Source organism: Euprymna scolopes, chromosome 10 (assembly GCF_053919585.1).
Source record: "Euprymna scolopes isolate OS-2025 chromosome 10, ASM5391958v1, whole genome shotgun sequence".
Classification (NCBI taxonomy): domain Eukaryota; kingdom Metazoa; phylum Mollusca; class Cephalopoda; order Sepiida; family Sepiolidae; genus Euprymna; species Euprymna scolopes.
The window spans coordinates 155307727-155451905 of record NC_136491.1 but is presented as its reverse complement, the minus strand read 5'-3'; the positions used below and the strand labels follow the sequence as shown (position 1 = coordinate 155451905).

The 144179-nt window shown below is 33.8% G+C and overlaps 2 protein-coding genes and 1 non-coding gene across 12 annotated transcripts in view; 1 reads left to right on the top strand and 2 right to left on the bottom strand.

Moving 5' to 3' along the window:
• Positions 1 to 27761, top strand: part of LOC145286319 (secretory carrier-associated membrane protein 1-like) — a 129873-nt gene extending 102112 nt beyond the window's left edge. For 6 of the 10 annotated variants that reach the window (XM_080135236.1, XM_080135233.1, XM_080135241.1 and 3 more), the window contains 2 exons: positions 8220 to 8337; positions 26900 to 27761. In XM_080135236.1, the coding sequence (XP_079991362.1) occupies positions 8220 to 8337; positions 26900 to 27064 (283 nt within the window). In that variant the 3' untranslated portion in view covers positions 27065 to 27761. Of the gene's footprint in view, positions 1 to 8219; positions 8338 to 11281; positions 11400 to 26899 lie in introns of all 10 variants that reach the window. The other 4 variants (XM_080135237.1, XM_080135234.1, XM_080135242.1 and 1 more) reach the window with 1 other exon arrangement.
• Positions 27762 to 51701: 23940 nt separating this feature from the next.
• On the bottom strand, positions 51702 to 51824 carry LOC145286779 (U5 spliceosomal RNA). Its single transcript, XR_013869166.1, has one exon. It is a non-coding gene; the product is annotated as a U5 spliceosomal RNA (small nuclear RNA).
• Positions 51825 to 78154: 26330 nt separating this feature from the next.
• On the bottom strand, positions 78155 to 139939 carry LOC145286316 (winged helix repair factor 1-like). Its single transcript, XM_080135230.1, has 8 exons — positions 139542 to 139939; positions 109822 to 109972; positions 106799 to 106950; positions 103767 to 103908; positions 90811 to 90907; positions 88925 to 89081; positions 87536 to 87624; positions 78155 to 78818 (listed from the first exon to the last, which is right to left on the bottom strand). The coding sequence occupies exons 1-8, from the start codon at positions 139731 to 139733 to the stop codon at positions 78776 to 78778; spliced, it is 1023 nt and encodes a 340-aa protein (XP_079991356.1). The 5' UTR covers positions 139734 to 139939; the 3' UTR covers positions 78155 to 78775.
• Positions 139940 to 144179: the final 4240 nt, after the last annotated feature.

Below are 144179 nucleotides of genomic sequence, written 5' to 3'. Positions count from 1 at the left end.
ACATTTTGCACGTTGTGCATTATGAACTGCTGGCAGAATAACTACTTTATTTTGAACATTGACTGTGAGAAGTTGTGAGAATGATTACAAGACATTCAAGTAAGAGTTGGCCATTTAAGAAATTCATATTAAACACATTAGTCACATTTCTATTTACATAATACTTCCTTTGAAGAAAAAAAGTGGGAGAAGAATTGATTATTCAATACCGGATTATCATGTGTTTATTATAATTGAGATTCTTTATGGAAAGAGTGGAGGAAGTAAATCTGCTTGTTTAACTTTTATTTGATTTACATTTTCTATTTATTTGTTCACTTGAAATTTTTATATGCAAGTTTTCTATAGTAAATCTGCCGGTTCTTCAGAATTCCTCCTATATAATAAAAAAAAAAAAAATTTGATGTACATGCATGTTACAAAATGAAAATATATTCAAGAAGTCGCATACATTGATCAAGTAGTTTTATCTTTTTAAAGATAATGCTTTTTAAGCGAATAATGGAGGCATTACAACAAATCTTGCAAATTTATAATTTGAGTTATCTCCCTTTGTTTCTTGAGGTTTTTCAAAATAATGGGTAGGACAGTCACTCCACTTTACTCATAAAATTTGATTTTCTTATTTTAAAAATATAATTACTTGATCAATTCATGTGATTTTTGTGATATAAGATTTTCATTCTGTAATGAGTATGTACATCAAAGATTTTTCTGTATTGTTTTTTAATATGGGGGAATTCTGGACAAGACCTGATCTACTTTATTAGATAAGTTTTTTGTTTTTTTTTCCTTTTCAATGCTGTCACTTTTACTATTAGATCTATGGAATTATATATCAGTTATAAAATGTTTTAAATCTTAAATTAGTTTTCTTTAATGGTAGTAATAAAGTTTTGTTTTTTACTGAATCTTTTACCAACAAATTGTTTTTTATAAATTCATAATCCAACATTGATTTTGTTACATTTTTTAATATCTTCTGATATTTTTCTCTTTCCTGATTGATAAAGACATATTGTGGAAATTTTTTTTAATTTAACCAATGATTTCTTGTATGCATATTTATTGTATGATATCAAACATTTTTAACATTGACTTTTCTTTTTGAGGGATGAGCAAATTTAAAGGAGGAAAAAAACTAAACATTTTTTTATTTTTACCTTCTAGGCTTTTATTTATTTTATTTATCCAATTTCCATTTTATTTATTTTATTTATCCAATTTCCATTTTATTTATTTTATTTATCCAATTTCCATTTTATTTATTTTATTTATCCAATTTCCATTTTATTTATTTTATTTATCCAATTTCCATTTTATTTATTTTATTTATCCAATTTCCATTTTATTTATTTTATTTATCCAATTTCCATTTTATTTATTTTATTTATCCAATTTCCATTTTATTTATTTTATTTATCCAATTTCCATTTTATTTATTTTATTTATCCAATTTCCATTTTATTTATTTTATTTATCCAATTTCCATTTTATTTTTATTTTTTTAATCATTCAATAGTCATAGATTCTTGGAATCTTGGTGTATTTTGATAACCTTTTGTTTACATGATATTAAAGATATTTACTGTTTAAACTGAATATTAGATATTTAAGTGCTTTGAACTTTTATGTGCTTTTTAGGAATTTCTTATTCAGAAAATACGTAACTTTAGAAAATAAAATGAATGAAAAAATATTGACTTGTAATAAATTTTAATATTTTATAATTTGAGAAAGTGGTGAAAAGTTAATTTTCAAAGTAAACATCCTGCATCTTCTTCGAAGAAGTAGCAAAAAATGTTCAAAGCATGGAAAATGTCAAATAATGACAACATTTTGTGTGGCTGTCCTTTAATTCAGACACAAAAATGTGGCAGAAACTTTTAATGTTACTATATCTAATATAAAATACTAAATTCAATATTTAATCGTTCTCTGCAGTTAAATGGAGCTGATTTGAATTTGGTCTAAAAAGAAAATCTTTTTTAAATCCGTTTTATCAAATATTTAATCCTGATCCATATTTCATCTTGTTGATATTCAGAGAGAGAAAGAATTCTTCCCCTGAAGAAATATATTAACACCATTACTCATGAAAAAAAATAGACTAAATTTAATAACTGACATTTTTTTTGTTGATGTACTGATATTTGTAATTTTTTAATTAATATTTTTAATATGAATTGCAAGTTAAATCCTTTATATTTTAATAAAATGGTGTGATGACTTCTATGACCCAAGTTATTGTCTCTAATATCCTCTTATAATTTTGTTCATAACAATCACTGTCAGCTCCTTTATATTTTTTAAAGTTTTTTTTTTGTTTTTTTTTAATAAAATTAAATTTGCTAAAAGAAAAAATAGTTTAGAAAACTGTAACAAAAATGAAGTAAAAATATTCCAGAATAAGATGGCTAATTATAATAAATAAATTTTAAAATTTTATCAAAATGTGGAGCTTCTCAAGATTTATGACTGAGTAATCATTTCAAAAATTAGGATGTTAAAACAAAAAACGTGGTGCTGTGGGATTGTAAGAAAGCACTAATTCATACATTTTTTTCTACAAGTTTTTTTTTTTTTTTTTTTTTTTTTTTGTGTACATCTTTGCATGTTTTGAATGTGAAATATAACAATCAAGACAAGAACATAAGCTTTAACTGCCCCATCCCATGTAAAAAAAAAAAATGGCTTCAAACCATATTGCTATTTTAATGTTACATTCTCTGAAAGGGTGCATTATTGGATACCATCTGTGACTATGAAATTTAATGTCGAGTTCAAATTCTTGTTGATCTCTTGTGGTTATTTATGCAAGTTAGTTTTATATATATATATATATATATATATATATATATACACAATTTCATTTAACGACATATTTTTAAGATTTAAAAAGAATCTTGCACTTGTCTGGTCTTTTAAACCATTAAATTTTGAATTAATATACATTTTTAGTTTCAGTAAATAAATTACATTATCATGACAATAGCAGAGCTATCATTTCTGTCAAAATAACCTAGTCAGGTTTAAGGTCTAGCTTCCAATGCAGCCAGAAATATATCACCCAATTGACCAAAATGTTCTGTTATAGTCATGGCATAATGTAATTTGTTTACAAAAAATATCTTGCTCTTTTTATTGAGCACTGTCAATAATCTAGTCATATTCATTAGTTGTTACGCTTGGATACCTGTAACTATGTACACACCCTCACCTATCTATGAAAGGAACTTTGTGTGCTTTCATTCCCTAAAGACTCTGCAATGGCTGAGTCGATTTTTATGAAATTTCACGCAAATGTACTTTACGTATCTAGCAGTGTTCTTAGGTTTTGTATCGGAATGTCTTCGATAAGTATTGATAATCAAAAAAATCTGGATAAAGGAACAGATGATTCTGACCAAAGTTAACATCTTACACAGCCTAATGTCACAAGTACATTTAAGTTTTATTACAGCACAAGCCGAAAGGCCAGGCATATAAAATCAATAGTTGGTTCTTTAATATGACAGGTGCATTCAAAATGAATGTTTGTGTAGAGCACAATTGAAACATGATACTTGACTTTTGCATTTTAAATTTTAATTTAAGCCATTATATATGAAAATAATTTTATAAAATTCTCTACAGTGTAATGTAGACTACAATGTATTGTGGCATGTGAAGTTTTCATCATGGTGTAATGCAATAGGTCCTTCAACTATAACAGACAATCTGGTTTGATTGAAAAATGGTCAATTTCACCGATTTCAGTAATAAAAATATGGGAGTATGAAATCTTCATTGATCATCATTCATTTAATTCTTGGTAACGTTGGGTGTCCCTGCTAGTGTGTGTGTGTATATATATATATATATATATATATATATATATATATGGGGGGGGGCTTTTAAAAACTAAATGACTAAGAATACTGAATGCGGCAACAACTAGAATAATTGAGGTTCAGTATTTTATCTTCATTTTGATTTTTCTCCTAGAATTTTAAATATACATATGAATTTCAGTGATAGTTTTTCTTCCAATCTCCACTCTATAAATTAAGCCATCTTTGCAATATTTTATTTGTAAAAGAGACAAGTTGCACTTCTTTATTGATTACTAGAGATTCTCCAAATGTGGGAGGCTTTATTTAAAAAAATATATAGGTTGGAATTAGTTCCAACTAATCCCTTACTCTAATGGAATTGGTATTTCTAAAATAATATCAAATCCTTAAAATGAATTCTTGTGTTCTTGCTTGAAACTTTCTTTATTCCAGGATAAATGCTGTCTTTTTTTTCCCCCTCTCTTCATAAAGTTTCCATGTACTGATTGTATTGCACCCCCTCCCTCACCTCGTAATTATCCTCAAACGCTATTTTGGCTGTAATTCTAACTCTGCTTCTTGTTGTTTATCTTTTTTTAATACCTTTTGATTTGAATCCCTAACAACAAAACAATGATTACTGAAATTAATGTTGTCTCGCCACTGATTTTATTTTGATCACAAAATATTCATTTGCCAATCTCCAATTCAGCAGCACAATTTAACTATTCTGGGCATGATGACTTTTTCTTTCTGTCTCGCTACAAATCGCTTGAACTGTTATTATAGACAAACACTAAAATATAAAAAATGATCATAACTTTTTTTTAAGTCAAATTAACCCTCTGTAAAAATATCTTGTTAAGAACATAATTCAATTCCTTAATAAAATGTTTTATTTTAAAGATTAGCAAATAATTTGATTGTTGACCAGGAGCAATAATTTCAACCATTGGAAGTTTGTGGCAGTCTTACCATTTTACACTAGTTGCAGTACCCGTCCTAGGTGTTCACAATAAGACACACTCGCAATCTTTTTATTTTTTATACATGCAAGTGATCAGCTGCCATGAATAATTTAACACATTACAGTAAATTGTGTGAAAAATAAGGATTACACAGCTAAAGTTATCGAAAGATGTTTATTTTAAGTTCAGTTATCAATAGGAATTTTACGATGATGAAAATGGTCACACTTCTTGGTTTTAAATATTAAGATTAGAAACAATTTTTTAGGCACTTCATTCTTCTTCAGGGGACGTCTTTAAAATGTTGAATAAATCAGGTCATTAAAATATTTGAAATTTATGAAAATTGTAAGTAAAATCTTAAAATAGAGTTAAGATGAGTAAATAATGAAATCAGTATTTTGTGGAAACAAGTTCCATTAATGACTCAAACTGAATTTTATAAATATATTTAGAAATAAAAAAAACACTTCTAATGAATGTTGCTATGAAATTGCAGTAAATTGTCGATAAATGAAATGAATTATTCTAAAATTCCATCTTAAATAATAGTGAATCGTTTATATGTTCAAAAGTTAATCTCTTGGGATTGAATGACCATTTTTATAATTCGCTTTGATTCAAGAATTTCTTAACTTTGCTTTCAACTGATATGATTAAACCTATATTATCACTGTTAATCATAACTCTAATTGTTTTGCTGAGATTATAATTGTTTCAAAGATTACATTAAATTTTTTTTTTTTACTAAACCAAGCATTAATGTGTTAAGTTAGATAACATAGGTAGTAGATGCAGCATTATATTCACTTTTCAAAGTTTGATGGCAGGCTAAAATCTCAAGTAACAATAAAAATGCAAGTCATTTTGAGCTTGTGATTGTAGATGGCTGTACCTTAAATACACTTGCATTATGAACATGTTTAAATTTTCTTTTAACTTATAAAGCGGAGGGAGGGCTCATTAGACATCATCTTTTTTAAAAGACAAGACCAGGTAAAACGTTAATGTTTCAAGAACCTCTTGTTGAATGAATGATCTGCTTGTTTTTAGATGAAAAATTAGTCTTAAAAAGTCGTTCATTATATATGTTATAATGTAACTGAAATGAAGAATGATAAAAAAAAAACTTTATTTTTATTCACTTAACATTTAAAAATACTTGATAAAATCCATCATTTGTAGAAGTTGAACATTAAACAAAAAAAGGAAGAACATAGTTTTATTTAACAAATATATAGTTTAAGAAATCAACAGTTTTTTATTATTTATAAATAAGTCCATTTCCATACATGAACGAGCTTACAACATATATATATATATATATATATATGCGCACATATACATGCCTGCATTTCTTGGGTTGACGTCATTAATATCACCTGCTGCTACTTTAGTGTAATGCAAAGCTCTTTGTAAATAAAGCATTATGAGAGTGGTGGTCAATATTTGTATAAAAACATTGTAGATATCATTTACTAGCAGCACTTATTTTATGGCTTAGTGGTTTGAGCTATTGACTAGATAAGTATTGGTTCAATCCCTGGCTTGGGATGGGTCCTGATCTAGCCACACTGAAGAGTTGTGATATAATGAAACTGTCTGTTCTGTGGATAACACACATGCGCGCGTGTGTATATATATATATATATATATATATATATATATATTAGTTTATGAATTTTTTATGAAATCAAAATGGAACAGATAAGGCTGTGTGTGTATATATATATATATATATATATATATATATATATATTTGTCCTTACATAAGCAGTAGTTTGTTGCTACACAGTCATGAGCATGTTTCGGTCTACTAGTATTTACCAACTAGAGACCTCATCAGGCAACAACCCTTATTTTCGAAAACAGAATTCATCCGTTTTCAAAAATAAGGGTTGTTGCCTGATGAGGTCTCTAGTTGGTAAATACTGGTAGACCGAAACATGCTCATGACTGTGTAGCAACAAACTACTGCTTATGTAAAGACAAATGTAACTTGCTCTACTTTTGTACTGAGCACTCTCGTATGAACCTCGTTATATTTCACTGGTTAACCGACCTTTGGAAAATAGCAACCTCAAATTATATATATATACACACACACACACACACGGCCTTATCTGTTCCATTTTGATTTCATAAAAAAATTCATAAACTAAGGAATTCTTTACTAATAAAAAGTAATAGTCTCTTGACTTGCACATTATCCTGAAAGATAATATAGACTTATTATTTTGCTATCTAATTTATGTATTAAGAAATAATTCGGTAAAGAGTCAGTCTTTCTCTAAATGCTTGGAGAGATTACGAAATCTTAGTGATTGGACACAATGCGATGGCGCAAACTAAATACGTGAATATATCAGTGAGAGATGGCAGACTTGTTAATTACAAAACCTGGCTAATTAGAACGATCAAAATAAATTTTTTAACATAACTAGCTGGCTATCCAGTGTTGCCCAGACAATACACTTAAACATGATATTTTAGTTTATGCAGATTGTGTATGTATTATAGAATCAATCCTCTGTTGATTATTATATATTACAAGAAATAATTTGCCAGGTGGACTAATCCGCAAAAAAAATTTTAATGTCGTTCATCAAATTCGTCTGTTTACAATATCACGTCAGCTGATATTTGGGCTTGACATTGAATGCCCTGGAAAAGTCACTTCTGATTAATGTTTAGTTTTAAAATAGGCAAACAAAGAAATGATTTGCGGCGATTTTAAATTATACGTCTTTTATCGTAAATTAAACTCATTAAAAGAAAAAGATTTTAAAAAAATGGTGAAGTACACCTAGGCTTGAACAGAGGATCATTCGATCTGTAGTCGAATGCTCTACAACTAAGCTGTATCTCTGCATTGTAATCTGTTTTTTAAAGAAATGGTTTGCTAGAATTTTTATCATTTCCCTTGACAGCATAAATAAAATATTCCCCTTTAAAAATTCTTTATCTATAAGAGAGAAAAGTTATTTTTAAGATCGGATTTTTTTTCAGTACTTATCGGATAAATTTCTGTACAAAACATATCTAAGAACACTGCCAGACATAAATTAGCTTTCTGTGAAATTTGTAAAAGATCGGCTCAGCCGTTTCACAACCTATGAGGAAGGAACACACACACAAAGTAACTTTTCTATAATAATAGAGAATGCATCATTAAAGACATGGTAAAAGACATTTGGGAAACAAATGTTGATTCGCTTTAGTATAATATAATCTTTTTTTTTAATCCATGTGAAAGTTGCTGATATAAGCAAAATTGTTTTAAGAACATATCTAAACAGATGGATGGGGTAATAGTTTCTATCTTGGTTTTGGGGAGTCTGTGATCTTTCTAACCCCCCCCCCATCCTCTTCAACTCCCTAAATTTCTTTTTCTTTCACAGAAAGAACCTTGATTGATTCTTGTTTGTATTTCCAGTGGCATCATCGGAGGCATTGGAACTGTCTCAACAAATATGGCAGTTGGACTCATCATGATATTTATTGGAATATTTTTTGCTCTAGTTTCTGTTATTACTTTTGCACTACTTGTCAAGGTACAGTTGAAGATGATGAAATCTACCCTCCCCCTCCTCTTGCCACTACTTGTGGCTGCTGATGCTGCTATTTATGCCTGTGCAGATGTATCCATGGCAACAGTGTTGTTGTTGTGCTTTTATTTTGTAATGCTATCATTGCCTGCCTTTTTAACAAACACAAGTTTAATGCATTGTTTTACCGATGGTCATAGACAGTTTGTGTTTTTAGTGAACATCTCTTGATCCTTTTTCTAGGCCACATTCACATAACCCATTCGTATAAAATATAAATGGACATCCTTCAATATGTATAATGAATTAAGAACTATAAACTGGTGACCTGAGGTCAACTCTACCTCTATTATTGTCTGTATAAAAATATACTTGTATCTTTGTGTACTTTATCACATTTCATGATCATTTAAAAAAAAAAAGAGATTGTCCGATCACCAAAGATGAAATGTAAAAAAGTAATTAAGAAATATCTTGTATTGCTGCCCTTTTTAAAGCTGAATTGTTCCAAAAAAGAATATAACATAAACAGAATTTTATTGTAATCAAAATTTTATCTGCCGGATAAAATCAAAATGTATCTTTCCACTCCCCGTTTTTTTATTCCAATGAAATCTATCTATAAAATTTTCCCTAAATTTTGTGATATCTTGGATACAATGACTTCTACAGTAAATGTGGTATTGTGGTGACCGCAATGATTCTAGTTAAGAGTAGGATAGACATTTTTATCATTGACCAAAAATGAGTAATGACCAATTCTCCACATTTTTGATGGCCTTGTGCCTAATTTGTATTAAATGTAAATTTTTATATTTTATGTAAATAATTGTTCTGAGTCAGTTAATAAGCAAGGGTGACGGGTAGTAATTCTCCCCCCCCCTTTTTCCCAAATAAAATTAAAAAAATTTAAATGGAAATCGTTTTCCTTAAAATTAGTCTCACTCATATTGTAAAGAATGCAATATTTGACTGAAGAAAACTGGTTATGCATTAATATAATTATGTATGTAAATATTAGTTACCTATCTTCTGAACATATATTGCTATTTAAAAAGAAAAATTAATCTTTTGAAATTATTTATTAATATTACATATAACATTTAAACATGCAATTTAAAAAAAATATTTTAAAAAAAATTTTTTTACAAAAGAAAAACTTTGTTCTAAAGTATCAAACTTTTTTTTTTTTTTTTTTTAAATTAGCGGAGGTACCCGGCGTTGCCCGAGTGTTTGGAGGTGTAAAAAAAAAAAAATATTGGTAGGTAGGTGAGCTCGAACCCGAACCGTTGAGGTTAACAGGCTGATGACTTACTGCCACGCTATGTTGGCAAAGAACTGAAAATGTGTGAAATGAAACTATTAAAAAGTCAAACAATTAAAAAGATATGTGACAGGGGTGTGAATTAAATGAGGTCAACCATCACGCCATAGGGAATGAAACGCACTTAACTTTGGCTCCAAGCCAGTTTCTGTGTATGCTGTTTGCTTCCCCCAAGATGTCTGAGAAAACCAGCTTCCCATTTAAAGGGAAGTGTCGTAATGATTAGCAATTGTCTGATATGAGAAATTTTGGCCGCATTGATCAAACTTTGTTGCTTTTTGGATGTCCCGAGCATGAATGCAAGGGAGACTAATTTTGCTATGGTTCAGTTTCGCTTATATATGACAAAGCCAAATAAACACGCGGAGAGTAAAAAATAGCGTTTAAAAGTCGCCCAAATAAAAGATAAATAAATCGTACATATTATAATCTAGGTAGCATATAAAGTTATAAAAATGAGCGACCAACCCGAGAAACACCCTGAAAAAAGCCTTTGGTTGATATACAGAAAAAAATGCACGCACATATTTTCGCTTTTATTTATATAATATATATATAATTACAAAAACATTTTTGTTGCATTTAAATTAGTGTTTTGATTTGTTCTAAACAATCTTCATGGTAAAGTGTTTTGAGTTTGCATTTGATTGGGCAGAAGGGAGGGTGCATGAAAAAAAAGATACACACCATTTTCTTTATGCACTCACATAAGATATTTTTTAAAGTTTATAAATGAAAAAGAAACGATTTATAAATGTAGACATAGAAATAAATTTGTAAGTCTTGAATAAAATATTAAAAATGTTCATAATATTTCACATGTAAAACGATGAACGTTTGTATTTAATATTTGATTTAATCAATCTGATTAAATTGGAAAAGAAGTCATAATTTTAAATATCACGTCATGCAGAGTTTCTGGGATGAGGCATAGTGATAATGCATTTACATTTGTAAACAAAAAATATTGGGTACTTTAGATTTTTTTAATTATATTTTTTTTGCAAATGTATAAAGGCCATAAGTATATTAATACATTTCTGACGATCGGATATGTTTTATGAAATTGAATTAAAATGTTGAAAGGCAAATTTATTTGGTTACGGTTTATGGAGTTCAACTTGCATAACTTTTTTGCTAAAAACGTTATTTCTTTTTCATCCAATTCCAATCAATTTGCGAAACATAACATGAATTCATTTTTTTTTTTTCCATTGATTTTCTAAGCTTTTTTTTTTTTTTTTTTTTTTTAACTTTGTCTATAACCACAGTAAAATATTGTTATTAATCTTGTAACCGCCATTTTTTTTTTTTTTTTTTTTTTTCCACATTTCTTTCATAATGTCATAACCACTGATCTCACTAAAATAACCCGTTGCATGTTTTGTTTTTTTAATATCATTTACAAAGTTTTCTATTTCTCAGAATTTAATGTCTTTTTGTTTCATTTGTATTTTTTTTTTCAAGTGTTATGTATATATGTCTATCTATCCGCTCCTCCCATATCACCCATCTAATGACAACTGAATTTTCTTCCTTCTACCATCCATATATATCCATCAAAATTCCTGATTTTTTTGATATTTGATATACTTAATAAAAAAACTTATGGCTTTCTTTTTCTAGTGGTTGGATCAATGCCCTTATCATTTTGGGGTATAATGTTGGCGCAGGGGCATTTATGATCTTAGTTTCCCTCTTAATCACCGCCTATACAGCAGTGAACATCATAGTCCTTATAAAGGTATGCCACGACGATGTTGGGAATTATTTCCCTTTGACTGCTGTTGCCGCTTCAGTTGCATTTTTATCATCTTGTAATCACTTCATCCTCCTCTCCTATTTACAACCATTTCTACCTTCTAAAATCTCCCATGAAATTTTTCCTTGGATGAAAAAGGTACATCTGCATTGGTTTAAAGAATTTACTAGGTTCTTGTCCAGAATTCACCCTATATTTAAAAAAAAAAAAAAAAATTAAATCTGTAATGATGTATGTACCCAATGATGAAATAAAAAATATATTCCAAAAATCATGTAAACTGATCAAGTAGTTTATTTTTTTTATAAATAAAATCATTTTTAAACTATTAATGAGAATTCGTAGGCATTAAAACAAAAAATCTTGCAATTTTAATTTTTTTTAATTATTTCCTCTTTTTTTTCTTTTCTTGAAGCCGTTTTCAAAACAGCGTACAAGACGGTCACTCCATGGTTATGCATAAAATTTGTTTTTATTTAAAAAAAAAACTACTTGATTAATTTACATGATATTTTGAATATATTTTCATTTGTCATGGATACATACATCATACAGATTTTTTAATATGGGGGAATTCTGAACAAGAAATGATCATAAATGAGAAAAAGTATTCATAAGACGTCTTAATCTGCATGTTTAGTTATTTCAATTTTAAACAAGACTGACCAACTAATGGTCAGCACTTCTGGAGGTGTTTGGATACATTTAAAATGTGTCCATTCAATCTGAGCATTTAAATTTTAACTTTTAATTGAGGCATAACCTGTTCAGTTCTTGGTGATTCATCCTCTACCTTCTCTCTGAGAAAGGGGTTAGTTTATTGCTAATTGTGTGAATTCTGATGCAGAGCAAAGTGCACCACATGTTGCACTTGTCTAATCTCCCACAGATTTGATGATGCATTTGCAATTTCAGTGCATGATTATTGTAAACTCTGAAAAAAAAAATCCAAGCATTTTCAATTGAATTATCAGATCAGTTAACATTTCATCATTCGCTTTTTATGATTTCCGCAGTTATACTTGCGTCCCCTCTCACCCCCATTATTATAATGACACCTGTCAAGTCATGTTTGTTTTCATGTCAACTTTGTATTTCTCTCGACTTAAGTTCAACTTGATTGATTCGATTATTTTGTTTATGAGCTTAATCTGATTGGCTGTTCACTTTTAACAGAAAATATCTCATTGGTTTCTGTTTAGAAGTACAAAATAATTCACCAATTGCAGAGTTTGTTAATCATAAAACTGATCCACCCAAACAGATCTGAATTCTGAACATGGACCGATTCTTATAATATATACACACCAAGATTGATAAAGTAGTGTATTAGAAATGAAAAAAAAAAAAACTTCAACTAAGGACAAACTAGTGGGAGGGGAAGGGATCTCCTAGATATGTAAGGAATGCCTCTAAAAGTAAGCTACTGAATTTAAAACTTAATATTTTGTTGTTTTGTTTTTTGTAATCTTGGAGGGTTTTTTTTTTATGAAACATTTGTTCACCCCCATCCACAAACATTTTTATTTTTAGATGATCAAATAAGATCAATAACAAAAAGATAAGCTTCAAGCACTTAGTTACCCAAGTAACTCAACAAGCAGCAAAATCCCACCCCTTCACTGTAGAGATCTCTGTATGCTGGAAAGCCTCCTACTCTTATTGTTTTTCAAAAACTGCAAGATTTGGAAGTCCTTCCGGGTTCCCTGACTGTACTGACATGCAGAAGTTCAAATGTAATGTAAACAAACATCTCACTGCTCAACTCCTAACATTATCCCTGTAGATCATGTCTCAAATAGTAATATTCTTAATATCGCCATGCTCCCGTATTCTTAATATCCAATGCTTGTACTTTTTTCATCTGAGGAGATGCACTAATCCATCGTTATCGACTTCCCTCTCAGAAATGTTCTTTCTAACTCACCAAAAACTGCTCTATAAACAAAATGTAAACTAACAGATTCACAAATATTTCAATGAATTGTATGTTTTATTGGATAATTTGAAGATGAAGCATCATAATTTCAATGGAAATGAAATATTATGGCCGTAAACATTAAAATTTTACAAAAAAAGCAATAAAAGCATTTTTTATCGGTATTGAATATATGTAAAAAAAAAAAAAAAAAAAAAAAAATCCATAATGCCTAATTAGGCAGGCACCTAGCTTTCATGGAAGGAGGATATTTCTAAGGAATATCAAATCACCATGTAATCCTCCAGCCACGTGTATATCTTGGCCTGGCTAGATGCATAATACATTTAGTATTCTCAAACTATAAGCCATTTGCCACTGGCTCAACATTGGTGATCTAATGAAAACTGGTGTGTCAGTATCTTTTTTTTTTCTTTAAACTAAGAAAATAAATATGAAGTGATGAGGATGGTGTCTCTTGCCATTAATAAAGGGTATAAAACAAATAATTTTTATATAAAGAAACAAGCTATTATTTTATTTATTTTTTTTTTTTACAGTGATCACCACTTATCAAGTCCCGGAAGCCACTCAGGGATAAGGGTTATTGCAAGTACATTACGTTAGTGTGGAGATTTGATGAAGTGTTTACTTAAGGGGGTGGTTCATTAGGAATTTGTTAATGTTGGACTTGAACACATCCAAGTTGTAGTCCGGTGGGAAGCAGGCAGATGGAACAGAGTTCCACAGGCGTGCAGTTCTAAGAAAGAAGCTTTGTTCATGGAATCCGCGTTTTGATTTAGGCACAGATACAGAGTGGGGGAAATTTTTGACAGTGGATTCAGCTAGACAGGTGTTTTTCGTGAAAGATTGGCGAGGGGGCCCAGAGATTGGAGTTCAGACGAGCACCTGCGATGGAAATAACGATAAAACAAGAATAGGCTCGCAACATCTCTTCTGTGGGAGAGAGGTTGCAGGGTAGAGAAAAGGGCATCCCCCACTAAGCCACAGTCTATTTTGTACTCTGTCAAGGCATGATAGGCTGTTTTTAGCAGCTCCTGCCCAGATATGGCAGCAGTATTCCATCCTTGGACGTACTTGACTTTTATATAGATAGAGAATTGCATCAGTAGTGAGATATCTTCTGGAGCGGTAGAAGGATCCCACCATCTTTCCAGCGACCTTGGCAACAGACTTGATGTACGTGTTCCATTTCAGATCAGGAGTAAAGGTCAAACCCAGAAGCTTGTCAAAACACGGGGCCTCACCCAGACGAGAGCCATCCATCACAATTGATGCCAGATGGGGATCAGAGCGTTGATGATGTAAGGATAGGAGTTTGGTTTTGGATGCGCTCGAGATCAGAGGAGAGAGAATCAGAGAACTTTGTCATTTACAGCCTTTGATGTGTTGCCGTAGATGGTCGTGTCATCAGCATAGATGTCAACGAATGATTTAAGTATGTGTTTAGGGAGGTCATTGATGTAGATCAGGAAGAGAGTTGGGCCCAGGATTGATCCCTGAGGGACTCCAGCATTTATATTGCAGGCCTCCGATTTTTGTCCATCTACCACTACTCTTATGAGCCTATCGGAGAGAAATGATTTAATGATTGAGAAAACATTTCCAGTTATACCGTAGCTGGAAATCTTGTGAAGTAGACCCTTATGCCATACCTTGTCGAAGGCCTTTGATATGTCAAGAGCAATTGCCCTAGAAAGGAAGCCTTTGTCAAGAGATTCACTAATCCTGTGAGATATAACCGTCAGCACATCTGCGGTAGATCTTGCAGAGCGGAAACTATATTGTGTGTCACTAAGAAGGTTATTCCTGCTGAGGTGGTTGACTATTTCTCTATTTAATATGGATTCCAGCAACTTACTCATAACACACAGGAGGCTTATTGGTCTGTACTGAGAGGGAGATGACTTATCACCTGAATTCTTAAATACAGGGCAAACTGATGAGGTCTTTCAGGGAGTCGGAAAGCACTTCTCCTTAAGGCAGCGCTTAAATAGTTTCGTAAGTATGGGAGCAAGATCTGGTTGAAACTTTTTTAACACTATAATTGGGATGCCATCAGGGCCAGTAGCTATTTCATCAATTCATGTGATTTTTGCAATATGACACTTTTGTTTCATGACCTGGCCACCGTACAGATATTTTTTAATTAGAATTCTGAACAATAACTAAAGGAATATTTTCTGATTGGAATATTCAATATCTACATTTGCTCATTTGTACTTTGTATGTTATGATGTCCACTTTTTTATTTATATGGTAAAATTGTCCGTTTCTTTTAATGATCTTTATTGAATATTTTGTGATAAATGGAAACGATGAATAATGGGTTTTTATTCTTGTTCCTTGTAACTTTCAAAAATATTAAAATACATTTTCTAGTCTTTTGAAACTGTTCAACCGCAACATACTCCTGTACAACCTCGTTTAGTAGGTTAAACGTGGAATACTTCTGACGTTGCAATGGTTTTCATATCAAATATGCCAACCATAAATGCAGAAGGTGACCAAAATAATATACACACCTTCCTTTCACCAAAATTTAAAGGCTTCCATTCCAAATTCTATCAACATAAAGATTCTCAGAGTTCAACAAGAATCACCTAAGAAAGTGAGAAGTTACATTGTTTAAAAATTTGTGAGAATAACAAACAAGCGGTAAATAATTCCATTGTGTGTGTTGTATAAAAATGCTAAAAGCTTAATCTTAAGTTTTTAGTTTATAGAGCAGTTTTTGTATTGTGTGGATTTCCTTTCCTTAATTATAATCAATCTAAGCTTTTTTAAACCTATTTTCTATTGTAGGAAATTTAAAATATTCTATTTTGATTTTTTTTTTTTTTTTTTATATAAAGAACTTGCAAAAAAAATTTATTGTAAATTCATAAATATCATTGGTTTCCTCAAGAAGCTCTCTCTGTTTGCTTCCTGATGAGTTGTTTCATTTATTTTGGTCTCAATGGATGTGCTAATTTTCAGTGGGATTTAAAACAATTTACAGTAAAAAAAAAAAAAAAAAATTCTCTTCATAAATGACAATGATTTTTGTCCGATTATTAAAATTCTATTGCGCATGATCAAGATTTACATGGGTGATCTTCTTGCAGTATCTGCTAAGTTAAGTTATTGGTTGGCTTTATTAAATAACATACTGAATGTTTTATTCTTTTGTAAACCTAATTGTATGCATTGAATGAGAAAGTGTTTTAAGATGTATTAAACAATATTTTATCTGTTATGCTTTTCTATTTTGAGTGACTATGTTTTTGGTTATGAAAATTTTCATTTTATTACAAGTTCTCAAATAGCCATGAAACACATTTTGCATTAATATTCACTGAAATAATATAAGAAACATTAAATATTAGACTATTTTCAATCTCACTTCTAATGATAAAGCAAATAAAAAAAAAATATGTAGACACAGCAACCTAGAAAGAAAATGGCCGCAGAGTTCAAGTTTTATATAAACACTAAAAGAAATCCTTACTCCACATATAAATTATACAGATAATTGTTCATAAGGAGAGTTTGCTTTGATAAAGAGGTTTTTTTTTGTTGTTTTTATTCATATTAAATGATAAAATCCATCTTTTGAACATTTCCATCTCCAACCATCAGTTGACTGCGAATAATGGTTCAATGCACATGGTAAATTACAGATTTCACACCTCCAAGGATTGGCTATTAACCAACATTTGTCAATCCATTGAACCATTTTGAAATTATCAAACGGCTTCATGACAAGTTAAAATATTTCCTCAGTTCACATGAAATCATTGTCATAAACATCATTTACAAGACTTGTTGGACACATGTGAAGAACTGTCATTTTCTTTCTAGGGTGTTACCCTCTACAAGTACAGATAAACCAATTCAAAAGAAAATAAATCATAATCATAGAACTGTTGCATGGATTTTTATGTTTAGTTATCCATTGGACAGGTGTTTTTTTAAGTTGTGATGTCAACTGAATACTTATAGAAATGTGAGTCTTGAATACCTCATCGCCAGCGTTGTCATCTTGTAGGCCTATAATAATCAGGACAACATAGTGGTATAATTATTTTAAAAAAAAAATATATATCAAGTCTAAAGAAACTTATTTTAAATTTATGAGTAAAGGAAGAATCTGTTTTTATGGCACCATTTTTGTTAAACTCTCACCCCTCTCCTTTCCTTTAATGATAAATGATGGTAGTGGGAGACATTCTGATGTTGCATGCTTGTTGAGAATTGGTGTTTTCAGTGGTTCTACGGGAAGGGATCTTACATATAATTTTTTTTTTTTTTTTTTTTCTGGCTTGGCTTATGCTTTCTAAATTTTATGCATGTTTTGTTTTGTTTCACTTATGCATAAACTTGTTATTGCTGTTTATTTAATTCTGTCATTGCAAACCTGGAAAATGAAAATCTTCTCCAAATAGAACTATGAATTCTGTCTGTTATGCCAGTTATTTCTTTGATTTTAACGGAATATCACAAATTTTATAATAGTCTAGCATTTTAGCCCGGCGTTGCCCGGGTGTTTGGATGTGTATGTGGAGCAAAAAAAAAAAGTGGTAGTAGGAAGGCAAGCTCGAACCCGTACCGCAAAGGAGGAAAAGAACGGGGTAAAACCTAACGTTTATGCTGTTACGACCACCGCCAAACCAGAAGCAACATTTTTTTTAAATTAAGGCTAAACAATCTAAAGGAGAGGATAACTTTCAAAAATATCGGCGAAAAAAGTGACCCCCCCCCCCTGTAGAAAAGTGCCTAGTTGAAGGGGAAGATATTAATCTTTTTAGCCAATTTTTCGATTATTTGTCGTATGAAAGGTCGAACTTTAAAACGATACTGATCTTGGTAAAATCCGTCGCTTCTATCGAAAGTTTAAGGCAGACATGCAAACAGACATACATACATACATTTATATATTGGTAACTAAAAATTTTCGACCCAAACTGATGAAAAAGCTTGCCCTATCTCTTATGTAAAATTTCAAATATTTAGACCAGAAATTGTCTGAGTAATTTGTAAGAGACCGCAGAGGTCAATTTTTTTTTAACTTTGACGCCTATTATGACCCCTTAAAATTTATTGTTTTGGACTCAAATCAAGTTATTAAGTTAGATCCATGTCCAAGGAACCTATATCTAAAATTTCAAGTGCGTAGATCCAAAATTGTCGAAGGAGTTTGGTAGAGTTCTCAAAGATCAAATCGTTGAACGTTGATTCCTTAATTGCCAAATTTTTGGCCAAAAACCGATCGCATCGATTTTCCCAAATCTCAGTACCCTGTATATCAAATTTCGAGTCTGTAGAGTTATTGTGTAGGGAAATGTACACAGACACACACACACCCACACGTTCACTTTTATAGATATATAGATAGATTTGTTTAGAAACACAAGTGAATACTGGGATTTTTGACAATGACTTGAGAAATATAACACTCTCTTTAGATAGCCAGGTGTAGAGTTACAATACCAAGGACTCCCTCGAGCCATGCTTGGCCTGGTTTCCTGATTAGGACACTGAATGCCATTCCCTTATTCTCTATTCTCAATTTCTCTCTTTCTCTCAGAATCTGAGAAAATTGGGTTTGCTTGCATGCCGCTTGCAGGGTTGGATCAAATACTGACTTTTAACAATTGAAATACAAATACAAATACTTTCGTTAAGGTTACCAGAAATACAAATACTTTTATTCCTAACTCTAAAAATACAAATACAAATGCTAACGCTAAAAATACAAATACTTTTATTCCTCAATCTCAAAATACAAATAAAAATACAATAACTGATTTAAACAATCTGAAAATATGCGAAGAAAAGAAGAAAAAAGAAGAAATATTTCCTTCCAAATTTGACATCTACATTACACTCTATATCATGTCCTCATTGCATTTTATCATCATTAGAGCTCTGAAAGTTTCCGGGCCAAGTTTGGCTCGCTCTGGGGTATAAAAATTACCAGCCTTGCTGAAAACTCTTTCAGATGGTGCCGATGTTGCACAGCACCCTAGAATATTTCTGGCGAAAGGCTTCAAAATCTTGAAGCTCTTGTTTTCCCGCCAGTACCTCAGTCAAAAGCCAGAACACATTCTTCTAAGTAGGAATCGAGTTCTGCCTTTACCGCTGTAGTGTCGCTTATTGATGGACTTACATTTAGCTTCCCAGCTGGTGGCATGTAGGCAAAAAGACGAGGGCGTTTTGCATTCATGTCAGCCTCGTCTTGATTTGTGTTCACGGTCATGAAAAACTTCCTCTCTTGAACTGTGTTCTTCAAAGACAACTGAGTTGACTGCGAAATAATTAGGTCCACAATCTTCGAAATATTTATTTTATCATAGTTTTATGATTTGCAAATACGTAAAATTGGGGAGATAAGATTTTTGGTGTAGAACATATTTTTGCCTAATGCATAATTATATCAAAGAGTTTTCTTGTTAATTTATTTGGAAGTGATATTTTCACCTGTGTACTTTTAGGGACAAGCACCAGGATAACATTAAGAAGTTTGTCAAATTAAAATGAAATTATATCTATATTTTAAAGTAGATGAGAACCCTCAGCTATCCCTCCTAAAAATGTAATTCTACTTTTTTTCAAAAGATTACTTGTGAACATCTAGAAAAGGAATATTTTATAATTTAAATTAATTAGTTTCGCATATAAATTATACATAAAATGATCTTTCATTTTCGGGCCATCATAACTTTTTAGGGTAGTTAACTTTTTTCTATCTCTAAGTCTGACTGGCAAAATTGTAAAACCAAATGAAATTGCCTTAAAAAGTAAAAGGCACAGAATTTATCTCCCATAGCCAAAAATATATACCCCAATTTAGAAGAATTTTTCTTTCATCGACCAAGGACAGACTAGATAAAGTTAGGTCATCAGAGAAGGTACTACACTTTAATGTAAGCATTGATTGACAACGGGGACAGATTACATAAAAGAGATGTTTATAAATGTTTTTTTTACGATTATGATATTAGTAACCATTTGGAGTTACAATCTATTTAGTATTACACATGAAATCTGAAGAAAACACTTACAATGAGTAAACATGCGAGTATAATCGACAGATTTCTAAGATGACAGCATAATTGAAAAGTAGTTGGTTATTATCTTAGACTCCACATCTACTTATCATTTTTACTAGTGCCATTTTTTCCATACCATATTTATTGGTACAATTTGTAAATAAGTTTCTATTTGTCAATCATATTCTTAAAAGAATTATGTCAGTCGTCAGAAGACCAAATTTACTCAGGGGATTGGAGGTATCAACTTAAAATCTCTAAAATATTGATAAATTTAATTTTAGTCATAACTCTAAAACTAGACTTTGTTTCCAAGAACAATCTATGCGTCATTATTAAGGCAAATGTGTCTATTAATCCAAGATAGTTAGAAAATCTATAATTATTGACTTTTAATTAAACTTTTGGGACTACTCAGGAAAAAGTATATGAATACTTAAAAATATTCATTTTAAATACAACTTTAAATAGCTATAGTTATAAGTTTTCAAATTTCTATAAATTGAAAATAAATTAATTCAATTAATTTCAAAACACTACTTTTAAAGAATTTCAAACGAAAAATACAAGAATTAATTATTTCAGAGGAAATATACTCAGTGACCTAATTGGCAGGGACAAGGCGCCAGCACTAAAAAATGTCCCCAAAATGGTTTCATACTCAACTGTGAACTCTTTGAAAGGGTCCATATAGACATTTAGTAAGTAACTGTGAAACCGGATTAAACATTTAGGTGTGAGAGGGTGTAAATCCATGAATGGGAGTGGGAGGTCAAAAGTTTTTTTTTTAAATCTACAAGTTTAGACATCCAAACAACTGTTTAAATTACTTTATTATAACTTTTTGTTTAATAATCCATATTTAATAAATATTTATATAAAATTATCCGAAAAAGGCCAAATTTGAAGCATAAATTTGAAAAAAAAACAAACAAAAATTTTGAAAGCCAAACTGCTTCAAAAAAAGCCAAATTCGCAAAATTTGGCCTTAAAAAAGCCAAGCTGGCAACCCTGAATTGAAGCTACTTGACTCACAGACTTATCGTCACTCAACTAGCAGCAGCGTGTGTGACTGGAAGTGGACAGGGCTGGTAGACTGGTACACGTACGCAACATGTATGTGAACAGGGTTGGATCAAATACTGACTTTTAACAATTGAAATGCAAATACTTTCGTTTAGGTTACCAGAAATACAAATACAAATACTTTTACTCCTAAGTCTAAAAATACAAATACATTTATTCCTAAATCTAAAAATACAAATACAATTACATTAAAATTGTATTTAAATACAATTGAAATACAAATACAATTGTATTTGATCCAACCCTAGCCGCTTGTACTCACTTGGCTGGGTTGGGCTGGTCTTGTCTGAGAGGTTGAGGGTACCTGATTGACAATTTCTCTGGCTGCTGTTTCCGACTGACAGTACAGGAGCCCTAACTCTTTGGTAATGCTTAAAGTGACTTGTCTATCATCAGTTGTATATCTGAATAGTTGTAGTGCCATGTAACGCCTGGAAAAGGACTCTGCTGCTATCACTGGTGGCCTTTCACAAGGTCACAACTTTTAGTCGGCTAACGGACCACTCTGTATGTATACATGGCATCAAAACTGGCTCACTTTGCTCAATACTCTTCCCTTAACCTGAAATTAAACAAATATGAAATGAAAACCCAAACAAATATCATGAACCACCCAAACAAAACCAATTCACCTCTTCTCTTGAGGCTCGCTTTCACAAATATCCGTGGGCTTAGAAGTAATCTAGATGATGTAGAGTTTTACCTCTTAATAAACTCCCCGGATATCTTGGCATAAGTGAAACAAACTTACACTTCTGAACCCCCTCTAACTACTTTAACATGACAAGATACCTCTCTCTCTCTCTCTGCCGTAAGGACTCTGATAGATATATTCACGGGCTTGGAGTCTACATTCGTAGCACCCTCCCTTTAACTAGAGAGCAACATCTTGAATCAGATGAGCAGGCTTTCAACTAGCTTTCATCACTGCATTAGTTACTTATATTTTCTCTTCCATTCTCCCCCAAGTCAGTATTGTATCCTAATTGGTCTCTGATTGTATAGATGCAGCACTCTCATTGGATAGTAACATTTAAATACTTGTGCTTGATAACTTTAATGTCCACCATAAAAATTGACTCTCTTTCTCACGTTGTACAGATGCAGCTGGACACTCTACTTATAGCTTCTCTATAGTCCATTCTCTCACACACACAGTAATGTTCCCAACCCGCCTACCAGATCATGAACCCTAGCAGGCTTCACTTCTAAACCCATTCCTCACCACAGTACCCGACGATTGTGTGACTAATGCCCACAGTCCACTTGGAAATGCAGATCACCTAGTGGATCAGTTGACATCACACTTAAATCCCAACTCCAAGGTGAGAAAACCATTGCTCAAAGCAACAAGGTTCTACAAAAGGGCTGACTGAGAAGCCATCGGAGATGATCCATGGACCAAAATGTTCTCTCTTTCTGCTGAACAATATGCCACTGAGACAAATGAATGGTGCAAAGCAGGCATTGAAGCACATGTTCCCACACAGAAGTATTATAGCAAGCTCCACTCACCCCATGGTTCACTACAAAAAAAAAAAAAAAAAAATCCATTATTCATTGAACATTTGAATAATCAAGTCGCTGCCTGATGATATCTGTTGTTTGATTGAAACAAATGGCTGTTTGTAGCAGCGGGATGTAAACATGTTTATTTAACAATAAATAAATATTATTAGCTCTTTTTTATTGAGCACTATCTAACAACCTCGTTGAATTCATTAGTTTATTACTTTTGAATAACAAAAACCCGAGTATATGTGTGTATATATATATATATATATATATATATATATATATATATATATATATATATATATATATATAATTAAAATTAAAAAAAAAATTACTTTAATTTTGTAATTATTGGGGTCATCACAAAACCAAGAGCCACTCGAGAATGATTAATTAGCTGAAAATGATTGCCAACTAAAAAATGAGGAACACTATAGAAGTACTAATGAATGAATCTTAGCACCCAGCAAACCTGATGCAGTGTGTAGTTAGCTGAAAATGGGTAATCTGGCAGAAATTGCACAATGCTGAGAAGCACATAATGAAGCCAGGATGATTGAGAACACTTTCTTGTAACAACATTTTTATGTTTATTAATGATTTTCAAAAGTATATCAACATTGAAGCTATTCAGCCTTTGTCTTACTTTTTCTTTTTTAATGAAAATCGCTCCAGACAAAGCATGAAGCCACTTGATGTAAAGAGCTAAAAAAAATACTACTTCAAGGTCAAGACTAACCAAATAGAATAAGTGTTAGATGGATAGATTCTGACCCAGAAAACAGCAATTTTCGCCCTTTGTCTGAAACATAGCTCATGGGCTGTGAAGACTAAAGGATAAAATAAGAAAAGCAAGAATTATGAGGCGGACGAAAGTAAAGCCAAGTCCACTTTCTACTCTAATTTATATTTATAGTTTATTTAAGTTATAGTTTATTTAAAAGAAAAGCTTCTTGAATTGTTGCTTACCAATATTGGTTGGCATCCAGAAGAGTAAACATGCTATGCAAATAAGGATGGTTATTCCATTTGATTTTGTCCAAAAAAGAATACCAAAAAAGACAATGCTGATCATAAGGCAACCAATGCAATGAAACAAAAAAAATAAAATAAAAAAAAGATCATAAGGCAACCAATGCAATAAAACAGACCAACACCATAAGGCTCCTACAAAAGAAACAGCCATGATTTAACTTTGCTCACTTCAATGAACAACTAATAAATTTACAAAATAGTCTTGAATTTTTTTAATGAAAATAACCAACTTAAAATTTATATCTTTGTTAATTTTCAACCTTCTCCATTAGTTGACAGTTTTATTTTTAAATAAAATCAAACTTTATGAATATTTAAGGAGTGACTTTCACTTGGTATTTTTAAAATCTCAAACAAAGGGAGATAACTCGGCAATAAATACAAATTGCAAAATTTGTAATACCTACAAATTCATATTAATCGCTTAAAAATTATTTTCTTTATAAAAATAAAACTACTTGATCAATTTGTGATATTTGGAATATTTCGCTACATGCAGATAAAATTAGATTTTTATTTTTGTTTTTTTTTAATATAGGGCAAATTCTGGACAAGAACACATCTTTTTGGCATCAATAAGCATTTCTGTCTGTTATTTGTTTCATTCCAATTAAAACGAAAGGAGAGCATTCTATCAAAGTGAAGTGTCAGCGCCAAAATAGCTGAAATTTTGTTTGGGTGAAAAATATTTGAGAAAAATAGAGTTCATATAACTGAAGAGGCTTTGAAAAAAAAAGAGTTAATCTCTTAACTGTGGATTTTATAATTTTAAAGTTTATAATTTATATTGAATAATGGAAAGTGATTGGATTCTCATTTTAAATCCAGATGATAGTTTTTCTTTTTTCCCTCAGCATGTTTCTTTTTTTAATTGATCCAGTTTGAAGATTCCAAGAAAAAATAAATTTTCAATTAAAGTTTTTCATGAAATGCTTTAGAATTTCCTAAACTTTTGCACGTTTTCATGTTTTAAACATTTTTAATTTTTATAATTATTAGAAATGTTGCTGACTGGCATTCATGAAATGGTATTTTTTGATATGGCAAAAAACATGTTGCTAAAGAAGATATTCAATTTTTAGTTGGCATTATTTATCTACTTATCCCCCCCCCCTTTTTTTTGCTTTATTATTGTCTTCACTGTTCATTTTTTTTAATTGCATTTCGGTTGATGTGCCATTCAGGTAAATTGTTCAAATGCTGCAATGTCTTTCCTCTTTTCAATGTTGTTGTTAGTGCATTACATATGATGTAAATATGCTATGAACTTGAATACATTATCAAAATAACAAGTTCATCAGATAAAAAAAAACAAAAAACACCAACATGCATAAGACTCACATATCAACAACCATTTTTTTTTTCTTTCAAATTGTATTCTCAGATTATTTGTTGACGTCTGTACAAATGACATAAGTCTGTCACAGCACTTCAAAGAGCATCTCTAAAGCTAAGCTTTTCTTTTAGTACCAATGTTCCGAGCCTCATTTTTGCTCAGCTCAATTTTTAAGGAAGCCCTCTGCTTTGATAAACTCCTAACCTTGAATTTACTTTAAGCAACTTCGTTACTATCGCTTCCCATTATTTTGTCCTTATCACATTCCATGAGTGATGTTTATGACAAAGGGGGACAATTTGCTGTTTTCTGAGTTGCAATCTATCCGTCTAACAGTTATCATTGGCTGATTTTTTTTTTGAAGTCGTATATTTTTTAGCTCTTCACATCAAGTGGCTTCATGCCTTGTCTGGAACGATTTCTATAAAAAAAAACATTTACATCAAATCTGTTGCTAGTCACTAAAATGAAAACAAAAATGGTTAAATTATTTTACCCCCCCCCCTCATTTACTGCAAGAACTTGTCCAACTGCAACAAAATAGAATCTTTGATAAATATAAAGTTTCTTTCCTAAAACTTGTTATCTGAGGAACACAATATCATAAGGCTGCTTCCTATCTATACAATGGGTCGTTTTCAAGTCCAATGTTAACAAATATTTGTTAGTTTGTTCTAATGAAATTTTGCCCATTATTTCCAATCTTATGTTGTTCATTATCTGACGTTTTTATTAATCCTTATATTAATATGGCCTGTTTAAAAAGAAAAAGTGGGAGTACTATGGATAAATATTTGACAGAGGCCATGTCGGCTGAAATCTAGTTGAAAAATAAATATAAGTAAGAACAATATACAAAATAAATTGAATGTTAATATTTAATTATCAAGGAAAAAATGCAGCTGTTGATTCAATTTTGTACGTGTGATCGATGTGGATTTATTTTATTTTATTTTTTTTTTTTTTGATAATTTGTGTGTATTATATATTTATATACACATGTGTATATAGATTACAAAAGATCAGAACATCGGTCCCAAATACTAATAAACGGGGTCTATAATAGGTCTTCTTTACCGGATTCTCTTTAACCTCTATGTATGTCTTTCTAGGAAATTGCAGCGTGTACATTGTATGACTTTTTGACTGCATTTTGATTGTCTGCTTCATTTTTATTTTCATCTGCAGATTCTGTTAATATTTATATCAGAAGCAAGTAGAAAGTTCTTCTTCAATCTTTAAATTTAAATCAACGTCATGTATAAAGAGAGCCATTCCAAAAGTAAAGCCTTCTATGAAACTTGAAGGTAATGGATGGATATTCAGACCTAAGAATGCAATTTGCAGTCATCTCTGATCCATTTTGGACGGAAAAATATAACAAGAAGCATTACTTTCGGAATGCCCTTTGTCTATATATTAATATAAACTTGTCATTTCTAAGAATTAAAGATCTTTCCACTTTATTATGTTCTTGTAAAAATTACTTTTTACAAATATTTCTTTTCTCATATCTGTTATCTCCATTTTCTTTAAGGTCCACCGAATCTACCGCAGTACTGGCGCCAGTTTCCAGAAGGCTCAGGCTGAGTTTGCCCAAGGTGTGATGCGTAACGAAACTGTTCAAAATGCCGCTGCCAATGCTGCTGCTGGGGCTGCCCGTGGAACAGCACAACAATACGGCTCCAACAATCGTTATTAAAAAAACAGAGAAAAAAGAAGACCCCTTCCTTCCTACACTGAGGCTGCCAAGGTGGGGGTTGAGACATTTACAGGAGAGATAAGAAACAAATTGATATGTCATCAATAGCCACAATCACAACCCCACTCACACACACACACACACACACACACACACACACACCGAACACTGACTCCACCATCTCCATTCTCTCCCTATCCCCTGTGGATGGCCTGTTGTGTTATATAAAGGACATTTAGTATGTTTTTTGACCAGGCTTGTTGTTAGTTATATAACATATCTAGAGCTTTGGTCTGTGTCTCAATCTTTAGGGAGGAAGTCCTCCCCTCTTATATTCCATCATACCCCACCTGTTTCAGTTGGTTTGTCATTAGTAAAAGGCCTATTATAAAGCCCTAATTGTATGTTAACTACTTGTTGGGTTATTCAAATATTCATCCCCTCAACCCTCCCCTTTCTCTAAAGAAACAAAAAACATTTTACGAAACTGAGGTGGGTGGAAGCAGATTCCAATAAGATTTGTTAGGTGCATTCATTCTTATACAAGAACTATATTATTAATACTGTTATTGCCACCATTACTCCCTCTCTTCCAGGCCACCTCTACCACTATTACTATTATCATCATCAGTTAAATGATGGGTGGGGGAGATGGATGGGTAATTACTATTGCTTTTTCTTTCATCAAAAAAATAAATTTCTGAATATAAAAAAGAATGGGGCCAAATGATTGTTACTTTAAATTTAAAAAAATTTTTTAATATATTTTGATCAATGATTGAAATGCAGTTTTACATTTGGATAAAAGTTGTCATATATATATATATATATATATATATATATATATATATATAATATGGTACATGTATACATCTAAAATAAAATTGAAGCAAAAACTTTAAAAAAATAACCCGGACTTAAATGTAAATTCCAAATTTTGAAGGGGAGAAAATCTAAATGAACTGTTTTTGTTTGGATGCTTTAATCTCTTTCTTTCTCTCCCCCCCCCCACTACCTTTTCCCCCCTCTCTTTCTCTCTCTGCTGGGGGTTTAGTTTGATTGTGATTCTCGGCCAATCAGATGAACAGACATCCTATTTCCGCTCCTGCCTCACCCTCCTCATTAATTGTTGGTGTATGATACTTATGACATTTTTTTTAATTCTGGGGAGAGTGGGATGTTTTAGTTGTTTTGGTTTTTCCTTTTCCTCAACCAATAAATCCCTGCCCTGATCTGATGAATAACTGTGTGTGTGTGTGTAACTGAGTATATAGTCACCCCCACTTTTACTTAGCTACTCCTCCTTTTACCCCCTTCCCACTCTTCCTTATAAACTTGTTTGTCTTTTCCTTTTCATCTTTTGTTCTGCTTATACTGGAAATTCTCTTTCTCCCATTTTTTTTTTTTTTTTTTTTCTTAGTTTTTGCAAAACATTTTTTGTAGTTTGGGGTATTTTAAAGATTTTTTTATTTTAAATAAATAAAAATTATTGTAATTAATCTGCTTTGAAAAATAATTGGGGGGGGGGCGGTTTTAAAATGTTAAAAATCTCAAAACACTGAATCTTTTTTTTTTTTTTTTTTTTTTTGTATGTGTTGGAAAACTGTGATTTGTGTTTCCTTTTTAAAAAAACAGAATCTTTGATTGTATGAATGTAATTAAAACAGAAAACAAAAATCATTCCATGTTTTTATTTTTTAATGGCAAAAATGAAATTGAAATTTAACATTTGTACTTTGTTTCAGTTTTATAAATTCTTTCAAATCAAAACGAGAAACCGTTATCGAAGTTTGCATGTTTTGGAGTTTTTGGTGGGCATTTATGTTATTGATGTCTCATTTTCATGATTCTAAGATAAAGATTTTAAAAAAATACATATACTATTCAACACCAACCTATTAAATTTAAATAAAACACATTGTTTCGGTGGATATTTTTCAGTTGATGAAATTGAGATGCTTTTACATATGCATTTTTTCTTTTTTTTTTTCCATCAACATAACTGGTAATTACAGATTTAATTTTTTAACTTCCTATTAATTGAATATTTGTTAAGATAAATGTAATGGCATAAAATAAAACTAAATTTAAAAAAATTTAATCAAAAGAAAAAACAATTAAAATATCTCAATTTCTTGGGGTTTTTTTTTCCCCCCCTAAGAAAAGCAACAATTTTAATCTTAGTTAAAATAATTTGTCCTTTTTTTCATATTTCCACACATGCATGTTATTTTCATAAATAGTTTGTATGTCCGACAAAGGCTTTTGTTTGGGGGAGGGGGGGGGTACCACTCCCTAGATTATAATATCTACGATTTGCGAACGGACATCGTGTCTATCTTTTATTCGAGCGACTTATTTTATAAAATTCCCGCTATTCTGTCTTCTTGCGTGTTTGTTCGTGTTTTTCGTATAAAAAAGTGAAACTAAATCAAAAGCAAATTCTGGTTCTCAGCCTTTCATGCTGGCGCGGCCATTAAGTAGTAAGCTTTAATCAATCTGGAGGAAACCCCTCATATCAAATAATTGCTATTCATTTGGACACTACCCTTTTTATAGGGATCTGGTTTTCCCCTAACATTTTGGAGAAACAAGCTTAATTGGCTTGCAGCCAAAGTTAAGTGCGTGATGTTTATGCGTGTGTTTGAACTCATTCACTTAAGTTTTTAATCGTTTAAATTCAATCAGTCTCACTTCTCTGCCCTCTTAGCATCGCGATAACATATCACATTTTCTTTCATTTTCTTTTCCGCCTTCGCCTTGAGGCTTCGGGTTCAAGCCTACCTGCGTACTAACTTTTTTCTTCCTATACACACACACACACAAACACCCGGGCAACGCTGGGCACCCCTGCTAGTATATTTAAAAAATCGATTGGTCAACTATCTTAACAAGCACTAACACTTTAATTGTCAAATTTCAAGTCAATTGTAAACATTTTTAAAGTGTTGAACCAGTAAAGATAATTTACTAATGATTTGACATTTTTCTTCATTTATTTAAAAATGAGATATCTGGTAGACACTGCATAAAATTTGAGGCAAACAAATGGTTGGTGAAATTTGTTCAAACAATCTACAGAAGCACTCAGTCATGCTAGAATTAACAGCACATTTCGTTACAGATGTAAGAGTACATCAGGATTTTGTATTGGATCCATTGTTTTGCATTTGTGTTTTGGTGGCAACGTCCAAGGAGTTCTGCATGGGTTGTCCAGCTGATTTAATATTTGCCTGTGAAACATGGGAACTTGTTTTAACTTTTTTATGTTTCGATACTTTTATGAAGGTCTTGCATGTAATTTTTGTTTTCTGGATCAGAATATATCTATTTAACACATATCATTGACGATATTTTATATATGTATCTTATATATATATATATATATATCTTATATATAATCTGACAATTGCATTCATTATGATACTGCCAGAACCCCTCCCTTTTTGGGGAGAGCTGATTTTCCCCAACATCATTGGGGAAACAAAAGCTTAACTGGCTTCCAGGCAGACGTTCATTTCTGTGCCTGCATGAACTCATTCCTTTAACTATCAATTTCTGCAAGTCAACTTTTTGATGGACATCGTTAAATTTGAACGTTTTACACTTCCTGTCGTGTTCTGGCGTGGCGGTAAAACGTCAGGTTTTCTTTCACTTTCTTTTCCGCCTTCACGTCATGGGTTTGAGCCTGCCTGCCTACTACCACTTTTTTTTTTTTTTTTTTCCTCAACGCACGTCCAAACACCTGGGTGTTGCGAGTTGCATTTCAGTGAAAAAAAAAGCAACTGGAACGAAGATTTGAAAGAAGACACGAACACGTATGACAGGTATAAAGAGAAGTATATGTTTATTTGACAGGAAGAGGAAGCGGGGAGTGAAAAGGGATTATGGGATTACAACGTAAAAGGTAGGTAAGAGTTATCGTACTTACTTTCAACACCGGGCAATGCCAGCTACCCCTGCTAGTTTTTAATAAAATGACAAATCAAATCTACTGGTCACAGTTTGACATGTTTGACAACCTGTCAAAACGCAATTAAAATCTCTGTTGTCCACTCAACTCCAGATAGATAAATAATTATAGATAGATAGATACAGATAATTAAACCAATAAGTAGATAATTTGCTGCTTCTACCCAGCCATTCTCTAACACAATGGTATTGAAGTTCATCTGTGATTCCTGTAAAACCATGAGTGTTTTTAACGTCTCACAAAAACGGAGTTTCCTGTAACAGATTCTGCACTTGAGAATTTGGAGAGAAACTGGTTTGATTTTGCTGGATAAATATCTTTATAGTGCCCACCTGCTGCTTTGGGACTGATCACCGTCTTCAAGCGTGAGGGAGCATAAACATAGTTCCTTTGCTTTTATGTATGCGTGTGGTCGCATCACAACATTGTTTCTAATGTAGACATTTCAAAACAGTGACGCTGTGGAAATGTTCCTGCCTATCATTTATTCTGGCCAGATGTAGCAGCTCGCTACAAATGTGTGATATTCATGACAGCTTTGGTCGGGGGGGGGGGGCGTTATTTTAAAGCAATTATACAATGTAACTACAATGTTTATGAATTATCTCCCTTGAACTGTTCTTGTGTATTTAAAAATTGTCACCCCTTGTGTACCACCGACAGGCTCCAGATTTATCCACCCCCACCTCACCGTGTAACGCGATAGAATTGTAATATAAGTTTTGTTCCATTTTTAAAAAAAAGCGAGACTAAAATCATGCTTACAGTATTGCCCGCCTTAAAACAACATTCCTATGTAGTCAGCATTTTTTTTTCTCTTAAATTTATTAAACTTTATTAGTTGATTTTTGCTAGGCATACTAATCAGATTTGCATAAAATTTTCAATACTTATCAGTTTTCAATTAATTTATATTGAAAAAGCAGTTTTAATTAAATATGTGAGGGAAATTTTTTTTTGTTAGTTTGAGTAGAGGGGGGAGGGGGCACTAAGTCGCAATGTGGCACCAGGGGCCTCAAATGATTGGGGTTTTACAGGCCGTTCTTTTATGGGTCTTTAGCTGGTTAAAATTGTTTTAAGGGGTCAAAAATTGGTCCAAATTGGTGAATAATATATACTAAATCTGGATGAATTAAAATATATTCAAGCGTATTTTATTCCCGGGCAAAGCCAGGCTCCTCCCTGCTAGTAATTGAAAAATATTTTCTTAGATATGAACACTCATTTCTTCTTTTTACTTACCTTGAAAGATGAATAAAACATGGAGATCAAATCAATACCATTATGTTAAAAACGTTTGTTTGTTTTTTCTCATTAATATATAATTAGTTGCATTACAAAAAAAAATTCTAAAAAAGTAATTAAAGATTTCAATTGTTTTCAAAATTCCATTATTCTGTGATGTAAAGTTTTAAACAGAATTTTAAATAACAGTATACAATTTAAAAAATAAAAAAATATTTAAATATAATCTAAAAATGACAATTGGCAGTTTTAAAATAGCAAATTCAACAACCTAAAAATATTTAAAGGATTTTTATTTGCAGTCGGTACCATTTGATTTTAACGCCGATTTTTTTTTTTTTTTTTTTTTTTTTTTTTTTTTTTTTTTTTCCCCCCCCTCCAAATAATGTACAGAGGCCTCTAATTAATAAAATGAACACAAACAATAGCAAACGTTACTTTTATTATTCATTTTTAATGCCTTTAATAAATTTACAGTTTTATTGACACGCAAAATTTTACACAAATTAGGTTTCATAGTTAGCTGTACTTACATGAAAGCTATGACTAGCGTTGAACACAATAGCAATTATGGCCCACCTTGATGTAAGGATGTGGTTAGGGTTATAACTACACAAATGTATTGGTAGACAGCTTAGAACATAGCTGAGCTCCAACGTTCACAGGTGATTGGCTTTTAACAGTGACATCATGATTGATTAGCCACTGTGTGTAACTTTGTGCATGAGTCTCCATGATTTAATATTGTGCAGACAAGCTCAACATTTAGTTTGCTTGGAGTATTGCTGTGTGTGTATGGCAATAAAATGCGGAGATGTAACAGATCGAAACAAACTGAAGTGAAGAGGAATGAGTTTTATTTTTTTATTTTTACATGAAAGTCAACACTTATCAATGGGATAGTACCATAGTAATTGTTAGTATTGGAGATTTGATAAAGTGTCTTACTTAAGGGGGAGGTTCATCAGGAATTTGTTTATGTTGGACTTGAAGATATCCAAGTTGTAGTCGGGTTGGAAACAGGCAGACAGAAGAGGGTTTTTTTTTTTTTTTTTTTTACAGTGATCACCACTTATCAAGGCCCGGAAGCCACTCAGGGATAAGGGTTATTGCAAGTACATTACGTTAGTGTAGAGATTTGAGGAAGTGTTTACTTAAGGGGGCGGTTCATTAGGAATTTGTTAACATGGGACTTAAAGACATCCAAGTTGTAGTCCGGAGGGAAGCAGGCAGATGGAACAGAGTTCCACAGGCGTGCAGTTCTAAGAAAGAAGCTTTGTTCATGGAATCCGCGTTTTGATTTAGGCACAGATATAGAGTGGGGGAAATTTTTCACAGTGGATTCAGCTAAACGGGTGTTTTTCGTGAAAGATTGGCGAGGGGGAACCAGAGATTGGAGTTCAGACGAGCACCTGCCATGGGAATAACGATAAAACAAGGATAGGCTCGCAACGTCTCTTCTGTGGGAGAGAGGTTACAGGGTAGAGAAAAGGGTATCCCCCACTAAGCCACAAAGTCTATTTTGTACTCTGTCAAGGCATGATAGGCTGTTTTTAGCAGCTCCTGCCCAGATATGGCAACAGTATTCCATCCTTGGACGTACTTGGCTTTTATATAGATAGAGAATTGCATCAGTAGTGAGATATCTTCTGGAGCGGTAGAAGGATCCCACTATCTTTCCAGCGACCTTGGCAACAGACTTGATGTACATGTTCCATTTCAGATCAAGAGTAAAGGTCAAACCCAGAAGCTTGTCAAAACACGGGGCCTCACCCAGACGAGAGCCATCCATCACAATTGATGCCAGATGGGGATTAGAGCGTTGATGATGTAAGGATAGGAGTTTGGTTTTAGATGCATTAAAGGTAACCAGCCACATCTTCCCCCACTGAACCATGCGCTTGAGATCAGAGGAGAGAGAATCAGAGAACTTTGTCATTTACAGCCTTTGATGTGTTGCCGTAGATGGTCGTGTCATCAACATAGATGTCAACGAATGATTTAAGTATGTGTTTAGCGAGGTCATTAATGTAGATCAGGAAGAGAGTTGGGCCCAGGATTGACCCCTGAGGGACTCCAGCATTTATATTGCAGGCCTCCGATTTTTGTCCATCTACCACTACTCTTATGAGCCTATCGGAGAGAAATGATTTAATGATTGAGAAAACATTTCCAGTTATACCGTAGCTGGAAATCTTGTGAAGTAGACCCTTATGCCATACCTTGTTGAAGGCCTTTGGTATGTCAAGAGCAATTGCCCTAGAAAGGAAGCCTTTGTCAAGAGATTCACTAATCCTGTGAGATATAACCGTCAGCACATCTGCGGTAGATCTTGCAGAGCAGAAACCTGGCGTGCACTTCTAAGAAAGAAGCTTTGTTCATGGAATCTACGTTTTGGTTTTGCAAATTTGCTTCTTTTCTTTTTTTTTTTCTTTTCCTTCTTTTTTTTAAATTTTATTTATTTTTATTTATTTTTTTAATACTTCACTCTCACACAGTGTGGTTTAATAAAAGTTCCATATGATACATTTTCCGTCTTCATAGTTCTTTAACTAGATAGCAAGATAGGAGGCTTTACTCTTGGAACTACCCTCGTATAACATAGTGTGCTCCAGACGCCCATGCACAGCCACTGATCATTTCTGGCAAAAGTTCGTTGAGAATGGTGATTACTATGTAAAAAGATAAATTCTGGAGCACAAAAGGTTGCTAATTTAATGGTATCACTTTTTTTTTTTTTTTTTTTTTTTTTTTTAAACAAAGGAATCACTACTTATCAAGGCCCAGGAGCCACTTGAGGATAAGGGTTAAAGAGTGTACAGTGGGCAAAAGGACAATATCATAGTAATCGTTAGTGTAAATTGGATTACTTAAGGGGAACAGCTCATCAAGAACTTGTTTACATTGGACTTGAAGATGACCATATTGTAGTCAGAAAGCAGACAAATGGAAGAGTTCCACAGGTATGCAGTTCTAAGAAAGAAACTTTGTTCATGGAATCTACATTTAAGTTTAGGCACAGATAGAGTGGGGGAAATTATTGATAGTGTTTTCAGCTAGACGAGTGTTTCTCGTGAATGTTTGGCAAGGGGAAAACCATAAATTGTATTTGTAGTTCGACTTTTGGAGTTTAAAAAAAAAAAAAAAAAAAGCTTTACTTTTGTGTGTACACACACAATGTCAGTGTTTTTTATATTAGATTCTTACTTGCATCAGTTTGGCTTTTAAAATAAATATTTGTTATTTACAAATCTACATGAACGTTTTAAAAATAAAATATTAATCCTGGAACTAATCAGTTTAAAGAAGAATAATAGATTTATAGCAAAATGTAAAAAAAATTCTTAATTCAAATCGATTTCTATTTCTGCTGAATAGTCTTCACTAGCAATACTGTCTCTGATGTATCGTTATTTCTTTCTGATAGGTTCATAAGAGTAGTAGTTGAGGGGCAAAAATCAGAAGCTCACAGTATTAATGCCGGTGTCCCTCAGGGATCCATCCTGGGCCCAACTCTTTTCCTGATCTATATTAATGATCTTCCAAATCACATCCTTACATCATTTGTAGACATCTATGCTGACGACACTACCATTTATGGCAGCACATCTAAGACAATAAATGACCAAGTTCTCTCCAATTCTCTCTCCTCTGATCTTGAGCACGTAGTACAATGGGGTAAGGAGTGGCTGGTTACTTTTAATGCATCTAAAACCAAGCTTCTCTCTTTACATCATCAACATTCTGACCCACATCTGGCATCAATTGAAATGAATGGCTCTCGTCTTCAGGAGACCTCAAGTTTTGACAAGCTTCTTGGCTTGACCATTACTCCTGATCTTAAATGGAACACGTACATCAAATCTGTTGCCAAGGCCGCTGGAAAATAGATATCTCACTGCTGATGCTATTCTCTATCTATATAAGAGCCAGGTACGTCCAAGGATGGAATACTGTTGCCACATCTGGGCAGGAGCTGCTAGAAAGGACTTGGCCTGCCTTGATAGAGTTCAAAATAGACTTCGTAGCCTCGTAGGAGATGTCCTTTTCTCTTCCTTGCAACCTCTATCTCACAGAAGAGATGTTGCGAGTTTGTCTCTGATGTATCGTTATTTTCATGGAAAGTGTTCGACTGAGCTTCAATCTATGGTTCCCCCCTCGCCAAACTTTCACAAGAAACACTCGTCTAGCTGTAAACACTATCAAAAATTCCCCCCACTCTTTATCTGTGCCTAAACCTAAACGTAGATTCCATGAACAGAGCTTCTTTCTTAGAACTGCACGCCTGTGGAATTGTTTTCCTGCTTTCCGGCTGATTACAATATGGTTGTCTTTAAGTCTAACGTAAATAAGTTCTGTATGATCCGTTCCATATAAGTTATCAAATTTACCAAATTTTCATTACTAATGATTACTATATTGTCCAATTTCTAATGTACACTCTTTAATCCTTATCCTTGAGTGGCCTCTTGGCCTTGATAAGTGGTGATGCCTATGTAAAAGAAAAAAAAACGGATTTTACGCATTTTAATTAAAGTTAAACACATTTGATGAAAGAAATGTTCCTGAAATATTATACAGAACACAACACTTGTGCAAGTAAGATTATAATATTAAATATATATTGTATTAATGAAAACAATGATGGAATTTGCATAACTCATTCTTTATGTCACATAAGCAATGCCGAACGATGCCAGATAACCTTGCTATCGTAGGATAAATTGGTTGTTTTAAATTTAATTCTAGTTGAAATAAATGTTTATAGAAAGATAGGTCTGACCTCTAACAGTCTGACATAGATGTCACTTAAAATGACGTGGATCTTAGAATGAGAAGTTAGGATTCAGTTAAGGGAGTTTGGTTTTTGGAGCTGACAAGAGAAGTTGGGTTCTCCGAACGACCAGGAGGCAGATCGAATCCAACAGACTAAAAATGTGAATAAGAACGGTGCTTGCAACTTCGACAAGAAAGGAACTACTGTGAATAAAGAAATGTAAATATTTTATTGATGATTTCTGTGTTGGTATTCCAGGTCTGATGGTCCAAACAGGTGAACCAAGAACCGGCTGAATGGAACCTTCTGGCTAGGATCCAAGAGTACTGTCTAAAGATGGTATATGATATCATAGGCTTTCCATTCGTGCTGGCCATCCACACAATGGAAATATGTCACAGACTTATAAAGATGTTGGAGATAAACCGTAATAACCAGATTATTTAGATAAATACTTTTTCAGTTTTAACAAAATGGCTACAATAATATCACGGGGTCTCCATTAACGCCGAACGTTCACAGAATGCTCAGCAGCAATATATTACATATGAAAGATTCTAGTGTGGAATTTCCACAGGTTCCATTAGTTTTTATTAGTCTTACATTTGTTATGGGTAAAATTTTTATTAGTCTTACATTTGTTATGGGTAAAATTTTTATTAGTCTTACATTTGTTATGGGTAAAATTTTTATTAGTCTTACATTTGTTATGGGTAAAATTTTTATTAGTCTTACATTTGTTATGGGTAAAATTTTTATTAGTCTTACATTTGTTATGGGTAAAATTTTTATTAGTCTTACATTTGTTATGGGTAAAATTTTTATTAGTCTTACATTTGTTATGGGTAAAATTTTTATTAGTCTTACATTTGTTATGGGTAAAATTTTTATTAGTCTTACATTTGTTATGGGTAAAATTTTTATTAGTCTTACATTTGTTATGGGTAAAATTTTTATTAGTCTTACATTTGTTATGGGTAAAATTTTTATTAGTCTTACATTTGTTATGGGTAAAATTTTTATTAGTCTTACATTTGTTATGGGTAAAATTTTTATTAGTCTTACATTTGTTATGGGTAAAATTTTTATTAGTCTTACATTTGTTATGGGTAAAATTTTTATTAGTCTTACATTTGTTATGGGTAAAATTTTTATTAGTCTTACATTTGTTATGGGTAAAATTTTGCAACAGGGTTTAATAGTATGTGATTGATAATCATACTTTGGTCTGAAAACGCAACATTTTTACATTATTTTCAAGATGATTTGCTAAGTCCTTAAAATTATTCATTACTCATCGATTATAGTTGGAAATATTTTAGATGAGGCGATATGATTGATAATTTTTAATATTTGAATTTCTATCCTCATTTTGAGTGTTATATATCAGCTGATGTGACTTCCAAACTTCTTCAGATGCATCTTTCTGATTTTGGAAACATTGTCAAATTTGGTAAATCAAATCACCACCAAAATACAAACCAGTTAAGCCTTGCTGGAAGCTACCCCATCTATATGGCCTTCTGAAGATTTATAAAAGTGATATTCCATTAAGACCTACTTTCATGAGTCATGGTTCAACTGTGAATCCACTTGATGATAAATATAATTACCTCAATCGTGGGTAGAGCTCTATTGCATTTCAAAATCTCGGTCCACTTTGTAAAAAAAGACAACAAAAAACAATTACTAGCGTTCCCATTTGTACGCCTTACTCCTCCAATAATGTCAAGTAACTGACGTTATCAAATTTGTCTGTTTTGGGTCCCGGTTGATTACTTGGTGATTATTCAGGGGAAAGCCTTGGATGTTGAAAGGTCCTGGTCCAACAAATTGCCACTTGCCCCCCCCCCCCCATATGGTAAAAAATTCAAGAAAGTAACTCATCCACCACTGGTCAACTAAGTCTGTATCACTGGAGAGCAAAGGTTATGTCAAGTCAATAAAAGAAAATAAAAAATCAATGATCCTTTTGTGTGGGTGTGTCAGTACTAACCCTATTCGGCAATAACCGGGTTCCTCCAAAGGAGGAAGTTTCATGAGAGTATGAAATTCACAAGCAGTCCCTAGTCGCATGGATAATCCTTTTGTATAAAGCAGCTTGATTAATTGCTAACCAAAAACCAAAAAATGCATCAAAGCACAGAAATTAGGGACCCGCGACTTCTGGAAAATCTACAACAGTGTAGTAAATAATACGCAATCAACAATCCCCCCACTATCCAACAATCATGAGGTTGTTTGCTCTGCGACTGAGAAGGGTAACATGCTTGCCAGTCGGTTTGCCTCCAATTCCACACTGGACCCTGCCACCCATTCCCTCCCTGACTTTCCTTTGCGGACAGACGCCACACTAGACGATCTGAAAATCACCCCTTCTCAGGTGCATGCTATCATAAGAAATTTTGACACTGCAAAAGCATGTGGACCTGATCTCATCCCGGCTGTGCTATTAAAAAAGTGCTCTGCCAAAGTAGCTCCAGTTCTCTTCAAACTTTACAACGAATGCCTTAATGAATCTTGCTTTCCTGTCTGCTGGAAAACTGCTTCTGTAGTACCAGTTTTCAAGAATTCTGGCGAAAGAACTGACCCAGTAAATTATCACTCAAGTGCAACGTGAGCCGACATCTTGCTGCCCAACTCCCTACACAGTACCCCTGATGCCCATGTCCCTGATAGTAGCCTCTTACAACAAAGTGGCAATATGTCTTGTTTGGGGTGTAAATGTAATTAAAAAAAAAAAAAAAAAAAAAAAAAAAGAAAAGACTACATTACTCTGATTAGAATTTTAAGTCAAAGACTTGTGAATAATGTTCGCACCTGGACAGCACTATTGGTAAAGTCTGGACGATTTTCAGGTTTAGTGATGCCAACTGTAAACCAAAGGTCAATCTCTCAATGGTGTGGATTCAGTGAGCAAGCAGAACAGAGTCTTCAAAACTCATTAAGTTTCGTCTTATGGTCATGATTCTGTCCCTCTTCCAATAGAATTTAATTTATAATTCTCAATAATACATTATCGTGTCCAATAATATTCCCAATTCACAATTCTGCATAAGTTATAATTTATTGAAAGTTGTTCATTTGTTTTTGTATTAGAAAAATAGGGAAAAATTGGAAATATTTCAATTGATGAGTTGTTTTAATGGGCAGACGACATTAAGATATTCAAGCAATTATTATGTGTTTGTCTGTGTGTTTGCTAATGTTTGTGAGTGTATAAGTGGAGAGAGAGAGATGTTGCAGATATGAGCGTCCACATTGAAGTGCCCAGCGACACTGGCCCGTGGACTTGGGTTAACTGGGCTCCATTGGTTTATTGAAGAAAATCTGGCCCCTTTAAAGCATTTAGGTGGATCCCATGAAGACCATCTCAAAAGTCATGCCCATTTTATTTACTTTTAATGAATTGATAGTTGCATTTTCTTCTGAGGAGTTAAGGGCAGAATAGATTCATTGATTGATATAATAATTAAATGAATGATTTTGCGCTACGAAACAGGAATTGTCCAGAATTGTGCATGTCAATGTATTTAAAGGAATAAATTGTAAGATGGTCAGCATCTTAAAATTTGGAATATATGCCTTGACAGAGTTTAAAATAAACTTTGTAATCTAGTGGGGGATGCTCACAGAAGAGACGTTACAAGCCTGTCTCTGCTTTATTGTTATTTTTATGGCAAATGCTCGTCTGATCTCCAATCTATGGCACCCCTGGCCTGACTTTCACAAAAAACACTCGTCTAGCTGAAACCACTATCAATAATTTCCCCCACTTTTTATCTGTGCCTAAACATGCTTGCCTGTCAGTTTGCCACAAACTCTACCTTGGACCCAGCAAACCACTCCCTCCTTTGCAGACAGAAATCACACTAGATAATCTAAAAATCACCCCTTCTCAAGTGCATGATATCATAAAAAATACCTAGACACGTCAAAAGCATGTAAACCCAATCTCATCTCGGCCTGTACTATAAAAAAATGTTCCGCTAAGGTTGCTCTAGTTCTCTCCAAACTTTTCAACAAATGCCTTGACGAATCTTGCTTTCCTGATTGTTGGAAAACTGCTTCTGTGGTACCAGTTTATAAGAATTCTGGCGAAAGAACTGATCCATTAATTATCCCCTTACTAGCCTCCTCCCTCTTTTCGCCAAAATATTTGAGTCCATAATAAATCAAACCCTAGTCCACCACCTTACAGTTGCTAAACTTCTGTCCGACCATAAATATAGATTTAGGCAAGCCTGTTCTGCAGATATCCTAACTGTTATCTCTGAACGTATATACCAAGCACTTGATAAGGCATGGAAGGGGAGGGCAGTAGCCCTAGATATATCTAAGGTTTTTGACAGAGTATGGCACGATGGTCTTCTCATGAAATCAGATTCTATCTTATTACTGGCCAAATACTTAACATAATTAAATCCTTCTTAAATAAAAGAAGAATCCAGGTTGTCCTCGACGGGTCGTACATCAAAACAATATGACATAAATGCGGGAGTACCTCAGGGGTTGGACCTTTATTATTCCTGATATGCATAAATGGCCTTCCTGATAAAATTGTCTCTGAGATGGGTATATTTGCTGATGACATCATTCTCTATAGCAGACATGAGGAGAAAACGAATGAACAGATATCCAAGGCAATTGCGGAAACCCTTGAGGAAGACCTCCAATTTGTAGTGGAATGGGGTCAAAAATGGATGGTAACATTCAATGCTGCCAAGACTAAGCTTGTTTCCTTTAATAATTAAAAGAAACGTTCCCAACCACCAATAGCTATGGCTAAAGATAGATTACCTTAAAGCACTTCGTTCAAACTCCTCGGCTTAACGTTCACAGGGAACGTGAGTTGGAAGAGGTACATTGAGAACATTGATAAGGCTGCTGCAAAGAAGGTGGGCTCTCTCTCTGCTAGAAAGTTACTTACGCCTGAAAGTATTCTGTATCTCTATAATGCTACCATTCGCCTATGTATGGAGTATTGTTGTCACATTTGAGCTGGTGCATCTGCTACTAGTCTCTCACTCCTTGACAGAGTGCAAAAGAGAGTTGCCAGCCTGATAGGTCCTGAACTGTCATCTAATCTTCAGCCTCTCCCCCATCAACGAAATGTTGCATCGCTCTGCCTGTCTTACAAGTATTTTAATGGTAGATGCTGCAACAAACTACAAGTCCTTGTACCCCCTTTTCTGGGCGGGTTCTCGCCATACATACGGGCAAGAAAATGTATAATAACCCTAAGTCCTGATGGTTACACTTTTAACTCTGTCTAGTGGTGGACCCTTCAGGAGTGATCAGACTCTCACTGGTTACTGGAAAATACAGTTCAGATGCTCGGAATACACAAAACATGCATGACCCTAAGTCTGTGTGGCAACATTGTTTAATTCAGCTGGCTGTACACTGTTTCAACTTCGTGCTGAGTTCTTTTCTCACAGTGGATTAGTCTGTGTCTTCACCGTCTGGGGGTTAGGGTAAATCTGAAATCAACTGCACCTTCAATTCAACAGGCAATCAACAAATAAAGAAAAACCATTGGTCATTTTTTCTTATAAACAAACAAACAAAATTATTCACTAAAAGTGATAAAATTCTGATCATTCATAAGTTGTGACTCTAAATACAAATTTTCGGTCTAGTGGCAGCTTCCTTTAGTAAAGTTATGTTTGTTTCCTCACCGTGTAGATGCGGGGGCTAATAATAGAGTAAGAATTAAGTCAGGAGTTTCTCTCCAACTAGAGTGAAAGACCCAAGCAGTTGGTAGACTGTCAAGTCGGGGTTTTCTCTCTGACTGGTATGAAAGTCTCAGGCAGTTGGCAAAGTATGTCCTCGAGGCTATTTTTGCCTTTCATTATATTGAGAATCAGGTGGACTTAACCCTGCCTCTGATTCCCATAATTCCATTTCACAATTCTTAGAAAACCAACTCAGGCAATTTTTGAAATTCTCAAGCTCTAAAAAAATTTTCTTTTCTTCTTAATCTGCCAGTCTCAACAGGAGAGTTCATAGCCTTCACCCTCCATTGGGTTTCTACCTTTCACCATCACTCCCGTGGGAGGTTCATCCTTCATTTGCATAACCAAGGTTTTTTTTCCATGTTCCATTTTGTATGAGTAAAAAAGTAAATAATTTGGTTATTTTTTGGGGGTGATCAAATTCTCTGGACAATGATTAATAGACACTTAACTTTGTATCCACCATCTTGTTTTTTCTTATTCAAAGAAATTCATAACACCTGCCCTATATTTCAGGTGACCCAATAATAATTTTTAACCACCTAGAATTTGGTTAACTGTTTTTCTTCACAGGGGAGGCCTATTCAGATGAACTCATCAAATTGCCAAAAGGTGGCATTTCTGACATTTTTTTTGAGATACCTTTATATTGCAATGCCCCGTTTTCAGCTAGTGTTGTTTTTTAGTGGCCGTTTATGCCAACAGAAATTATCATTACAGGAAGAAGATCTTTTCTTTATCAATATCCACAAATAAGTGGGAGTGTGTATTAAAGTGATACCATAACAACCTTTCCTAACAATGCTCTTTCTTTCCAACGACACAACATAATCTCAGAAAATAATTATTTCTAAATAAATTTAAAAAGTATTATATAAGATTTTTAATGCTGATTAACACAACAGCGACAATAATAATTTGTTAATAAGACATGAATAGCTCTGCCATAAAAATCCAAGATGACGTAAATATAAAACACAATGCAATGACTCTTTGGATTTTTGTAATCATGCCCAAATTATTTTTTCTTTTCTTTTTTAAGTTTATGAGTTTTTAACGAAAAATATTAAAATATTGACATAATAATTATGATTGTTCCTGCACCATGAAACAGGTGCTGTCAAGAATTGAACATTTTAACATACCTAAAAGAAATAAACATTAAGATGAACAACATCTTGGAATTTGGTCTATAGACTGTTTTTCATTTATGCATACGTACATATATTTTTGTGGAAATATGATTTTTTCAATTATATTTCACCTTTTTTATACTAATCTTTAATTTATAAAACTCAATTTAATGATAGTGCATATAACAAATAAATGACAAAAGTCTATATTCCAAATTTCATGAAGGTGACCATCTTACAATTTATTCCATTAATTACGTTGACATTCACAATTCTTGACAGTAACTGTTTTGTAGCGCAAAATCATTCATTTAATTATTATATCAATCAATGAATCTATTTTGCCCTTAGATCCTCAGAAGAAATAGCAATTATCAATCCATTAAAATAAAATAAAATGTATTTGGACATAATAACAAAATTCGAAAGTTGGAAGAAAAGTTGCAATTACCTTTTATCTTTTATTTTATCTTTTATTATGCCATTTATATATATATATATATATATATATATATATATATATATATACCTTTACACAGGAATGGGTATGCTTCATCTGGCATAATGATGATTCATTAAAATTGTAGGGTCTGCTTTGTGCCTGGTCCACAAAGTATGGAAATAAAAAATTTAAAAATTTAAAAAACGTTTACAAGTGTTTTTGATATAGATGTACATAAAAATACTTTGATAAGTATGTTTTAACTTAAATAGGGATGGTATAATAAAATTGTAGGGTCTGCGTTCGCGCCTGGTCTCCATAGAATGGAAATAAGCACAAACTTTAATAAAGACTTTTCATATCTATCTATATACTTTGATAATTATGTTTCAGTTTGAAGAAATATGGTAAAATAAAATTATGGAGTGTTCGTTCGCGCCTGACCTCCATAGAATGGAAATATGTCACAAAGTTTAACAAGGTTTTTTAATATAGATCCACAGAATATTTTGATAAGTGTTTCAGTGTGAACAGGTATAGTATAATAAATTATGGGGTTTATCTATTTTATTTTTACTTTCATCATATTTTGCTTTGGTTTTGATACCCTCAAATTCGAAGCTATCTCTTTACAACCCTTCCTTTTCATAACCTATCATACTTTCATAAACCAGAGTCCATTTTCTGTAGGCTGTTTTTGAACCCAGTTAACGACAGGTACTTTAGCTAGTATGTATATATATATATAAAATCAAGAATTAAAATTAAGTTTACAAGTCTGCAAGTATAATTTTCAATTTTAAATTGTGTACTTATATATATATACACACACAGATGTATATATATATAAGAGCAAATAGTTAAAAAACAGTTAAAAAAAGATGTTAATAAAACATGTTAAAAACACTTTGAAAAAGAGTTAAAAACATATTTAATCTGAAAAGGAAACACTTAATAAGTGAATAGTCCTTAATCCACAGAGTTTCGAAGAAATACTTTCCTTCATCAAAGGGTAGGAATTAGCAAAATGTGGGATCGGATTTTGCATACAAAAGTATTTGATGAAACTGCAAGTAAGTCAAAGATCTTACTTGATAACAAAAAGTGAAGCAGAGGGAACATGGTGAAGAAAAAAGTGACCTCACACGAATGGATAGTCTGGTGAAAGGTAAATTATCCAATGACGGTAAAGACTAAAAATATAAATCCAAGAAAGTTAATTGAATTTCCATTCGCACAAGTAAAATCCAAGGAAATCGCGTAATTGGCAGATGGTCCAAAATAATCCAAAAGGCTGAAATCCATGGAATAATTCACAAATATGTACAAGGAAAAGGGGAAAATTCCAATAATATTAATAAAAGAAAAATAAGATATGCGTTTGACACGGCTGCAGAGACAAAAAGTAATTAAGAAAAATCAGTGAAGAAGAAGAAAAAAAGATATATGTATGTATATATCTTATGCATAGATCACTGTATAACGATTAGATCACTGTTCTGTTTTGACGTAAAGAACATTTAAAATTAAAATGTTTAAATTCCACATTATTTCACGCGGTTAATGGTAGCCGATTGGATATGGTCTTTGCTAATCAAGCCAGAGATGGCTAGTGTTGCCAAGTTCGAATCTATCGACTGGTGTTAATCGTGACACCCTGCACTGAAGATTCCCAAAAGGATAAAACACTAGTGTCTGTAGGTATTTAATCATTATAGTAAAAAAATAATTATATGTATATATATATTTGGAGATCAAATACAGAAATGTCTCTTGTTTTTTTGCAAGAAAATCGGATCGAATATTAAATACACTGAGACATTACTTAAAGTAAGCATGACAATTCTTTCACTATTCATGACTTCTTTTGCTATCAAAATTATTTTATTACTTTTCTTACAAACCTTTTCATTGCAACTTTCCTGAGTGTTACATAAGAAGGGCTGTCCCCTTCTCATGTAAGTAAGAAGTCAGACTAAATAAGTGAAAATAATATTAGGAAAAGGCTAGAATCGAACTCGGTAGGCAAGTGTTTAAGATAAAGGGCAATCAAAATCTTAGAAATTAAGTCCATTGTTAATTCTATTAGAAATAGCTAAATCTTATTTATGTAAGAAAAAGAGCGATTATCCATTCTTTTAGAAATAATTGAATATTAAATATGTCAGTTAAAAGAATGGAAAATGCGAGTTTATAGATAATGATTAAAAATAGGTTAGATATTGAACAATTAAAATTGGGAATTCTTTGTTTGCCAAAAGTATGTTTGGACAGACATATGTAAAATCCACGTGAAAGTTAGTCACGTTGGTTAACAGCACACCTCTGATGTCACAAACAAAGGAGATTCTCAATATATTGAGACGAGGGTACGAAATCAGGGGAAAGGAGATCACAATCACAGTAACAGTGGTAGAGTCAGTTAGAGACGAGAGTCGGACAGCAACTCTAGTGAAGCTGATGCCCTTAAAGGCGAAGGGTAGAAGAGAGACCATGTAGCTATATAAGTTGTAATTCCTAACATCATCAATCAGCTGAGAAATAAAGAAATCATTTAATATTTTGTCTTCATGTTTTCATTCTACAAGATAAAAGTGTTTTGTCATCATCTTTAATGAATGTTGTATAACCCTTTCCAAGAAATGTGCCTCCTCCATCATAAGTGAAATATCTCCCCTCCTCTGTGTATAAATGTCCCAGCTCCATATTACAATATGATAAAAGAATTATCATCACAGTCGTCATGATGTATCAAGAATATAAATGTCTCTCCCTCAGTTTTGTCAGCATCATTGTCATCTCTGTTCTCAGTCCTCCGTCATACATGTCCCCTATACAGCATCAGTTTAGAAAGATTCCTCCATCCCAGCAGAAGATAAAGCAAAGATTGCAGAAATTTTTTATTACTGTTACATGTATCTCTGTGGTGTAGTCGCATGCATGCCGGTCGATTTTTTGTCAGCCAGGAAAACATGTACCACAAACTTTGTTTTTGTATAAAAATATAAAAATTATTATTTTTCTTTTCTTTATTGCCTCGTGTGCATGTGCCAAGCTAGAGACGGAGAGGGTGGACAGGAGGGTGGGTGAATGGAATCAAGAGCTCGTCTAATGTTGCTTTGCTTGCCGGCTGTTTACTTTTCCTCTGGGCTATATATGTGACCTGCTCTCTGCAGGTGCTCTAGTCTCATCAGCTGCGTGCATCAAATACTTGACCTTTCACCATCGGCAATATCAGTTTTGACAGCTTGACCCCAATCGTTTAGTGCATTTTGGCTGCCAGTTGTCATGCATGCATGCGCATGCGTGCACAGCTTCACCACGCGACATCTTTATTGTATTTTTACAGCTTTATTTCAATGACTGAACTAGGAAATAACACTGTTGTCATATATCAACTTTATCGTGCAATGTCTTTTACTGACTTACACAAATATTGTATCTTCTTTGTTCTAATAGCAAAATCCGACAGTGAAAAAATTGAATTTTCATTAAAAAACAATGCTATCAACTCACTTGTCATTTGCCAATTGACAAATAGATGATTGTGTGACATCCACCACAAGACAAACTAAGTTATTTCCCCTGACTTGATGCTGTTTAATTAATTATGTATAAACTAGAAATTTATTTCGAAAAGTATTTTCATTAATAATTCATTTTCTATCTTATTGTTTTGTAATTTTTGAATATGTTACTAAATTCTACATAACAATTAAGTAGATACCATAAGTTTTACTTGAAATGTTGTCATATTCAGGTTGGTGCATCTGCTACTAGTCTCTCACTCCTAGACAAGGTTCAAAAGGGAGTCGGCAACCTAATAGGTCCTGAACTGTCATCTAAGCTTCAGCCCCTGTCTCATTGACGAAATGTAGCATCCCTCTGCCTGTTCTACAAGTACTTTAATGGTGAATGCTCCAATGAACTGCAAGCACTTGTACCCCCTCGACGTAAATACCCCTGCCAAACCCGACAAGCAGCTAAATCCCACCCCTTCACAGTTGAGATCCGTAGATGTAAGAGAGCTTTCTACTCCAGTAGTTTCTTCCCCAGAACCACTAGACTCTGGAATTCCCTTCCGGGTTCCTGCTTCCCCAACTGTACTGACATGCAGAAGTTCAAGTGTAACATAAACTGACATCTTGCTGCCCAACTCCCCACATAGTACCACTGTGGCTTATGTCCCTGATAGTAGCCCCTGCATCAAAGTAGCAATGTGCCTTGTTTGGGGTGAAAATGTAATAAAAAAAAAAAATTCAACATTTCAATTTTCGAATTTTGCTATTATAATGAAGAAGTTCCCAAATATTTTAATCAAAAAATTAAAATATTTAAAAAATTGTTTGTTTAAAAAAAGTGTATACTCATATTTCTGAATTATATGATTGTGCAAGAAATACAAAATTTTTATTTAAGATTTAAAATTTTATTTCATAAACTTTTGTTGCAAAAAATATGTTTTTAAACAAATACTTTTATTTAAACATATTTTAATATAAATTATTTTCATATCATTTACTATGACTTAATTTCATTGGACCTGATTTAAATATTTGCGGATTTTACCATATTCTTACGTTAGGCCATATTGGATAACCTTAGCCAATGTTTACATATTTAAAGCATGTATTACTCAATAAAAAATGAGTATTTCTTGTTGTGGGACTTGTGGATATATTATGCATATCCCCAGTCGTACAAAATAGGAAAAATTAATTGTTTTAAGGAAGAAAGGAACAACGTGTTTATTGAATCAAACGAAGTAGGATTTTATTTCGTGAAGAAACAAATGAAAGAAAAGGGTACAGCACGTGTTTAGTTTGGCGTGCGTCTCTCGCTGTTAACTGGTGAGAAGGAAAGTCTATTGTTGCAGAGAGAGAGAGAGAGAGAGAGAGAGAGAGAGAGAGAGAGAGTGAGAAAGTCAATCCAGTTTGGCGTGTGTCTCTCGCTGTTAGCTGGTGAGAGGGAACGTCTATTGTTGTAAAGAGAGAGAGAGAGAGAGAGAGAGAGAGAGAGAGAGAGAGAGAGAAAATCAATCCCGGCCATGGAGATAAAAAGCGTGTAAAGTGTACGTACTGTCTGTCGACTCTTGCCCCCACACATAGCAGCAGGTGGCGTGAGGCGCGCGGGCGCATGCGCCCCGAAAGGGGTCGGTTGGTCCGTCGACCTCTCAGTTCAGAAGCCGAATTAAAAGAGGGAAGCAGCTTATGTCTCTTGCTTTTATAGTTGTTTCCGGTGGTCTTTTGCGCATGTGTGGATTTCCTTTAAAGGGAAGTGACGTTGTCCATGTGTGCGTACGTGTGCGTACATTAGCGTGTGTGTGTATGCATGTGAATGTGAGCGTATGTACGCAAACGTGAATATATCTATGTGTGTGTATGTGCGCACGTATGTCTGTGTGCGCATATATGTATGACAAGAAAAATGGCTTGAGATGTGATTTTTAATGCCTACATAGAATGTTTTTCCTTACACCAAAATGTCTGCCCTACTCTTAACTAGACTCAACAATTACCATAATATCGCATTTACTCCAGAGTCCATTCTACTTAAAATTTCCCAAATCATCAAAAGTTTTATTGAAAATGAATATATCTATATACAATAATTCCATTGAGAGAATCGTAATGAGGGGGTGGGGGAACAAGCTATATAAAAAAATTGTGGTTAAAATGCGCTAGAGTACCAACTGGAGACCTACCTTTAAAAAATTTAGGTGCAAGTCTATAAATGGGCCACAACAAATCTTTTATACAATAAAAATCTGAAAAAAAAAATTAATAATGTACGTACTCATCACTGCATGAAGATGTCATATTCCAAAAATTACGTAAATCGATCAAGTAGTTTTTTTTTATTCAAGAAAATCAAATATGATCGGAAGTTTAATCGAGAGATTTGGCACGCGCCATCTTGTTTGAGAGATAACGCCACTAACGACCCCTGGCAGAAATATGGGTCAACAAGGGCAGTACATGCAGACCATCGAATATTTTATCAATCAAGTACTTTTTTTTATTTTATTTTTTAAAGAAAATCAAATTTTACGATTTTTAGGGATAATAAATAAATAAATTGACTTCTTTTAATAAAGAGAATGTGTCTTTGGGTTTGTATTACATAGATTCGAAAAAGTTGTCAAAAACGAATAAATGTCATCAAAGGCAAGATAAGTTACTTTTCTACCAAACTGGATAATTTTCTAGTGTTTTTATTCAATGTAACATGTTTATTCAGTTCGAAACACATACAGTGTTGGAAAATTTTAAATGGCGCCAGGGGTCGTTAGTGGCGTTATCTCTCAAACAAGATGGCGCGTGCCAAATCTTCAATTAAACTTCCGATAATATTTGATTTTCTTAAATAAAAAAAAACTACTTAATTTTTGGAATATGACATCTTCATGTACGTACATTATAAAGATTTTTTTCAGATTTTTATTGTATAAAAGATTTGTTGTGGCCCATTTATAGACTTGCACCAAAAGTTATTATTAAGGGTATTCGGACCTGTTTGTTGCCGACAAGTATCTTTTAATGATATTGGACAATGACATATTAGCAACAGAGACGAATTGTTATCAACTCCTGTTCTTCGAAAGAGAACTGACGTCTAGCGGTTATTATGTGAACCTCAAATATAAACAAATATAAAGCAAAAATATATAATAACAAAGAAATAACACAAAAATATGAAAATCGAAATTTTTATTGTATAAAAAATGTATCAAAATATAATTTTAATGGATTAATTTAATTTCTTTTCAATGAGTGATTCATATTTATAAAAATAAAAGAATAAATATGATAAAAAACATTTATAGATTGTTTTAGAATTGTTTTTGTTTTACGGTAAGGTTGTATAAAATGTAGCAAAATATAAATTTTAAAAACATGAAACATTTATAGAGGTTCAAATTTTTTACAGAAAGATTGAATAAAAACGTATCAAAATATATAATTTTAGTTTGCACGCACTTTTAGAAAAGGAAGAGTTACCGACCCTTGTTTGGCTGACAAGCGACATCTGTCGGCGGTTCTTGAAAGTAACATACACATATTTGCCTCATGTCACTGACATGCAGAAGTGCCAATTTTTGCGAGCATGTGATGTTCGTTTAAAACAGAGCCGAATGCTCCTAAAATCAATTTTTTTTAGATGGAACACACAATTAGTAAAGACCCCCCCCAAACATGTTTAAATATTTTTTCTTCTCACCCTGAGTTTGAAGAGTTCATTTTATTTTTTGTCCTCCTTTCAGAGACTAGAGAAACTATCGTGCTCTCTTTAATATACATAAATTTCTGTTTTTAGATTTGAATTTTTACCCTACAATGAAGTAGGGTTTCAAAAATAAGTCTATAGACTCATTGATTTGCTCCCGGCCACGGAAATCTTTAGTAAAAGGCGAAAGATTTGTCCGCAGATCCTGACCGGAAACCAGAGTTTGATGACATTTTCCAGCACAGCGGCCAAATATATATCAAAAAGGACATCATACCGCTGCGCTCTTACTTTTAGCTTTTATTATTAGAAGAAATTCCACATTACATTTATTTTACTAAACACGATATAAAAACAATACAAAATATATTAGAATAAAATTATTATACAAATTAAAATATATAAACTAAAATTATTATTAAAAAATGGGACTTTTATATAAATGTTTTAAAAATTATGATGTGACCTTCACCTTTCTACTAAATACTGACGCATTTGTACTTTTCCGGAAGCGACAATTCGAATATTTATAGTTGTTTAAAAAAATAAAATCTAAATTATATATATCTCGAACTTAAACTTATAACTATTTTTAAAAGCTTTTAAATAATTGAAATCAATAGAAAAATATAAAAATTGTTTTTCTGTCAAACAAAAGATCGTGAAACAAATAAACTTTTCGGATTTTGTCTACTGTTTACGAACGACATTTTTTTTTTTTTCCAATTCAGAGCTTCTATTTTTAGGGGAGTGAGTCTTGTCCTTGTGGGGAGGCAAGTAAATAACATAACACATCATACCGCGCACCGACTTCGTAAAAATGTACGTAAAAAAAAAACAAAAAAAAAAAAACAAGTTCCGCGTGTTTTTTTTTTTGTCTTTGTGTTCTTTAATGTCGAAAATATATCCAAACATTACGAAAATTTATCGAGTAGAAAATTATTTATAGTTAAAAGTAATTTTTACGAAAGATTGGGGGCGATAGCATGTTCCCCAGATGTGAACACCTCGAAGATTGCGAATACAGGGAACACACTTATATCTCTTTTCACTACTTTAATGGCGAGCCTTTTTTATATGATAGCGATGAACTTATTTTTATAAAAAACACAATAGCAGTTGTTCTACTCGATTAATTTTCGTAATTTTTGGATATATTACTATTTTCGACATGATAAGTAAGTACTGATGACATGCTTTAAAAATCGATCTGTTTAATAAAATCTTAATGGGCCGATTTTTTTATGGCCCGATTTTTTTATGACCCAATTTTTACTGAGGTTTCTGCTTCATGATGACTGTTCTGGAAAAGTCCCTTCTAATTAATGTTCATATTTAGAATGCCTCCCCACGGGACAGAGTTAGACACCAGGGTCGTTTTTTAACGTGGAGAAAAGGAACAAAAATAAAAATTGCCTCAACCGTGAAGGATTTCTTCCTCACTGACAGAGAACAAGAAATTGAAGTGTAGCAGCTGAAGAACAGATACTACACTTTGAGATATTAAATCTTTTATTCAGGTTAAAAATTCAATGTAAGTTCAACATGAACAAAAAACTTAGGCACAAGGCCAACTCAAAAAGGGGGAAAATGGGGGTTGTTCGTCATCCTTGTCACTTCAGAATTAAACAAAATTTTATCTTAGCTAGTATCTTCTTTCACCATAATACCGCATTCACCCCTTCGTACTGAGGGACGTCCTATTTAGAACCCAATTGTTTAAAACATTTTTTATTGATGTGTAAAAACAAAAAAGATAGCAGTAATGGTACAATAATTCATTTGTGTCGAGGGCGGGGGAAGAAAAAATACAAAATTGGTTAGTAGGACCCTCCCAACCCCATTTAGTTGAATGACCGCCCGTTCCACTTTGGGTTTGTAAAGAAACCTGAGGCCCTGCAGAACAGTCTCTAAGTGTGGATGCCCTCTAGTTGGGATGAAATGGAGAAAAGAAAAATTGGTGGGTGAGGGGGAGGGTGTACGTGATTGTTTTCTTTCTCTCCAAGATGGGTAAAATTTAGAGGGAGGGGTGAAAAGAAAAACTGCAGTTAGGAGGGGGTGGGGATCATGGAGGCTTCCTAGTTGGATGGAGCACTCACTCGGCTAAGAGGCTAAAAGTTAGATTACACTTGACGGAACGGCACGTTCTACACCTGGGCGGGGACCACGTATTCAAAGTTGGCTCCTTTTTGTACACACAGACTTGCTACGTGTCTTCATCTTTTATCAAATACCACGCAATGCAGCCTCTTTCTATCACATCTGATCTTCACCCGAAGTTGGTGTTTAAAGAAAGCGATCAGATCCTGATCAGAAAAAGACAATACTCCTCGGCCACCTTGCAGTTGCGATGTCCAAATCAATATTCTCGCCACGGGCAGGATCGTAAGGTAGGCTATTTGTCTTTCCAGTCCTATGGCAGCCTCACGTTGTTAACGACATTGGATACGGTAATCAGGTGAGGATGCTTGGGATCGATGCGAGCCGTCACCTCACTGACATATGACCAGTACCGATGGAGTTTGCGGCAATCAAAGAAAGCGTGATCAGTGGTTTCTATTGGCGTTGTTCTGCAACGGGGACAAGCAAGCGACTTCAAAAAAACGGAACTGCATTGTATGTTGTTGAGGGGCGCACGAGCCTTTTCTAGTCTCACACAAAAACACGCGTTCACATCTCAAGCTATATTACTTGTCATATACATACGCGCACACAAACATACGCGCGCACGTCCACACACGTACATACACTCACATTCGTGTACATACACTCACATTCACGTGTATACACACACAAACGCTAACGTACACACATGTACTCACACACGCACGCACACAAGGGCAACGTCACTTCCCCTTTCAAAGGAAATCCACACATGCGCAAAAGACCACCGGAAACAAGTATAAAAGCAAGAGACAAGCTGTTTCCAGCCCTTTTCGACTTAGCTCTCGAGTTGAGCAGTCGTCGGATCATTCGCCCCCCCCCCCCTTCGGGGCGCCCACGCGCGCGCCACGTCCCCTGCTACTATATAGGGGGCACGAGCCAACAGACAGTACATACACTTTATACGCTTTCTATCTCCATAACCTGGATTGACATTCTCACTCTTTCTCTCTCTATATATACAACTTGTCCCTGAGAATACCTTTGCGTAGCTGACGGCTAACATGGCGCACAGTTTAACTGATGTCAACCCTCTACTTTTTCGTTGTCTACACGCTGGACTATCATTCCCATTTTCCACTACATTCACTCACTTCTCTTCCCACGCGCGGACAAACGATAGTGAGATGAACACACATTTCCTTTTTCCTTCTATACTACCAATCCTGCAACAAACGATGGTTACACGCATATCTAAAACATTCATTCTTTCAACAGTAAATAAACGACACGTTTATCTTATCCAGCAATTGAGTTTTTGTTTCCTTCATTCCATTCGTTTCATTATTTTTCTTTTGTAATGGGACTAGGATTTATATACTCTAGTCCTCTACAGGGGAAGTGCATTTCAAGCCAATTGCTAGGTCAGAGAGAACTCTGAGTTGTACAGATGATTCGAACCTGGCGCTCAACTCCATGCGGAGCGAATTTCACTTCTGCCAACGCAAATGCGTACATAGCAAGTCGTTGGCCGCCCCCCCCCTCACTAGATCCCTGGGGAGTTCCGCATGAGCAGCAATCTCAAGGTCGATCTGGGCCCGAATTAATGTTTACCAATTTTAAAATAAGCAAACAAACTGTTTTTTATTTATTTTTTGTTCAGAATGGTTTTATTTTGGCAATTCAAAAATATAAGCGACTCTAAGTGAAAACAGAATCTCGATGTGAAAATGTTTGAATTATTAGAATTTATTTATGCTAACCCCAACTTCTTCCTCATTGATAAGTCATTTCTTTGACCCTTTCGGCTGACAGCAGGGTTGCCAGGTTGATTTTTTAAGGTCAAATTTCACAAATTTAGCCATAAAATTTTCTGTTTAGCCTTTTTTCAAATTTGGCCTTTTTCTGATCATTTATCTAGTCTGTCCTTAGTCAGTGAAAGAAAAAATTTTCTACACAGGAACATATTTTTTTTTTGCTGTAGGAGATACATATTTATTTAATAGTAATTATTAAAGAAAAAGTCATAATTAAGTAATTTAAAAAGTAGTTTGGATGTCAAAACTTGTAGATTTTTTATTTAAATTTGGCTCCCCCTCCCCCCTCTAATCTATAAATTTGCATGAGAAAAACAGCCCTGAAATCAACATCTGCTAACATTTGTCATATCAGGAAAATAATCTTTTTCCAAAGACTAAATGGCCCACTGAAGGAGTCTCACACCTAAATGCTTAAATTTGTTTTCACACTTACTAAACCTTTATATAGAACCTCCCAGATAGTTCACAGTTGAATATGAAACAGTGCTGGCATCTTGGTCTGCCCTGTCCAGTCAGGTCACTTGGTCACTGACCATCTCTCCTCTGAAATAATTAATGTTTGTATTTTTCGTTTGGAATTCTTTAAACCTAGTGCTTTGAAATTAATTGAATCAATTCATTTTCAATTTATGAAAATTTGAAAACTTATAACTGTTAAATTATCCCTCAAATAGTTATTTAAAGTATTTAAAAAGAAATAATGATCATACTTTTTCCTGAGTAAGTTCTAAAAGTTTCATGAAAAATCAATAATTATAGATTTTCTAACTATCTTGGATTAATAGACACATTTGTCTTTATAATGACGCATAGTAGGTATCTACACCAAAAATCTTATCTCCCTAGTTTTATGTATTTGTGGCCTTATCAGTGGCAAATCGGAAAAATACGATAAAATAATTAAAATTCTACTCAATAAGTTTTGTAATTTTTAAACAAACAAAAAATAAATAAATAAATTACTTATGCCAAATGCAGTAGGACTTAATTATCTACCGATCTGTATACTTTTAACATGCTGCAAGTTTTAAATTTTTATATTTCAAAATGTTAATACGTTCCAAGTGATCTTTACACGCTGAAAACAAAAAAACAAATGGCGACTTGTAGCTTAATTCGTGAGATTTGTAAACAAAATTACTTATCTTATCCCCCAGTCCGAGTTGCAAGACACCCCCCACCACCACCACCACCACTGCCACCGCCATCCCAAATATAGGGTTAATGGTAAAATAAGTTGTTATAGCTTTCCAGGAATTAAACCCCAACAGTAAAACGCAAGTATTTTTTTTTCGTGTATAATAAAATAAAGCTTTAAAAAATTGAAATTAAAACTTAACAGTTTCAGCACATTAAAAGTATACAGGACGAGATGTAATTTACATTCTACTGCATTTCATATAAAGCATTTGTTGTTTCTTTTTTGGTTTATGATTTCTCGACTTAACATTTAATATTCATTCTATTGTTCTTATTTAGTTGCCTCCCCACTAGGGGAGAGTTAAACACAACTTTGGTTTTTAATGTGAGGAAATTTAAACTCCCCAAAAGGGGTAACTCTAGATTGGAACAAAAAATGCGTCATTGTTTTACTATGTGAATATATTGCATATATTTTAAATTAAAAAACATCACAGTTGAATTACTGAACACAGTAAGCATCGCCGTGTCAGATTTTAATTCATATATATATATATATATATATATATATATATATATATATATATATATATACTAGCATGGGTGCCCGGGTGTTTGGAGGTATGTGTTGAGCAAAAAAAAAAAAAAGTGGTAGTAGGAAGGCAGGCTTGAACCCGTACCGCGAAGGAGGAAAAGAACGGGGAAAAAACCCTGACGTCTTTGCTGTTACGACTACCGTCAAACCGGAAGTGACGTAGATTTAAATTAAGGCTAGACAATCGAAAAGAGAAGATGACTTTCGAAAATATCAGCTAAAAAAACAACCCCTCCCTGCAGAAAAGTGCCCAGTTGAGGGTGAAGAAATTAATGTTTTTAGCCAATTTTTCGGTATTTGATATCTGAAAGGTCGAACTTCAAAACGATACTGATCTTGTGAAAATCCGTCGTCTCTGTCAAAAGTTTTAAGCAGACTTGCAAACATACATACATACACACATTCATATATTGGTAGCTCAAATTTTCGACCCAAACCAATTAAAAAGCTTGCCCTATCTGAATACCCCTTATGTAAAATTTCAAATGTTTAGACCAGAAATTATCTGAGTAAGTTAGTAGAGACCGCAGAGGTCAATTTTTATTTAACTTTGACCTTTTAACATTTATTGTTTTGGGCTCAAATCAAGTTATTAAGTTATTAAGTTAGATCCATGTTCAAGGAACCTATATCTAAAATTTCAAGTGTTTAGACCCAAAATTGTTGGAGGAGTTTGGTAGAGTTCTCAAAGGTCAAATCGTTGAACTTTGACACCTTAACAGCCAAATTTCTGGCCGAAAACCGATTTTTTCCCAAATCTCATTACCCTATATATTAAATTTCCAGTCTGTAGACTGAAAGTTATTGTGTAGGGAAATGTACACAGACAGACAGACACAGACAGACACTTTCACTTTTATATATATACTAGTATTTCAGCCTGGCGTTGCCCAGGTGTTTGGATGTGTATGTTGAGCAAAAAAAAAAAAAAAAGTGCTAATAGGAAGGCAGGCTCGAACCCGTACTGCAAAGGAGGAAAAGAACGGGGAAAAAACCTGACGTCTTTGCTGTTACGACCACCGCCAAACTGGAAGTGACGTAGGTTTAAATTAAGGCTAGACAATCGAAAGGAGAGGATAACTTTCAAAAATATCGGCGAAAAAAGCGACCCCCCCCCGTAGAAAAGTATCTAGTTGAAGGTGAAGATATTAATATTTTTAGCCAATTTTTCGATATTTGTCGTCTGAAGGGTCGAACTTCAAAACGATACTGATCTTGGTAAAATCTGTCGTCTCTGCGAAAATTTTAGGCAAACATGCAAACATACATACATACATTTATATATTGGTAACTAAAAATTTTTGACCCAAACCGATTAAAAAGCTTGCTTTATCTCTGAATACCCTTTATGTAAAATTTCAAATATTTAGACCAGAAATTGTCTGAGTAATTTGGTAGAGACCGCAGAGGTCAATTTTTTTTTTAACTTTTACCCCTATTATGACCCCTTAACATTATTGTTTTGGGCTCAAATCAAGTTATTAAGTTAGATCCATGTCCAAGGAACCTATATCTAAAATTTCAAGTGTTTAGACCCAAAATTGTCAGAGGAGTTTGGTAGAGTTCTCAAAGGTCTAATCGTTGAACTTTGACACCTTAACAGCCAAATTTCTGGCCAAAAACTGATTACAAAGATTTTTCCAAATCTCAGTACTCTGTATATCAAATTTCGAGTCTGTAGACTGAAAATTGACAGAGATATCGTGTAGGGAAATATACACAGACACATAGACAGACAGACAGACAGACAGACAGACACGGTCACTTTTATATATATACTAGCAGTTCCGCCCAGCTTTGCCTGGGCCCTATGTACTGTTCATAAGGTTATGTGTAGATGTCTATATTAAAATGTGCGAATATGTAACGTAATGCCTTTCTGTATAATAGTCTTCCTTAACTACCATAGAGAAAAGACAGACAAACATTTTCACTTTTATATATATATATATATATATATATATATATATATATATATAATATAAGACGGAAATTACATAATTGTCGATGCAATAATTTATTTCAACCTTATGGTATTTTACCACATTGAGCTCTCATATCCGGATTTCCTCCTGGAATTATTCCATTATAACACTATATATATATATATATATATATATATATATATATATATATATATATATAGATAGATAGATAGATAGATTGGATGCAATATATAGTAATGATTTAAAAAGTATAAAAAAAAGACTCATGCGCCACCACCGAGAATCGAAACCAAAACGTTCAGCTCACGATTTATTTTGACTCTGCCGTCAATGACTGGGCTATGAAAACATGTTTACTGCAAGGCTAAAAATTAAAACATGAACCAATAGCTACTACGTTATGCATTCGTAATGCCGGCGTTTGACCTTCACCTGGCAAATTTCATTTTTTTTTTTTAATTTTCACACTTTTGCACCGATTTTTCCGGGCTAAAACCCAAATATAAAGTTTTGCATGGATTCAAATACCTTATATATGAAGTTTCATGTCTGTAGACCAAAAATCCTAGGAGGAGTTTGGTAGGCAAAATTTGTTAAACAAAAATATATACGTATACATAAATATATATGGAAACAATTTTATGCAAATATTATGCAAGTATAAATCATGTAGAATATCTGCATGAATATAATTATACATAAGAGTTAACTAAAGATGATTATCCCATGAGAAAACCGAAGCAACTAATAGGGAATTGATTAAAATGAATGTTTAAAAGAATATGCAAATTAGCCAGATCTTTTGCTAGTGAATGCAATTCCACAACCCATATATAAGAAAATTGTATTTTCCTTTTAAGTAAATTGAAAAGAGGGTTGGATTTTTTCTGTTGTTCTTGGCCTTCCGGCCGGGATCAAAGTGTAATATCTGTCTGCAGATGCAGATAATTTGCCCCTGTCAATGGATGGGAAACCCTCTATACTGGGACAATTACTATTTTTAGACCCAACCAGAGTGCCCCTTTTGCCTTTTTTTCGGAGAGCTGGTTTAACCCCACTTTAAAAACGACCTCGTGTCGCATTTTGCTTTGGTGGGAAAGCAAATAAATACTAATAAAAAAGAGGGTTTTTAATATGAATATCAATACACACAAAAAAAAAAAAAAAACGAATTCATAGGAGTATATATATATATATATATATATATATATATATATATATATATATATATATTATATATATTTATATAGTTTTCAAACAAGTATTGTTAAATAGCACAGTATTTTTGCTTAATGTGCTTTTTCTTTTGTAATTTTTCAATTTTTCGAATTGTCGTTCTTATTTCTCGATCGAATCTATGCAAGAAAGTTCCATAATTGTCTTGATCCATTTTTTTTTGTTTTTTTCTTTTGTTTTTTTCTCTCCAAAGTCGTCTTCAGGCAGTTTTTGATTCTTGTTTCGTTTAAAATCTGGATGCTTTTATATGCTTCAGTTCTTCCAAATTACATTTCTCCAACTAGTGAAGCGTCTCATGTGTAAAAAAAAATATGTTTTAACATGTTAAGAACATGGCTAAAATAAATGTACAAGGATTTAAAAGTGTGATTTACAAAATGGTATAGAATTTACAGTTTTTAAAAAAAATAATTTATAACTTTACAACATATATATAGATATACATATGTGCATATACACATTATATATATAAAAGCGAATATGTATGTATGTATGTATGTATGTATGTATGTTCGCTTTTTTGTGTATGTCTGTAAGCTTTTTTCGCTGGACTTCTCGGTCGGCTCATTCCTTCTTAAAACTTTTTATATCACGTCTAAATCCTAATATCTACGTGTTAAAAACCGGGGTCGCCTGTCTATTTAATTTGCTCGACTTTGAAAAGATAAATATTCAACATTTTTCGATCGCTGCTTTTCGTATAATAAAAGCGAAACTAATTCTGGCGGAATTGTTCCGGTCGTGATCGCTTGAAACGTCCGAAAGCAATCGGCTTTGATCAATGTGGAGTTTCTCCTTATATCAGACAATTGCTATTTAATTTGGACAATCCCTTTTTTATGGGCAGTTGGTTTCCTCCACAACATCTTGAGGAAACAAAAAAAAAGTGCTGCCCCGCAGTAAATACTACCCGGCAGTCAAAGTTGACCTCATTAAATCATTAAGTACGCACACCTGCCAATTCATAATACTTAAATAAATTCAAACATGTTTCCATTACTATTTCATGGTGGCTCAGTGGTTAACGTCGCACTTTTTTTTTTTTCACACTTTAATTTCCAACTTCGACTCAAGGGTTCGTGTTCAATCGTTCATACTTACTTACCAAAACTTTTTTTTATTTTACCCCCCCCCACACACACAAACACAAACACCCGGGTGTTTTGATTTACCTAAAACCACACACACCTCCAAACACCCAGGCAACGCCGGGTACCCCCCCACTAGTATATATATAAATGAGATAAGTCACAGATTAGAAATCAAGTGAATTTTCCTGTCATATATTACATTGAGGTAATACTTTCAGGAAAATCCTAGCCAAAAAGGTAAATCTCAATATATAAAAAAAAGAGCAATATATATGGTTAATGATTGAAGTTAAATTCTGTAAATCAAAATGTATACAAATATATTCAAGTTAAGAATTTATTGTTTGAAACACGAAATATATGGAGAAAAATTATATTTATTTCCTTAATCCATGGATTTTCAATAACGGCTCATATCATCAGAGGAAATGAAATGCAATTAGCAAAATGTTCAACTATGAATAAAACTGTCCTAATTTAGAAAAATCCTAGTTGAAAACACAAAATTCTCTCTATATATATTGGATGGTTACATACCCAGACACTTTAAAATGTTATTACTAGGTCTATGGCAAGAAAATATTCTTTTTGGAATTTGACTCTTGTGTATATATAATTTAATATCTTATATGTTTTTAGATAGAGTGATGTGGTTCTCAAATGTCTTAACTGTGTCTAATTGTGTCGGATAAATACTTGAGAGTGAAAACAATGAAAAGAATATGTTGTTGTCATAGCCCTAGTTACTACTGTTTTCAAAATTTACATTGTTAATTTTTGCTGTTTAGTTATTATATACAATGCTTCCAATATTTTTAGTCTTTTTACGTTTGAATCCATATGAATGATTTTCGTGTTTTCGACTAGAATTTTTCTAAATTGGGAATGTGGGCAGCCATGTTGTTTTAGGTGTTGGCAAATCAAGCTTGTATCTGAAAGGTGTAGCGCTAATCGTCTGGACAATGTGTTGGTCGTGTGTCCAATGTATTTTTTTTTTTTTCTACACAGTGGTCACCACTTATCAAGGCCCGGAAGCCACTCAGGGATAAGGGTTATTGCAAGTACATTACGTTAGTGTGGAGATTTGATGAAGTGTTTACTTAAGGGGGCGGTTCATTAGGAATTTGTAAACGTTGGACTTGAAGACATCCAAGTTGTAGTCAGGTGGGAAGCAGGCAGACGGAACAGAGTTCCACAGGCGTGCAGTTTTAAGAAAGAAGCTTTGTTCATGGAATCCACATTTTGATTTAGGCACAGATAAAGAGTGGGGGAAATTTTTCACAGTGGATTCAGCTAGACGGGTGTTTTTCGTGAAAGATTGGTGAGGGGAGACCAGAGATTGGAGTTCAGACGAGCACCTGCAATGGAAATAACGATAAAACAAGGATAGGCTCGCAACGTCTCTTCTGTGGGAGAGAGGTTGCAGAGTAGAGAAAAGGGTATCCCCCACTAAGCCACAAAGTCTATTTTGTACTCTGTCAAGGCAGGATAGGCTGTTTTTAGCAGCTCCTGCCCAGATATGGCAGCAGTATTCCATTCTTGGACATACTTGGCTTTTATATAGATAGAGAATTGCATCAGTAGTGAGATATATTTTGGAGTGGTAGAAGGATCCCACCATCTTTCCAGCGACCTTGGCAACAGACTTGATGTACGTGTTCCATTTCAGATCAAGAGTAAAGGTCAAACCCAGAAGCTTGTCAAAACACGGGGCCTCTCCCAGACGCAAGCCATCCATCTCAATTGATGCCAGATGGGGATCAGAGCGTTGATGATGTATGGATAGGAGTTTGGTTTTAGATGAATTAAAGGTAACCAGCCACGTCTTCCCCCACTGAACCACGCGCTCGAGATCAGAGGAGAGAGAATCAGAGAGAACTTTGTCATTTACAGCCTTTGATATGTTGCCGTAGATGGTCGTGTCATCAGCATAGATGTCAACGAATGATTTAAGTATGTGTTTAGGGAGGTCATTGATGTAGATCAGGAAGAGAGTTGGGCCCAGGATTGACCCCTGAGGGACTCCAGCATTAATACTGCAGGCCTCCGATTTTTGTCCATCGACCACTACTCTTATGAGCCTATCAGAGAGAAATGATTTAATGATTGAGAAAACATTTCCAGTTATACTGTAGCTGGAAATCTTGTGAAGTAGACCCTTATGCCATACCTTGTCGAAGACCTTTGATATGTCAAGAGCAATTGCCCTAGAAAGGAAGCCTTTGTCAAGAGATTCACTAATCCTGTAAGATATAACCATCAGCACATCTGCAGTAGATCTTGCAGAGCGGAAACCATATTGTGTGTCACTAAGAAGGTTGTTTCTGCTGAGGTGGTTGACTATTTCTCTATTTAATATGGATTCCAGCAACTTACTCATAACACACAGGAGACTTATTGGTCTGTACTGAGAGGGAGGTGACTTATCACCTGAATTCTTAAATACAGGGCAAACTGATGAGGTCTTCTAGGGAGTCGGAAAGCACTTCTCCTTAAGGCAGCACTTAAACAGTTTCGTAAGTATGGGAGCAAGTTCTGGTTGAAGCTTTTTTAACACTATAATTGGGATGCCGTCAGGGCCAGTAGCTATTGGTATTTCTATTGTTGGAGATGCATTCTCCCAAGGGGTATTTGAATTGGTAGACTACATTGGTTTCATCGACTGATTTTGTTGTTCAGGAAGTGTTGTTTTTAATTATAAGATTAGCAGTTGTTAATTTTTTGTATTAGATGATAAATCTGATTTTATTATTATTGACTGAGGATATATATTGATGCATTATATTCCCTAGTACTTTTTCATCTGATTTAAAGTTGTGGTGTAGCTGGTTGTCATAAAATATATTGATGAAGTGAGAATTGTTAACTTGGTTACTATTAGTTTAATCTAGGTTTCTAATTATTAATTTGTTTATCTAATTAGAAATTGGTTATTAATCCAGACCGGTTTGATATTCTTTAATTCGCTGTAGAATATGTTTTATTTGGGGAGATCAATTTAGCTCGATTAATAAGGTTTTTTATAATTGTGGTCTTGTATTTGTATTGGTAGGGACATTCACTTTTGAAATTTAATGTACAGGAATTGGTTGCAATAGTCTTTTTTATATGGAGAAGTAATGAATTCATCTTTGCTAGAGTCAATGAAAATGTCAAGAAATGGAATACTATTGCTTGAATTAAATTCATAAGTGAAAGCTAGTACGGAGTTTGTTTGAAAACGATCCTTTAGTTTCTCTATTTCGTTATTATTGTCAGCAAGAATATTAATATAGTCGACATATCTAACATAATTAGACAGTTTTGTTAATAGTATTAAATATTTTATTCTCCAGGTTGAACATAGAAAATTTGCTAAAACTGGATCCCAGTACGATTTGCTTACACCTAAAACAACATGGCTGCCCACATTCCCAATTGAGAAAAATCCTAGTCGAAAACACAAAAATCATTCATATGGATTCAAACGTAAAAAGACTAAAAATATTGGAAGCATTGTATATAAGAGCTAAACAGCCAAAAATTAACAATGTAAATTTTGAAAACAGTAATAATATTTTAAAGTGCCTATTTACGTAACCATATATATATATATATATATATATATATATATATATATATATAAAGCTGAACGTCTGTGTGTGTGTCTGGTCACAAATAGGCTCCTATATAATTGACTATTATAGAAAACTGATCACATATAATGATAGAAGGTGTATCGAAACACAGGAATGGGTATGTTTGATCTGGCATAATGATGATTCATTAAAATTGTGGGGTCTGCTTACACACCTGGTCCACAAAGTATGGAAATAAAAGATTTAAAAATTAAAAAAAAACCTTTACAAGTGTTTTTGATATAAATGTACATAACACATAATACATGATAAGTATGTTTTAACTTAAATAGGGATGGTATAATAAAATTGTGGGGTCTGCGTTCACGCCTGGCCTCCATAGAATGGAAATAGGCACAAACTTTAATAAATACTTTCCATATCTATTTGCGTAAGTATACTTTGATAATTATGTTTTAGTTTGAAGAAATATGGTATAATAAAATTATGGGGTGTTCGTTTGCGCCTGACCTCCATAGAATGGAAATATGTCACAAAGTTTAACAAGGTTTTTAATATAGATCCACAGAATATTGTGATAAGTGTTTCAGTGTGAACAGGTATGGTAGGCTATTTTTGAACCCAGTCAACGATGGGTACTTTTGCTAGTATATATATATATATATATATATATATATATATATATATATATATATATATATATATATGCACATATAGTTACATAACAACGACAAGAAACAACAGTTGCCAACATCAACCCCAAAAGCAACAAAGATTAGTGCCAAGCACACATTGACAACATTGTGAAGGGTGCTGCAAGGAAAGTGGGCTCCCTCTATCTTGCTAGAAAACTGCTCACACCTTAGAGTATCCTGTACCTCTATAAGGTCACCATTCGGCCATGTATAGAGTGTTGTTGCCATATCTGGGCTGGTGCATCTACCCCTAGTCTCTCCCTCTTGGACAGGATCCAAAAAAGGGTCTGCAATCTAATAGGTCCCACTTTGTCAACTAGGCTCCAATCGATCCAGTAGATATCTCACTGCTGATGCTATTCTCTATCTATATAAGAGCCAAGTATGTCCAAGGATGGAATACTGTTGCCACATCTGGGAACGAGCTGCTAGAAAGGACTTGTCCTGCCTTGATAGAGTTCAAAATAGACTTTGTAGCCTCGTAAGAGATATACTTTTCTCTTCCCTGCAACCTCTATATCACAGAAGAGATGTTGCGAGTTTGTCTCTACTGTATCGTTATTTTCATGGAAAGTGTTCGACTGAGCTTCAGTCTATGGTCCCCTCTTGCCAAACTTTCACAAGAAAGACTTGTCTAACTGAAAACACTATCAATAATTCCCCCCACTCGTTATCTGTGCCTAAACCTAAACGTAGATTCCATGAACAAAGCTTCTTTCTTAGAACTGCATGCCCGTGGAATTGTTTTCCGTTTTCCTGCTTTCCAGCTGACTGCAATATGGTTGCCTTCAAGTCTAACGTAAACAAGTTCCTGATGAGCCATTCCACTTGTTAACAAATTTACCAAATTTCCATTACTAACGATTACTATATGGTCCAATTTCTACTGTACACTCTTTAACCCTTATCCTCGAGTGGCCGCTTGGCCTTGATAAGTGGTGATGCCTATGTAAAAAAAAAACACACACAAAAAACTCTGCCCCATCGCTGCAATGTTGCATCCCCGTGTCTGTTTTACAAATATTTTAATGGAAAATTTTCTGATGAATTCATTGCACTTGTGCCCTCTTGACGTACACATCCCTGACAAACCTGCTTGGCCACAAAATCACACCCCTTCACTGTTGAGGCCCCTAAATGTCAGAAAGTCTTCTACTCAAATAGCTTCTTCCCTAGAACAGTTAGACTTTGAAATTCTCTTCCTGCTTCCCAAACTGTACTGATATGCAGAAGTTCAAATGTAATGTAAACAACCATCTTGTTAATCTTTCTTAGAAATGGCCCAATGAGTAGCCCCTTATGTTCAAGTAGTAATATGCCTTGTTTGGGATGAAGGTGAGTGACCCCCCCCCCCACACACACACATCAAGTCTAGCCTTTGAATCAGAGAAATATTAATTTTTTTCTTGATTATCCTTCAAAATAAGTGGAAAAATAGTTATCGGCGTAAATATAATAAAGCCTTGAATGTGCCGACGATTACTGTGTGTTGTACAAAGTGACAATTTTACCTAACAAAACAATATTTCAGCACACAAAAAAAACAAAAAAGAATCAAGATAAAACACCAAACAAGATTATTTCTCAAAATTCTCTTAATAATTTTATACAAAATCAAAGGATCAAGAAAAGGAAGCAGAAATAAAACTTAATTTAAGTATAAGTTGCTATTCTTCAATCCGTTCAATTCACCATATTGGTGAGATTGTGAAAAAATATGGTGAAAAAAGTATTCTGGAGAATATAAACGTGCATAGAATTAAGTGCACTATAATAATTAAACCAGGCAACACTGGTTAACGGGCCCTGTTAGTATAATTATAAAACTTAAATTGTCTTACTTGCTTGAGCGTTTAAATCGTCCATCCGGTTTGTGACATCCTGTTTCAAAAAATTTGTCTGCTTCCCTATTTCATAGCCGCTTTGTCTTAAGTCCGATATTAAAAGCCACTGCTGCTATTCAAAAGCATACAAAAGGTCAACAATATTTTTTGTTTTAACTTATTTTCCTTACAAATAAATGTGATTTAACCCCCGTTGAATTAAAAAATATGATTTCAATATAAATATATATAATATATAACTTTAATCATATTTATAACCGTATTTACTGCTTTTAGTAGTGCTCCTGTGGATTCTGATGATTTTTTTTTGGCCTTACTTAAAAAAATATACTTTTTTCAAGAAGGGCGGGGGGAGTAGAAACTTGGTTTTATTAATGCTTTTAGTAGGGCCTCCTTAATTTTAATTATTGCTTGCAGTAGTGCTCTGGGGGTTTCTTGAGCTTTATTATTTCACTTATCACTTAAAAAACATGTTTTCTCAAGACAATAAAAGACAGCATAATAATCACAGAGGTGGTGGTGAAGACCAAACTTTTCTCAAAGTAAAATGCCGCAAAAAATAAAGAAACAAAATAATAATAATGGCGGGTGGGGGGGGGATGCTGAAGAGCCAATGTCAAAACGAAGCTGTAAATCGGTTCTGAAAATGGGAGATCAATTTACTAGAATGCTGTATGTGAACCTGAACCCCCTTCCAAATCTTTAAATATTGATGTTTTTTTTCATTTTTTTTTTAATAATCTGGTAGCTTAGTGTATGCAGAAATAGTTGAAAAAAGACTAAAAGGAAAAATTGTAAGGGGGGGGGAGGTGTTGATTTTTTTTTTTTAAGATTTGCTTTGAAACCGTTTCACCGTTAAATCTTACTTGATCAGTTAATGATTATTTCCTGATATTTTTAAGGCTGTTAACATACACACACACACACACACACAAACTAGGGTTGACCTGTAACAATGCACTCCCTCTCCTTGTACTTTTTGTTTGTTTTGCAATTTTTTTTCAACGGATTACACACCTTTGATATAAAGGATTTTTTATTTAATCTGATGGCAATGATGTTAAGATCTTTATTATCCAATGTATTCCATATTGTTTTTGCTGGTCACTATGTTTCTTTTTGTGCACGTGTGCATTCATTTTTTGTGCGCGTGCACAAAATTGCATTTTGTTTTCACTGGTTGCCAAGTTTGTTTTTACGTGCGCGCATTCAATTTTTTGTGTTTATACATTAATTCTGTATACTCACTATTTCATAGCTAACTATAATATATACTGAGGTCTAGTCTATATATATATATATATCTTCTAATGGTTATACATGTTACAGTCATCTATATAACGTGTGTATGTGTGTGTCTGTATATTTATGTCTGAATTTGTGTCGTCTAGTGGTATAAATCAGTGTCTTTCACATAACAGATGCATGTATACAAAGTGTAGAAATATTCAATGTCCTGTTCATTATGTGTGCGGGCCGCTTCTTCACAAGTACACGTAGCTAATAAATGTGACCCAAACTTTTACAGACAGCTTTTTACAACCAAACGATAATGATATGTATGCTTATTTCAGACCCCCCCCAAAAAAAAAATCACATATCTCCTTCCTCTTGGTTCAAACTCCTAGAAGAACGCCATAACAATGAGCTATATTACCTCTCCTACCTTGACAAAGTTCAAAACCAGCTTCGAAATCTAGTAAGCGATGTCCTTTTCTTCTTTCAATCTTTTTCTCAGAGACGTTGGAAGTTGATCTGTTTCATAATTATTTTCATGGCAACTGCTCGTCTGAGCTCCGATTTATGCTCTCCCTCCTGTGGATGTTCAATCACGACAAAAACTCGTCTAGCAACAACTGTTTAATTTCCTCTACTTGCTATCTGTGCCTAAAACTAAATGCAAATTCCATGAACAAAGTTTCTTTCCTAGAACTACTCACCTGCTTACTTTCCGGCTGACTATTTTCAAGTCCGATGTAAACAAGTTCTTAAGCCATCCTCTTCAATAACCAAATTCTAGCCAATTTCTACCACAACCCATCATTGCCGATACTCATTAACGCTTATCCTCAAGTGGCTTTTAGTAACTCCAGTGTAAAAAAAATTTGAATACAAAACAAGTGCAGCAGAATTACTGGTAGGTTGAGAGAGGACGACGAATGTGTTACCTTGACGATAGCATTGGAACAAGTGACAGCGTGATTGCAAAGTTAGGAGTGGACGGACGAAGTTCAGGGAACTTTTGTCATTAATAACCAGCAGAGTGTTACCCCGATTAACATGTGTATGAATTGTGATGACTTCTGGAAATGACAACTAGCCAATGAGGGTTGAGGATATGTGTTGCATGGAGAGAAATGATATGAGAATTATACAATGGATGTGTAATGTGAGTCTTAAAGACAGGGTTAGATCTGCTGAGCTTAAATCTGGACAGGATAAGGAGATGTGTGTAGAACAGGAGACTTTCTTGGTATAGTCACATTGAAAGAATGGATGAGGGTTGTTGTGATGAATAGATGTCATTGGAATAGCAGGTCCATTTCACAGTGGACAGTCATAGAAAACATGGAAGTGATAAGCATGGATTCAAGGAAAAGAGGGATAAATAAAGACTTGGGTAGAGATAGATCAGATTAGAAATCAATTTTTTTAAAGCAGTCAAACACATACTGGAACTGCCCGTCTGCAGAACACAATACAACAGGGCTGCTTCCCAGCTGACTACAGCATGATCATTTTCAAGTCCAATATAAAACAAGTTCTTGTTGAGCTGTCAATCAATTTCCACTATTACTGATTATCACGGTGTTCTCTCATTAACTCCTTTCCTCAAATGGCCTCTGGGCCTTGATAAGCGGTGATGCCCTCATAAAAAAAAAAAAAATTAAACCAAATATAATAAGATAATTTTTTAAATATTTTTAATGCTGAGAAATACTTATTTCATAAAAAAATATCAACATTAACAGCAAATTATGTGGATAGATGAAGGAAACAATCAAGGAATTTCTAGAGTGCTCGATGGTATATTTAAAAACAAAAAATTTCTTTTTTATGGTTGACGACTTCTTACCGATAATATGGATAATTATAATATCCGGAAATAATTAAATTTCTAAATAATGATGTGTTCAGAGTGGTGGGTCGAAATAAAGGACAACAATAAGTGTCCAAAAGAATTTAGGATTTTGTCTGGGACAAACCGTTTTACTTTTTTCATACTAATAGTTTACAACTTTTCTAGGCCAAAAGCCCCCCCTGAGGATAAGGGTTGGTGAGATTTTCAGTTGGATGAAGAAATAGTACAATAAAAGGATCGAGAACCAGGATTAATTAACTGGACCACTCGATAAATATTTGTTGATATAGGACTTGAAAGCGACCATGTTGCTGTAGGGATGCATTCTTGTGGTAACATGTTCTACTACAAGTGGCAAGTTTGTGGAATCTCTGTTCATGGAAGTTCTGGTTGATTTTAACAGAGGAATAAAAAAAGGAGAGTTCTTATTTTGGTGAAGAAGGGTATAGCTGCAGGACGGTTAGACTTTGTTGAAGTAATGTTGACGGCTGCACGTGAAACATGCATTGAGGTGATCGCAAATGGAATAAATCAGACGATAAATGCGGTTGTTTCGAAAGACTTGCAACTTAGTACTGTGAACTATTACAAGGATAAAGCAAGAGTTCTGGATAAGAGTAATTACAGAAGTTTTTTTTATGGCAATCGCTCCAGACACAGCATGAAGCCATTTGATGCAAAGAGTTCGAAAAACAAACAAAAAAACAAAGTACTTCAAGGTCAAAAACTTGCTAACAATAAGTGTTAAATGATTAGTTTCTGACCGAGTTGATAGATCAAGCCTGGAGAATGGTTAAGAGAATAACTGAGCAGCAAATAAGTCAGATAAGTGTAGATAAAATACAATTTGGTTTTATAAGTACAAGTCGTTCCGAAAGTAAACCCTCCTATTTTTTAATTCAAAAAGTTAGAGCTACAAAGACGGCCTCCTATTTATTTATTTTTTTTGCTCAAAATAGTTAAAGAACTACAAAGATGGGAGTGATACCATTAAAACGAGCGAAATTTTGTGGTTCAGAATTTATTTTCCTACATAGTCACTATCCTACTAAATGTACTTTTGCCAGGAAATTAATGCTTTAAGCGGAATAAAATATAGGAGGCGTTACTTTCGAAACAGCCCTCGTATGTAAAATACAACGAATGTTATGTTTATGAAGAGACAAATACAAGAGAAGTATCTTGGTAAGAAGAACCAGTCTTTTGATAGAATGCTAAGATATTGTCTGGTAATCTTTGAGTAAATTTGGTAAGCAAGCGGTTGATGGAGATTGTTCCAACCAAGGTACAGAAATGGTCAAAGTCATGTTAGAATTAACAGCTCATTTACAGTTAAAACTTTAATGTTAAAGTAGAAATACATTAATGATCTGTACGGAGTCTGTTGCTTTTCATTTGTGTCTTAGAAGTATTGTCCACGGTTTGGAAGAGATGCTTGCTATGATTTAGTGCTTGCCTGTGAAACAATGAAATGCCTTCATGTTCGAGACTTGAAAACTATACTTGTTAAGTTAAAAACCTGGAAGCATGCTCCGAACCCTATGATTAATTCACTGGACAACTCAGTATAATTATTGACATCGAACTTGAAAAGGACCATGTTATATCTTGGAGAGAAGCAATCCCAACATGTTCCGCTGGTGGCAAGTTCTTGAAAAAAAAAAACAAAACCGTTCATGGAAGTTCTGGTTGATTTTAGACACAGTGTTATGGCTTAGTTGTATGAATTAAGTCTTTTATTGTGAGCCGGAAAAGGTTCTTAAGTCTATTTTCAGTCTGAAAAGTCCACTTGTGGTTTGTCAATGTCTCAAGATAGTTGCTCGCATGTGATATTTTGTTGTTAACGCATGGAGACATGATAATTTATTTCAAAGTTAAATCAGGGAAGGCAACTCTGCCTTTACAGAAAGGAGAATTATTTCCCTTTAATCATGTTATCGTCCTAACACAGGAAAATGTAGTTTTTTGTAAGAAAGATGAGTTTGTATTGGGAAGGTCTTATGAGGCAAAAGTGGGCAGAGAGTGGCACGTTTGAAGGTCAGTCGAGCACTTAGCATAGAAACAGCAATAGAGTAAACAAAAACTAACACCATCACATCTGTGAAAAAAGGGAATAAAGCATTTTTTACAAGATCGAAAAGATATTTTGTGTTAGGAGTGTTTGAACAGCAACTCCCGGGATGTGGGAGCAGTACTTCAGCTTAGGACATATCTGACTTTTCTATAGGTAGTGGATTGCATTAGGAATGGTGGAATGATCCAACAAGGATCTGTGACTGGGAGTTGTCATTGTATGGCATTCACCCTGGGTGGGTTGAACCAGATTCCTCCCAAGGAGGAAGTGTACAGGAAATATTAAATTCACAGACGGTTGCCAGTAAGGCTGAGATTGAATGTTACTAAAACCAAAGTGATGATGAGTGGTTGTAGTGTCGGAAAGCCATAGAAAAAGTAAAGTGAGTTAAGAAGAAGCGAACTTTTTTTTTGTGGTACTTGTGAGCATTGCATACCCAAGAAATGCAGTGGAATTACAGGTTGAGAAATGATCAACCAATTTGCGTGCAAGAATTAATACTCAGATGTAGAGAAAGTATATTTGGATGGTGAGGTTAATGAGGTTTATTTGCGGACTTCATCTTCATGTTGCTTTTTCACAACGTTTCGGCCAACTATTTCTCTGGCCTTCTTCAGATGGTTAACAGCGATGGGATAGGAATGATGAGTCTTAACTGTATCCTCAGTAATTACTGCCTTCCATAGTTGTTGTTGCTGTTGTTGTCTCATCACATTTTTGGCCAACCCTCTGGCCTGCTTTGGGTAGGATTGAAACCGCTATCTTCAGACAAAGCTTACCTGGAAACCGTAGAGATTCAACGCTCCCATCCACTACATCACGGGCTACGTCATGGTTAACCACCTAAACAAGGCCAGAGGAATAGTTGGCTGACACGTACTGAAACAACCATGAAGATGAGGATAACAGTCCACAAATCTATATAATTATAAAATTCAAATGACCTTGTAACGGGTGTTGTAACCCAACATCTGGTTTACAACTTCCGGTTGCACATGCGTACATAAACAAATAATCAACGCGACAATAAAACGTATTGTTTTACTGTGTACATTTTCAGCATCCCAATTTTTTTTTGCGTTTAAATGATCCAAATAAACAATTGTTAATACTTTCTGCATTTTTTTTTTTACATCGTTCATTTCCATATTACGTTTAAGTTATTCTAACACAATTTTCTTACAAATAAATCTACTTTAACCCGTTGACAACCATAAGAGCATTTTTACAACGGCGACTTACCCACTGCCTTCATTTTTAAAAAAATTTATTCTCCATTTTTTAATACACCTTTCTTAAAAAAAACATTCATACATTTTCTTCTACACTACCAACATAAATAACCCCGAAAATGTTTTTTTTAATTTGTGTTACAAATAACGTGATCAATGCGACACAACATATTGTTTTACTGTGTGTTTTCAGCGTCCCAATTGTTTTTTTTTTTGCGTTTAAATTGAAAGACATATCAAAATTTGAATTTAACTTTAAGTGTTATGGTATTTGTTCAGTGCACATTTACCTATAAGTATGGAAAACAACTTATAATTCAATGGGTGTAAGTTTTTTTTTTTCAAAAAATAAACAATTATAAACAAAACGACTCGTAGAAATCTATCTATATTCTTTTTTCATTTTGATATACTTTCATAGAAATGTTTCTGTTATGTTATGTCACAAAAAACTATTTTCTTTACGTCACAAGTGTCACGCTCATAGCTAATATAACATACTGACCCAACGGATCACGGGTAGTCTAGTAAATTAATAAATATAAAAATTACTTATCTCAAAAGGATTAAAAAAAAAAAAAAAAAATATGATACCCTTTGGTATGGACCTGACGATGGAAGGCCAGATAAGAATAAAAACTTGGAGTTATAAAACCAAAAACTCCAACCTTCATCGCCCTTTGGGGCCTGTGGTGCAGTGGATAGAGGCATTGAATCTCTATGGTTCCAGGTCAGCATCGTGTGAAGATAGCGGTTTCAATCATACCCAAAAGCAGGTCAGAGGATTAGTTGGCCAAAACGTGATGAGATAACAACAACTATGGAAGGCAGTAATTACTAAGGATGCAGTTAAGAGACTCAGCATTCCTATCCCATCGTGGTTAACCACCTGATGAAGGCCAGGGAAAGAGTTTGGTCAAACAACAATTATGAATAACAATCCGCAAATGGATAAATACACAAATTCCTCATCTCAAAAGAATTCCAATAAAAAAAAAAAACATATAATGCTACTAACATTGTTTACAAGTTTTGTTACATTAAGAAGGATATTAAAAATCACCGGATATTGTCAAGACATGTTTATTTCATCGTTCAGTTGTTTAAAGTAAAAAATAATTCAAATTAAAGCATGACGACAGATGAGCCCCCTTGAAATATGTAGATGCAATTGAAAAATTATATACTTTCATCTCATATTTTAGTGCGTTTAACGTTAAAAGTAATATTTCAAACTTACTTGTGTCTGACTGACCTATTGAAGGATGGAACCTATTATAAAGAAGTATATCTGTGTGCCAGTTTAACAAGTATTTTAATAGAATGTGGACTGATTTTTTTTTTTTACATGGAGTTCACCACTACCCGACTAACCCAACAAGCAACAAAATCCCACCCCTTCACTGTAGATGTCCCTAGATGTCGGAGAGCCTTCTATTTTCCTGCTTCCTTAACCATACTGACATGCAGAATTTTCAATGTAGTGAGAACAGACATCTCGCTACTCAACTCTCTACTTAGAATGCCCCTGTAAATATGGTGCAAAATAGAAGTTCCTTATGTCAACGTGGCAATATACCTTGTTTGGTGTAAATATGTGTAAAAACAAAGTGTGTATGCATCTGAAAATCATTTTCTCGACTGAACTCCAATCTATCGCCCCCACCCCCCTGCCAAACTTTTATAAAAAACACTTGGCTAGCTACAACCACTATATACGATTTCTCTCACTATCCGTGCCTGAATCTAAATGTGGATTCCAAAGCTTTTTCCCAGAACTGCTCTCCTGTGGAACATTGTTCCGCTGGCCCGCTTCCCAATTGAATACAACAGAGTAGCCTTCAAATCCAATGTAAACAGGTTCTTGTTAAACAGTCCCATAAATAATCAAATTCTACCCAATTTACACCATTAATGATTACTAAACTACCACCTTACATTCATTAACCCTTACCCACAAGTGACTTTCGGGCCTCGATAAGTGATTATTCCCAAGTTAAAAAAAAAAAAAAATAAAAAAAAAATATACAAAAACAAAACAAAAAACAATTTTGGCAGAATTGCAAAATAAAAACAAAAAATATTTTTTCTTTATATTTTTCCAAATTGATATTGATTTTTTTTTTTTTTTTTTTTTTTTTTTAATATTCATGTCCTTTTTTAATAGATAAGACACTTTTTGTTAATTTGGTTTTTGTTGACAGTGTCCGTCTCAGTTTTTGATTTCTTTGTGATTTTTTGGGAAGAGGGGATAGAGCTGGGTTTAGCAGGGATTTAAGACTATTTCAGATTTGTGCCGAATGCTATCAGCAGAATAATAGCTTCAGGTAGTCCCGTTTTTTTTTTTGCACAATTAAGTCGCGCGCACACACACACACATGCACGCACGCTAATGCACTAGGACAGACACACACTTCTTTCTTCAAAATGTCTTAAAAATAAGAAAAAATGTTTTTTTTTTTTTTTGTTTTAAAGTAACAGGTTTTTTTTTTTTTGTTAACCTGTGGAAGGGAAGAAAGAGAAAGAGTGAGTAGGAGAAAAATAAATATTCACAGAATTAAACTGACCTGTGATCGGGTATTAGAAGAAAAGGTGTGAGATAGCAAAAAAAAAAAAAAAAAAAAAAATATAATATAAAAATTTTTTTCCTGAAAAAGATAAATTTTTGTTTTTGTTTTTCTTAGATTATATATATATATATATATATATATATATATATATATATATATATAAACTGATAGATATATCACATTCTTGCATAAAGGTGTCTTTTCTTGAAACCTGTCTCATTTTGTAGGTTCTGATGTATTTGTTATTGCTACCCACTCGTGTTTTGTGGCAAACGAAAAAACATCTTTGGTTGAGAGAATTCATAATAAGCATTGGTTCAACGATAAAATAGTGATTCGCTCGAAAAATACATTTTTTTCTCATGTTGAGAAGCACAAACAAACTTTCATTCTAGCCATAAATTATTTTTATACTGGCCAATTTTAACCAATCAATCAAAAACCTTTTCACCCTTTTATTATAGATTAAAAAAAATAAATGACCGTAGCAGTGATTTTGCCATAGCTATGCAAAATTCAAAAGTGATTTTAGATTCTTTAAAGGGAAATATAACAATCTCTGGCTAGAATTAAAAGTTTATTAACCAAAAGTGAAATTATTTGGGTAATTTTTGCTCCTAAACCAAAGTAAAACTGCACCATTATTCTATCATTGAGTCAAAATATTTATAGTAAAAAAATATAATCAGAATGGAAGTAAAATAGACAACCACCACTACTACCACCACCATTTTTGGGGGGAGAGGAAGGAAAAAGAAAAGGTTCTCTTATAGGTATATGTAGTCAATGACCTCTTTTTTTTCTTCTCTTTTTTCTGGAACGATTAACTGGATTTGAAATTTGTTTTTCCAAGTGAAACAAAAATAAAAAATTCTTCTCAATTTTAGAAAATTCAAAATTACCAAAGATTTGAAAGTAGATTTCATAAACGAATGAGAAAAAGGTCTTAATTCTGAAATTGTAGTTTTTTTTCTTTTTAGCTTAATATCAGATCAAAATAAAAATATTACATCAGAATAAAAAAGTTATTTTCTTTTTAGCTTGATAAATTAATCTTAAGAAAAATTAAATAAAAAATGAAAAGGTTTTTAACTTTTTATGGCAAATAAAAAAAAGCATGGTTCTTGTTTTGAATTCAACCTAATTACAAAACAAAAATGCAGAAAAATCTTTATGTACATACCCATCACAGAATGAAGATGTCATATTCCAAAAATCACGTAAATTGATCAAGTGTTTTTTTTTTTTTTACTAAGAAAATCCAATTTGATGAGAAAGACATTGTGTTTTGATCCATCATGTTTAATAAAGGGAGACAACTCAATTCGAACTATCAAGATTTTAAAATGAACCTGGTAATGTTTACCGTATACTATGAATCACTAAAAATCGTTTAAAAAAACAAACAAATAAAAAACTACTTGATCAATTTACATAATTTTCGGAATATATTTTCATTAACTGAAGGGTACATACAAAGATTTTTCTGTATTTTTCTTTTTACAATTGCATTCTGGACATGCACCCAAAAATTAAATCAAAATTCTAATCAAAATTAAAGGGTTTTTCTTCACTTTTTTTACAGCAAATAAATAAAAAAAAAAAATTTTTTTTTTGGTTATTCAACAGCAGAACCCAATACCGATTGGGAAACACTTGTAAACACTGAACTGTATTTGTGCTGCTATTTTACTCATAGCAAGGAGGAGGAGAAAATTTTAAGGTCATACTCTTCCCAACAGTATTAGTGCAGTAATGACAAGAAGTAGATCTGAATTAAACTCAGAATAGCCAGCTCCATAGTCTGTGATAGTGTCCATTAAACCAATCAGCAACCCTCTCCCTCAGTGCTTGATTAAATAATAAACTGCAAGAAATTAGATTTTTTTTTTTAAAGCAGTATTAATGCTGTTTTGCAAAACAAGTGTGGAGAAGGAAGAGGAAGGCCACACTCTCTTTGGTGTCCCATTTATTTTGATTGGCTGGTCAAAAAAAAGGGGGAGGAGACAAACTGATTGGTGGATTGATTCAGTAGTGGTAATAGTAGTATAAAGAGAGAGAGAGGGAGAGGGTGGATGTAAAGGTGTGGGGCAGCATGAACATGGAGATGGCGTTGTCTTTGCTACTCAACAGGTGGCACCACACAAGCTTTCTCTGGGTAGTAATAGAATTATTCTCGAAGTCGAAGCAACATCCCACTTGTAGTTTGAATGCTATAAAGAAAAAAAACAAATGCATTGAGATATTATTATTGGGAAAAACAAAATAAAATATTGTCACAAGCAATGGTATTATGAAAAAAAATGTTTTAGAAAAATTTTTGGGTGCTTATACATATGAAAATCACAAAAAAATACCATACGGAACACGTATGAAAATCACATTAAAAGAAAAAACACTCTCGTATTAGGTAAAAATAAGTATTCTCACCAAAAATTAGACTTAAAGTACAATACTTAATATTATTTTTTTTAATGGAGAGTAGACAATGCATTGTGGATGCGTTATCGGCAGCTCCCATTACTCTCGCTTCTCTTTATTTGTCCCTGAGTCCTCATTTTTAATGAGTGATTTTTCTGACAAAACGAGAAGAAAAAGCTGTATTCTAGGTTGACAGTATTTTATGTGAACAGTCACTAGAGATGTTGGAAATTTTCTGTTCCTATGTCTATCCTTGTGGCAATGTCATGCTGGAGGTAAACGTTTTATCTGGGTCGACATTATCTGCCAGATAGTCAGGAACCCGAACCTTGCATTAACCACTAAGGAGTCTGTCCTATCAGCAGGTGCAAAATACTGGGGCTGCTGTATTGCCATTTGGATCATGCAGTAACTTCTGGTGGGGCTTCTTGATGCCAATTGTTATGGCTTTACCATATCACGTGCTACAAAAAAATATATTTCTTCGTTTCTTTTTCTCTCTTACTCTCTCTCTCTGCCCTGCTCTAAGCAAGTCTGTCGACCTATTCCGCAAATCCCAAAACTCCTTCATGAAAAGTTTAAAAAAAAATATATAATTAAACATAGATCTATAATTTCCAACGTAGACTTCCACTACCAGGTCTCCTTCTCCAACATCAGGGGTTTATGTTCCAACCTACCAGAGGTTGAAACCCAATTACAGAAGACTAAACCAGACCTATTATTCCTAAGTGAAACTGGCATTGGACCGACTATTTTGCTAGATGAGTTCGTAATTAAAGGATACTCTAACTTAACATCCAAATCTGATCCAAGATCACCATGGACATAGAATATGTGCCTACATTAAAGATGGCTTTCCATGTGGTAGGGACATCTCTAGAGAAATTATCCTACATGTGCTTCTGGGTTGAATTAGCTCACACCACTGGGTTTATATTTGCTCTCTATCGCCCCCACAACAGCAGAGTTATTATCTTTAAAAGCATATCTGAGAAAATTGACCACATCTTGTCTGCTCATCCTTCCCCTAACATTCACGTCCGTGGAGGCTTCAATATTTACAATATTCTTGGAAAAGACGGATGATGAGGAGGAGGTTCTGTCACGATTTCTCCATCATTTATGACCTCACTCAGATTGTTCACCAACCCACCCGTGTGCCCGACATTAATGGCCAGTATGCAAGTCTTCTAGACCTTTTTCTCACACTTTATCCTGAGCTATGTTCATCTTCCATTCTGTCTCCACTGGAATCTTCCAACCACTCTGTTGTATCAGTCAAGATAAAAATGAAATGTAATAAGTCCTCAGATGTACATCTCCATCGTACAGTATATCTATACTCTATGACTGACTGGGATAGCTTCCATACATTTATATCAGATCTACCTCTGCGTTCCATGTTAAAAAAGGATGTGTCCTCTATAGTATCAGAACTGACAGAATGGTTAATTATAGGTATAGACCGATTCATAACCTCAAAAAAGTTCCAGCAAAAACCTAACAGTCAGCCGTGGTTTTCTCCAGAATGTGCGGCTGCCATTGCACAGAAAAATCACTTTTTTCATTACTTCCAACCTAATAGATGTACTGAGACTTTCATGGCTGCCAGTAACCACTGTAAAAGAGTAATAAAGCATGAGAGAGAGTTGTATGCTCAGTCTGTCAAGTCCAAAGTAGCTGAGCAGCGGCTTGGTTCCCACCAGTTTTGGCAAATAGCAAACAGAATCCTGAACAGAAGCATGTGCTCTATACCAATCCTCATCAATGGACCTAAGGTAATCTCGTTAGCATCAGACAAAGCTAAACTCTTTGCCAAGAACTTTGTAGCTTATTCTACCCTATGCAACCAAGGCCACCAACCCCCAGTATTTCCTCCTGTATTAGAAAACACGCTATGCGACATACAAATATCTGTGCGTGATGTTGTCAAGCTAATCAAAAACCTTGATTCCAGTAAAGCAACTGGCCCTGACGGCATTCAGCTGACTGATGGCATTATAGTGCTCAAAAAGCTTCAACCAAAACTATCTCCCATACTTACAAAGCTGTTTAAGCGTTGTCTTAAGAAGAATTACTTCCCAACACTCTGAAAAACATCATCAGTATGTCTCGTATTTAAAACTTCAGACGATCGGTCATCTCCCTCTCGATACAGACCAATTAATCACCTGTTCGTCATAAGTTGCTGGAATCTGTGTTAAATAGAGAAGTAGTCAACCAACTAAGCAAAAATAACCTTCTTAGTGACATGCAATATGGTTTCTGTTCTGCTAGATCTATAGCAAACTGCTTATGGTTATATCTCATAAGATTAGCGAATCTCTCGATGGAGGCTTTAATTCTAAGGCAATTGCTCTTAACATATCAAAAGCCTTTGATAGGGTATGGCATAAAGGTCTACTTCACAAGATCTCCATAGATAGTATAGCTGGAAATATCGTCTCAATTATTAAATCATTTCTCTCTGGTAGGTTCATAAGAGTTGATGAGAAGAAATCAGAAGCTCACAGTATTAATGCTGGAGTCCCTCAGGGGTCCATTGTGGCCCAACTCTCTTCCTGATCTACATTAATGATTTAATGATCTTCCAAATCAAATCCTTACATCATTTGTAGACATTTATGCTGATGACACTAGCATCTATGGTAGCACATCAAAGACAGTAAACGATTAAGTTCTTTCTGATTCTTTCTCCTCTGATCTTGAGCATGTGGTACAATGGGGAAAGAGGTGGCTAAAGTTTCTATCTTTACATCATTAACGTTCTGATCCCCATCTGGCATCAGTTGAAATGAATGGCTCCCGTCTTGGGGAGGCTCCATGTTTTGACAAGCTTCTGGGCTTAACTTTTACTCCTGATCTGAAATGGAACATGTACATCAAATCCCTTGCTAAGATCGCTAGAAAAATGGTATAATCCTTCTATCGATCCAGTAGATATCTCACTGCTGATGCAATTCTCTACCTATATAAAAGCCAGGTACGTCCAAGCATGGAGTACTGTTTCCACATCTGGGCAGGAGCTGCTAGAGTTCAAAATAGACTCTGTAGCCTAGTGGGGGATGCCCTTTTCTCTTCCTGCAACTTCTTTCTCACAAAAAAGATGTTGCGAGCCTGTTTCTGCTTTATTATTTTCATAGCAAGTGCTTGTCTGAGCTCCAATCTATGGTTCCTCCTTGCCAAACTTTCATGAGAAACACTATCAATAATTTCCCCACTCTTTATGCCTAAACCTAAACATAGATTCCATGTACAAAGTTTTTTTCTTAGAACTGCACAACTGTGGAAATGTCTTCTGTTTGCTTGCTTTTCACCTGACTACAATATGGTCATCTTCAAGTCCAATGTAAACAAGTTCTTGATGAGCCGTTCCCCTTAAGTAAGTCAATTTACCAAATTTCCACTACTAAAAATTACTACGATATTGTCTCATTGACTACTGTACAGCCTTTAAACCTTATCCAAAAGTAGCCTCTGGGCCTTGAGAAGAGGTGACTCCTATGTAAAAAATTTTTTTTAAATAAAAGAAAAATTATCGATTAGAATTTTAAAAATAAAAATCATTTTAATCATACTATTGATAAAAGTGGAAATCCCTGTAAAGGAAGTGGGCATGGTTCGTACAGATTATCAATATTCATTTTCAAGGACTTTCCAAAGTTTACATGGCCATCTCCAGACAAAATTCAAGTTTTCAAAACAAAACTTCATATATTAACAACTAGTGGGGATACCCGGCGTTGCCCGGGTGTTTGGAAGTATAAAAGAAAAAAAAAAGTGTTAGTAGTCAACCCGTGACACGAAGGTGGAAAAGAAAGTGAAAGAAACCGTGACATCTTACCGCTATGCTACGAAGCGATAGGAAGTGAAAAGCGTTCAAATTTAGCGATGTCAATCAAAAAGTTGACTTGCTCGCAGGTGCAGAAATGAACGTTGACCAGTTCAGTTTTCTGCTGTTTCATTTATTTGTTTCACGATGTTGGGGAAACCAAGCTCCCCCGAAAAAGGGGAAACTCTCAAATGAATAACAATTGTCTGATATGAAGGGTTTTCCCTACATTGATCAAAGTTAATTGCTTCCAAGACGTTCTGGCATGAAAGGCTGCTGACGGCTCTGCTTTCAATTAGTTTCGCTTTTATACGAAAAGCTGAACACGCGACAACGGAATAGCGTGAATTTTGTAAATAAAAGATATAGACAATCTCCGTTCGCAAATCATAGATATTACAATCTAGGGAGTATATAAAAAGTTCTAAAATATAATAACCCCCCCCTGAACCCCTGCGAAAAAAGCCTTTGCTGGACATACAAAAACGCATGCCATTTTATCCTTATATAGATATGTATATATATATATATATATATATATATATATATATATATATATATATATATAGTAGAAATGGTAATTAATAAAAACCTGAAGAAAGTGCTCAATACTGTTGTAGAGCAAATATTATACATATTATATATATATATATGATATAATAAACCAAAAAAAGTTAATTGACAACAGGAAAAATAATTTTCATTTACATACAAAACAATATTTACATTCCCTAACCCATTTATAACCAATCAAACACGATTAAATATTATTTTCCCCATTGCAGATTGAAATACACGGTTTTTGTTATCTTGAATTATCGATATTGTGGATACAAGAGTTAGGTCCCTTTATCACGAAATTACCTGATGGTAAATGGAAAACAGATAGTTTTGTAAAGGGACATAACTCTTATTTCTACAATAATACAATATAATTTCAGAACAATGTATTTCTATTTTATTTTCAATATTTAAAAAATGATTTATTGATATTTTTATTAATACTAAAAAAATAATTTAAAAGTGTTTATTTCAAGTTTATTTTTAATATTGCAATAAATTTTTACTGGATATAAAGAATATGATTTTGAAGACATTTTCCATATTTTCAAGGTAATAATAGAAATAAGGCAAAAGTCAAAATTCAAGAACTTTTCGAGCTTGTGCGAATTCTGGGGAAGATAAGTCAGTCTGTCATTTAACCAATCAATAATGAAAAGTGGATTGGTAAAATACGATAAAACCGATTTTTATTTTTAATTAAAATTCTACTCAATTTTTTGTGAGGATATTTAGTTTTGCATGATACGTAAATATATAAAAAATTTTTTACTTAGAAACGCGATTTTAATATGTGCCCCATACTGTATAAGTAGCAATACACATGAAAAAATTGAAATAGCTTGAAATATTTCAATATTGGTATGCATAGAAAGAGCTTGATGAGCTAAGAAAGAATCTTTTTAAATTTTAAAATCTGATTAAAATTAAGGAAGTTATGGCTATTTTTGTGCCTCACACGTTTGGATATTTTCCCCTCTTTAAGACCATATGCGTTTCATCACATTTTTTACACTACTTTTTCGGTAAAAATGTCATATCTTTGTTAAAACACAAGACTAAGAAATGAAATTTACCATATAAGTGTATTTTTGTACAAGGAATCAGAACATGCAACTGAAAATCTCCCAAAGTTTATGGTTTCCAAATAATCTGCAGTAAATGTGCATAAATATGCAGCAATTCCTTAAAAATGCCATGTATCCATAAACAGAAAAGAAGTTGGAGAACTCAAAGTTGAATTGTAATGTGCTTTATGTACAAAAAACTTAAATCTAAACATAAATGAATATATTGCAATATTTCTTTGGTATTATTGTAGATTAACACCTTCTGTTTAACCCCACTCAACTCCTTCTGACCACCCCTCCAAAATGTGATTCTACCTTTTTAGGAAATTATGTATAAAATGCCATGAAAAACTTTAATGAAAGATAAACAAATTATTTTAGAATTGAATGTAAAATAATTTCCTATTACAGGTCATTCTAGCATTTTAGGGCAGTTAACTGTTTTTTTTTTTCTATGGGAAAATATGCATGCTTTTTTTTTTTTTTTTTTTAAAGATGATTATGTGTAGTTTTAAGAGGGTTTCTATGCAATGAGAATATGGGGAGGGTTGCCATTCGGACTTTGAATTAATTGTAGGGCTAAGGAAAATTATGTGTGAACATACTGAAAACTTGACAGAGACAAAGCTAACAAAAACAATATTAGAGGGGGAAGCAGTTAGTTTCACAAAAATTTAATGTAAAATAATTAATCATTTCCTGGCCATTCTAGCATTTTAGGACAGTTAACCAATTTATTTTTATGTGTATTTTTCTTTAAGGAAGGATCTATTTTTTGTTTGTTTGTTTTAGATGCTTGTATGTGGCTTACAGAGGTATTTTGTTGGGGGGGGGGCTTGCCACTCGAACTTAGTGTTATTGTTAGGGTTAAAGAGTGTTTTAGGAGGAGACTTGCCACACATAATTTGTATTAGAGGTGAAGTTAAGAGAGCTTTTTTTCAAAAAGAGCGTTCAAAAATTTGTTGATTTCTATTTTCGAGGTTGAAGGTGTTAATTCCATAGGCCGTTTATACTACGCTGGAGCAGGTTGTAAAAATATCTTTCGCTTAATAAGTAGAAAAAAAAATAACGAAATAAAAAGCTTCCTAATTGTAGTTTGATGTGTTTTCTAACTGCTTTTAAAATTTCAAGAATATTGATATAGATTTTGAGGGTTTGTATTACTATACACATAGATTCGAAAAAGTTGTCAAAAAAACAAATATATAACAAATAAATGTTATCAAAAGCAAGTTACTTTTCTACCTAACTGGATAATTTTTTAGTGTTTTTATTTAATGTAACATGTTTATTCAGCTTGAAAACAGTGTTTACCGATGTTTTGGAAAATTTAAAATGGCGCCCGACTCTCTTGAAACGGTAAGTTTGGGGAAAAGAGTTAAAAATAAAAAAGTAGACAAAATACTGCTAGAAACTCGCTCAATATATGTTACCGTGACATAGGCTGACATATATTCGGTGAGTTTTTAACAGTATTTTGTATAGTTTTTTTTTTATTTTTAACTCCTTTTCGCAAACTTACCGTGTCAAAGAGAGTCGGGCCGGGCGCCATTTTTAATTTTCCACGGTAAACACTGTAGTTTTTTTCGAGCTGAATAAACATGTTACATTGAATAAAAACACAAAAAATATATCCAGTTTGGTAGAAACGTAACTTATCTTGCCTTTGATAACATTTATTTGTTATATATTTGTTTTTTGACAACTTTTTCGAATCTATGTATAAACGAGATTTTGATACTTATTTTGATTTTGAAAAAAAAAACATTTGTGGCTGGTCGCAGTAAAACATTGTTTTAATTCGTTGTTCAAAACTAATTTAAAGAATAAAAGTGCATGCAAGCTATATATCTACAAAAGTTTTTGTTTTTTTAACCATGTTTTTAAATTTGACGAGATTTGTGAGAAATTGCAACAGATTTATAATGCCGAATTGGTTAGGATTGTTGTTAGTTGTTATTATACATTCTGAAAACCGAATAGTTCTAAACTAATGTTATTCTGATAACAAAATAGCTCTAATTAAACATAAGAACATTTATATTCATATTTTCATGTTTTTTTTAATTCGTTCTTGAATAAAAATTAAAGAACGCGTGTTTGTTTACAACTGTGCTATCGCTGATTCTACAGGCTGGAGCTGCTGCTGCTGCTTAAACTTCATTTGACCAAATTCGATAAATAGAAACAATTTTTTTTTCGGGTAGGTCCTTTTAAATTATCAATTACCGCGGTCCTACTCAACATAAAACAATACTTTTAATTGATAAAGATAGTAAAAAGATTGATTTACTTACTACTGGGTGTCCGAAGAATTTTTTTTTCAAAATGTTCAATACTCGTCATATTAAAGTCTTATTTTTAACACGACAAAAAAAGAAATGGTCAAAAATATTTTGGACACTTGACAGTATTAAGATTAACACCTCTTCTAATTGGTTCCCAAATTTCATGACGAAATTCTTCATACAATCACGGTACGGACCTTTAGAAAACAGGGGGGGTCATTACAAAACCTAACCGAAAACGCCATTTTATGACGTTCACATTTTTATCACTTTATTTGCTTAAAACTCTTAAAATATATAATGTACATTCATATTTATTAATTCATTTGAAAGTATATTCATTTCCGAACAAAACAGTAGTAATTTGAAGACTTGAAGTGCTTTGGTTTGAAAAATATGGCTATTTTAGTAGAACTACCTTGAAATCTGTGATTATCCAAAGCGTTTTTTCTTCCGTGTGTATTACTAGTATAAGCACCCCATTTATTGTGTTGTAAATTATTGTCTTGTATCAAATGCAAAATGAGATACAATTTATGTTGCAATGCCTAAAAATTCCTATTAATCGTTTAAAAATGATTTTATTAATAAAACTACAACTACTTGAACAATTTACATGACTTTTAGAATATGATGTTATTGTTTCGTTATGGACATCATCCAAATTTTTATTTATTTTTTTAATTTAGTTGGGAAATTGTGGACAAGAAACAATTTTGTTTTCAAGAAAAAAAAGAAAAAAGTGAAACACTTACCAATCTACAAGATCAGCACCAATAATATCATGGATGTGATAAACTATCCCCAATCGTGCAAGTCGTGGCCATTTCCTTTGTTCCAGATCCTGATAATAAAAACAAAAAAAATTGTCATCTTTATATGCGGAAACAAATCTTAAGCAAACATTCAAAATATTTTTTGTGATTTCAAAACATTATCATAGTTGATTCAAGACTATTACTGCTTTTCCACATTTTCTCTGAACTTTGGAAAATTTCTTGAAGAGATTCCAAATAAAAGAAAATCTTTCAAAAAGGAGACAAAAGGAAATGACGGAGACTTTATATAACAAATAAAAATTTTAAATGTAAAAAAGTTTTTAATTTTTCAAAGTAAATTTGTTTTTAAAAAAACATGAAAATGTGTTTGCTAAAACATAAAAATTATTTTAATCTAAGCTTTAAAAAATTAAAATTTTTCTTGTTAAAGTAAAATTTTTTTTGTTTTCATTGTCCTATTTTAAGTGGACCTCTTGACGTAAGAAAATAATCCAGTTATATTTTTTAGTGCAGCTACGCCACTTTCAATCATTAGAATCGTAGACAGTTTTTTTAAATATTGAATGAATGATGTTGTTCACATTGTATGTATTTTTGACTACGCTTCAACCGATATGCCCTCCAGCCAGAGTCAACCTTATTGTTCTTCCAGGAGTTTAAGCACGTAGAAAACACCAACAGACACAATACACAAATGATCAACAACATGGAATATGGTTAACCATCACTAATAATAAAGGTAGTGTTTTTTTTTGTTTTTAAAGCAGCATACTTTAAATAACAGAAAATATTTTTATGATATAAATATATGGTTTATTCCAAAGATCAATTTTTCGCATTTATAATTTAAATATATTTTGGATATATGACCCCTGTGGCTTGTGTGTAGATGGTGTAATCTAGAGATTTAATTTTCACAAACTCTACACATTAAATAGGTTGTATTTCGGCAATAAAACCATGAATGTTGTCTTCCAAGTGGTCTAGTGTGTCTGGTTTATCAGTGTAAACATAGGACTTCACATATTCTTAAAGAAGATAATCTAATGGGTTAAATCACACGAATGAAGTGACCAGTTGACAGGTCCATTTTGTGAAATTATTCGTTCATTAAATTTGCGCAATTTGCAATGCTGTTCGCTTGTCAGTCTCTTCATGATGAATTGCCAAACTAAGCTGAACTCAATAACCAATAGTTGCCAAATCTGCAATTACAGAGAATAAAGTTGCCAGTTTAACGCTGGCTGTCTCTGAAAATAAAAAACAAACAAAAAACAACACCCTGTACATGCAACCACATCGACTGGGGGGAAAAAAACAAATGAAGAAAATGGATTTTAAAGAAATTTTTTTTCAATTACTCACATCTTTGAAAATTTCTTTGTATTTCGTCTTCTTTATGATTGTGATTGCTGCTTTTCTTCCTCTTATCAAATTCTTTATAAAAATGCCAGCATTTGGGATGGACAGCCACCACGTTCCTGCATCACGTACAATTAACACTGATGCCTTCACTAATTGCCTGCAACAACAACCGTAACATGACTGTATCAAATGCTGAGATTAAAGTGTATCCCACCACCACCCGTAAACATCTCTTTCTATTGAAGCATGAAAAAGTATCTACACATCTCATGAAAAATAAAAAGTATATTTTATTTCAAATGCAATCATAATTATGATAAAAAAAGTCATTGTATGGTAATTTCTTGGACTTGTGCAGCTTATGAACCATGCTGAAATAACGCTTTTATTTAGAAAGCAATTCTTAGCATAGGGAATTGATGATTTTTTAAAAATATTCTATACTTTAACAATTTAATACAAAAAAGATACAGTTTGCGAATTGGTCGCTGCTGTGATTTAATTGGCTAAATGTTTCGGTACCTCCCAGCGAGGTATGTAACTTTTTTTTTTGTTTACTTGGGAGTTACCACTTATCAAGACGTGAAGGCCACTTGAGGATAATGTATGTAAGGCAATAATGTAATAATTGTTAATGGTGTAAATTTGATTATTTATGGAAACGACTTAACAAGAACTTGTTTACATTAGATTTGAAGGCTACCATGTTGTATTCAACTGGGAAGCAGACCACTGAAACTGTGTTCCACAGGTGGACAGTTCTAAGAAAGAAACTTTGTTCATGGAATCTGCGTTTAGATTTAGGCACAAATAGAGAGTGAGTTGTAGCTAGACAAGTGTTTTTTTTGTGAAAGTTTGGCAAGGGGGGGGGATAATAGACTGAAGTTCAGATGAGCATCTGTCATGAAAATAACAATAGAGCAGAGACAGGCTCGCAATGTCTCCTCTGTGGGAAAGTTGTTGCAAGGAAGAGAAAAGAGCATCACCTACTAGATTTCAAAGCCGGTTTTGTACTCTATCAAAGCAGGATAAGTCGTGCTGATGTGGCAACAGTACTCCATTTTAGGGTATACCTGGCTCTTATACATATAAAGGATTGCATCGCTAGTGAGATACCTATTGAAGCGGTAGAATAATCCAACCATTTTTCTAGCGACCTTGCCAACAGATTTGATATGTGTATGTTCGTTTCAGATCAGGAGTGAAGGTTAATCCCAGAAGCTTGTCAAGACATGAGCTTCTCCAAGACGAGAACCATTCATTTCAATTGAGGCATGATGGGGGTCAGACCAATTATAATGAAAGAAGAGAAGATTGGTTTTCGATGCATTAAAATTAACCAGCCACCCTTTTCCCATTGCACCACTTTCTCCAGATCAGAAGAGAGTCAGAAAGATCTTGGTCATTGTCAGTCTTTGAAGTGTTGCCATAGATTGTGGTGTCATTTGCATAAATGTCTACGAATGATCTAAGAATGTGATTTGGGAGATCATTAATGAAGATCAGGAAAAAAGTTGGGCCCAGGATGGAACCTCAAGACACCAGTGTTAATACTGAGTTTCTGATTTCTGCCTATCGACGACAACTCTTATAAGAGTTGTCGTTGACAGGCAGAAATTGTTGAAGGATCAATAGCCTGGATTGATAACCAGGGAATCTCAAAGTGATAAATAAACCTTACAGAACAAAAGTGCATAGTTTCAGGTAAGTGATGGGTGGGACTATCAGAGGTTCACATCATGCATGTATGTATGCATGTGAGGGTGTAGGGAATGAAGGAGTAGGAGGGGAGTGATTAATAGGTGCTGTAGAGGACGTTGATCTAGGATAGGGTAGAGGTTACAAAGGTGCTGACAGAGAAGGAGGAGAGCTGCGAATCAACTTACGTGATCTCATCATCCTGAAAGTGAAATTTGTTGATCATAATATCTTTGTTTACACTGACATCATTCCAGTTTTTCACAACAGTGTTCAGAAATTTATCTGAAGAAAAGCAGAAAACGTTTTAACATAGAAAACTAGAGAGGGGGACGGGGTAAGAGAGGGCCAAATGAAAGTAAGCAAACTTTGGAATTATAATAAAAAAAAAAAAATGTAGCTTCCTCATAAAACTCATTTTTCCTTTTTAAAAAAAATTTGTGCTTAAAATCCAATAATATAAAATGGTCAAAGGTCGCATCAGATGAATATATTGAGTTTTACAGGATAGACAGTGCATATTTGAAAGAGAAAAACGAAAAAACATTTTAAACACAACATACTTTTCAAACCTAATATAGAAGCTATCAATAAAGACACACACAATGTCTCCTTCACAATGGATATATAGCAAACTGACAGATTACAAATTAATTGATAAATTATCATATACAGTTTAACATCAGGAAATTATAAAAAATTGAATTTAAACTCTGTAAATTAGAATTTACAACAAATTTATTATTCAACAAGAAATACAAGTTTTAATATATATAAAAATACATATATATCTTGCTCTTCTTTTCTTGAGCACTCTTAATAATCTCGTTAAATTCATTAGTTATCACTCTTGAATACCTTTAACCTGGTGTATGTATATATATATTTAGAGATGTGTTTTCCATGATATAATATATATATATATTATTCCATGATAGAATATATATATATATATATATATATATATATATATATATATATATATATATATATATATATATATTATTCCATAATAGAATATATATATATATATATATATATATATATATATATATATTATTCCATAATAGAATATATATATATATATATATTATTCCATGATATAATATATATTATTCCATGATAGAATATATATATATTATTCCATAATAGATTATATATATATTATTCCATGATATAATATATATATATATTATTCCATGATAGAATATATATTATTCCATGATAGAATATATATATATTATTCCATGATAGAATATATATATATCATTCCATGATAGAATATATATATATCATTCCATGATAGAATATATATATATCATTCCATGATAGAATATATATATATTATTCCATGATAGAATATATATATATTATTCCATGATAGAATATATATATATTATTCCATGATAGAATATATATATATTATTCCATGATAGAATATATATATATTATTCCATGATAGAATATATATATATTATTCCATGATAGAATATATATATATTATTCCATGATAGAATATATATATATTATTCCATGATAGAATATATATATATTATTCCATGATAGAATATATATATATTATTCCATGATAGAATATATATATATTATTCCATGATATAATATATATATATTATTCCATGATATAATATATATATATTATTCCATGATATAATATATATATATTATTCCATGATATAATATATATATATTATTCCATGATATAATATATATATATTATTCCATGATTTAATATATATATATTATTCCATGATTTAATATATATATATTATTCCATGATATAATATATATATATTATTCCATGATATAATATATATTATTCCATGATATAATATATATATATTATTCCATGATATATATATATTATTCCATGATATATATATATTATTCCATGATATAATATATATATTATTCCATGATATAATATATATATTATTCCATGATATAATAAATATATATATTATTCCATGATATAATATATATATTATTCCATGATATAATATATATATTATATAATAGCGAAATGTAGTTTGCTTGAAGCATTGTGTGATTTATGTATTTAAGGAAGTGTTAGAAAGCTATTATAATGCAAGGAATGAAAAGTTGTCAGTGTTGAGAAAAGACAAAAACAAGTGATATATAAATCTCTCTCTCTCTCTCTCTACTAGCTGTACCCGGCCGCGTGTGTCTGTGGCTCAGTTTGATTAAATGGAACACAAAAACCAAAAAAGACAAAATGCACGTTTCTTATGCTTATGTTCTCAAGATTTGTGGATACAAAATATTTCGAGGTGTACCTTTTTCTGTACAAATGTATATTGTCTGATTTTCCGACTGTAAAACATGCAACGTCCACGTGAGAAGCAATCAGTGTATAGATGTAAGTCACACAAATGGAAAAATTGTCCTGAGCCTTATTAATGATTATTGCAAATGCCAAGCGAATTGTGAAGTGCAATATCTTAAATTAAAATGGTATATTCGTTTAAATTATTTAATGCATGTTCACTGCCTGTTCTTCCTGATGGTTGACAGAGGGGAAAACATGATGGTTTAATTTTACTATAGACATGTATGTGAGCACGCACTGGAAAATCTCGTAAATTAAAAAATTTAGCCGATTTTCTTTTTGTATGAAAATATAGTGTTTTATCAAAAATAAATCAATAGAAAAATTGAAAAGAAAACTGTTTAAAAAAAATAAACGAACAAAGTAAGTGAGAGACCAATGATGATTCAGAATGAAGAAAGAAAGAAAAGAATGTAAAAATGTTGTAGGATAAGTTTAAAAAAAAAAAAAAAAAAAGGAAATAGTTTGGTATACTTGTTTGTTTTTTATTCCAATAAATATCCTTATTTTTGCACACGTTTTTTGGAGAAAAAAATATTGCTTTCAAATATAATTAATGAGAAAATCTGTAAACATTATTGTAGGAAAATTCGGAAATTGAAATATTGATTTTGAAGTGAAACCAATATCTACTGAATTGCCATGTCACAGTATGAAAATATCGAAAACTTACGAAAAATGATAAGGTAGAAATTAATTATTAGAGAAAAAAAATGGCGATTTAATGTTTCAACATTTGAACAACGCTTGGCTTAATCCAGTGATTGCCAGGTTGAGCCCTAACTATAATTGATGGAAAATCTCAAGGATTCAGGTCAACTTCTGCAAGAGTACCATTCTTTTTGTGCCTTTTTTTTTCAATTTTTTGAGTGGATAACCAAAATGCAAAAAATTCAATATTTAAAAATTTTTAAGGGATGCTCAGTTTCTCATACAAAGTTCTAATAAATCGCCCCCCCCTTATTGGAACCACGAAACCAAATTATTGCCTGTATGGTTGGGAGAGGTTCTTTTTGTTATTTTTTCACTATTTTTAGTAGATTATTATTGATTTGATACTCAGCTACCAGATTCTTCAAATTTTTTTTAAAATGCCAAAAATTCAATATTTAAAGGTTTTTAGGGATCGCTCAGTTTCTAATATAACATAAGTAGCTTTAGAAGTTTGTGGTGGTTTCACGATGAAACTTGTCATAATAAAATATATAGTAAAAATATGACCCACAATGGTTGCTTTGCTGTTAATATCCATTTTCGGTGAATAATTGATAGGAAAGCAACCACATGTGGTTAATTTAAATTAAATTTTAATCACACGATTACATTTGCAATAATCACATGATTAAATTTTACCCATTTAAAATTTGTGAAACATCTCTAATATACTCATATTGTGAACAAATTCTGTTTACATTAAGCAAGATACTGATGTTGACTGAAAGTTTTTTTTAGTGATGTCATGTGACTGGTGAATCACCAGAAGTGGTATTTCCCCATATAAGAAATGGCAGCATCGCTACAAAGAAAACGACCTAATCCCTAAATATAATAAAAGAGGCACAGTTTTTCCCCTCTGGACGAAAATATTGTAGGTTTACAGATGGCACATACAAATTTAGTATGTTTACCTTATTAGCCATTACCTTATTTAAATATAGAACGCCATTTTAGACAGATTAATTTGTAATATTAAAACATTACATTTACTCCTAGGAGCGACATCATCATCATGGTCATAACCTACAGAGGAAGTAGTTGCAATTTTACCCCCTATTCCATAAGTTCTCTTATGACGCCATCCTTCACCGCGTGAAGTTATTCTATTTCCTACTTTCCTGTGTCTGCGCCATCATTAACTGGCTACACATCGCATATTCTTACCACTTACATCTATAGAAATAATGATGTCTCCCTTTACGTATACATTGGCTAAACAATAAACATTCCTACATTCTAGATTAACAGTATCAGCCTCAAAACTGAACGGTCACTTCCAATTACATACATACGAAAGAGAAACCTTCTGGCTTTATTAAACACACCGACAACGCAGTACACATCTATTTAAACATAAAAAAATGAAAATGTTGCTGCGTGTGTGTGTGTACCATTAAACTAATAGGCTGCATAAACTTCCGCATGCTTGTGTTTCTATTTACACGCATGTGTGTATGAGTTTGTTTATGTACATACACACGTGTGTGTACGTGTTTTTTTTTTGCTTTTGCACGTCTGTGTGCAGATGTGTTTGTGTGCACGCGTGTGTCATAAAACTATTAAGCCACATAAACTTGGACACATGTGTGTTGGTGTTTATACACGTGCGTGTGCATGTGTTTGCTTTTTTGGTTTGTTTGTTTTTCTTGTGTGCTTGCTTTGAGTATGTGCGTGCATGTGTGTGTTTTCTTTGTACATATGTATTCGTTGTGTTAGCATGAACGTGCAGCATCAGAACAGATACTACATTTAAAGCCTTGGCACGAAAACCAACTTATTATTATATTTACTGTTTTGAAGACGGTAGTAAATAAAATAGAATAACGCGCAATTGACTAAATAGTACTTTTGGTAAGACACCAGGAAAGTGCGCAAATAGTTTCATCTGTTTTAATTTTTTTTTTTTTTTTTTACTTAAATAATTTTTCTTAATAAATTCAGTTCCTTTTCTTCATTTGTTTTATTTACACATTCTTTGTTTATTGGGTTTTTTTTACCTATTTTTCATGCATGTGTTTCTTTTATTTCTAATTAAATAAATTTCTCATTTTCTTCCAGGATAATTCAAACAACCTTTTACATGCATGTGTTTATTTTAATGTTATTTTATTTCGAAATTGTCCAAACCAATAAATTTTCTTTAACTTAAATAGATTTAGTTTATTTTTTTTTGTGTACGTGTGTATTTGATTTTTATTGAAATAAATTTTTATTGAGTTTCACGTTTCAAGTCCGTAGACCAAACATTGACTGAATAGTTTGGTAGAGACCGTTCCACACACAGACAAGGTCATATATTACCATATAATTTTATATGCTAACATCTTTTCTTTCTTTCTTTTTTTTTTCTTTTACTCACCTTCACCCCAAACAAGGCACATTGCCACTTGGATGTAAGGTGCTACTAACTGGGATCATGGCTAAGAAAGATTAAGATTTTGGTTTACGTTGCATTTGAACTTGTGCATATCAGTACGTTTAGGGAAACAGGTAACAGGAAGGGAATTCCAAAGTCTGACTGTTCGAGGGAAGAAGCTATTAGAGAAGAAGGTTTCCTGGCATTTAGGAACCTCAACAGTGAAGGGTGTAATTTTGTTGCTAAGCAGGTTTGTTGGAGATATGTACGTTGCAGGGGCACAAGTGTAACGAGTTCATCAGAGCACATTCCATTAAAATACTTGTAAAACAGGCAAAGGGATGCAACATTTCGGCGATGGGACAGAGGTTAAAGTTTAGTTGACAGTACTGGACCTATTAGATTAGCAACTTATTTGAATCCTGCCTAGGAGTGAAAGGGTAGTAGCAGATGCACCAGCCCAAATGTGGCAACAATACTCCATGCAGGGGTGAATGGTGGCTTTGTAGCGGTACAGGATACTCTCAGGTATGAGTAACTTTCTAGCACAGGGGAGAGAGCCCACCTTCTTTGCAGCAGTCTTGGCAATGCCCCTAATATTTGTTCCATTTCATGTTGCCTGTGAATGTTAAGCCGAGGTGTTTGAACGAAGAGCTTTCAGGTAGTGTATCATTAGGAATGGCTATCAGTGGTTGAGAAGATTTCTTGTAAATTATTGAAGGAAACAAGCTTAGTCTTGGCAGCATTGAATGTTACCATCCAGTTATGTTCCTATTCTACTACAGACTAAAAATCTTCCTCTAGGGTTTCCACCATTGCCTTGGATACGTGTTCATTCAGTTTCTCCTCATGTCTCTTATAGAGCCATTTCTTTAGATGTGTGTTCATTCGTTTTCCCCTTGTTATAGTGTCATCAGCAATTATACCTATCTCAGAGGCAATTTTATCAGGGAGGTCGAATTAGAATGAAAGAAATAATAATAAAGGTCCAAGGATCGATCTTTGGCGGCACACCTGCATTTATATCAAGTTATTTTGAAGTACGACCATTGAGGACAACCTGGAGTTTTCTCTTATTTAAGAAAGATTTAAGTATTAATCCAGTAATACCATATAATTTTTTTTTTTTTTAATTACATTTTCACCCCAAACAAGGCACATTGCCACTTTGGTGTAGGGGGCTCCTATCAGGGGCAGCAACTACTGGGGCACTATGTAGGGATTTGGGCAGCAAGATGTCGGTTCACGTTCCACTTGAACTTCTGCATGTCAGTACAGTTAGGGAAGCAGGAACCTGGAATGGAATTCCAGAGTCTAGCGGTTCTACTGGAGTAGAAAGATCTTTTACATCTAGGGATCTCTACTGTGTGGGGGTGGGATTTAGCTGCATGTTGTCAGAGCATTCACCATTAAAATACTTGTAAAACAAGCAGAGGGATGTAACGTTTCGTCGATGGGACAGAAGCTGAAGCTTAGATGCCAGTTCAAGGCCTATCAGATTGGCGACTCTTTTTTGAACCTTGTCTAGGAGCGAGAGACTATTAGCAGATTCACCAGCCCAAATGTGACAACAATACTCCATACATGGGCGAATGGTGGCCTTATAGAGGTACAGGATACTTTCAGGTGTCAGTAGTTTTCTAGCACGGTAGAGAGAGCCTACCTTTTTCGCAGCGGCCCTGGCAATGTTTTCAATATAATTGTTCCAGCTCATGTTTCCTGTGAACGTTAGGCCAAGCAGTTTGAAAGATGTACTCTCAGACAGGGAGTCACTGGCCATTGCTATTGGTGGCAGAGAAGGTTTCTTGTAATTATTGAAGGAAACCAGTTTAGTCTTGGCAGCATTGAAAGTGACCATCCATTTATGTCCCCATTCCACTACAGATTGGCGGTCATCCTCTAGTGTTTCTGTCATTTCTTTAGATATGTGTTCATTTGTTTTCCTGTCATGCTTGTTATAGAGTGTGGTGTCATCAGCATATATACCCATCTCAGAGCCAGTTTTGTCGGGGAGGTCATTAATAAATATCAGGAACAATAGAGGTCCAAGAATAGACCCCTGAGGCACTCCCGCATTTATATCACTGTTTACATGTTCGATCGTCGAGGACAACCTGGATTTTTCTCTTGTCTAGGAAAGATTCAATTATGCTAAGTATTCTACCAGTGATACCGTATGATTTAATTTTCCCGAGGAGGCCCTTGTGCCATACGCTGTCAAAAGCCTTAGATATATCTAGAGCTACCGCTCTGCCCTCCCCCGCTTTGTCCAGTGAATGGTATATACGTTCAGAGATTACAGTGAGGGTGTCAGCTGTGGAATGGGCTTGTCTAAATCCATATTGTTTGTCAGTCAGAAGTTTAGCATCTGTAAGGTGATGGACTAGAGCATGGTTAATTATTGTCTCAAATATTTTGGCGAAAAGTGGGAGGAGGCTAATGGGGCGATAATTTGATGGGTCAGTTCTTTCACCAGAATTCTTGAATATTGGTACCACAGAAGCAGTTTTCCAACAACCCGGAAAACATGATTCATTAAGGCATTTGTTGTAGAGTTTGGAGAGAACTGGAGCTACTTAATTTTCATGAAACGAAAACATTGTGCCATACATTGTAAAAGATCTTGGATATATCTTGGGCTACTGACCTAGCCTCCCCTGCCTTATCTTGTGCATGGTATATATGTTCAGAGATTACAGTTAGGATATCTGCAGTAGAATTTATACCAATTTTTCTTGTTATATATATATATATATTAGATTCTCACATTGATTTTGATGTATGAGGTTCTAACAACTAAATTCGTTTATGCTTCAGCCTCAGACGACAATTAAGTTCTGCAAAAGACTTACGAGTTCACACATAATACAAGTGGATTCAGTGATGCGGTCGATGTAGGACTGCTGGTCATTTAGCTCTTTCCCTTTTTTCACGTAGATGATCGGAATGAAAACAGTGAAAACTCTCAAAACAAAGTGATTTCCAATCTCGTTCTCAAGACTGCTGTGTGCAATACAAATTGAAAACAAATTGCTCTTTAACTTGTCTTTGTACATCAGTAATGGTCACCCCCACATTCCTTTTCTCTCCGTCTAACTGACTGTACATTAGTATTGTTAGTATCCTGTCATCAGACATTTTCAGGACATGACCAGTCCACCGCAGTTGGCACTGAAGAAAGAATGACCGAATTCCAGAAATATTGCACTTTGTGAAAAGGTCAGTGTTGGATAACTTGTCTCTAAGAGTAATGCCACAGATTGAGTGCAAAACAGCTTTTATAAAATACATCCAATTAGTGAATATGATGCCTGTATTGAGTCCAAGACTCAGAGCCGTACATGAGGATAGAAATAACAACAGTTCGGTATACCATGGTTTTTGTGTCCAGTCGAATACCACTTTGATGAAGCTTTCCAAAAGCGCAAGTACTCATAGCAATCTTGTTAACAATTTCATCATCTAGGGATCCACTGTGATTAACTTTGGAGCCTAAGAAATGACTTGAGACAGTTTAGTGCTTTACCAATCACCTCAATTGTCTTTTGGAAAATCAATGTTTTGGTGCGCTTTGTCTTATACTCCCAGCTTGCTTTGGAGTTGGGTAGGGTTGATACACTACTTCTGTCTTCTTAACACTGATTGTAAGCCCAAATGTTTATATATATATATATATATATATATATATATATAAAAGCAGGATATCACCATGCCTATATTCGGGCTGTAATGCCTTTTAAAAAGGAACCATTTTTATATGGAATTTCCTTTAAAATGCTGGCGACTTATTTCTTGTTTTTATCCTTATCCGTTATATGCAGGTTTCATTGTTCGACATTGTTCATTCTGAAGAGAAACAGCAGGTGCATATATAATGAAACCAATTTCTGAAGGATTTCACTCTCTTCTTTGCTCTTTAACTGATCTTTGTAATTAAAGATCTTTTCAAAAAAATATTCAGTTTGCGGCAAATTTTTTACTCCCAAAACTTTTGTACAAACACGATTTTAAATGTAAAAATTCTGGTCCTTGTCAGAATTGCGTCTGTGCCCATGAGCGAAAGAAAATATTGTACACCAATAATCACGTAAATTGATCAAATAGTTTTATTTTGAAAGAAGGAAATCAAATTTTATGGTCAAATGAACTGTAATGATATCGTGATGACATCTTGAAAACAAAGGAAATAATTCCAAATAATTCAAACACACTTAAAATGTTCGGTGAAAGTACAGATTAGTTAGAAAACTCCTTCCTCTTCCCATGAGTGTGTGTGCGCGCACATAAGTTACAGATTATACTGTGCGTAGGCCACATTCGGGGATATTATATATATAATGTAAAAACAGACTAATGGCTAGCGTCCAAAAAACGTAACTTACTAGAAAAGTAAAAATATATTATAAAACACCGACACAATAAAATTGTGTAAAATAGATAAAAAGGAAGAAAACAAAACAGAAATGAATTGATGGTTAAGAAGAAGAAGAAATGTTATCGCATTGTCAAGTGCATGCTCACACAAAAACACACATGCACAAACTATAATAAGAACCATTAGCGAAGGGAAATATGTGCAGTGAGAGCGAGAGAGAGAGAGGTAAGGGGGAAGAGTAACCCCTTTACACATATTGTGGACCCCATAGAATAATAGTAGGGAACAGCAGTTCAATAGCCACTAATATAGTGATTTGTATTGTACGCACGTGCACACACACATACACACACAACTGTAATGACCTATGCATTAAACGAACTTGACGCAGGGCAAAATAATACGTCTCTTTGTGATGCCAGATTTTAATTTTAGTAACCGTTCATTTATAAAGTGAAGAACTGGATTCCAGAATATGAGAATTCTCAGAGTTCAGACAATCAGAATGGACGGACTTTGGCAAGGGAACCTTTATTATTTACTAGAGGGGGTACCCGGCATTGCCTGGGTGTTTGGATGTGTGTGTGTGTGTGTGTGTGTGTGTGCAAGGGGGGGTTAAAGTAAAGAATAAGCGAAGTAATAATCCTGTTTAAATATAAAAAAAAAAAAAAGAAGACGATGTTAAACTTCTTAAAATAATCAGAAAAACCAAACCAAACCAAAAAAAAAACAGCAAACAAATGTAAAACTTCTTTAAAAAATAAATCGGAAAAGCAAAAAGGCAAAAAATAAGGGAAAAAAAATGATGAACGTGTTCGGAAAAACAAAAACAAAAAAAGCACAGCAAAAAGCGAAAAAAAAAAAAATGGCATAAATAACCTTTCGATTCGGTTAAGTCCATGGTGTGTTTCACCCAGTAGAAAGCATAGAACGAAAAGGAACATTAAAATTCCATTCCACTTTTTTTAAGCAACTACGAAGTAAAGAAAACCCAAACTGGTGTTCCTTTGTAACTGTCCCTTGTGAACGATCCCGGAAACGGTGTAAGTGGTGGCGGAGAAAGGAGGAATTAATTAGAGAGAAAAGATTTTAATACTTCCATTGATTTTTAACCGATTGTGGCAGTTAACTCTCAGCAGAAAAAATATAGGAATCTACGATGATTGAAGAAGTGGAAAGGTAATATGCCTATAACACACCTTAGGTATTGTGCTGCAGTTTGTGCATATTACATTCGCATGAAATGTCTTGATTTTTAATCCTAGTAAGGTAAAAATCATAGGGGAAAAATGAGTTCATTTTATATATATATAGGGATGAATCAGAAATTGGAAATATTATGTTACGTCTACATATGTATGAGCCAGTTACAGTCAGTGTAATCACAAAATCTGTGGAACGTGTAGAATTCGTCTCGATGACAACTGGTAGCAGTAGTAGGACTAAATATTTAGAGAGAAAAATAGGGACTTCTTCCTCTATAGATGTTGCGATTGTGTTGGTGTTGCTCATAGAATGCAATGTAGTATTTTCATAATAACGACTGAATGTGTCTAAAATGGTGCTTGAAAGCTACATAAGAAAGTGGCAATTAGCCTCGATGTATTGATTTAGTATGTGGCATCTGTTGTTGCAAATCTATGATACTTTAGTTCAGAGGGAAATTCCTGCAGCTACTTTATTAATATAGAGATAATTATACTGATATTCGAAAACACAGCTACATCAACGGTAGGTAACTCTCATATTCTTGTCCAGGGTTGTGAGATTGGCCTTTTTAGAGTTAAATTTTATGAAGTTGGCCTTTTTTGAAGCAGTTTAATCTTCAAAAATTATATTTGACATAGATTTTAGAAAGCCATTTATGCTGACGACACTACCATTTATGGTACCACATCTAAGACAGTAAACGACCAAGTTCTCTCCAATTCTCTCTCCTCTGATCTTGAGCACGTAGTACAATGGGGAAAGGAGTGGCTGGTTACTTTTAATGCATCTAAAACCAAGCTTCTCTCTTTACATCATCAACATTCTAATCCACATTTGTCATCAATTGAAATGAATGGCTCTCGTCTTCAGGAGGCCTCAAGTTTTGACAAGCTTCTGGGCTTGACCATTACTCCTGATCTTAAATGGAACACGTATATCAAATCTGTTGCCAAGGCCGCTGGAAAAATGGTGGGATCTTTCTATCGATCCAGTAGATATCTCACTGCTGATGCTATTCTCTATCTATATAAGAGCCAGGTACGTCCAAGGATGGAATACTGTTGCCACATCTGGGCAGGAGCTGCTAGAAAGGACTTGTCCTGCCTTGATAGAGTTCAAAATAGACTTCGTAGCCTCGTAGGAGATGTCCTTTTCTCCTCCTTGCAACCTCTATCTCACAGAAGAGATGTTGCGAGTTTGTCTCTGATGTATCGTTATTTTCATGGAAAGTGTTCAACTGAGCTTCAATCTATGGTCCCCCCTCGCCAAACTTTCACAAGAAACACTCGTCTAGCTGTAAACACTATCAATAATTTCCCCCACTCTTTATCTGTGCCTAAACCTAAACGTAGATTCCATGAACAAAGCTTCTTTCTTAGAACTGCATGCCTGTGGAATTGTCTTCCGTTTTCCTGCTTTCCGGCTGACTACAATATGGTTGTGTTCAAGTCTAAAGTAAATAAGTTCTTGATGAGCCGTTCCATATAAGTTATTAAATTTACCAAATTTTCATTACTAATGATTACTATATTGATCAATTTCTACTGTACACTCTTTAACCCTTATCCTTGAGTGGCCTCTGGGCCTTGATAATGTGGTGATGCCTTTGTAAAAAAAAAAAAAAAAGAAAAAAAAAAGCCATTTTTAACCTGGAGACATTGGAAAAATTCAAATTCACTTAAAAATGATTTTCTTTATAAAAATAAAACTAGTAGATCGATTTACGCGATTTTTGGAATATGATATTTTTGTTCTGTCACGGGTATATACATTGCACAGATTTTTCTTTTTTTTTAATATAGGGTGAATTCTGAACCAGTACCAATCTTTATATACACATAAGTATTATGCATCTTTTGTTATGAACTTTTACAATTTAACACTTGTCATTTCTTGTCGGAGAGAGGCAAGCGACTATAATCTTTTTATGATTTTCTCAACTACAAGAAAAAGGTGACTTTGTCCGCTACAGATTTATGTGCATTTATACGTCGTTGAATATAATTATTTTATTTTTGCTCAAGGCATTAACATTATTTGTTTAATCATGCAGTTATTACGATAGAAATTTGATCATAAAAACAAAAATGGTTAAAATTAATAAAAAAAAAATACTGACCGATAACAACTTTACTGACGCAATTGTCTGCCGTTGTGCGTGTAATATGGCTTTGATAGTCATCAGTAAATAGAATACTGTAGTCATTGGATTCGGTTCCTAATTTAAAAACTTTGATCTCACCAGTTGACTTCATTTCAGCCTTGAAAAAAAAAAAAAAAAAATTTTCATTAAAGCCTTCACATATACGCTATTGAAAAATCAAACCACCAAATAATTACAGATCTAACAATCAACTGTTGAAGTAAAATATTTTAATATTTCCTGTTGATTTTAATTTTATATGTTACTAGCGAGGGGTACCCGGCGTTGCCCGGGTGTTTGGAGGTGCGTGTGGAAACTCCCGGAGGGGGGGGGGGGTTAAATAAAATAAAAAAATGTTTTGGTAGGTAAGTATGAGGATCGAACCCGAACCGTTGAGGCAAAGTTGGAAATTAAAGTGTGAAAAAAAAAAGTGCAACGGTTTTAACCATTGGGCCACCGTGAGATGTTAACGGAAAGACGTTTGAATTTATTTAATTACTTGGATTTGGCAGGTGCACGTTTTAATGACTTAATGAGGTCAAGTTTGACTGCGGGATAGTATTTCATTTACTGCGGGGAATGCTTTTTTTAATTTTTATTTTCCCAAGATGTTGGGGGGGGGGGCAGCTCCTTGTCCAAATTGAATAGCAATTGTTTGATATATGGAAAATATTTCCACATTGATCAAAGCTGATTGCTTTCAGACATTTCCGCCGATAGACGGAAAATACCGCCAGAATTAGTGTCGCTTTCATTATAAGAAAAAGACTAATCCACATGCAGCGAGCGACAAATGTTGAATATTTATCTTCCCAAAGTCGAGCAAATTAAATAGACAGGCGAGCTCCGTTGTTAACTCTGAGATATTACGATTTCTATATGATATAAAAAGTTTTAAGTTGTGAACCGACCGACCACTTCTCTGAAAAAAGCCTTTTGTAGACATACAGAAAAAGCGAACACACATACATACATTTTCGCTTTTATATTTATAGATTGGTTTTTAATCACACCTAACATACATAATGATGTGGAATTTTCAAAGTGAGACCTAAATGGCGATCCGTCTGATATGTCAATACTTGATTCAGACAAATCTATTTATTTTCTTTCTTTCCTCTGTTATGGACACAAGTATATTTTGTTTTGTTTTAGTTTTTTTCTGAAAATATTTTACCAGCTAAGAAAAGAGAGGAGACATTTTCCCTTACTCATCAAAAAAGATGAAAGGAAAGTTATTGTGTAATTATAGAGTTATCTCCCTTGAGTTCATCAAAAATGAATATATGTGAGAAGGACTCGTGGAAATTCCACAGAATAGAAATATATATTTAATCAACAAATATGCTTTGGAGAAGCTGATATTTTTCTGAATAGCGCAAAAGATTTAGTTTTTTGGACAGAAAAACAATAACACGCAGCAAACATGAGTTTATTACCATTTCTATGAAAATAGTGTCCATTGTATTTTAAATATAGAGCTGACCCAAATGAGATGTTAAGTACTAATAAATACTCAGAAAGTAATATTGGGTGCTTCTACACTATCAGAATGAAATTGCAGAAACCGTAAAACTGAATTTCACATGAAAAGAATGGTATCCATGTATTCCTTGTATTTTTAAGATGATTATATCCCAAAATTATGAAAATCAATACGGTAGAAAATTATTTATTAAAGAAAATAAAAAATAGAATTTGAAGAAAACGATCGTATTTGCTTTTATGCAAGACACAGGAGAGTCCAAAAGGGAGATAATTTTCCCGTTTTGATTTATTTTATAAAAAAAAAAGATGGCTGCAAGTTTCCACCTGCTAACATGATTAAAGTTGTTTTTTTCTTTTAATATTTCAGTAATATTCAAGTAATTTTGACTGCATAATTTGGAAGCTAACATTGTAATTAATTAGAGTTGACAAACAAAAATCAGTAGAAACCATTTCTTTGATGAAGAACCACTGCATGTCGAAATTAAGATTTCCTTTCTCACACAATTACAGCAATGCTTATATAAATGATATTCAAAATGCAACTACATCAAAGGTAGGTCACTCTCATATTCTTATCCAGGGTTGTCAGATTGGCCTTTTTAAAGCTAAGTTTAGTGAATTTGGCCTTTTATGAAGCAATTTGGTCTTCAAAAAATAAATCTGACCTTTTTCAATGCGTAACATACAAACTGAGGAAGGAGAACTTAGAATATTATGTAGATAATAAATAAATTATTATTCTGGACAAGAATCGTAAATCATTTTGTTTAGTTTGTTAGTTTCTCATATCTTTATCTGTAGAATTATTTACAGCTCACTTCAAAAATATTGACAATGAATCAGGAATAAGCAATAAAATAGAGATTGAAAATATCTTGACGTTGAGAAGAAAAAAGAAACAGAACTTGAGTGTTATCTTGGATGTAGATTTAGAATTACACTTATTTAAAAAAAACAAAAAAAAAACAACAAATACCAAAAATATTTATGCTGCACATACTTGTCATGGAACAAAGAGGTCATATTCCAAAAATTATGTAAATTGATCAATTAGTTTGTTTTTTTTATTTAAGAAAATCAATTTCTATGATTTTTAGTGATTAAGTATTTTTGACAGCCATTGATGATCTTTTATGGAGAAATAAATAAACCTCGGCAGTCGAATTGAGTTGACCCCCCCCTTTGAATTTCAATGTATCCCGAGGTATCTACCAACTGTCCCCTCCAAATCATTATAAAATTTGTTTGTCTTAGATAAATAAAAAAAAAATTGGTCAATTTTTATGATTTTTGGAATAAGACATTTTTCCATGATGAGTTCGATGACGTACATCGTAAAGATTTTTCTTACATTTTTTTTTTGAACATAAGTGTAATTCTTGATAAAAACTTTGTTTTCCATTTGATGATTGGACTTGAACGGAGGAGGAGGAGGAGGAGGAAGAAGAGGAGGAGGAGGAGGAGGAGGAGGAAGAAGAGGAGGCAGAGGTTAAAATTGGCGTTAAAAATGAGCTTACCAATTGTTTGTCAACTAAAGTGCGGTTCTTCATGATGCTGTAGACTTGATGTTTTAGAATCACAGGAGGTAGACGGCTTTCAAATTTGTCCACAGGAAACAGAGATTTGAGAAAAAGTAGTGAGGCTTTTGTGTCGGATGGAATGCCTTCAACTAAAACACGCAGAAAATTAAAAATAAATAAAATAAAAACAATGGATCAATTAGGTTTTAAGGACCCCACCAAATAAGCAAAACAAAAGGAACAGCTTTTTGTCGACTTTCACACATGGCATCTGTAAACAGTGATTTGATTTTTCATCAGAAAGTGATTTTTAATACAAGGATTGATTAAAAGGAGGTGATATATTAAATATTTATCTTTTCATGCAAGGGTGTGGAGGAGCATGTTTTTTTTTTATTTACAAAACTTTTTAATAAATCTCCAATAAACAGGCTGAGCATGCAGGATCACCCTCCACGCATGCAAAAATTTACTTTCACCATGACTAGAATTCATGCAAAATTTCCAAAAATCCAATGGCTACTAATAAAAGTGTGAACAAATGAATGGATGAACGATTTGGGGGCAATTTTACATATATAAGGCCTCCTAGGGAGGCAACCTGAGTTATCCCAGACAATCCGTTCTGGCAAAAATCTACTTTCATCATGACTAATGTTTGGGCAAAATTTCGGTAGTGAATTAAAACATCCAATTCCTTCTTTGTTGGGGGACCACTAAATTTTTCCCCATTTTGAACATATTCTGATGAAAAATAAAAAAACTTTGTTTTCTTATGTCTGTTATGTCACATGTGTGTGTGTAAAGGTTGACATGTTTAAACTATTTAATGAAATCACACTTTTTAGTGGAATGTTCTCTTGTTCAATTTGTGGAAAAGGGTGTTGGGAGCGACTCAATTGTTTCCTATTATCTGTAAGCAGTTGGTACACAAGAAGTGCAGTGGAATTACAGCTAAGTTAAGAGATGATAATAAATTTGTGTGCAAGAAATGCAAAACATTGGAAATGGATGAGAATTCAGATATGGAGAAAATATATTTGGGTGGTAAAGCTATTGAGGTTGTTCAGAAGTTTTGTGACCGTGGTAATACCATTGGAGCACAGGGGGTAGCAAGTGCTCGTGTGATTGCAAGAATTAGTAGTGGATGAAATCCAGAGAACGTTCATAACTGATCGTTATTGTCGACCAAAGGAAAAGTCTATCAGGCATGTGTATGCAATGTAATGATGTATGGAAGTGAGACCTGTCCAGATAGGATTGAAGACATATGTTGCATGGAGTGACATCATATGAGGCTTGGTTTTGTTTTGCAGCATATAAACTATGGGTTATTTAATGCTAAAATTATCAAATATAATTATGCAGGTAAGATAATCTATGTATCTTGTGCGTGTGTGGACACTTCTCAACCGATATACTCAACGAATTTTTGATTTACAAACTTGAAATTTGGTATATTGGGTATTTAGACCGATGGAAAACTTTTAAACAAGTTTTCATCTGGTAAAAGGGCTGCTAAAGGGTCAAAATTGAAAAATTGGTACTTGAGGGGTCATCGGATTTTTATCTGTTTGCCAATTGTTTCACGACAGTGCACGCACGAATCGTTCACATTATGGTAAGAATAAGTAGGTTTGAAAACACTTTTTAAAGATCGAGTTAAGCTGGCCTAATGGTTATTGCACTTGACTCATTGTCTTTAGGTTTTGGTTTTGAGTTTAGGTTGAGTAATGTTTTTTTTCTACTTAGAAGTGAACTGTTTAGAAAAAACATAATATTCACATGCACATGTCTCAGTTTCTTTGTGTTTTTTTTACTTCATTTTTTCTTTTTTTTTTTTTTTAAAAAGGAATTTAACATTACGTTTGATACCGGGCAACACCGGGTCATCTACTAGTTATTTAATATTTTTAGAATACATTACTGGCAATTGAAGTCAAACGATGATACAATGGACGTGTTACATGAGTCTTATGGAAACGCTTAGATCTGATGACCAGAGAAAGATTAAATCAGGAGATGTGTGAAGAACAGGAAACTTTGTGATGCCTCTGTTCAGTCTAAAGAGACAATGGATACAATCTGTAAGTATAGCTGTGCATGTAATTGTGAAGCAAAGGCTGCACAATCCCAAACCACATTTCTCCTGAATCAACACTGCTTGAGTCCAGTGACAAGGAAAAGTGTTAAATGACTGGAAACAATGCCGAGGTAAACAAAGAGCACATACAGCACTTTCATTTTTGGTATTTCAAAATAGTCACCCATTTTAATACTGATCAAGCTCAACGTTGCTTAACTTCCGTGATTTAATGAGAACAGGTGTGTGTCAACATGAATTATGCCGTATATACAGGAAACTTTACACTCATGTTAAATATGGTCAGCATCATCTTTTTTTATTTGATTTTGGTTTAAGAAACATCTTCCATTGCTTGTAGTAATAATAAAATAAATATTTATTGATTTAAACTCCAGTAAGACTAAAATCTCTAGATCACCTCATCACAAATGTGTTTTTACGTTTAAGAAAACATAGGCACATTTAAGATGTGTTTTTACGGTAATCAGGACAAACTAACTTTTTTATAGTTTAATATTTACAGATTTATAAATGAATCAGAATCAGTAATTGTATCTGAATCGGAAAAATATTGGCATTATCCCATCACATATATATATATATATATATATATATCACACACATATATATACATACATACTAGAAGGCCTCCCGGCATTGCCCAGTCCTAAGATACACGTAAAATATATCCAAATTTCCTATTTATTATTACAGAGTCAATTTTCAATATATAATAGTGCCCCAGTGTAGACCTGTCGTAAAATATGCTTAAGCATATATATATTAATTAATGCAGATTTCGTATTTATTATTATAGAGCCAATTCTTTATTGATTATTATATTGTACCCAATATACAGTAGTGATTTCAAAAGTTAAAAAAAGAAGATGACTTGGGTGTCACCAGCTAGAATTAAAAGCAAAACATCACTCACTGTTTTTGTCATTGATTCCATGTTTATCATCTTCATCATCTTCGTCATCATCAGAAGGGGAATCTTGAGGAGATGCTAATGCCAAACATGCACGCTTTTTTGCTTTGTAAATTTCTGGCATTAAATTTCGTTTTCGACTCATATTTATTGTCTGGAGAAAAAAGTAAAAATTAGAATTTAAAAAAAAGTAAAAATTAGAATTTAAAAAAAAGTAAAAATTAGAATTAAAAAAAAAAAAATGTAAAAATTGGAATTTAAAAAAAAAATGTAAAAATTGGAATTTAAAAAAAAAATGTAAAAATTGGAATTTAAAAAAAAAATGTAAAAATTGGAATTTAAAAAAAAATGTAAAAATTGGAATTTAAAAAAAAATGTAAAAATTGGAATTTAAAAAAAAATGTAAAAATTGGAATTTAAAAAAAATGTAAAAATTGGAATTTAAAAAAAATGTAAAAATTGGAATTTAAAAAAAAAATGTAAAAATTGGAATTTAAAAAAAAAAAATAAAAATTGGAATTAAAAAAAAATGTAAAAATTGGAATTTAATAAAAAGTAAAAATTCAAATGTAAAAAAAGTAAAAATTTGGAATTGAAAAAATATAAAAATTGGAATAAAAAACAACCGTTATTGCAAAGGATAAACAAATGGTGCATTTCTTGGTGAAGAAGAGTAAAAAAACAATCTCCATTGTGAAAGGTTTTGTCATTTAGTTTAATATTTGTTTTTCATGCTGGCATGTGTTGGACAGCTTTTAGAAATTGACTTCCAAACTAATCTATCTCGGGCCAGGTCTTTATTTATCCCCCTTTCTCTCAATTGCTCTACATCTATGAACCCAAGAATTCTCATCCATTGTTTCACAGTGGCCACACCATCACAGTCTCAGACTCACATTGCACATCCATCATATCGTTCTCATATTATTTCTGTTCAACTTTCATTGGCTGATTTTGTTGAAAAGATTTTATGCCGATGTCATGTTTGAAATTTATATGAAAATGGTACACAATGCAAGTCCTTAAAATTCTATGAAAAAAAAAAAAATTAAATTATTATGACTATTTAGATTTTAAAAATAGATTCCCTTTGAGAATGTCTAAAGCAAACATTTTATAGAGGCCTCATTTAGAGGTCTTTTTTTAAAATGATCAAAAATTGGTACAATCATTTTGAATAAGCATTCTTTTGTAATTTGACTAATTCAAATTCGTCAGGAAAAACATTTCAGTATTTGGTGCGAAAGAAGGAATGGGAAATTTTATAGATAATTTTCAAACTGTTATGTTAAAACCGTCCAACACATGCTAGCACATAAAACTATTTGGTTGTTTTATGGCAATCGACCTTTTTCAGGTTATTTAATTTTATTTTTACATGAAAGTCAAATTTTATTTTATGGCCAAATGGACAGCAACCATATCACGCCATCTTAAAAACAGGGAAATAATTGGGAGATTATAAAAACATTTTTAACATGAAGGAGGGGGGGGGGTTAATATGAAAAGAAAACTTAAATTCGTTTACAAATGATCTTTAGATAAAAAAACAAAAACAAAAAGAAACTACTTGATCAATTCACATGAACTTTGGAATACGATATTTTCTTTCCGTCATTAGTATTCACATCATACAGAGTTTTGTTAGTATAGGGGGTATTCTGGATAAGCACCAATTGTTTGGATCAAGAAAAACGTTTGTTTGCAAAACCAGTTAAGTATAAAAAAAATAAATGAAAAGGCAAAAATCACTAGTCTTGTTCTATTCACTTTATCCTTTCTCCCGCATTCTCTCTCTCACTGCAGTTATGGGTTAAATAATATTTCTACATCTGGTGATATTAACTTTTATGTATAATGGACTATTCTAATCATTTTATTCTTTTCTTTTTTTATTGCCTTCAACTGTTAATAAACAGAGAATGACAGAAGCGAGAGTGTGAGATACTGCAGTTTCACTAATTCCATATGTTGATTCCATATTTGTGCAATTTTGGGCACGTTATTCAAGCAACCTGTGATACCTGACAACCAGGCACAACCACTGGTTGCTACTGATTGTATATTCAAGCAATCTTGACACGAAAAACAATAAAACAAATTTAGTCACAAGTTTCAGCCATAAAAATTATGTAAAATCAAGAAAAAAAATTGAATTAAATTTTTTTTTTTTCAGTCTTAAAAACCGAGAGTTTATTTTTAGCAAAATCTTTTGAAGTCTTGCCAAAAATAAACTCTCGATTTCATATAAGTTTTATGGTTGAATATTGTAACTAAATTCATTTTATTGTTTTCTGTGCCGAAGTTGCTTGCATATAAAATTAGCAGTAACCCGTGCTTGTGTCTGGTGGTTGGCATCACAGATTTGCCTAAAAATCGCAAAAATAAAGAATCAGCAGGAGCAAGTTGTTGTGCCTTAATTTGTTGCACATAAATAGCAAGACCAATAAGTAGCATAGAAAAGTGGGAAAACAACATACAGTGAGAGAGGATGAAAGTGATAGATAGAAAGTCATTTGGTCAGTTAATTGCAAATTACGACTAATTAAAAAAAAAAAAAAAAAAAATATATATATATATATATATATATATTTTTTTTTTGACATTTCACACCAAACAAGGCACAGAGCAACTTACCCGTGAGGGGTTACTATTGTGGACCAGATTTGCAGGAATACTATTAATGTAGTTTGGTAGCAAGATGTCTATTCACATTACACTTGAATTTCTGCATGTCAGTACAGTCAGGGAAGCAGGGGCCCGGGAGGGAATTCCAAAGTGCAGCAGTCCGAGGGAAAAATCTATTGGAGTAGAAGGCTTTATGGCATGTAGAAATCTTTACAGTGTAGGGGCGGGATTTTGTTGCTTGTCAGGTTTGTCGGGGTGTATAGTTGTCGAGGGGGTACTAGTGCTCAGAGTCGCTATTGAAATACTTGTAAAACATGTACAAGAATGCCACATGTCGTGGATGGGACAAAGGTTGGAGCCTAGTTGATACGTCAGAAACGATTATGTTGGCGACTCTTTTTTGAACCTTGTCTAGGAGTGAGAGACCTGTGGCAGATGTACTAGCTCAGATGTGGCAACAATATTCCATGCATGGGCAAACCATGGCCTTGTAGAGATACAGGATACCCTCAGGTGTAAGTAGCCTTTTAGCACGGTAGAGAAAGCCCACCTTCCTTGCATTTAAAATTATGACTAACTAGCAGGCTGCCTGACGTTGCCCAGTCGTAAAACATGCACATTATATCTTTATGCAGATTTATTATGAACAGAAATACCATAGGTATTAAACACAGCGTTAAATTCCCTTTAAAAAAGAAAAAAAAAAAAAATGAAGTAAAAAAAAAACAAAAAACAGAAAGACACGGAGACGTGCATGCGAGTATTATGTTTATTTTTAAACAATTCACTTCTTCAAAATAAAAAAAAATAATACTCAAGCTGAGATTGAAACCAAAACCTAAAGACAGTGAATCAAGGACGATAACCGTTAGACCAGCTTAACAATCTTTAAGAAGTTTTTTCAAACCTACTTATTCTTAACATAAGTAATCAGTCATTTGAACGATTCACGCATGGGCATTCATGAAACAGAAAACCAACAAAAATCCGGCGACTCCCAGATACCAATTTTTCAATTTTGACTCCTTAGCAGCCCTTTTTTCCAGATGGAAACTGATCAAAAAGTTTTCTACAGGTTTGAATACCCTATAAACCAAATTTCAAAGCTATAGATCAAAAATTTATTGAGTATATAGGTTGAGAAGTGTCCTCACACACACATTCTCATTTTTATAGATAAACCAGCAGGCTGCCCGGCCATAAAATATGCATAAATATATTTTAATTCATACAGAAACTGAGATATGTGCATGTGAGTATTATATTTTTTCTAAACCGTTCATTTCTTGTAAAAAATAGAAAAATTACTTGAGCTGAGATCGAAACCAAAACTTAAAGACAGTGAGTCAAGTACAATAGCCATTAGACCAGCATGACACACTCTTTAAAAGGTGTTTTCAAACTATTTATTCTAAACATAAGTAATCAGTTATTTAAACGATTCACGCATGGGCATTCATGCAACAGAAAACCAACAAAAATCCGGTGACTCCCAGATACTAATTTTTCGATATTGACCTCTTAGCAGCCCTTTTTTCCAGATGAAAATGAATTAAAAAGTTTTCACATGTCTGAATATAGCATTACAAGCGTATGCTGTATTTTCATGAACATCAGCAATATTACATACCTAATGTGCTTCAACAAGTCATATCTTTTTTATTTGTTGGTCAATTTTTAAAAGGATTACATTGATGGAAAGAGAATAGAATAAGCATTCCAATGATGTTAATTTATTTTTCTTTTATGCGTTCAATGTTTTTATGCTTCAAGTTAAAAATGAAAGAAAAAAAAAATCAGTAAAAAAATGACAACAGCAAAAAGGGAAACTTTTTTTTTCAATGTTTACATTTCATACATCACGTTGGATACAAATGCGCGGGGTTAAATTTGGTTGGATATGACTAGCATAGAAGTCCATCTCTACTGGATTCTTATTCTTATTTTCACGACCACAGGAAGCAAAGTTGAAGAATATTTCAAAATTGATAAGATAAATCGGTATAGATCATCCATTTTCATATAGATAATAGTTTCAGAATTATTTTCATGTCTAATATGTAAATATTTGATAATTATTGTGTGGAAATTTCTTTGAAATGTTATCTTTTATAGAAATTCAAATCCACTTAACAGGGAAAATGGTTTGCTATGTGCTAACCATCGCTGTTAGCGTACTATCAAAGACATTCTGATACAAAATCTATCTAAGAACACTGCCAGACATATAAAGTATCTGCGTGTGAAATTTAATAAAAGCTGACCTAGCTGTTTTTGAGTCCATAGGGAATGAACTCACACACAAAATTTCTTTCATATAATAGTAGATAGATGAATAAATTTGAAAGTTTTTTTTTCATGTCTTAACATAGACATCCCTTCTCCTTACACTTTTGAATGGCCTTGTGCCTATTTTTCAATCATTGTAAATTTTCGGAAATAAAGAAATTTTTCAAAACAGGTTGTACTTATTTAATTCTAATGAAGCAACTTATGATTTTTTTTTTTTTTTTTTAGATTGCATATGTAGCAGATTGCAAACATCTACAAACACTCTGGAAGGTTATAAAAATAACCTGAATTGGACCAGTGGGTATTTCCTGGTAAGGATGCCTCAGGTGAATAGCAATAACCACCACCCCTCTTCGGAGCAGGTAATGCCTGGGGGTATGACCTCCCAAAATCAAGCATAACAATTCTTCTCTCAGCTGGACGTAGTGTTGAGAACTTAATTAGTTTTTGAAAACACAACAACAATCCCGTTTGACCTCGTTATTAACGCCGTACAAAAATAGAATCGTTTAATTTAGATTCAGTTACGCAAATTAAGATGCATCATTGATTTGGTTGACAATTATTGCAGCGTCAGGTTACAGTGTTTAAAGAGAAAAACAAACGTTTTACTTGTGACTTCAGCATCGGCCAATGCTGCACCACGGACGACACATATCGTGATTAACTTTATTACACATATTGCTTTTTCTGTATTAAAGTAGTTTATTTTTGACTTCTGCTTTCTGTTTAGTGGAACTCTTGCCAATTCTTGCTGGTGTTTACTGAGAAAAAGTCCCTTCTAACATACAGGCTTACAATGCTTCTTCTTTGTTATTCTAGCGAAATCTGACAGTCAAAAAAATGAATTTTCATTAAAAAACAATAACTACCTACTGTTTCCATAAATAGGAACAATAAACAATGTTATTTACCTAATCGTCATGTCACAATTACTTAAATATTACTGCATTATTACATAAAACGTACTTTGTACAAATAGATGATTGCGTGACATTCACCATCAATTGTAACAAGACGGACAGAGTTACTTCCCGACTTAATGCTATTAATTTATATACACACTCGAAATTTTTTCGTAAATTATTTTTATTATTAATTACTTTTCTTTCTTATCGTTTTTTATAGTTTTTGGATATTTTCATTACTGTGACATGACAATTTAAAATTTTTTTACTCACTTTCACCTAAAATGACATATCGCCACTTGAACATAAGAGGCTACTATTTGGGACCATGTCTATGAAAGATTAACAAGATGTTGGTTTACATTACATTTAAACTTCTTCATATCAGTACAGGCAAAGAAGCAGATAGTAGAAAGGGGATTCCAAAGTCTAGCTGTTTGAGGGAAGAAACTATTAGAGTAGAAAGATTTCTGGCATTTAGGGATCTCAACAATGAAGGGGTGTGATTTTATTGCTAAGTGGGTTTGTCGGGATATGTACGTCAAGTGGGCACAATTACAACAAGTTCATCAGAGCACATTCCATTAAAATATTTGCAAAAAAGGCACAGGGATGCAACATTGTGGCGATGGGACAAAGTGGGATCCATTAGATTGAAAACTCTTTTTTTGAACCCTATCTGAGAGGGAGAGAGTTATACATCCACTTCAGTAGATTCACTTGAAATTCTATATTTCAATTAAAAAATTTTTTTTATTACATTTTCACCCCAAACAAGGCACATTGCCACTTTGATGTAGGGGGCTACTATCAGGAACCTAGGCTCCAAGGGTACTATGTAGGGAGTTTAGCAGCAAGATGTCTGTTCACATTACACTTGAACTTTTGCAGGTCAGTACAGTTGGGGAAGCACGAAACCGGAAGAGAATTCCAAAGTCCTGCAGTTCTGGGGAAGAAGCTATTAGAGTAAAAGGCTTTCTTACATCTAGGGATCTCAATTGTGTAGAGGTGGGACTTTGCTGCTTTTCGGGTTTTTCGGGAGTATTTTCATCGAGGGGGTACAAGTGCTTGTAGTTTGTCAGAGCATCCACCATTAAAATACTTGTAAAACAGGCAGAGGGATGCAACATTTCGTCGGTGGTACTGAAATTTAGATGACAGTTCAGGACCTATTAGGTTGGCGACACTCTTTTGAACCCTGTTCAGGAGTTAGAGACTAGTAGCAGATGCACCAGCGCTACAATAACAATGAACTCATTCAGTTTGATTTGTACTGAACAAAAAAACAGTTTTGTTTTGTTGTTTTTTAAGGCGCAAGAAATGAACCGTTCTCCTTTTATTGTCTGGGTTTAATAATAACAAAGGAATATTTTTGTGTCTATATTCAAAGTGAATCACCCGAAATTAGAAATTAAGCCTTTCCTAATTTATTCATTTTAATTAAATTTGCGCATATGATTACTGAAGCGAGCTCGACATTTTTATTATATAGATGACTTTCATTAGAAACAAGCTAAACATGTTTTTCAAGTTCTGTGAATTCGATTTAAACATGAATATAAAAATTAAATGTTTAAATTAACTAGCATTCCCAGCCCTGAACGCCGTATTAATATTTTCATAAAGTTTTTAATTTCAGAGTTTTCATTTTCTTTTTAATTTGTCATCCTCTAATAACCTCGCTGCTATATAAGCCTAACTCCTTCTTGCTATCACTTCTTGCCACATCCATCCAAGCTAACGTTGGGCTGATTAATCGGATTCAAGAAAATCAAAACTTTTTCGGATATTGGAAAAATTTGTGTCTAATTCCGGATCCCCAAAATGGTTCTTTTATTTTTTTTTTTTATAAAAACTTTATTTTCTCATCACTCGTCTTAATGATAAATAGTTATTGTTTTTAAACTCAGTAAAACTGAATATATACAGGATGACCCCCCCCCCCAAAAAAAAACAAAAGCTAAATGGAGGCCATCTAGAACATATGCTGTAGAACGGAGAAAAAAAAGGCCAAAGATCCTAGTGTTTTGATGTGATGTTTTGAATATAATAAACTAGTTATGACCAAAGTTTCATTTCATTCAGACAAAACACTAAGAAACGGGGGAGCTAATTAGAGTTGGGGCCCGTTTTTTTTGGGTCACCCTGTGTGTGTGTGTGTGTGTGTGTGTGTGTGTGTATATACACACACACCACACACAGCACAATCACATTGACACACTGGTTCTCGCCAGATTATCAATGTTAAGCCTGGCCAGTACCAGATGGTTGACCATTCTGGAAGGCGAGGCGCTATATGTACCACGAAGTAAAATACCAGGTTGAGAAACTGGCGTGGTCTATCCTTCTCTCGAGGTTAGAGGGGACTCTCTCTTAAGCCGTGGTAGGCACCTCATCTAGTGATGGCGTCATGATAAAAATACCCTTGATAGCCCTGGTGAAACATCAAGTATTCAGATTTGGACAAGATTTGAGTTACACTACTAACTCGTGTAGCGAGTTCAATCTTGGCTACAGCTGCACTGGATGGATGGAAAACTGAAACGTATTGATCATTGTTGTAATATTTTTGGCATTATGAAAGGGTATGTATGACCATGAAGATTTGATCAATTTTATTTTCGGCAGTGGGTGCCTATAAAAATAGTGATATTTATATCTAGAGGCAGGGGTGGGGTAAGGTTCCTAAAATCATGCTAGAAACTTCTACCCAGTCATGACTGATAGAGTGAAAGCGTGCTGCCCTCATTTCCATAAAGTTTTCATTTTCTTCTTAATTTATGTCATCCTTTTATAACATTAATTCACTTCCTGTGTCAAGAAGGAAAGGTATTACTAAACAATTCAAAGAGATACGAGACTTGAACAGCAGGGTGGAATAATAAAACTGTTGCCCTTAAAAAGACGACATGATTCCATTTCTGTTTGATGAAAACTGGTTTTCTTTCTTTTGTTGCAGACCATCCACTAGTTAGCCAGTTGTGTACAAATTCCCAGAGGGATAGGAGCCTTCTGTCATGTCTGAAAGTGACACAATGTTCAACAACCGAGATTGGAGATGCGCCACTGTAAAACTCATGCTCTCTACTGATCCAAGTTATGACAACAGGATTATTGCCAGCACCTTTAAAATGCATCGCTGGATTGCCATGAATAACAGGGACATGCTCATAGTGATAAAAACAAAATTTCTGGCCACAGTTATGGTCTTTGGTGTGGTTTCAAGTGAGACCCACATCATGCCACCTCACATCTTTGAGATCGGCTTGAAAGTCAACACCAAAGTGTACCCAGACATGCTGAAGCGTGTGGTGACCCCCTGGTGCAACCAAAGAGACACGAAAAGTTAATTACATTCTGCTGATCCTGACGGGATTAATTTTTTACTTAGACAAACTTTTCTGGCTGGACAGATACTGCCATTTCTGCTTGGGACAACTACATTTTTTTTTCTATTATGAGAATGGTTCTACACTTGGTCATGGTCAAGATTGGGCCAACTCTTTCCAACAAGTTCACCACGTTTCAAACACTAGCTAACCAGGCACAGTGATCTAAAGCTCCTTCCGTTATGAGCGCAAGAGATCAGAATCAGTTCAACATCCTGCTTCACTGTCCTGAGACAGGTTTTGAATTGGTCACCATAACTGTTTTGTTTTTTGTACTGGGGAGTCACTATTTATCAAGGCCCGAAGGCCACTCAAGGATAAGGATTAATGAACGTAAGGTAGTAGTAGTATAGTAATTTCTTCCAGCCTGGTGCTAGTGCTGGATCAGTGTATTCATGGATGAAGCCACCTGGGTGTCGCCAAAGGGCATGGCCGAACCAATGAAGGCGTCTAGCAAGGAGAGGTTTTTAGAGGAAGTAGATCTTAGAGCGAGTGCGAATTGCACTGTTGGGAATAAACCCTTGTCAGTGAAGGATTCGGCATAGACAGTGATGGTTGAATACCTCCTGTTTGCGCCACTTGCCCTGTGCAACATTTTGTAACTCTACACATAAAAATATGGAACAAATAGAAATGGCACAGATAAAAACATAAGTGGATAAATAGGAAAAATGGCACATGAAAAATATAGATGAAAATATCACAATATGTTTGTGAAATCAGTATTTACAATTAATTATGAAGAAAATATTAGAGAAAAAATAATAAAGATCTATTCATGTAATGTAGACCCCTTCTCCTCAATACGTGTATTTTTACTTTGGAAAAAATATATGCATACATTATATGGGATATCAGAATTGGGGGAAATATTGGAATCGTTCCATCACTAATCCAAACATTCAATGTACAAACAAGCAAGATTATTGTTGTTTTCTATTAACATTCACAGGAAACATGAATTGAAACAGATACATTGAGAGCATTGCCAAGACTGCTGCAAAGGAGGTGGGCTCTCTCTACCATGCTAGAAAGTTACTTATGCCTGAGATTATCCTGTAGATCTACAAGGTCACCATTTGTCATGCATGGAGTATTGTTGCCACCTTTAGGCTCGTGCATCTGCTAATAGTCTCTCACACTTCAAAAGAGAGTCGCCAACCTAATTAGTCCCGAACTATCAGTTAGGCTTCAACCTCTGTCCCACCGATGAAATATTTCATACCTGTGCCTTTTTTACAAGTATTTTAATGGTAGGTGCTCCGACGAACTACAAGCCCTTGTGCCCCCTCAACATAAATACCCCTGATAAACCTAACTCACAGCAAAATCCCATCCCCTATACAGTAGAGATCCACAGATGCCAGAAAGCCTTTTATTCTAATAGTTTCCTCCCTAGGATTGCTAGACTTTGGAATTCCCTTCCAGGTCCCTGCTTCCCTGACTGCACTGACATGCAGAAGTTCAAGTGTAATGTAAACAGATATCTTGCTGCTTCACTCCCTACAGAGTATTCCTGTAAATTATGTCCCTGATAGTAGCCTCCTACAAGATCAAAGTGTAGTATCTGTTCTTCAGATGCTGCACTTCTATTTCTTGTTCTCTTTCGGTGGAGGAGAAATCCTTCACGACTGAGACAATTTTTATTTTTGTACCTTTTCTCCACGTTAAAAAACGACCCTGGTGTCTAACGCTGTCCCGTGGGGAGGCATTGTAAATAGGTACATCAAAGTGGCACTGTGCCTTGTTTGGGATGAAAATGCCAAGTCAAATATAAAATTCATTACGAGTTGATTGAAAATTGTATTTTTGCTTTAGTGCTGACTGCTGAGGAGCATAACTAGTTTGGCAGTTGGTATTTGCAAACTTTGCAAACATTGGTGTTAAGTTAGCTTACGAACTTATAGTTGAGAAAGTCGTGTACATAGCTGACACTTAAACAACAATTCTAGTGTCCCATTGTATAGTGGAGGAGGGGGGGGAAGGAACGCATGAAAGTAATCGTAGAATACAACATTACTCATGCCGGTTGGTGCCATCACATGTGACAGAAGATAATAACCAGAGATTGCGGCGGCGGCGGCAGCAGCAGCAATAATGGTAGGCAATTACTTGCATACCCCCCTCTCCCAAATACACGCACACACAAAAACAAACAAAAAAAAGCAGTAGATACAAATTTAACAGGGGTAAAAAGAAAGATAGATACCACACAAAATAAGTGGTACCTTGCAGAGACCCCCCCCCTTCTCAACTAAAGCCAAAAACGTAAAACTTTCTGTTAGAGTACACTTTTGTATATATTGACTTTAATTGATTTTACAATAAACAACCTTAATAGTACGGAAATATATTTATGGCAAGTTAGCAACACAGAAAAATTCAGGTTTCATTCCCATCTCTTAAGGAAATCAGGCTAAATGTTTTAAGAGCTACGTCTGTATTGAGCAATGCTGAAGTAATTTCTTTTTATCATGGCGTAAGGGCCATTCAAGGATAAAGGTTAATGAACATCGATTAGACTGTGAGACAACACTGTGATGATCAGTAATGATGGAACTTGGGTTATTGAAAAATATATACATGCAATATATTATCTTGTAATATGTGTATGTACATGAAATTTAATCTTTACCCTTCTTCCCACCAAGTCTGAATGTGACACAAGGGTTGGTTTTCTGGCTTTGGGCTAGGATCAGTAGATAGAAATTTAACAGAAGCAAAAAACAAAAGGTATCGCACTATACTAGTGCTGCATTGCAGACGCCCCCTCCAATCTCCCCGCCCCCCCCATTTAAAGCTAAAAATGTAACACTTTCTGTTGAGTACACATTTGTATTGACTTTAATTGATCTTACAAGAAACATAATTAGTAATATATCTATAAAAGTAAGTGTGTGTGTGTATGTGAGGACACTTCTCAACCTATATACTCAACAAATTTTTAATCTACAGACTTGAAATTTGGTAGAGTATTCAGACACATGAAAAACTTTTTAATCGGTTTTCATCCAGAAAAAAAGGGCTGCTAAGGGGTCAAAATTTAAAAATTGGTACTTGGAGGGGGAGTCATTGGATTTTATTTGTCAGTTATTTCATGAGGTTTGAAAACACTTTTTAAAGATCATGTCAAGCCTGTGCTAATGGTTATCGTACTTGACTGTCTTTAGGTTTTGGTTTCGATCTCAGCTCTAGTATTTTTTTTTTTTTTACTTACAAACAGTGAACTGTTTTAGAAAAAAAAAAAATAATATGCGCAGTCTCAGTTTCTTTCCATTTTTTTTTCATTACTTCATTTTTTTTTCTTTTTTTAGGAATTTAATGTTAGGTTCAATACCGGGCGACGCCGGGTACATCTTATTTTAAAAATAATATATATATATATATATATATATATATATATATATATATATATATGAATAAAAAATTTGATATTTCGTCAATAACATTCTGAAGATTAAAAAATATTGGTAATAAAAAATTTACACGAAGAGGGGGGGGGGCTAGGCACTTTTGTACATATCCATCTTCATTTGTTTTGTTTGAAAACGTTGGTTTCGATCTGGCAAAAAGTTTCATATCAAAATAAATAATTTTCATTAATAACTTTACGATTTCTCCTAATAAAATTAAGCTGTGATTTGGGGTCTTTAGAGGGTGGACAAGGTCCTTATTTTTATTTGGACATGTCAGGACAACAGTTTTGTTTTTCAAGGGTCTTTTCTTTTTAGAAAGGTGATTGTTTCCAGAAAAAAAAAAAAAAGCATAGTCTAATAAGTATATTCATATGTTAAGCGTGAAAGAAAAAGATAGATGGAGGAGGGGGAGGAGGGGAAGATGAAGAAACAGAATATGCGACGACCATCCTTTTCTGAATGCTCCCATCCCCTCTCGCTTCTTTTCACAGCTGATGAGGATAAGAAAAACTTATAATTCAAATAAAATAACAAGTACAAGCACGAGTTCCGTTTTCCATTGGACAACAAAAAAAAAAAAAAATAAAATAAAATAAAAAAAGAAAAAAGAAAAAGAAAGGAAGAAAAATACGACTTATGGATTAACGGCTTTTTTTCAATTCAAAGAACCTGACGTTTGTATTTATTAAAACACAAACACATTAACTATACTTTAAGGGATTGCCAATATTTTTTTGTTCACAATATGGTCCCTTCGTATGTTTTGAAAATGAAAACCAACTTAAATAGATATTACTGTTAGTAATATTTATTTTATATATATAAAAAAAAAAAATGATTTTTTATACTCGATTATTCTGCAATTACGTTAAATAATAAAAATTCAGAAAAATTAAAATAGCACTTACAGCTAATAAAAATATTAAATGAAAGATGGGAGGGGGGATAAAAGTTATATATAACTTTATTATATCAGAAGAATAAGGAAAAGTTGAGGGGAAAATTAAGAAAGAAAAAAAAAACTCTTTAGGCCATGGCATTTCGAAGCTAAATGTTTTTCATCAGAAGAGAAAGTCCAGAATTATTGAAAGTCCTAATATAATAATAATAATAAAAAAAAAAAAAAAAAAAAAAACTGGCTTAATGACATTTAGAAATTAAATAAGAATGAAAGAATAGGATAAAATGGTAAATAGTAATTAAAAAATAAAAGAATACGAAGGTAAATCGGAAGGGTAGTATATATGTAGGTAATAGTTTTTTTTGAATATATATATATATGCACACATACACACACACACACACATATATATATATATATATATATATATATATATATATATATATATATATATATATATATATAAATAAAATCAAATAAGTGTTTCTGTTCGTCAATCAGTGATTTTGTAACACCGAAGGTATCAATGGACAATCAAATTGTTTGTGTTCTTAGAAGTAATAATATAGGTTATTAATAAATACATAATTGAGCACTCTGGTCATTTTTACTATACTAAAAACTATGCAACACGCACACACCAATATATATATATGATGACTAAAATATATTTTATATATATATATATATATATATAACTACAAGACCTCCTTTCGTTTGTCCATATGTCACATCACATTTATGCCTAGCTTTCAATGCGGTTTCAATGAATTCCAATACTAGCAAATTCATTACTTCGCTATAATATTCATTTGCTCATATCTTTCTCTGGTGAGAAGAACGCATTAATTATATTAAGGAAATTTGAATATATCTTATTTGAATATCCCGTCGAACAATAAATTAATATAAATATAAGACTGCACGACTTAAATTTATATATATATATATATATATATATATAGTTCTTTATGCCATGGCATTTTGAAGCCTAATGCTTCTCGTCAGAAGAGAAAAAAGGAACTAGGATAGGAGAAGGTAGATTTAAAGCAAAATATTATAGAGAATGAAGAAAAGAGTCAAAATAGAAAGAAGATAAAAGTGAAGTATGCTATAGTGGATAAAGGAATAAAAATAGAAGTTTTATATGTCCTGATAACTCCATATAAGAAATATTGAAATAAGGTAAAGTTACATAATTTACAAGTTTATTATAATCATCTGGTGTTTAAACAAGGAATTTAAGAAAATATGAAAATGAGTGTGTAATCCCCGTGCTAATAGATAGATTTTATTTCAATAAAAAAATTGTATGATCTCAGAAACGATCGTACACAGATTGGTAGTTGATGTTGAATTCTTGGAATATAAAGAAAATTTTCCATAGATCATATTACCGCTCTTTCTTTCTCTCTCTCTCTCTCTCTCTATATATATATATATGACCTTGTCTGTCTGTGTAAGAACGGTCTCTACCAAACTACTCTGTCAATTTTTGATCTACAGACTTGAAGTTTAATATATAGCAAATTTGAATCTGTGGAACAAATTAGATTTGGTTTTTAGCACATAAAAATAGCTGCTAACGAGTCCAAATTTTTAAAAAATTGGAAATTGGCAGATGTAATTTGACTAAAGTGTTATTTCTATGCATATGCAAATATACATTTATATACTTAACAACATTAATTTTTAAGGTTATGATATGCATATATACTTAGCTCAAATGATAACAGATAACACAATAGAGCTACATGTTCTGGTTTCGATTCAAGCTGATGGCATCCAAGTCGTTTTTTTTGTTTTTTTTTACTATATATTGGGTACAATATAATGATCAATAAACTATTAGCTTTATGATAATAAATACAAATTCTGCGTAAATCAGAATATATTTAAGCATATTTTACAACCAAGCAATGCCGGCCTGCTAGTATATATATGACTACTTCATTTAATCACATAAATTAATATACGAAAGTATAAATTTATGCGTAAACTTTAAGTATTTACTTCGACAGTGCTCAATACGTAGGTAGAGCTAGGTAGTAAGTTATAAAATATATATGGCAATTAAGCTACACAGAATATTCCGCGTTTCATCTACGCTAGGCATAAGCCTGATGAATCCTAGCATGGATGAAACGCGGAATATTCTGTGTAGCTTAATTGCCATTTATAACTTACTACTACTATATATATATATATATATATATATATATATATATATATATATATATATAAAAATAAAGGTAGTTTGCTTAAATCATTGTTGGTAAATAAATATAGAGTAGTATAAGAAGGCTACAGCAATGCAGGGAACCTGGTGTTGAAGTGATGTGATGTATTAACAAAAATGGACAAATGAAAGAATGTTTTCTTTTTATATTCGTATATCCATTTATTTTCCAAAATCAATCACAAATACTAATTAGTATCCCCCCCCCCAAAAAAAAACCTATAAGACATTTTTCTCATTTGTCTATAAGTCAGCACCCGGTTCCCTTCCCTGCACTTCTTATACTACTACATTTTTTTGTTGTTGTGTGTATTGATATTTATATTAAAAACCCTTTTTCTATTCATTTAAAAAGGAAATACAACTTTGTTAAATATGGGTCATGGAATTGCATTCATCTGAAAAAGATCTACCTAATTTTCATATCTTTTGAACATTCAATTTAATTAATTTTCTATTAGTTTTTCGGTTTTCATATGGGATGATCATCTTTGACTATTACATATAATTATATACATGCAGATTTCTGCAGGATTTATACTTGCGTAATATTTGCATAAAAAGGTTATAGTAAACACAAATCTCTTTCTATATATATATTTATGTAGGCGTATATATATTTGTTTAAAAAATTTTGCCTACCAAACTCCTGTCAGTTTTTAGTCTACAGACATGAAACTTAATATATATGGTATTTGAACCCACGCAAAACTTTATATTTGGGTTTTAGCTGGGGAATATCGGTGCAAAAGTGTGAATTTGCCAGGTGAAGGTCAAACAACGGCATATGCATGTGTAACGTAATAGCTATTGGTTCAGGTTTTGACTTTTAGACTTGCAGCAAACATATCTTCATAGCTCAGGCACTAGCATCAAAGGAAAAAGTAAATTGTAAGCTAAACGTTTTGGTTTCGATTCTCGGTGGTGATGCACGAGTCATCATTTATTTATTTTTTAAAAAACTTTTTAAATCATTACTATATCATAATAAATATGCATTAATCAAAATATCATATTTAAGCATATTTTACAACCAGGCAATGCCTGGCGGCCTGCTAGCATATATATATACATATAAGTATTAAAACAATTTGGTAATAATATCTTTGAAAGCCTTATTAATGCACTTTTTCAAATAAAATAACATTTTATTTTAAAAAATCTGCATTGATAAAGCTTTTAAACCCATTAACTCAATACTTTTAATAAACCATATATATATCTTTCAACTTTTCATCCAGCCGAAACGGAAGTGTTTTTTTAGTGGTCTTCAAATTTTTGAACTCTAATTTCTGACACTTTGTTTTTCAATTTCAACGACTGAGGTGAGCACCTGCTGTTGTCCATTTACCTGCAAATAATCACCTCCATTACACTGGACTTCTTCTTTAAACCCGGTAGGTTATTTTTATTTTAATGTTGAACTCCGCATGAACTGTTTTCCATATTTATGTTTTTTTTTAAGTTTTGTGATTACAAATCAAAACTTTTAGTTTCAGCGTGACTGTTTATTTCGCTAACAGTTTTTCCTCTGATGAGAAGAATTAGCATTCTTTGAAACTCCGCGGATTAAGCAGCACTTAGCTACCAGCTTTGGAGTATTCTGCCGAATAATAAAAACTTTTTGTAAATTTCTATTTTACAGTTATGTTTATATATATATATATATATATGGTTTATTAAAAGTATTGACTCAATGGGTTTAAAAGCCTTATTAATGCAGATTTTTTAAATAAAAAAATATCATTAATTTACACAGATTTTGTATTAATAAAGCTAATTTTTTATTGATCATTAACTCAATATACAGTAATGATTTCAAAAGTAGAAAAAATATGATTTGGATGCCATCAGCTTGAATCGAAACCAGAACATGTAGCTCTATTGTGTTATCTGTTATCATTTGAGCTAAGTATATATGCATATCACAACCTTAAAAATTAATGTTGTTAAGTATATAAATGTATATTTGCATATGCATAGAAATAACACTTTAGTCCAAATTACACCTGCCAATTTTCAATTTTTTTTAAATTTTGACTCGTTAGCAGCTATTTTTAAACCAAATCTAATTTGTTCCACAGATTCAAATTCACTATATATCAAGTTTCGAGTTTATAGATCAAAAATTGACAGTAGTTTGGTAGAGAATGTTTTTCACAAACATACAAGATTATATATATATATTTATCTAACTGATGAGCCCAAATGAGAGCGAAACTCGAGTCTTGGACTTCCGGTTCTTTGTCTGTCATGGCTCTTGTGAGCTGCGACGTTGTTTGGCTGTGGAATTTATTATATATATATATATATATATATATATATATATATATATGAGTAAAGCTTATATTCTAAATTTCAAGATGTTGTTCATCTTACAATTTATTCCTTTAAGCATGTTGATGGAGAACATCTTGAAATTTGTCATTTATTTATGCTTTATAATTACATTGAGCTTAAATAATTAAATGATTGGTATAGATAAAAGATGAAATATAATTAAAAAAAAACACACACTATCTATATATATAAAAGGCAAAATGTGTGTGACCATTTCGTGTATGTCTTCAAAAGGCTTTTCTCGCACACGCTCCCGGGTTCGTTACTATCGCTTAAAACTGTGTATATAGGTCCTATATAATAATATCTAGGAATTAGGAAACTGCGTAACGTATAGATTTATTTATGTCGATTTTTACAAAATTATTGCTATTTTGGCTTGTTGCGTGTTGATTGGGCTTTTTAGTATAAATAAAGTGAAACTAAACTTAAACGACGTCTTCTCGGCATTGCGCCGGGAAAAACGTCCAGTAGCAATCAGCTTTGATCAGACAGTTCTGGACAATTGGGAGCTGCTTCCACCCCTCCCCAACATCTGTTGGGGGAAGAAACAGTTAAATTTGGGTAAACAAACCCAAACGCTGCATGACTTCTATTTGACCTTCTTAATTAGGTCAAATGGAAGCAGCAGAGTTAACTTTTATTGCGCACGCCTATTTTTATAGTTAAATAACCTGCTTAATGTTGTCTGTCGCCGTGGCTCAATGGGTAACGTAGTACGTTTTTTTTTTTCACACATTAATTTCCAACTCAAGGTTACGGGTTCGATTCTCATACTTACCTACCAAAACATTTTTTTAATTATTTACTCCCCACCCCCGGAGTTTGGATTTACCTCAAGACACCCGGGCATCGCCGGGTACCCCCCGCTAGTCTATATATATAAAAGCAAAAATGTATGTATGTGTGTATGTTTGTGTGTCTGCTAAAAACTTTCGACACACGCGACGAAAATTCACAAACTCGGTATCATATCGAAGCCCCATACTTCGCTTGAAAAATATCGAAAAATTGGCCAAAAACGTTAACTTTTTCACCCCGAAATCGACAATTTTCCACAGGGGGGGGGGGGGTCAACAAAAACGGGTTTCTCGAAACGATAACCGATTCTACGCATGCATCAGTAGACGTCATGACGTTGTGACCTGATTTACTTTAAATAGTTGAAAAACCGTGTAAATTTCATCTCCGTCTCTTTAGCGCAGTTGGTTAGCGTGTTTGTTCATTATCTAAACGTTTTGGGTTCGAATCATGGTGTGAGATGTTTTTTTTTTGACATTTTTAATTAAAATATTGAACCCTGTATTATTTAAGCCATTTTTCACGTAACGTTCGTTTTCCTGGTTGTTTCTTTTTTTTTCTTCGCTTATTCTTAGCGAAAACCGGGTATCCACCGATTTTTTAAATTTTAATATCGAAACAGGCTTATTTAAGCCATTTTTCACGCGTTTGTTTTTCTGTTTTCATCGTTTGTTTGCTTTGCGTTAGATTTTTTTTTTTTTTTTTATGTGTGACCAGCCACCTCTTCCCCCATTGTACCACGCGCTCAAGATCAGAGGAGAGAGAATCAGAGAGAGCTTTGTCATTTACGGCCTTTGATGTGATGCCATAGATGGTCGTGTCATCAGCATAGATGTCAATGAATGATTTAAGTATGTGTTTTGGGAGATCATTGATGTAGATCAGGAAGAGAGTTGGGCCCAGGATGGACCCCTGGGGGACTCCAGCATTAATACTGTGGGCCTCTGATTTTTGTCCATCAACCACTACTCTTATGAACCTATCAGAGAGAAATGATTTAATGATTGAGAAAACATTTTCAGTAATACCGTAGCTGGAAATCTTGTGAAGTAGGCCCTTATGCCATACCGTATAGAAGGCCTTCGATATGTCAAGAGCAATTGCCCTAGAAAGGAAACCTTTGTCAAGAGATTCACTAATCCTATGTGATATAACCATTAGCACATCTGCTGTAGATCTTGCAGAGCGGAAACCATATTGTGAGTCACTAAGAAGATTGTTTCTGTTGAGGATGTTGACTACTTCTTTATTTAATATGGATTCCAACAATTTACTCATGACACAGAGGAGACTTATTGGTCTGTACTGAGAGGGAGATGACTTTTCATCTGAATTCTTAAACACAGGGCATACTGTTGGAAAGCACTTCTCCTTAAGGTAACGCTTAAACAGTTTTCTAAGTATGGGGCAAGTTCTGGTTGTAGCTTTTTCAGCACTATAACTGGAATGCCGTCAGGGCCAGTTGCTTTACTGGAATCAAGGTTCTTGATTAGCTCGGCGACCTCACGCACAGATATTTGTATGTTGCATAGCGTGTTGTCTGTTATAGGAGGAAATACAGGGAGTTGATGGTCATTGTCGCATAGGGTAGAATTAGCTGCAAAGTTCTTGGCAAATAGTCTGGCCTTGTCTGATGCTGACGAGATGACCTCAGGTCCATTGATGATAGTTGGGATAGAACACACACTTCTGTTCAAGATCCTGTCTGCTATTTGCCAGAACTGGTGGGAACCAAGCCGCTGCTCAGCTACTTTGGATTTAACAGACTGAGCATATAGCTCTCTTGCATGTTTTATTACTCTTTTACAGTGGTTGCTGGCAGTCCCGAAAGCAGCTTTAGTCTCAGTACATCTATTACGTTGGTAGCTATGAAAAAAGTGATTTCTGTACGCGATGGCAGCAGCACATTCAGGGGAGAACCATGGCTGGCTGTTAGGTTTTTGTTGGAATTTTTGGATGGTATGAATCGGTCTATGCCTACAATTAACCATTCGGTCAGATCTGATACTATAGAGGACACATCCTTTTTAAGCATGGAGTGCAGAGGTAGGTCAGATATGAATGTACGGAAGCTATCCCATGCTACTACGACAATGACGTCAGATTTGACCTAGAAAATGTTGACGTTAGTTTAAAACCACCTGCAAGTGTTTTTAAAGGTTTAATTTTATCCGTTATTAAGTGTATGCCTCTTTGGCGTAGGAGTAACGTGTCGGCCATTTTTTTTCCACCTTAGCCTCGATGTTTCACGTTCGAGCCTGTCTTTCTACCTAAACTTTTTTTCTTCTTTTACACCTTTTCTTTTTTTTTTTTTTTTTTTTTTTTTTTAGCGTTTGTTTGCTGTTTTGCTTTGTATTGGTTTTTCCAATTTTTCTTAACATTGTGTTTTTTTTTTTTAATATTAAAACAGGGTCACCCTCTCCTACATACACACCCCCAAACACCTGGGCAACGCCGGGTACCCCCGTTAGTATATATATAAAGCACAAAGATATTCAAAATTGAACAAAGGAATTATTTTAAATGTCCAATTGAAAGAGTTTTAATCCTTTATATCCAGACATTTTGAAATCAATTTCTTTCCAGTCTGATGAATCCTAGCGTGGATTAAACGCGGAATATTCTGTGTAGCTTAATTGCCATATATATTTTTTAACTTACTACTATATATATATAAATAAATAAAGGTAGTTTGCTTAAATCATTGCTGGTAAATAAATATGGAGTAGTATAAGAAGGCTACAGCAATGCAGGGAACCTGGTTGGTTGGTTGTTTTACGGCATATCAACCCTTTTCAGGTTATTTAATGCCGAATCCAGTGATTTTGAAGAAAATTTTTTTTAATAGAATATTTTTGTTGTTTTCAAGTCAGTTTCTATTTAACCCATAGTTGGGACCCTAACAGATACTACCACTCCGGGTCAGAGTGGACCTGGGAGCAATGGTAATTAAAGGGTGGCTCCACACTCCCCAAAGCCCGCAAGTTGGGGCCTCACCACTGGATATAGTTTAAGGTCATATCCAGGACCCCCATTTAGGGACTTTTACCCTCTGCAGGGGGGCAGTCGGCGTATTCTAATGCCCCACCGACAGGGCCGCAGGGAACCTGGTGTTGAAGTGATGTGATGTATTAACAAAAATGGACAAACGAAAGAATGTTTTCTTTTTATATTCGTATATCCATTTATTTTCCAAAATCAATCACAAATACTAATCAGTATCCCCCCCCCCTCAAAACAAAACCTATAAGACATTTTTTTATTTGTCTATGTCAGATGACTTCAACACCCGATTCCCTACATTGTTATAGCCTTCTTATACTCCTATAAATGTTTTTTTTAAAGAGTTTTAATCCTTTACATCCGGACATTTTGAAATCAATTTCTTTCCAGAGGGAGAACATCTTATGAATTATGAGACTGCTATTTCCTTCATGCCCGGATATCCTTGAAACAGTAACAAAAATTTATATATATATATATATCATTCAAACACTACCGTGTTTAAATATATGGTTAAGTGGCAGTTTTGGTCATTGAGAACTGCTTTAAAACTTCCCCACTCACTAATTATCAATCAAATTTCAAACAATTATTACAGTTTATAGATCACCTTCTCAGCTATATTATGAAAAAAAAAAAAAAAAAAAATTCAATTTCCGTTCAGCAAAACAAAAGTCATGAATTTTCTGGCGTTCAAAATCATAAAAATATGTAAGGAGGTGAGTGGTGCTTTTTGTGACTGGTTTCCATAGCAACCATGTCGCTTCGAAAAGAGAAGTAACAAGTGAAACGAAGAGAATGAAAGCATTAAAGGGAGATAATTGGGGTGATTTTATTGAAAGAAGACGAGTGCCGTACATTGTTATCACATATGTGTTTATAGGGGCAAAAAATAAGACTGTGCATATGTATATATATTAAAAAGTTTGGTTCATGTCCACGTAACCTACATCTAAAATTTCAAGTGTTTAGACCCAAAATTGGCGGAGGAGTTTGCTAGAGTCTGCAAAGATCAACTCTTTCAACTTTGACCTCTTGGCAGCCAAATTTTCGCTCCAAAACTCATTAAAAAGCTTGCTGCATCTCTGAATACTCTTTATGTAAAATTTCAAATGTTTAGACCCAAAATTGGCTGAATAGTTTGCTAAAGGCAGCAAAGGTCAAATCTTTTGAACTTTGACCCCTTGGCAGCCAAATTTTTGGCCAAAAACTGATTAAAAAGCTTGTCTCATATCTGTATACACTTTATGTAAAATTTCAAATGTTTAGACCAAAAATTGGCTGAGTAGTTTGGTAGAGACCGCACGAGGTCAATTTTTTTAACTTTGACCCCAATTTTGACCTCTTAACATTTAGTTTTGAGCTCAAATCAAATTAAAACGTTTGATCCATGTCAAAGTAATCTATATCTAAAATTTCAAGTGTTTAGAACCAAAATTGGAGGAGGAATTTGTCAGAATTTTCAAAAGTCAAATCGTTGAACTTTGACTCCTTGACAACCAAATTTCTGAAAACCGATTAAAAAGATTTTCCCAAGTCTCAATAACTCTTATGTCAAATCTCGAGTCTGTAGGCTGAAAATTGACAGAGTAGTTTAGTAATGAAATGTAGACACACAGACAGTTTCACTTTTATAGATATATAGATTTTTTTTTTTCATGATTCTTTGGGGGGATACAAAATTTAAATATTATTGCAATCATGAAGAGAAGACTTTTATTAATTATGATTAAAAGTTAGATGCGTAAAACACGTTTTAGAAAAGGGGGGTGGGAGGAGAGGAAAGAAAAATAAAGGGGGAAGTCAACTGATCGGTTTCGCCCTCGCTTTATCAAAGCTGTATTGAGGGATTTAAAAAGGAAATAAAAAAAAAATGTACATTATTAAAATAAAATTGCATTCTGTTCATAGGTAAAAAAAAAAAAAAAACAGGGAAACGATTAAAAACCTTATGACATTTTCAAAGATCCTAGAAGTTAATCATACTCAAACCTAAAAAACACTTCCTCTGTTTACAGAGAGAAGGCCTCCTCAACCGAACATGAATAGTCTCCCAGATCTTTAGATGAAATGTGGAGTGAGCACAATTCAGAATTCAAAAAGAGTTTACGCTGAAGTTCGCTGCACATAATGGATTTTTAATGAGACGGTCGGTTATTGAAGACCCTTTGATAAAGCAAGAGCGAAACATATCAGCTGACCCCCCCCCCCGCTTTATTTTTCTCTCCCCCACACCTTTTTTTAAAACCTGTTTTATTTTTCTTTCCTCTTTTTTTTTTTTTTTTTTTTTTTAAATATATCTTACATATTTTACTTTTACTCAAGAATAATAAGTCTTCCCTTATTGATTGCAATATACAGTAGAAACCTGGGACACGGTGGCTCTAGGATACGTTTTTTTCAGGTTATGATATGGAATACAATGTCTTTCTGACCTCTGGTTAAGGTATTTGTCCCGCCTTACAGCGTTATTTGATTATATACATGTGTATTATATATTGTACTGAATTTTGTTACTAATTTTTAATGCTGTATCCCGGGGTTCTACTATATTTTTTTTATTTTTATTTTATTTTTATTACATTTTCACCCCAAACAAGGCACATTGCCACTTTATCACTATCAGGGGAAACATCTACTGGGGTACTATGTAGGGATTTGGGCGGCAAGATGTTGGTTCACGTTGCACTTGAACTTCTGCATGTCAGTACAGTTGGGGAAGCAGTGACCTGGAATGGAATTCCAAAGTCTAGCAGTTCTGGGGAAGAAACTACTGGAGTAGAAAGATCTTTTACATCTAGGGATTTCTACAGTGTGGGGGTGGGATTTCGCAGCTTGTCTGGTCTGTCAAGGGTGTTCACGTCGTGGGGGCACAAGTGCTTGCAGTTCATCAGAGCATTCACCATTAAAATACTTGTAGAATAGGCAGAGGGATGCAACGTTTCGTCGATGGGACAGAGGCTGAAGCTTAGATGCCAGTTTAGGGCCTATCAGACTTGCGACTCTCTTTTGAACCCTGTCAAGGAGCGAGAGACTAGTAGCCGATGCACCAGCCCAAATATGACAGCAATACTCCATACATGGGCGAATGGTGGCCTTATAGAGGTACAGGATACTTTCGGGTGTTAGTAGTTTTCTAGCACGGTAGAGGGAGCCCACCTTCCTCGCAGCGGCCCTGGCATGCCCTCAATGTATTTGTTCCAACTCATGTTTCCTGTGAACGTTAGGCCAAGGAGCTTGAAAGACGTACTCTCAGATAAAGAGTCGTTGGCCATTGTTATAGGTGGTAGAGAAGGTTTCTTGTAATTATTGAATAAAACCAGTTTAGTCTTGGCGACATTGAACGTGACCATCCATTTTTGTCCCCATTCCACTACTGATTGGAGGTCATCCTCTAGTGTTTCTGCCATTACTTTAGGTATATGTTCATTTGTTTTCCTGTCGTGCCTGCTATAGAGTGTGGTGTCATCAGCATATATACCCATCTCAGAGGCAATTTTGTCGGGGAGGTCATTTATGAATATCAGGAACAGTAGAGGTCCAAGGATAGATCCCTGGGGCACTCCTGCATTTATATCATATTGTTTAGATGTACGACCGTCGAGGACAACCTGGATTTTTCTCTTATCTAAGAAGGATTTAATTATGTTAAGTATTCTACCAGTTATACCGTATGATCTAATCTTCCTGAGGAGACCCTCATGCCATACCCTGTCAAAAGCCTTAGATATATCTAGAGCTACCGCTCTGCCCTCTCCCGCTTTGTCCAGTGAATGGTATATGCGTTCAGAGATTACAGTGAGGATGTCTGCTGTGGAACGGGCTTGTCTAAATCCATATTGTTGGTCGGTCAGAAGTTTAGTATCTGTAAGGTGCTGGACTAGAGCATGGTTAATTAAGGTCTCAAATATTTTGGCAAAAAGTGGGAGGAGGCTAATAGGGCGATAATTTAATGGGTCAGTTCTTTCGCCAGAATTTTTGAATACTGGTACCACAGAAGCAGTTTTCCAACAGCCCGGAAAGCAAGATTCATTAAGCATTTGTTGTAGAGTTTGGAGAGAATTGGAGCTACTTCAGCTGAGCACTTATTTAATAGCACAGCTGGGATGAGGTCGGGTCCACATGCTTTTGAAGTGTCAAGGTTTTTTATGATAGCATGCACCTGAGCAGGTGTGATTTTCAGATCGTCTAGTGTGGCGTCTGTCCGCATAGGAAATTGAGGTAGGGGGTGGTTGGGAGGGTCCAGTGTGGAGTTTGAGGCAAACCGACTGGCAAGCATGTTAGCCTTTTCGGTTGCTGAGCAAACAACCTCATGATTGTTGGTTAGTGAGGGAATTGTTGATTGCCCATTATTTACTACACTGTTGTAGATTTTCCAGAAGTCACGAGTTCCTAGTTTTTGTGCTTCGATGCGTTCTTTAGTGGTTTCCGTAAATTCCCTCTTAGCTGTCGCTATTTCTTTCTTAACGTTACTTCTAGCTTCTATGTACTTCTGTCTGTTTGAACTGGACTTATGTCGGTTAAACCTGCGGATTGCATGCTGCCTTTGAGCAATGGCAGTTGCGCAAGTCGAAGTAAACCATTGGGGAGAGTGAGGCTTGCTATAGAATTTCCGCATAGGAACATGCGCTTCGATTGCAGTTTTGAACCATTCAGTGGTCTCGGTTGCACACTGTTCAGCAGGAAGAGAAAAAATATTTCCCCATGGGGCGTCTCTGATAAGATCTCCGATGGCTTCCCAGTCAGCCTTTTTATAATATCTCGTTGTTTTGAGCACTGGCTCTTCAGTTTTGGGTCTAGAGTTTAGGGCGATTTCAACCGTTAGCACTGCATAATCAGCGTTCCCATATATATATATATATATAGGTTAATCATTTACTTGAAACGTACTTGAAAATTAAGAAAAATATCCAACCTCAACGAATGCCTTTTCAGCATATATATTGTAATATAATAAATTTTCCAAGTTCCAAATATCAAGTTTTCTCAGTGGGTCATTTATTACTTTTCAAAAGGTATTTATTGCAATATTGTTTTGTATTGCAATATTGTTTTGTATTGTGACTAACAAGTCTGCAAAGTTATATTATACTTCCTTCTCGTTTGAGTATGATCATAATGTTCAAAACAAAAAGGGACGGCAGAGTCTGCCGGTTATATGAACCATGTAAGTTGTCCAAAATGTTGTTTAAGGTAAACATCTGAAGAGTATGTGACTAATTATGCAGCAATAACATAATTTTGCAAACTTCTTAGTCGCAATATGGAACAATATTAAAATGGCTACCTTCTGAAAAGGTAATAACTGACCAAACGGAAAAACTAGATATTTGAAACTTGGAAAATTATAATATTACACTATATATATGTGTGTGTGTGTGTGTGTGTGTGTGTGTGTGTGTGTGTGTGTTTATATAAGTTAAAAGAAGAAAAAACCCCACAAAGAATCAGTTAGTCATATCTCATAAATTTATTTCAACCCTAATAGATAAAAGAGCATTTTGGCTGAAGACTAAAACTTGCCTTCAGTCAGCCTACCGATCTGGAGATGTTCTATAGGGTTGAAATAAATTTATAATAAAATATGGCTAACTGATTCTTTTGACTTGTATTCTTGCTCTGCTGCACATTAAGATTTCTCATAAAAATTAGGTACTTATGCACTTTTGTTACCGTACTGAAATATTTAAAAAGCCATTCTCACCATGGGGAGGGGAGGGTGTTTTATAATTATTCTGAACTTTTACCTAACAATTTAATAAAAAAAGATATCGTAAAACTTGAATTTAACTTAAAAATACCATTAAAAAAATAGCACGGTAACAAAAGTGCATAAGCACCAAAAATTATTCTATCCTTTACGGACTCAATGCACTATTGCACTATCATTATAAAGAATTATTTTTTTTTTTAAATATACAGACATTAACATTTCAGGTTTACACAATTATTAGTGCAGGGCAGGAGATGACCATCAACGTTGGTTGAAGAATTTGGACCCCGCAACGAAGCCACCTTTGGCTCCATTAACAAGGAACCTGCCCCAGGGATTTATCAATGTAAGTTGACGACAGTTATGAGCAAAGTCTTGTAACTGTTCGGATGTTGCATTTTTCTGTCAGTGAAAGAGAAATCCTTTCAGACCGAGGCAATTTAAATTTTGGTCCCAATTCAAGAGTGCCCTTTTTTGAGAAAGCTGTATTTTCGTCACCTTGTCAACAGATATTGCATTTAATCATGGCATCGTGGGGAGGCAAAGTAAATAGGGACCATTACAAGACGGACTTTTTTTGTCCACTTATTAAGAAGTTAGGTACTTGTACAGTTTAACACTCCTCAGTAAATTGAGAAAGCCATTCTTTGTATGAATGGGGAGGGGCTTTGTTAACTCTCCTTTTGCTGCGGACAGCACTCTTCTCAAACGAAAACAATCAATTTGCCACGGGACGTTAATTGTACAAGCGCCAGATATTGTTAGGACAGTTTCCTTTTGATGACGTGACGGTGACGGTTTTATCTTAAATGATACCGAAGAAGAGCCCGTAACCATTTATTTGTTTTCTTTATTCTAATTTTATTTTTATTTTCCAGCGGTTGTGTTTTTTTTACAAGTCTGCTCGATTTTGTTGAGAAAAATCAAAACACTTTACCCCCCCCCCAAAAAAAAACATGTTAATATATATAAATAATTAAACGCCAAACGCCGTTTAATTATTTATATATATTAACATGTTTGGCCGAAACGGTATATTTAAAAATATAAAATTCAAAAATATGTTACGAAATTTATTAATCTTTTTTAATAATTAAAATATTGATAATTTTATATTTATTAATATTGTTAAAAACAATGAAAAATAATAATTATCTTAAAAATGTTAAATAAAAAAAGCAAATGATGACCTTATATTGTCGACTAGCATAAAAATGGGGGGGGGGGATGTTTTTTTTAAGTTTAAAAATCGCAGTGTTGTCGTAGTTCAGAAATTAGGTCGAACGGTCCCGGTTTCGAATTCTGCAATGGCTTTATCGTATTTTTTCTTTTTTTTCGTAACAAAAATTAAAATAATCAAATAATCTTTGCTATTATTTTTTTTTTAAATGTTCATGCACTTCCTGCCCTATTTTTTAAAATGGTATTTAAGTTACATATCTTTTTTATTAAATTGTTACATGAAACTACCCCCACGATAAGAATGGCTTTCTAAATAATTTTATTTCAGCACAGTATAATAAGTTCATTATCACCTATTTTTAATTATGATTTAACACTTTAAATGCTATATATTTTTTTTATACATATGTTGAAGAACAACTCATATATATGTACACACACGAGTCTGGATCCGTGAGGAGACGATTGACGTCGTCGAAACATAGATTAACCCACAGAGGGTTTTATGATTTTTATATAATTTCATTTATAATAGCTCTACATATGTATTGAGCACTTTTGCAAAAAAATTTTTTTTAGTTCTTTGGAACTTATTTAATTATATATCATGAGGTAGATGAAGCGAAATAATAAAAAGAAATTATTTTCACTAGAAGCCGAGAAGTTCAAAGACACAACAACAAAATAAACAACAAACAAACAAAAAAACGTTAAATCTTTCTCTCTTTTTTTTTTCTATACAAAAGACGTCCTGCATCGCACAGAGAAACAAACGCAAAAAAGTCGGTGTTTAAGGAATAATAATTAGATTCTAAAGAATAAGAAAATGGTCGATAGAAAAGAGACGTCCATCGGGTAAAAAAATAAGCTACAGAAGAAAACAAACAAAGAAGAAGGGAGTCGTTGTTCACCTGATTTCGAACTCGGCTTTTTAGGAGGTCGTCATTCGAGAGTGGAGGCAGCCATGTTAGGCAGGACCGGTAAAAATAACCGCAGCTTTCTGATTGGTTGAAATCGTGTGACAAGGCGAACAGGATCGGCGGAATAAACACGTTCGCACGATGCCGGCTGGTTTGGGTTCGACCCTCATCAATGGCGGTCATTCCCAATAACAATGGTTCAGTTATAGATTAAGCATTATTAAAAAGATCACAAGTATTATTGTAGATTAATACCTTCTGCTATTCTTCCCCAAACTGAGTTTCTACCTTTTTTTTTTTCTTTTAAGTCGATTACGTGTGAACGACGAACGACAACGAACATCCTGCAAAACTTGGCGGAAACAAGAAAGCAAACAAGAATCATCATCATCATCATCATCATCATCATCATCATCATCATCATCAATAACACTAACAACAATCACAGCAATAACAACAACAATAATAACAACAATATTAATAATAATAATAATAATAATAATAATAATAATAATAATAATAATAATAATAACAATATTAATAAATAAACAATTATTTTAGAATTTAAAATTGGGGATTAGTTTCGCATATACACTCAACTTTAAATGATTCCCTATTTCCGGGCCATGTTAGCGTTTTAGGGCAGTTAACCATTTTTTCTATAGTATATAGATACTGTGCCATTTTTTTTTTTATGGAGGAGGACGTACTTTTTAGGCGATTATGTGTGACCTTGCCACTTGGCCTTAGCATTAATGATAAAAAATATGGTTAACTGTCCTAAAAAGGTTGAAAAAGTATATTTTAGAACAAATCATTTTAACGTTAAATGTATATACGAAACTGATCCCGCACACTAAATTCTAAATTAATTTTTTTCCTTTTTTTTTTCTTTGTGACAAGTTTCTCTGCGTGTTGAAACATAATCACCTAAAAATAGTAGAATCATTTTTAAGAAGGAAGTAGAGGCATGCGGAAGGGGGCAATGGGGTGGTGGTGAACCTGAGTATCTAAATTAGGAGGGGTATGGACATCCTATCATATTCAAACTTTTTTTCTCAATATTTTTCAGGACTAGGACTTATACTTGAGTCTTTGGGACATACATACCATCGAGGAGGTGGTTCCAGGCATCACGGATGATGGTGGGAGGGATTCAAAAAATGTTCCTATTTACTTGCCTCCCCACGAGGGTAGAGTTAGGCATAAGGTTGGTTTTTAATGCGGGGGAAAATTCAGTTCCTCATAAAGGGTCACTCTGGATAGGAACAAAAATTAAAATTGCCTCAGTCTACAAGGATTTCTACTCCACTGACCGAGGACAGAAAGGGTAAAGTGTAGCATCAGAACAGATGCTACACTTTGCGGTTTTTATCATTTATTTTCTGTGAATGTAAAAATTACAAATTTTAGTCAAAAAATAAACAATTATGCACAAGGCCAACTAAAAAAATGGGGAATGGGGTCTGTAGTCATCCTTGTCACTGTACTGTTTTACTTATCTAAAGGGTATCCCTAGTTAAAGTTCTCATCCGCAACAATCACTCCAAGGGTGTCCTATCTACTGTTCCCAAATCAAATCGATTTTTTTTATATTAATATATTTATAACAAAAAAGCTTAATCGTTTTTTTTTTTTTATTTAGATAAAATTAACAAAGATAAAAGATGATTTTATTGGAGGCGGGGACAATCGAAAAAGAAAAAAAGTTAGTTGCAGACCGCCCACTGTTCCGGCTTGATGGAGGCTGAAAACAAGTGGGTCGATCCCTAAGGGGTTTGAAAAGCTAAGTTTGGGACAAAATAAAAGATGGGGGGGGGGGTCATTCCAAGTTTGAGGAAAAAGAGCTGAAGACGAAAAAAGAATGGGAGGGTGAACCACTTGGAGTTCTCTATAAGGAGAGGAGAGGGGGACCGTTCACTCAGCTAGCTAAGGGAAGATAAGACTTACCGTCCTGGGCCTGGAGTCCAGCAAAACTAGGAGACGCATGACAGGGAACATGTGGTCTAACTTGGCTCCTCTTTGTACGCACAAGGTCGCTGCCTTAATCCATCATCTTTCAAAAGCTGCGGGATATAATCTCTTATTGATCTTAACCTTCAATTTGTGTTTGAAGAACGTACCCAGATCCTGATTTGCTCAGGATTCAATCGCACACTTTTCATTCAGTCTTGACATCCACACTACCATTCTGGCTACAACCATTTGTTTCTCCTCATCCCACAGCATCCTGGTATTGTGCACAAGCAGGGACATATTCAGCGGGTGAGAATGCTCAGGATCGATGCTAGCTGTCGCTGCAATCGAAAAAACTGTGCGCCAGTGTTTCTTCTGCTGAGGTCCCGCAGTGGGGGCACTCATGCGAACTCACTAGTTTAGAACTGCATTGTATGGTGTTGAGGGGAAACGTGTTTTGGGACGTCGCCAGGTCAGGGAGAATCTGGAGTTGTTCATTATATCCGTGCTTGGCGCCCAGCTCCACCGGGAGCAGATCTCTTCCTTTGATAACCCCAGATGCTTGACGAATAGGGCAGCGGCGCCCCCCCCTGAATAATTCCTTATATAGTTGCTTTCTCAAAACTTGCAAAAGGTTGCTGGACCTAAGTAGCTTCTTGCATGCAGCTTGGCATTCTCTGAGGAACTGCATGTCGCCCTACGGCCTTTGACATGCCTCGACCATGTAGTCGGGAAAGGCGGCCTTGACCGCAGGGTCCCACGCAGACTCTTCTGTCAAGGTTCGACTCAACCTTTCAGCATTGCAATAACACTTCAAGTCGGGAATTCCCAAGCCTCCCTCACAAGAACGTTGGATACAAACCTGTCTGTCAACCCAATACCTCCCCTCATTCCAGAGTAGCTTGGACAGGTGGTGCTGAAGGACCTTTAGGTGTTTTGCAAGCAGAGGAAATATGGCCAGCCGGTAGAGGATGAGAGGAAAGATGTAAGTGGCGCATTCCTCCACTCTACCCTTTAAGGAAAGTTTCCTTTGCAGCCACGAGGCTACCGCAGCAGTGACCTTTGACCATACCTGACCAATTCTTTTCTAACTGAACACCCAGTCTCAACCACATGCTGAGAATTCAAACCAGGCTATCTATCCAGCTGAAAGGCGCCAGAAGGCTGGTAGCACCTCTTCATGCACCCAACCATAGACTGACCAATTTACTGCAATTGATTTTGGCCCCTGTAACCATTTCATAGCGAGTGAGCGCCTGTGTCACCTTTTCGATTTCTCAAAAGCACGACACAGCGGTGACGTCATGGGAGAATGTAGAGACTCTGGCTGGCATGCCACCAGGCAGAGCTATTCCATGGAGGACCAAACTTGCTCCTCAGCTTGCGAAGTAGCATCTCCAATGCAAGATGTAGAGCAATGGTGACAGTGGATAGTCCTGACGGACTGACCAGGATATAACGAAGGGTTTTGAGCATTTTCTGTTCACTTGCACCATGGATGTTGGCACGCGGTACAGAACAGAGATCTATTTGCAAAACTGGTTTCTAGAACTTGCTTTTACTTTGCATTAATTTGTATAAAATCGATTGTTTGTTCTAAAGTGTACTTTTTTTTTCTTAGAACAAAATCACAACTGAATTATACTCCTTGGCTTAACATTCACATGCAACATGAATTGGAATAAATACATTGAGGACTTGCCAAAGCTGTTGCAAAGAATGTGGGCTCCCTTTACCATACTAGAAAATTACTCATGCCAGAGACTATTCTATATTGTTACAAAGCCACAATATGCCCATGCATAGAGTATTGTTACTACATCTGGGCTGGACCATCTACTACTAGTCTCTCACTCTTAGACAAGCTCTTCCCCCAAAACCTTCAAATCTAATAGGTCCTGCACTATCAGCCAAGTTCAAACATTTGTTCAATCACTGCAATATTGCATCGCTGTGTCTGTTTTAAAAATACTTTAATGGAATATGCTCTGATGAGTTCATAGCATTTGTGACCCTTTGCCATACATTCTCTCAACTGACTGGACAGAAAAATCCCAACCCTTCACTGTTGAAGTTCCTAGATGATGCCTTCTACTCTAACAGTTTTTTTTTTCCTCAGCCTGCTAGACTTTGGAATTTCGTGTTTCCTGCTCTTCTAACTGTACTAACCTGCAGAAGTTTAAATGTAATGTGAACAGACATCTCACTGCTCAACTCTCAACAATGTGATGTCAGAGCAAAGCGAACATTCAATCTCTCTACTTACTCTCTATATATATATCTCGCTATCTCTCTCTCTTCCTAAGACCTAATCAACCAGATAACCCCCTCTCTCTGTAAATGATGTGGCGTGGCAGTCACTTGGCTGAGGGAAGTGGGGCAGAGGTTGGGTGTTAATATCGCCGTAACGAGCGGAAATACGTCGTCATGGCAACCAGACAGCGAACATTTGTGGCAGGAAAAGCGGACCACGAGGGATTTGAAAATAAGAAATAAACAGTTGGCGAAAAGAAGCGATACAGCCCGGTGTACAAACATTAATCTCCGAGAATCGAACCTCATCGAAAATTGAGATTTGAATCAATTGAATTGCGGATTATTATTCAAATACAATCGTATTGTCGATTGAACTCAACATTTAATCTGATTGAGATTTGAATTAATTAAATTGCG

Excerpts from the sequence above, each read along its gene's own strand:
- LOC145286316 (XM_080135230.1), bottom strand. The coding sequence starts at position 139,733 with ATGACCGCCATTGATGAGGGTCGAACCCAAACCAGCCGGCATCGTGCG. Across the intron at positions 90,908-103,766 it reads CGTCAGTAAAGTTGTTATCG|ATAAATTTCTGAACACTGTT; the intron begins GTCAGTATTTTT and ends GCTTTTCTTCAG. Across the intron at positions 89,082-90,810 it reads TTTCAGGATGATGAGATCAC|GCAATTAGTGAAGGCATCAG; the intron begins GTAAGTTGATTC and ends TTGTTGTTGCAG.